Genomic DNA, 144,179 nt, shown 5'->3' with positions numbered 1-144,179 from the left:
CGTTTCCTGCTCCTGCGCTGTTTCTCGAAGATGTGTCACAAGCTAGCCCAATCTCAAACCTTTTGCGGAAAGGAGTCAGAACTGTCAACCCCCAGTAGCCTCATGCAAACCTAAGCCACTATGCTTTTACAAGAGGACGAGATTTTCACACGCGCTGCACGCAAGTGTTCCTTTTAACAGTGAACGCGTATGTACGCCCCAATTTTTCTTTAAAACTTCAATCATTACTGTACTTCAATTCGCTCCCCTCCGGCCTCCAACCAGTGTAGCGTATAACATGCTGGAGAGCTATAGACCGCATCAACATCTCTGCCTTTTCTGTAACGAATTTCTCTCTCTGTCCAGACTAGACATCACTTTCATGCCTTTTCTTTTCTGTAATGGTCTCACCGCTGTGATCTCAGTGAATGTTATAGAAATGTCGTTGCGCTTTTACGTATGCGTTTCTATATGGGATACGAAGAGGGGTATCGTAGCATAAGTGGCGAATTGTTTTCACTTCAGAGCAGCATTTTATTTTGCATGCATTCGTATGCCGTTAATCGGACACGAGGTTTGCATGCACGGGTGCTTCAATTCTATAGAGAAAATTATTGTAAAGGTAACGACACTTTGCAACCCTTCCTCTCCCTTGCACGCTTTCATGTATTGACAATTGTGGAATCTGTTACCAGCTAAAATGCTGTTGATTACCCTTGGTTGGTAGCTGCGAGCGTTTAATTATTTTGTCCCTATTGGGAGTGCATTTAGGGCAGTAGGGAGAACTAGTGCACACTAAAATGCGCAGGTATCTCTCTCGGTTTTCTATTCTGGTGCTGAGTTCACATGTCAAATATGCACTGCCATTCGCCCTTTTCTTGGTCCCTTATTTCTCCGCTCAGTTCACCCTGGTACCCTAGGTAACATACTGCGAACCCGTACCTCCGCCACGCTTATATCATTCTATACTAACGAAATGCGAAACACAAACACTCCAATCACAAAGTTTAGCCCCAATATAACCTTCACAAGCCTCGCCCTGTGTTCCCTTTTCCTCAGTTACCTCGCTTCATTGTCCGTCGTCTATCAACTGAAAGGAGAACGCCACAAAGACGAAGAATAAAAATGACAGAACACAGTGAACGTAGAGAAGGAGTGATGCTCGCCGTGGGTAAACATGGCATTTTTGGAGAACAAAGAGAGCGACCACGGGCTTCTGCGGGCGGCAGCGCAGCACGGCTGCACCCATAGCCTCCGAGCGGGTCGTGGTCGACGGTGCGGTGCTCGGCGAAGAAGTCGACTTTCCATGCACGGGCAGAAGAAAGCAAGCAACAACAGCATCAGCCCTGTTCGCCAGACAATCAAGCCCTACCCGCTGTTCCACCAATCGCGCACGTGGTCTAGCCCGCAGGCAAGGGCTGCTGCGCCAACAAAACCCGCTCCGCTAAGGCTTCTCTACCCATGGCCTCATCCGGCGCTGCTTCTGCTGCTGGCTGCTGACATTCGGCGGTGGCGGCGGCGGCCTATGGAAGGCCGGCCGGACGGCCCCTATTGTTCGGACACTCCGGCCCTCCGTGTCATGTCGATCGGTGCCTGCGTGATTTTCGAGGGGAAGTTGGCTACAGTGTCACCAGTGCCATATCTGATTACAGATATGGCTTACTAACGGCGTGCTGTCAACACTTTAAGTTTGTTTTCGATATTTTTAGTTTCAGTTACTTTTGCTCAGAAGGTTTACTGTGTTAAGCTAAACTGACAATTGGGCGAGTTCATAAGGTTTTCTAATTATGAAACGGCGCCACGAAGTACGACAAGATCACAGAGGAACACACGAAACACAAGTGCGGCGATGTGTGCCACACGAAACACATCGACGCTTGTGTTTCGTGTATTCCTCAGTGATTTTGTCGTACTTCGTGTCGCTGTTTCATAATTATGCAGGCTATATTATGGCAAACTTAGGTAGGTGAGGATGAATTCCACGTGGCTTGCCGTTGGTTATTGGAACATGCAAAAAGTATGCGCGACTGGGGACCGGAAACAAGGGTTTTTGAACAATTGGTCGCTACCACAGAACGCAGCCTCGGGTCGGTAGTAGAAGCGTCGATGACGGTATGCTTTTTTTTTCAATACTTACAATCAGGGATTGAAAATAGTTTTTTAGACGTCAATGTGTGCTGAAAACAAATGATCTGCCGACATGCTAAAGCAAGGATAGGTTCTTTGAACTCGACCGCCGAAATAATAAGGTTCGCGAACGTACTTGCGTGTGAATGGCAACAAAAAGCGTCGATTTCGTTGGAGTGGGCGTATGATGGACAGGAAGCAGGAAAGCGAAAAACCGCTGCCATGAAACGACTAACACGAACATTCTAAGCAACGACAGGCGGACAACCTCTCACTGACTGGATGGTTTAGTAGGAAACTGTTACTAAAGGCTGTGGTATTCGTCGGTGTTGCACCCAACTATATTCCCTCTAGCCTGCGGTACCTAACGAAAGGGCCACACGCTCCTGTATGTTGCTCCTGACTGGAACCCTCCCCCCCTCCGCTTTCTACTCCCCCACTCCTCATTTTGACTTTTTCGCTTCAACGCTCCGCATATAGCGTGCGTTCGGGGCCACGTGGAAACACCGTGAGCTCTGCCTGTCGCTGGCGTCGTCGCAGTCAAGAGCGAGCGCGGGGCGGAGGTACAGCGACGCGCGTCATCGGGCTCCGCCCCGCACGGTTTTGGACCCAGTGGCGTGTCAGTGGATAACAATGGTCTCGTACCAGAGCCGGGAGGTTTTCAATTTGGAAGCCCTTGTCTTCGCTCATTTCAGGCGCCGCCCCTTGTTTCCCCGAGGGATCGCTGAAAACTTGTTTCTCTTTGTTTCTTTCGGGACTCGGCAACAATCGGCAAATTGGGGGCTGGAGTATGTAGCGAGGGCCCTAAAACAAACTGTGTGCGCTTCGTGAATACTACAGCACTCTGAGCTGCTGGCTGTTCTCTGCCATGACACAAGTTTGTGTTACGCAAACGACAAGAGTAATTACACCGGCGTGTTGTTTTAGTGCAAAACCTAATAATAATAATATATGGGGTTTAACGTCCCAAAACCACGATATGATTATGAGAGACGCCGTAGTGGAGGGCTCCGGAAATTTCGACCACCTGGGGTTCTTTAACGTGCACCTAAATTTAAGTACACGGCCCTCAAACATTTTCGCCTCCATCGAAAACGCAGCCGCCGCGGCCGGGATTTGATGCCGCGACCTTCGGGTCAGCAGTCGAGTGCCATAACCACTAGACCACCGTGGCAGGGCTAGTGCAAAACCTAGGAGATCCAAGTGGTCAACCGTTGCAAATTTTTTTTCGTCGCTGGTTTTAAAGAATGTGGGCGGACGAAAATATTAAAATACAATAATTAAACACACGTACAAATCTACATTTCCATCACGTCTCTATATTGTCCAAGTAACGGAAACAATTAGTGGTGTGTGAATAGTGAAATTTCATCTCGAATCGAATTCGAATCGAATAGTGCCGAATGGTGGCCAAAAATATCGAATATAGTATATTTACACGAAATAGTGTACCGCCAGTCACGGCAAGACAAAGAAAAAGTCAGGTACGCTACGGCGTGCTGACAGCTTCATTACGCACTTGTTAGGGAGGGGCTTTTGTTTCAGCTATTGTGGGCGCGTAAGCATGTTGATAGAAGAGCCGCCATTCCAGTTAGCAGCGCCACTCCTAACCTCCAAACAGAGGCGGGTACGGTAGCTAGTTTTCCTTCCACATGGTCGCGCAATACGGCTCATATGACAACGGTTTGTGCTTCATCGCCATAGGTGCTCCGGGCCCAAAAGTCTTCGGACACCCATTCACAGGGGAGTTTTTGAACTAGTGGTGCGGTGCGGTAATGGCGACTGCCCAGCGTGAACAAATTTCACATGCAAAGCCAATAACCGAGGGTTTCGCAGGACAAAGTCAGGTCTTTTTACGGCGCTTGCGGCATATGCGACTGAACTACGCAAGAAGTCCATGCCTTCGTTTCGAGAGCGATATTGTGGAGGACTTGACAGTTTTCTCATGTGTTTTTCCACGTGCGGAAATGCCATAATCTCCTTTAAGATCAACATGCACTCGCTTTTGAACCAGGGTGTCGGTGAAAGTTTAACGAACGGCGACGTTAGCGTTAATTTTAGCCACCCACCCTAACCAAGTTGCACCATTCGCTTTTGTCGCGTTTTAGATATTCGTCCTGTCCAATTATTCGAAACTTCGAAGACTAGCTATTCGAAAGTTGAATCGAATTATTCGGTTAGCAACTATTCGATTCAAATTCAAAACTCGAATATTCGCACACCACTACAAACAATTCTTCTCTAACCAGTTATAAATGAATCATTACAGTACATTGTCAAGTATGACGACAATGCCACGCAGAAAAAAAGAGAAAAAACAAACTGCATTCCCCATTTGTACAAAAGAAGGCGTCGTACGAAACAAAACGTTGCGAACGCCAACTGGAAGTTCACAACTGTAGTATACGAATGCCTGCTGACGTCAATCAGTAATGACACAGGTGAATTCTGCATCAATATTTGACCGCTCGCTGAAATCTTCATATCTCTTTCACTCACGCTTCTGCAGCTGGTATTTTACACTTAACATGCTAAATTGATTAGCTTTTGTCGCTTGGTTGATGGGAGTTGCGGACAACCAATCCGCACTCGGTTTCAAGTTCTCTATCTCCTCTCCTATATTCCTTTAGCGCCACACTCACTTACCTGTGGCTCTGAGTCATGCTTTCTCATGGGCTGCAGAAGAGAGCACCATCTTTTTGTCCTAACATTAATATTCCTGATAGAGGGGGTCACGTGCGGCGGATACACGTGTACTTTTGTCGACCACATGATTAGTTATTGCCAGTTGCTTACGCGACCCTTCCGTACCGCAGCACTGTTAAAAAATAGCTGTTATGTTTCTTTCCAAGAGACACCCCACCCCATGCTCGTATCTTATAAACTTGCCTTCCAAGTTATCAAGCATGCCTGCCACATGCATTCTTAAGCGATCACTCACGCTGCAACGGTTGCCACGTGCCACGTGCCACACAGGGGTATGCTATTAGGACGGTTAAGACGTGTCTACCTGTTCACGGCAGAGGACCACTGGTTGGCGGGATCCTTGCGCTTTTTGTACCGGTGCTTCTGCGGGGAAACTTTCTTATAAGCTGTGAACGCGGCTCCCTCTGGTGACGCTCAGTCATTAAAATTGTTCCCAGGGGGAGAATCTAACGGCAGTGCGCTTTCAGGGTGGCGGCGGCGGCTGCGTTCGCGCCAATGGATTTGGGCACGGGTGGTCGCGCTTGTAATCCGACTAATGGGGCGCAGGCCTGCGGCTCCAACGGCGATGATAATCGCTGCACCCGTAACAAACACACTGGGTGAGGGCGGTTAGGGGAAAACACACCGTCATTGAGAGCTTCTAAGACCTCTCCAAGAAACGCAGGGGTGAGATCGGCATTCCCGTTGTGCAGCCGCGGTCGCACCGGGGACTTCAGACTTGGCGCTACTTCCGTTTCCTCTCAGCTGCACCGCAGCCATTAACGCCTTTTGTAACTATGGACAAGGGAAAGAGAAGCGCAAGGTTGGTATACGGCAGCTTTCTTGTGCTGACCTCCCTACTCGGTGCTCGATAAAATAGTAGCCCTTACTTTTCCGAGTGCAGTAAAGGAAAACTTCAGGGTCGTAAATCTTGGCGCAAAGCCGTTGTTTGTGACATATACGGCAGCTTTAGGTGTGCGAGACGCGGTGGAAATAATGGGAGAATCGACAAACGAGTTGTGCATCTAGTGTCGCAGAGAAGTGCGATACACGCCGGTTAAATAGAAATATTCTTGCATAAGGTCTGTATAGGTGTTTGATAAAATGATTCCCAAAGTTACATACATTACCGCCTGCAAGACGTGAAGGCCCTTCGTTAGTAGTTTAATATTTTTTTGGAGCAGGAAATCGTTCGAAAACAAACAAACGTACTGCAATTGCCGAGAAACTTAGAAACAAAACAGCGATATAGAAAGACGGCACAATGCAGGTATAGATTTCACGTTGCTCAGGTATCTGCTGAGCTTCTTGCAGTGTTGTGTAGAAGCCTGATTGACAAAGAAAAAGCACTGTATACGCATCATGAATAGCAGGTGTGTGCATGTCGAGTTATTAGAAAGATCATTAGAATGTTCACTCTGCTTTAAAAAGTGTCATGTCAGTAGTCTGAAAACAAGCACGTGGTCCTTCCGATGGAAACATTATCGTGGAATAAAGAGTATAACTTTGTGTTGGCATAACCACGCGCGCAGAGTACTTGCCCATGCACAGACTTACATGGACAAAGAATGCGTACGATTGTTTGAAAAGAGCCGCATGATCATACTTTTAAATGCGAAGCATTTCTTAGTTCTTAGAGAACCCCAGGCACTTTGGCCGTTTCTATCTATCTATCTATCTATCTATCTATCTATCTATCTATCTATCTATCTATCTATCTATCTATCTATCTATCTATCTATCTATCTATCTATCTATCTATCTATCTATCTATCTATCTATCTATCTATCTATCTATCTATCCTACTATCATATATCTATCTATCATATCTATCTATCTATCTATCTATCTATATCTATCTATCTATCTATCTATCTATCTATCTATCTATATCTATCTATCTATCTATCTATCTATCTATCTATCTATCTATCTATCTATCTATCTATCTATGACATGCCTGTCGCGTACGTGATGAAATCTTTTCCATCACTCACGTGTGGCACATACCCGTATACCACAGTTCATGTTATGCGGGTATGTGCCACAAGTCACTCGCACTCTCAATCAACAGAGTAACAGCGAACATTACACATTGAAACGCAAGGCAAGTGAGGGAACTGAAGTCAGAACTCCCCTGGAAGATGCTCGACTGCCATCCACTGGTCCACGTCATCCGCCAGAATAGACCGCTTTAGTTGTGCGTGAGCAAGAGCTCTGCGGATGCAGGCTGCCATTGGACATGGCTTGCAGCCTGCGTCCGTAGTGCTGCTGCGGACGCGCAACTAAAACTGTCTAATGACGCAGTGTTGTCTTCATTTCTAATGAAGCTAGGCGAGGGACTCATGCTGACCGAGTATGACGTCAGACATATGAGAGCCGCTTTGTGACACGCGGAGAAGCCGCCACTAAGTGCCCTGACGGCATACGGCTATACTACAGCAATGCGGACGTCCACCGCTATAGCGCTCGTTGCCTCGACGCTGCGGACAACGTGTTATGTCATCCCACATGCGATAGCATGAGTGGCTGTAAGAACGAGCTGGTACATAGGGATGCTCTGACCACCAAGTTGACCAAGATGAAGCGACATGGGTTTCCTGCCAGCCTAAATTTGCCTGAGCATCGGCAAGCCGTACGTGATAACGGCCAACATCGACGTAAGCGACGGCCTCGATAATGGAAACACGGTCACATTGTGCTCCATCGAGTGTGACAAACGCGGCAACATCGTGCGACTGTGGCTTGAATTTCCAACGTCTACGGTAGGCATTGTCGTCCCAGCCAAGACGAAGCACATCACTGCCTCACACCTCTCGAAAGAATTGAAATGAGTGCCCGTGGTAATGCGAACCCCCACAACCACGATATACGCCATAAATATATCTCGTGTAAGAGGACACAGTTTCTCCCCTTGGGCAAGCAAACGGCATAACTCTAAGTCCCAAAGGGCCACATACGCCCAGGTAGTCTACAGATACGATAAGCGCCAGCCACTGAAGTTGGTCTACGTAGCACTTTTCGGGGCTACCAGCCTCGACGGCCTATACATCACTAACGCAAAGATGACTTCAGGTACCGACATGTCACCTGCTCTACCTACAGAGTCTGTCGACGACATGACCCCGCTAGCAAATAGGCCTCTAGGCATTGTCTTGGACCGGGCTACCAGCTTCGTTCGATGCCACAACCATAACAATCACTCAGGCTCGCCGCTCTCAACATAGTCTGTGCACGCGCACGACCTCGATAAAGACGCTTTGCTCACAGAAACTGGCGTGTTAGCACTTTCTGAAATGACACTGTGTCGTCCACAGCATTGTGGAGGCGTGGCCACATATAGGACCACACGGCAATGCGCAGCTTCAACGTAGGCCGCATCCTACTTCGCCGGCCGCCAGACACAGAAAACACACAAAGACAAGCAGCGGAGTCGAAGAAGTCTACGTTGCGCACATCAGTTACAATAGCAAAGACAGACATGTCGCTCGCCGCCACCTACCTGAGAACTCTCAAGAGCCCTTTCCACACATGCACACAGGTTCGTGAATCGTGCGTGCGTTGTCCGTCATAACGGACAAGTATAAGGGCTACATATCAGCTTACAGCGTCTGGTGTTGTAAATATCCGTGTTGCTGTTGGCATAGTTACGCACCTGTGAACAACTGGTTATATAACACAAGTGCGACTCTTCAACATATGTAAGTGCGTACACCATTTGCACACATCTTTAGCGTCATTTCGTAACGTTTCGCTCCATGTAAAACAATTACGCCACAGTCACCTTTCCGCCGCATGCGTCGCATAACATCGATTCCCACGGTACAGGGGATCTGCCTAATTTTTGCATCACATAGTGCCCTGAGGAACTGTTCCCAATGATCCCGACAAGGTGGCCTTTCTATGCTGGACGTTGAACCGGGGGTCGCCGGATTGAACCCCGCCCGCGGCGGCCGCATTTCGTTGGAGGCAAAATGATAGAGGACCATGTGCTTAGATTCGGTGCACGTTAAAGAACTCCAGGTGGTCGAAATTTACGGAGCCCTCCACTACGGCGTCCCTAATAGTCATATTGTGGTTTTTGAGACGTAAAAGCCCAACAGTCATTATGAAGGTCGCCTTTTTTGCTGGAATTCATTCCGCCCAAAGGCGATTTACTCCTCTACATTCATCAGTTCAAGTCGATGGTCTGACGAAACCTCTTCTGGTCGAGGAAAAATCCGCAGCGAAAACAGCAGCAGGCGAAGTTGAAATATTGTACCAGCTGTAAAAACCAAATGTACGTACCTGCTGTATATACATCAGGCTCCTCGCATACAGTCATGCGTCTTTCTAAAACCAAACTCGTTGTGAAAGAAGAATTTAGCCAAATGCCAAAAAAATCACCGCATGAAATCATCGATCCAACTACAGTGCGCCTGTTTATATCGTCCCCTAGACCTCACCCGACTACATTACCATTACGACATATACCCGTGTCATCACATGATGTGTTGCGGCACCCGCCAAATATTAGTACTGCCTTAATTTGGGTGTTTCACGCATTTTCGAACAGAAATGCTGCGCTCCTTACCCCCGTATTCAGAGACGCTCCTTCACTTGAACTTGACTTGCCACCGCGTTCAACGCGTTTCGAGCGCGCTGCCTTTAGGCTGTGCCAAGGCAGCACAAACGCGTTTCGAACGCGCTACCCAAGGCGGTGGCAAGTCAAGTTCAATTGCAGGAGCGTTTCTGAATACGGGGGTTAGAACTGTTTCTTTTGTAGCCAGCATCGCTGCCATTTTCCGATCGCCGCTCTTGCGTTAGAATGCCGCTTAAGGATTTAAAGGCACACATATAGGTTGCCATCATCTCTGATGGCAACCTATATGATTTTCCCACTTACCATTCTGAATATTGTCTCCGCATCGACAGTCGCCACGGCGGTTCAGCTATTTGCATTTCGTCAGCAATTAACTATGAACGAAGGCTTGATTTAAGTTTAAATGTATCCAATTGCGAATCAGTATGGATCGAAACACACTTGACTTCTCCAAGCAATCACAACAGTCTAATCATCGGTTGCATTCATCGTTCACCATCATCTTCTATACCTGACTTCTTGCACAATTTTTCTAGAATGCTTCAAAAGATTACTTTTGAAAAAAAAAACATATTTTAATAGTTGGTGACTTTAATATTATTTACTTGACACAGACAACTCTCTAGTATCAATCTACAGCGATTGCTTTGCTGGTTTAGGATTCGAATCGTTGATCACTTCTCCTACTAGGTACTCCGCTTCTGGAACTAACACTCTCCTTGATCATGCCTTGTGCAACATCACTCCGTCTCCAATTGCAGGTGTCATTGACATGCCAATCACAGATCATCATCCCATTTTCGTTTCCCTTGCTACAAATAAACCTAAATGCAACAAAAGTTATTTCACTTCCAGGTTCTACACTGATAACTTTGTTAATGCGATAAAAGTGAGGTAGATTGGTCATCAGTGAGTGCCCAATGTCACCCTGAAATGGCTCTAGATAAATTCCGCTCTGTATTTCTGAAAGCCGTGTACGCTGATACTTCAACCGTTAAATGCAAAAAAAGATATAAATTCATTCACAATCCTTGGATAACAAATGGTTTATTAACCAGCTTGCGAAAAAAAGATAACCTATACAAAAAAACTAAAAAACAGCCTTTTATTGTAAAGTTAATGCAGCGCTACAAAAAATACAATACTTTGCTGAACAATTTGCTGAAAAAATCTAAAAGGCTTTACTATGAAAAAATGTTTCTCCAAGCTAAGAACAACCCAAAAAAGCAATGGCAACTTTTTAATAGTTTTCTGACCTCGCCAACAGGTAACGGTGCAATGGATAAAATATACTATCGTGATATAGCCTACTCTGAATCATCCAGTATAGCTAATGCATTTAGTAATTACTTCCATGAAGTTTACAACAACATCCCGATATATTCGAGTTTTCCGCTTAATCGTTGTAATCATACTTTTTTTCTTTTTCCAGTGTCAGCAGATGAAGTCTATTCTGCAATACTGAATCTTAAGAACACTAGCTCTGGTAGAGATAACATCTCCGCCTACCACTTAAAACTTGTTGCTTCATCTGTTTCGGAACCCTTGTGCAATCTTATTAATCTAGTCTTTAAAAGCGGTATATTTCCGAATCTCTGAAAAAAGCAAAATTAATTCCCGTCTTTAAAAAAGGGAACAAATCTCAAGTGTCTAATTATCGCCCCATCTCTATTCTGTCGTCGACTAGTAAGCTTATTGAAAAATTGTTTCTAACACGTTTACATAAGTACCTCGCTAAATATAATTTGTTGAACCCTTTCCAGTTTGGGTTCCGACCGGGCAGCTCGACCAGCTTAGCTTTGATAGCATTAACCGATTTTATAAGTAGTTCTATTGACAAAGGCAAGTTTATTAGTTCAGTGTTTTTAGATTTTACCAAAGCTTTCGATACCATTACCACACTATATTATTCGCTAAATTTGAATCCTTAGGTATAACTGGCCCTGCCCTTACTCTCATAAAAAGTTACTTACATAATCGAGAACAATCAGTCCATGTTGGTGGAGTATTTTCCGAATCAAAACTTTTTAATCAAGGCGTACCACAGGGCTCAATATTGGGTCTCTTGTTGTTCTGTATATATATTAACGATTTACCTGATTATCTTAAGCTCTCAAACACTGTTTTATGTGCAGATGACACTACTATTTCCGTGTCTGATATGTCCATAACTTCCTTACTTTTTAAACTAAGCAATGAACTAAAAAAGTCGTTGAGTGGTGTAAGACAAATCATCTCATTTTAAACCCTATAAAATCTCAGTTGATGTTATTTAAATCTAATCATAGGTTGTTGTCATGTGTACCTCAAGTAACTGTCAACAATTATTTAATAATTGCGACAAACTGTGTATCATTTCTTGGAATAAAATTAGATTCAAACTTGAAATTTACCCACCACATTGCGTTCATTAAACAAAAAACTGCTTTTAGCATAAGAGCATTATTAAAAGCACGAACTTATTTTCCACTACAGGCTTTATTATCATTATACTTTGCGTTCATTCATAGTCATATTACTTATGGGATCACTTCATGGGGAAACACATACAATGTTCACCTCTCATCTATTCAACATTTACAGAACATGGCTATTCGTATCATCACTATAGTCCATTCCAATAGAATGCTTGCACACTTCTGCTAAATAACTCTATTTTACCAATTTCTGGTTTGTTCCAATATCATTCATGTATTCTCTTTTTTAAATTACTGCATAATCGTCTACCTTATGTATATATTGATGGCCGATTGCGCACCAATAATAACTGCACTAGGTTTGCACACAATCTTAATTTTCTGCTTCCTCGATGTAACACAAACTATGGTAAAATGGCATCATCTTTTTCATCGCTTAAAATGTGGAATGACCTTCCATTACTTTTTAACAGCTGACTTCTTTAAACACATTTAGGCATGAATTAAAGCTTTATATTCTCTGTAAACACGTTCACTGATAGCTTTTTCTGCTCTCATTCTGACCATTTCTCGGTGTATAACGTTGATTGTTTGATGTTTCTTTATGCTACAGTTGACTTGCGTTACTTCTCGATGTTTTTTTTTCTTTATTTTGAATTGTATCCTATATTTTTTCCCCTGTTTTTACTGTACATCTTCTCTTTTTGTATTTTTAACCGAGGGTCCCGTTTGCAGACACTGCCTTTGGGACCCTCGTCTGTATATCTTTTTGTAACGATCATTGTAAGCTCAATTGCAATAAACTGAAACTGAAACTGAATGAAACTTACCCTAAAGAGCTAAAGTATGAAGCTATTATTTTCCGCCCATTTCTTTTAAGTTCTGCTAAATTATCGTCAATTAAAAAGAGAGAGAGAGAGAGAGAGAGATAATAAAACGAGAGAAAGGCAGGGAGGTTAACCAGAATTGTAGCATCCGGTTTGCTACCCTACACTAAGGGGATGGGAAAGGGAAAGAAAGGTGGAAAGGAAAGCGGAGAGAAGAGGAGGCGCGCGATAAAATAAATATAAACCGCCGGAAGCTGCACAGCGGGAGTACTAAAGCCTATTCAATAGGCCACTGGCACGAAAAAGTTCAGTAAGGCCTTAATAGATTTTCGGTGTGCAGACAGTTCGGGTCGGCATTCCAGCACTGACTGTTTCGACAGGGGTCTGTCGTCAAGGCGGGTCAACACAGCAGCTAGCGACAGTCTGTGCGAGCTGTAGCGAGGGCAGCGACAAAGAACGTGGTCTATCGTTTCTTCGCTGTCGCACTCAGTGCAAGCAGCACTCTCTGCCATGCCGATAAAAAAAAGATAGACCAATACTACAGTGGACAAAGATGCTTACTGAGCTTCGTAATCCTCACGCGTCATTCAAACAGGTTAAGAAAATCGCTTAGTGGTCGATAAGAGGCGAGGTCTCAACCTTCGAGTCGTGGATTGATTTCCCAACACGCACGCTCTTATTCGCAAACAACCGCGCGTGTTGTGTGCTAAAAGTATCGCGGCATACATGGAAACCCGAATTCAATGAGAGAAGATTGGAGAAGGAGCTGACACGAAAAGACGAGAGGATTTTGAGGGAGAACAGAGACGACAGTCTTTTACACTCGGGCAGTTGGGGTTGACAAGAAAGGAATTTTCGCACGGCCCAACAAAATGAAAGTCCGCGCGGGAGTATGAAGATTTCGGGGAAAAGAATGAAAATGGGTGTGGCGACAATACACCCGGGGCCGTATTTGCATGCCTCCGCTGTCAGCCTGTTTTTGTCACGCATTCAGAAGGTAGTCCGTTTGCTCAAGCCATTCGGATACATCGTACACAATGGGCGGCGTAGAGCAGTACAAATGCGAGTAGACTGGAAGCTAGCGTTGTTCACTCGTCGAAACCCACCGCCTAGTCTATGAAAAGCGCACACGGACGTGTAAGCACAACATTAGTGTTTTTGTTAGTTTTTTTGTTTTTCTGACGAAAACGTAACTAGAAGAAGTGACTTTGGGTTTCAGAGAAGGTCAGCATAAATAGTTAGCACGATATTCATGACGTCAACTGGAGTCGTCGATGATCGGATAGTGCCTAATAAAACTAACAATAGCGCGTTTTTCGCTGAAGACTACTGAGACAACAAAAATGGACAAGGATGTGAAGACGCGCTGTTATTGAATTTCAATGACAACCACTGCGCATGCCACTAAAGTGACCTACATTACAACATGCACAAATTTCTCGGATAGATTACTGAGAGTGTCACACAGAATCTCAGAGAAAGCTTGGGTGCGCAGATGGTCACTAGGCGGATGGTTTAGGGAAAGTAGATCTGACAGGGATAAGCTTTAGTTGTAGCAGATAGCGCACCATTGTACAGCTACAGCTTTATTGATCTCATTTATCTATTTCAGTAAGCTTAATCTCCGAAAAATTGAATGATGTCATCCACTGATGACACGTTGCATATCAACGCTGGTGTACTGTTTGCTATCTTCGTCACCGTCTCTACGTTGGAGACGGTGACGAATCATTATTCATTTGTGGCTGAAGGCTAGCGGAGTCATTTCGAACACATATGTTCTCTAGAGCTGTGCTGAGCTTGAACTACCTTCTAGAGCTGGTTGACGTCACCCAAGATTTTTAAAACGATCTTAAAATTCACTGGCTTGATGTCCGCCTCTAATACCTTGCGTTCAGTCTTCTCAGAGCTTAGGGTTGGCATCTGTTCGCAGGATCGACATGCAAGTGGACTATGATTTAAAGTAAACCCCTCGTAAATGCCCTGTGTTCGGTAATTATGCGCAGCACCACCACGACTGCAATGTGATACTCGATTTTTAGGTTGTCCATGCCGTTACCAGCGTTAATAGGCCTATTCACCTGATCAGCACTGACTACAAATGTGGCATGCAACGACAACCATACATACTATGTTTACAATGTGCATTCCGGATGTGTTTGGTCCGAATGGCCATGTATTAGAATACACGGTATAGGTACCGCTAATGACATCTAATGGTGCCAGTCTTGTCAAAAACAGAATGTCCTAATATCACATATTTCTTGGTACAGAGAGTGACTGAACTGTTGCAGTCATGGCGCAAATCGATAATAAAGTCGTAGCATCGGTATGTTGCATTTTGCCCTATAGTCTTGCCCTTTGGTAAGCAGCTTATTTGTTTCGTTAATACTGTAACGCAGCATCCTAAGCCTGTTTCACTCAGAGCGAAAGCTAGAACAACGGCATTTCCAGAGCGCATTCTAATCTCTCTTGGGGCTACTAATACAAGTACACTAGCAATGTACGTTCAGTCGGTATCTACGACGCCACTGGGGCACCAGCTCCAACAGAGACGTCTATAGGAAAGTACAAATCGAAGAGACATGTGGAGGTCGCATTAATGAAAGCGCAGATCAAAGTTTGAATTACTCGCGAGGAGCCGTGAACAGCTCTAGCGTGCATTCTGCCAACCGCGGCTTCAACAAGGGATTCATTGATCAATCACCGCATAGTCATGCCAACTTAAACGAAACTTCAAAAATTAAGTCCTAAAGCAAATGTACACATGAGAAATATATAACTTCAGAGAGCTTAAACTGTGCAACTGTTCATTCGTTCATTCGTGCTCGACTTCACTCGCAGCTGTTAGCACTGTGGCATAATTTTTGAGCTAGAAGCTCAAGCGCCTAAGAAACGCTGCAGTCGCTTCGTAACGAATTAAAATGAGGTTTTAAAACCAATTAAAGAACATATAAGAGAAAACCTTGAGGTAGCTTTACCTGCGAAGACTCCTAAAGCTACTGCTTCATTAAAAAAATTCAACAACTCCACTCCAGGGGCGCTTTGCTCCTTTCATAATAGGTGAGAGCTGTCTTTAAAACGCTCCTTCCCTCGTATGCCTATCTGCCTGCCTCCCCGCTGTTCTTAAGGTGGTAGGCCTAGCGTGTGCGCTTGCAGACTAAGACTGCATCGTTTCTTTTTCTTGCCGCCTTCAACTATGAATATAGGGAGACTCTTAGGGCGCGCACCGCACAATAGGTGCGCAACAGCTGCTAGAGACACGCGTGTTCGTTTTCTTCGTATGTAGCGGCGCGAACTGCTTTTCACACCAGGGTTCTGAGCCTGTGCCTAAGATGTATACCTTACAAGGAGGCACGGAGACGGCGAGGTAGAAGTGCATGGATGACAGAATGTAACGAGTAAGTTCACCCCGGAAACGTGGCGCACCGGAGGGGGAACCCGACGCGGTATGTGAAACCGACGAGTCTACGGCAAGGTGGCTGCTCTGCAATGCTTTCGAGCGAGCGAAGGAAACGAGACGCCGCCGCGAGCGATGCTGTTTCTCGCTAATACTTGCTTCGTTTCGTGTCTGCTATCAAAACATTTCCGGAAGCGGAACGTAAACAGCGATGAGGTGCATGCTTTTCACGCTTCGTGTCTCGTTTCCCGTTCATTTGTTATCGTTTCCTTTTTATTCTTACCACATCCAATTGTCTCGCCTGTTACACGTTACGTCTACACAATATCAACCACAGCGTAATATCCCCCGACCTCACAGCCTTTGCCTAGGCCCCTTGCTGCAAAGTTTTGCGGCAGATGCCATTTGTCTCTAAGCCATAAATTTTTAGAAGTCGAGTTAGGGGAATAGGGAAAGGGCTCGGTTCAGTTTGTTACGCACAACATAACGAAGCCAGCAGACGAAGCTAAGGAAGGCAAAAGTGACGATTCTTTCGTAGTTTTTAAATGCAGTGCAGTAATTCTGACATAAATGGAAAGGAAATAAAGTGTACAAAAAATATTACCGTCGGCAGCAACCGACCTTAAAACCGTCGTATAACGCATCCAATGCACTACCAATAGAGCTACGACAGTGGTCCTTCACCCGTCCGCTTTATATGGTATTACTGAGCATGTAATCATGGGAGTGTTAGCCAGTGCCACTCGTAGCCATGGCGGCGAGTGTAGAACACTTTTTTTTGTCAGCCGGCAAGGTTGTTACTCAAATATAGAGATTTAGATCAAATTCTGGGGAGTAACGTGACGTCAAAAGCATGATACAACATTGAGACACAGTATGGAGGTGTTTCGCATTAATTTTGACCACCCTTTGGTTCATTAACCTGAGCCTAAAGTGGCATGATCCTAAATTGGCATGAGCCTAACGTGAGCCTCGGCTGGCCTCCTATGCTTGGCGTGAGCCATTAACGTGAGCCTAAATTGGCACCCTATCCTGTCCTCTCTCGTTTTTTCTTCCTTGTCTCAGTTGCACCACAAATATTTCGTTAAGCTATACACCGACACGCCCAACGTTCCACTCCGCTAAAGCATATATCTTCTACGGTAGGCCCTTGCCTATCCCATCTTTCATTCAACCGAGCACCACCCTATGTTCACTTCATCGCCTCTTGGGTCTAGCTCCCTATCCTGTCTTCTCTCGTTTTTTTTTTCTTCCTTATCTACGTTGCGCCACGAATATTTCGCAAAGTCATGTTCATAAGCGTGCTTTCTTCACTTTGCCAACATCGAGAAATCGCCTTGACCGGGAATCGAACCCGCGCCCTCATGCCTAGCAGCGGCACGCCTTAGCCGCTAAGCCATCACGGCGGCTGTTGGTCACATTTCGTTTTTTCGTTGGAGAAATCATCTCCTGCCATTCACGGAATAATACATGTTACAAAAGCCCACCACAACAGAGACAGCACACTACGACCCCTGTAGAGATCGAAGCTATTGGGTCTGTATATCTTGCAGCCGGCTTCGGCCATTCGACGTAGCAAATCGACATGTTAATGTTCCATGAGAGAGAGAGAAATGTTTTAATCAAAAGCTGGAGATGTTTGCCTGACTATTCCATTGAATATCGACTCTACTAAATATACACACGGCGGCAACATTCAGGAGGCTTGGTTTGCAGCAATGCACCACAGACGGCACGCAATAACACTGATATTAGGTGTAATTATTACTTGGCACAAAATCGAGACATTTCTGCAATAAGAATGTTTTTGTGTGCAAAAATACCTGTATGTCACAGCCCGCGTGTAAAGCATTAGCCCATTAGAACGATATCATATGATGATACCGCTCAGTGTTTCGACTGCCATCAGAGCAGGGCGATTGCAATGTATGGAACAACATTTACATTTTTCTGAAGTACATATAATACGTTTTAGAATTAATTAGCGTTACCTATTACCGCATTGACTAGTAGTGACAAGCAGTTTCGACCCAATTCAGAAATGTTTTATGAATTGTGTGCATAACAAGCTAATCTTCCATACGAGGCTGTAATTACTGTGCACCGACATGCACTATGCTACAAAACAAGCATAATTGTATGCAATGACCTTGCTGTTTATACACTCAAATGATTGATCTTTCATGGGCTCCACTGCCGATCTTCACGAGAAATATGATGCTTGGCGTCATTGAAGCACTGCTTTCGGCATATATGTTCGATCATTTTGCTAACAGAACACAAAGAAAACGCGTTTACATCTTTACAAGTTGTTCATTGTTCCGGAATCGAATACTGTGGCAATCTTGATATATAAATAAAGAGGCAGGTATGTAAATATGAGACAAAAAAAAATAAAATAAATAAAGTATTCGCTTAGCGATGCCACGCAACCAGATGATAAAATGCTGCGGTAAATAAAAGCTTATCTGTGCTCTTCCTTTAACGCTCAACAATCGCCAGAGTAACCCTTCATTCTAAAAAGACAGGGCGTGCAAACACGGACACAAGAAAGAAGTCAGGACGCCTGACACCTGTGGTGTACAGACTTCTTCCTTGTGTCCGTGTTTGCACGCCCCGTCTTTTTAGAATGAATACTTAACAACTAGCTCAGCTCTCTGTTATCCTGAGTAACTGTTTGTTCTCTTGGTGACCATCGTGCTTCATGTAGAACTTTTTACAGCGAAAGCTCTTATGAGATCACAACAACGGCCGTTTTTGGCGCCGTAGTTGTCCGCCGCCGCCGGCGTCCGTAACCGCTATCGCGCGAAATAAGAAGACAAAAAAAATAAGAAAATATATCCGGGATGGAACGGGGTTCGAACATGGGCCCTCTGCGGTGGAGCCCAGTACTCTACCTCGAAGCCATGCCGACGCTTGAAACTCTTTTGCGAAAAGGCTCTATACAGGCTTAATGTTAGGAAGGAACCTCATTAACATATGTAATGCAGCGTGGTAGAATAGTAAAATAACAACCACACGATGCGAAATGCGAAACACGTGGGTGATTGAATGCTTCCAATCCATTACAAAGGCCTCTGCCATAATTGTTCATCCTCGTCAGGCACAGAATCAGCCAAAAAGAGAGAAATAGATGAAAAGGAAGAGGAAGGGAGGCAAAGTGCACACAGTGCCTTACAGGTAATGGTGAAAAAAGGCATAGTGGCTGCTTCCCTACTTCACAAAAATGTAGCGTAGTGGGTTCCTCGCAGGTGAACTTGTATTCGTTGCCGAGGAAGCCCATAAGGCCCCCATGTTGATCCATTTCTTCAAGGTCACAATAAAGTTCTTTCCCTCTCTTTTTCTCACGTTAGCGTATGCTATATAGCATCGTGGGAGAGTGAAATAACGACCGGGCGTAGCACAACGCGAATTACGTAACTAGTGCGTCATTTGAAGCATCCAACCCCTAACAAAAGGCTCTGCCATAATTCTTCATCGTCATCAACCGTCGCATCAATAAAGTGCACATAATGTCTTACAGATGGTGCCTCGCTTCTCCTCAGAATGACGAATAATGGCGTAGTCGGTGCTTCTCGACTACACAAAAATTATGATTTATGGCGTGGTGGGTACCTTGCTAGTGTACTTGTATTAGCTAGTATACCCAAGAGAGTTTACAAAGGGATCTAGAAATGCGGCTCTTCCAGCTTTCGCTGTGACTGCGCTGCGCTTTCCGCGTAGGCCTGGCGTTTTTTGTGCAGATTTGTGCAGGGGATTTGAAACACGTTCCACGAGTGAGCAACCATGAGCTATCTGGGTATATGCGAACGTAAAGAGCAACATTAAGTATCGGCTACTGGAGTAGCTATACTACTTTACGAAGACGTCAGTATGTCAAAATCAGGAGTTATATGGAACTATTACTTCACAGTAAAACAGGTAACTTTTAATTCATTCAGACGCATTCCATGTAGTGTCTCCACAGAGTCTTTCTTTATTTTTATTATAGACAACCTTTATGGAGCCACGGCCGGTCTCGAGGCGCACGCTCCAGAAAGAAGGGAGTGAGCGCGCGCCTCCAAACCGGCCGTGATGGAGCCAACCTTGTAAGGTTAAGTCACTCCAACTTATCAGTTAAGTCACTCCAACTTTGGTGAAAGTCCTGAGGTGCACGACTCAGCGCGCAGCGAGCCGCTCCTACGACCTTTGACGAAATTTTACTAAGCGAAATGTTAAATTTAGTTGATTTACAAGGAAATCTGGACATTGAAATGTTCCTCGTGTGAACATACGTACGCTGCATCTAGTGGTTCGTTAAGTTCAGCGGAACTTCTCGCTGTTCATGCTCGTATTCTAATACATTTGTTTTAGTTGTCTCCTTTTTCTTCTTCCAGTCGACGTTGGTCGCAGTGCACTTTCAAGCGCGTATTTCGCGCACCAACTAGCAGCAACAACAAATTCGATAAAGGACACGCAATTTGTATTTTAGCCTTTCTTTTTAAAACCCTTGTCCTTTCACACTTCGCAATACTCTCAACATACACGGGATCATTGAGGAGCAAGCCACTGTTACACACACCGGCGTAAAGCATCGGCAAAATTATGTAGAGACAGGGAGGGCGACCCGTAACTTTGTTTCGGAGCTGTCACGTCCGACATGCCGAGCCGGCCACCGAAGCTGAACGCTTCGTCCGGCACTGCCGCAAGGCGATCTATACCAGAAGCCCAAAATATCGCCCCAGCAAACACGAGGGCGCACTTATTAGTCCCCGCCACCGCTTCGACCGCGAACAAAGGACTCGAGTCGGCAAAAGGGGCTCGACGCACTCGGTTACAACTCTATCGAAGCGCGTCGACAGCCCGCAAACAAACCACGGCTGATTTACTCCAACACTGAGCAACGCACAAGAATTGAAGGGGGGGGGGGGGGGGAGGTGGGCAAACCTGAGGCGTAGCGGAAGCGCTCTGGCTTACGCGTAATTGCCGTTAAACTCAACAACAACGTCGGCATAGCCTGTGTTTGCGGTTGCCTGATAACCAGGGCTGCATTCGTAGTGCAGTACGCAAGTACGGCGAAAGAAAAACAAACAAACAAACAAACACAAAACAAGCGTCCGGGTATCGCATTCATTGCCTTTCCTAAACGGGGCCGCCCATTTTATGAGCTATATACTGCCTGCGCAATATGGGAGTAAACTTTCCATGAGCGCTATCAACAGCTGTAGGACAAAAAAGCAGCGAGCAAAGAGCTGCATACATCGTCTTGTATGTCATTGAGGAAAATGCGTGTCATGGTTTTCATGTTAACTTCTATTATTTATGTTCGTCACACAGTAACGTCGCGCAATACCAACTTGGGGGTCGATCAACCTAGAGAAACGGCCGCCAGGGCACCATGAGCGTGGCACGTAAGTCATGCTGTACATGACATGTGTGTCATGACTTTCATGATAACTCGTGTTATTTATGTTCGCCACACGGTCACGTCGCAAGATACCAATTTTGGTGTATATCAATCTAGCGAAACGGCCGCCAGCGCCCCATCAGCGTGGCACGTAAGTCATGCTGTACATGACATGCGTGTCATGATTTTCATGTTAACTCGTGTTATTTATGTTCGTCACGCGGTCACGTCGGAAGAGACCAATATTGGTGTATATCAAGCTAGCGAAACGGCCGCCAGCGCACCATGAGCGTGGCACGTAAGTCATGCTGTACATGACATGCGTGTCATGATTTTCATGATAACTCGTGTTATTTATGTTCGCCACACGGTCACGTCGCAAGATACCAATTTTGGTGTATATCAATCTAGCGAAACGGCCGCCAGCGCCCCATCAGCGTGGCACGTAAGTCATGCTGTACATGACATGCGTGTCATGATTTTCATGTTAACTCGTGTTATTTATGTTCGTCACGCGGTCACGTCGGAAGAGACCAATATTGGTGTATATCAAGCTAGCGAAACGGCCGCCAGCGCACCATGAGCGTGGTACGTAAGTCATGCTGTACATGACACGCGTGTCATGATTTTCATGTTAACTCGTGTTATTTATGTTCGTCACACGGTCACGTCGCAGGATACCAATTTTGGTGTATATCAATCTAGCTAAACGGCCGCCAGCGCCCCATGAGCGTTGCACGTAAGTCATGCTGTACATGACATGCGTGTCATGATTTTCATGATAACTCGTGTTATTTATGTTCGTCACACGGTCACGTCGCAAAATACCAATTTTGGTGTATATCAATCTAGCGAAACGGCCGCCAGCGCCCCATGAGCGTGGCACGTAAGTCATGCTGCTGCACATGACATGCGTGTCATGATTTTCATGATAACTCGTGTTATTTATGTTCGTCACACGGTCACGTCGGAAGAGACCAATATTGGTGTATATCAAGCTAGCGAAACGGCCGCCAGGGCACCATGAGCGTGGCACGTAAGTCATGCTGTACATGACATGCGTGTCATGATTTTCATGATAACTCGTGTTATTTATGTTCGTCACACGGTCACGTCGCAAGATACCAATTTCGGTGCATATCAATCTAGCGAAACGGCCGCCAGCGCCCCATGAGCGTGGCACGTAAGTCATGCTGTACGTGACATGCGTGTCATGATTTTCATGTTATGACTTGTCATTTATGTTCGTCATACAGTCATGTTACGCCATACCAATTTTGGTGCACATTCGATTAACCAAGCGACCAGGAGAGCAAGAAGTCGTAGGCGGCTAGATAGATAGATAGATAGATAGATAGATAGATAGATAGATAGATAGATAGATAGATAGATAGATAGATAGATAGATAGATAGATAGATAGATAGATAGATAGATAGATAGATAGATAGATAGATAGATAGATAGATAGATAGATAGATAGATAGATAGATAGATAGATAGATAGATAGATAGATATATAGATAGATAGATAGATAGATAGATAGATAGATAGATAGATAGATAGATAGATAGATAGATAGATACGGTCAAAGTCGCAGAAGTTCGCTAAGAAATGCTTCGCATTTAAAAGCCGGCAGATCCCACGCATTGTGGGAATCGATGTAATGCGAAGCAGCCAGCAAAGAGCTGCATACATCGTCTTGTATGTCATTGAGGAAAATGCGTGTCATGGTTTTCATGTTAACTTCTATTATTTATGTTCGTCACACAGTAACGTCGCGCAATACCAACTTGGGGGTCGATCAACCTAGAGAAACGGCCGCCAGGGCACCATGAGCGTGGCACGTAAGTCATGCTGTACATGACATGTGTGTCATGACTTTCATGATAACTCGTGTTATTTATGTTCGCCACACGGTCACGTCGCAAGATACCAATTTTGGTGTATATCAATCTAGCGAAACGGCCGCCAGCGCCCCATGAGCGTGGCACGTAAGTCATGCTGTACATGACATGCGTGTCATGATTTTTATGTTAACTCGTGTTATTCATGTTCGTCACGCGGTCACGTCGGAAGAGACCAATATTGGTGTATATCAAGCTAGCGAAACGGCCGCCAGCGCACCATGAGCGTGGCACGTAAGTCATGCTGTACATGACATGCGTGTCATGATTTTCATGATAACTCGTGTTATTTATGTTCGCCACACGGTCACGTCACAAGATACCAATTTTGGTGTATATCAATCTAGCGAAACGGCCGCCAGCGCCCCATGAGCGTGGCACGTAAGTCATGCTGTACATGACATGCGTGTCATGATTTTCATGTTAACTCGTGTTATTTATGTTCGTCACGCGGTCACGTCGGAAGAAACCAATATTGGTGTATATCAAGCTAGCGAAACGGCCGCCAGCGCACCATGAGCGTGGTACGTAAGTCATGCTGTACATGACACGCGTGTCATGATTTTCATGTTAACTCGTGTTTTTATGTTCGTGACACGGTCACGTCGCAAGATACCAATTTCGGTGCATATCAATCTAGCGAAACGGCCGCCAGCGCCCCATGAGCGTGGCACGTAAGTCATGCTGTACGTGACATGCGTGTCATGATTTTCATGATAACTCGTGTTATTTATGTTCGTCACACGGTCACGTCACAAGATACCAATTTTGGTGTATATCAAGCTAGCGAAACGGCCGCCAGCGCACCATGAGCGTAGCATGTAAATCATGCTGTACATGACATTCGTGTCATGAGTTTCATGTTATGACTTGTCATTTATGTTCGTCATAGTCATGTTACGCCATACCAATTTTGGTGCACATTCGATTAACCAAGCGACCAGGAGAGCAAGAAGTCGTAGGCGGCTAGATAGATAGATAGATAGATACGGTCAAAGTCGCAGAAGTTCGCTAAGAAATGCTTCGCATTTAAAAGTAGACGAAAGACAAACAAAAGGCAACATCGCGACGACATGTAAAGTTCATGCAGTTACGAACTTTGACTTTTCCTCACAAAATTACCGTACACAAATGCGAACAGGGCACATAAAGAGAAACAACGAAAGACGCAGAGAATAACAAGATGCACGTTCATTTACTACTTTGCATTGGGGGACAATATAGAGGGGTACAAAGAGATATAGACTGAGTGCAAGAGAGAGAGGGAGAGAGTTGCATTTGTTCTTTCCGGCCGCCTGTATATATATATATATATATATATATATATATATATATATATATATATATATATAGATATGGGTCCCGTCTGGACTCTCTCGACTCGAGCATACAGCGCTTGCCTGGCTGTGGCTTGGTGCATCTTTTACCAAATCTTCTGCCTTCGGAAACGGGATGGAACACAGTGCTGCTTGCAACCACTCCGGCAACGAAGAAACTATAGAACATGTTCTTTGTTGCTGTCCTCGCTACAGCGCGCGCAGGCTGCCGCTAGCGGTCGTGTCGGCTCCCCTTGACGACAGGACACTGGAGGAACCAAGGAGGTTGAAAACAATCTTGGTAGGAAGAGACAGTATTGAAATGCCCATCTGCCGCATAAAAAAATCTATATACCAAAAGTCTCGCCGTTCCAAAAATCTATTAAGGCTCATACTTCAGTGTAACAGCGCACAACAAAAAGTCACAGTTTCGCCGCAACGGCGAAGCAATGATTGCGATAGCAATAAATTGTAATGTAACGCGAAGAACGGAAAGCAGCTCGAAATTGCCAGCGCATCGCTCGAGCCCAAAGGACGCACGAAAAGAACGCGCACAGGACGAGCGCGAACTAATGCGTCACAGCTCGACACTTGAAGCGCACTGCTCAAACATAAAGCAGGACGCACGAAACAAACGAACAGGTACACACAAGACGAGCGTGAACTAATTGTCACAGTTGTTACTTATTTCTGTTTGAACAGCGCGCTCCTTTCGCAAACGCGGCCGCTGCAGCGAGCGAAGCGAAGCACCCCACCGGCCGCCGCTTCTTTCCTTTAGATAAGCGCACGAAAGCGACGACGTCCTGTAGAGCGAACAGCAACGGCGTTCGCAGGGGCGGGGCGACGATCTTTCAAGCGCGCAACACGCGCGCACGTCGCGCCATCTATGTGGCCACTAAGAAGCATGCTGAATTACATTGTGTTGTTGAGGCGTTTATTGGACGGTAGTCGGCGACGATATGCAAAGGCGACAGTCAAGGCCCAAACACGGACTCAGAGCGCGAGCGCGAAGAGCCAAAGGAGACGACCCACTAGAAGGCTATAGAGAGCGCAACCCATTACTCAATAAAGGCTTCGCTACAATTTCCCCGGGTACGAAAAGGGAGCCGTCCGGCGACCTAACAGCTCGTCACTATGAGTGGGTCATAGTAGGCCTTGAGACGCTCCACGTTGACGATGTCGCGCCCTCGAAGGCGCATGACCGAAGATGGTTCGATGGGTTCGATCACGTAGTTGACCGGGGATGTGCGCTCGACGACCCGGTAGGGGCCTTTGTATTTCGGGAGTAGTTTTGTAGAGAGGCCAGTTGCAGTGGTAGGGACCGAGAGCCATACGAGCGCTCCAGGGAGGAACGTGGACTCAGAAGTGGTGGTTCCACCGCGAATGCTCTTCTGCCGCTCTTGTTCCTGCGTTGTAAACGTCTTGGAAAGCTCGCGACACTCTTCCGCAAGCCTGGCTGTGTCAGATATCGGCGAACACTCAGTTGAATCCGGCTTGTATGGGAGTATCGTGTCGATGGTGTGCGACGGGTGCCTTCCGTACAATAGGAAGAAGTGTGAAAAACCAGTTGTGCTTTGAGGGGCGGTATTATAGGCGTAGGTGACGAAGGGCAGAATGGCATCCCAATTTGTGTGATCGGCGGCGACGTACATTGAGAGCATGTCGCCGAGCGTGCGGTTAAAGCGTTCGGTGAGCCCATTCGTCTGCGGGTGGTAAGCAGTAGTTTTGCGGTGAACAGCACGGCACTCTTTTAGAATGGCTTCGACGACTTCCGACAAGAAGACACGGCCTCGATCGCTGAGAAGCTTCTGGGGTGGACCGTGACGCAGCATGAATCGGTGTAGCAGGAAGGAGGCAACATCGCGCGCTGTAGCCGCTGGGAGAGCGGCGGTTTCGGCGTATCGCGTAAGGTGGTCAACAGCGACGATGGCCCAGCGGTTACCAGCCGATGTCAGAGGAAGTGGTCTGTACAAGTCGATGCCCACGCGCCCGAACGGACGGTTCGGGCAAGGTAATGGTTGTAGACCGGCTGGTGACACGTGCGTTGAAGGTTTTCGGCGTTGGCAATCGAGGCAGGAGCGAACGAACTTCTGCACGTAGCGGTACATCCTCGCCAGAAGTATCGTTGTCGAATGCGGTGGTAAGTTTTTGATACCCCAGAGTTCGCGCATTGTGGATCCGAGTGGAAAGACTCGCATATTTCAGAACGAAGACTGCGGGGTATCACAAGTAGCCACTGGCGGCCGTCGGCGTTGTAATTGCGTCGGTGCAGTAGGTCGTCACGAATGGTGAAATGGTGGGCTTGACGACGCAACGCGCGAGTGGTTGGTGGTTTACGTGAACGAGCTCAGCAGACCAGTGAGTCCTTTACGAGCTACATAGAAGACGTCCTGGACTTGTGCAAGAAGGCTGACGCGGCCATGCCTGAGTCTGACAAGATCCGCCACGTTCTGAAAGGCATCGACGACGATGCCTTCACTATGCTGCTCGCCAAGAACCCTCGTACTGTGGCCGAGGTGATCACGCTCTGCCAAAGCTACGAGGAGCTGCGCCGGCAGCGACTGCTGACCCGTCGACCTCCATCACACGACGCCGATCTCGCAGGCTTGTCGGCCATTTCTGATCAGTCCGCCTTGCTCGCCGAGATCAAGGCATTCGTGCGCGAGGAAATTGCCCGCCAGTTCTCCCTACTGGCCTTCCCTCACCCGCAGCATGTTGAACAGCCGTCGACCACGCTGCTGGCTCCCTTACGCCGCGCTATTCAGCAGGAAATCGCGGAGGTCATGCCGGAATACACCAGCCCCCTCCGGCACCTGCGCCGCTCAGTTACGCGCAGGTTGTAGCCAGGTCACACCAAGCGATTCCTGTGGCTGTCCCACTTACTTACGCCGAAGCCGTCGCCAGACCTCAAGCCTTCGAAGCGAGTGGGCCGGCTGCGTTTGCCGACGCCATACCTAGGCCACCGATGCAGCCCATCATGTAGCCGTATCAGCAGACGCCTCGTCCACCGCGTCCTGCTCCATGGATGGGACCTACCCGGCGAACCGATGGCGCACTTCTGACAACCACCCGATCTGCTTCGCTTGTGGTTGCGCCGGTCATGTCGCCCGCTATTGCAATCGCGTGCAGCCGCCTTGTGTAGCCTCAGCCATCCCCAGCCAGTCAAGCCGCCCGTATTACGATTCACCGCCGCCTATGTCACCGTCGTCTCGCCCAGCTCATCTACCGACCGTTCGCCGTCACCACGACGCCGATCACTGTCACCGATGCGGCCACGGCCGGTCACACGTGACCAGGAAAACTAGTCGTCGCAGTCCACGATGCAAGGGCTGCGATGCTATCGAACTGCGAAAGCCCTCAGCGAAGCCCATCAAACGTGTTAGACGTGTTTTGGACGGTGTGCGCGCATCTGCCCTTATTGACACTGGCGCCGCCGTATCCGTTATTGACGCCAAACTTAGCCGACTACTGCGAAAAGTGACGACGCCACTTCCCGGGCTCTCCCTCCGTGCAGCAAGCGCCCAAAGTATTCACACTACAGCGGTGTGCACAGCCCGCGTCATGATTAAGGATGCCCTGTACGCCGTCGAATTGATAATAATTCCAGCATGCTCTCACGACGTCATCCTAGGATGGGATTTTCTCGCCCACCACGACGCCGTGATTCATTGCGCACCCGCCGAAATAGAGCTCTCACCATTCTCTGATCTGACGCCGGCTGACAGTCCATCGTCTGTGAGCAAGGTACTCGTCAAAGACGACACCAAACTGCCTGCATACTCGTCAACGGCCGTGTCCGTCTACTGCGCCAGTCTCTCCGACACCGTCGCCCTCCTCTCGCCATCCGACCGTGTTTGCACGAGGAAAGGCTTGCTGGTGCCCTTCGCGACCGTGCAAGTCACTCAGGGTAGCACGTCAATTTTTGTTATCAACCCATCTCCGTACAGTGTTACGTTGGTGCGAGGAGAATGTCTCGGCAGCGTGGAACCCCTCGAAGACGCACAAGTTATGGATGAACCAGATGGCACGCACTGCCCCAGTTCCGGCACGCTCAGTTCTGTTACCACGTCTGGTTCATCGCCAGCTGATGTATTTGCTTCTTCCATTGCTGACAACCTTACGCCTGTCCAGCGTTCCCAGCTTCTAGACCTCTTGGAAGAATTTCGCGCTTCTTTCGATATTGCTCAAACTTCTCTCGGCCGCACGTCCACCGTTACGCATCGCATCGACACTGGCGCCCAACCACCACTGCGTCAACGTCCATATCGCGTATCTCCCACAGAACGCCGCGTAATCAACGAGCAAGGCGACGACCCACTAGAAGGCTATAGAGAGCGCAACCCATTACTCAATAAAGGACTTCGCTACAGTGTATATAAATAGCTCGCCGTTAGCAGGCTGAGAGACGGTGCTGTCGTGGCCTAACGTCTAACGTGGCGGGCTGCAAAGCGAGAGGTCGCCCGTTCGATTCCGCGCGTCGGAAAGAATTCCTTAATTATTCTTCTTTGTGGCCTTTCTATATATATACATACTTATACATATACGGTTAATGACGCCGACGGGGACGGACATTTTCCAGCCGAGACTGTCCATATAATTGCTATCGCAATAAAAAGAACCGGACTGAAAGGGGAAGAAACGACGCACGCAACCAGCGAATGAACCGATACCAACACGCCCGAGTGGGCGCTTTATTGCAGTCTATTAAGGCCTTCTTGAACTTTTTTGGAAGCGGTGGCCTATTGGACAGGCTACAGTACTTCCGCTCCTACCCTTTCCTTCATTATTTGTTGGTTTGATTTAGCGCACCTGATCTTCTCATTTTCCTACTTGCCCTTTCCACCTCTCCTAGTTTGGGGTAACAAACCCGATGTTTAAATTCCGGTTGACCTCCCCGTCTTTCCCTCATTTTTACCTCTCTCTCTCCTGCATACAGGCTCAATGTGCTCCTCCAAGTGTGCTCGCGATTAGTGCAATACGAGAGATGCTCAGTCTGATCACCTGTAGGATAGGGGAGACATCGGCACAGCACTGGGAAGGACAACACGCGCGAGAAGCCGGGCTTTTATGTTGCGATACTTTCCGTGAGAGTAGGAGGAAGTCGGTCAGGAAGTGGACGACGAAGTGGGACAACAACCGCAATGTTGGCTGTTAAGTTATTTCGCTGCGTACGTAGCTTGTAAATATATTCGTAACAATATTATTCGGCTCCCCGAAGTCCTAACCCAGTGCCAGTTATAGCTCTCTCAGCGAACGCACACGTCAGCTATGCTGAAGTGCTACAGTGATACAACAACGATTTTGTCCAAAACAGCGCATGTGGTGCTCTTCTACATTGTTGCGTTAAAGCCGGACGACTATTAAAAACCATGCAGCTCGGATAAATGAGAGGTGCGATGAATTCGCGCTCGCGTGTGGGACGGCACCACTCATTTACTGGCACTTAAGAAGCACACAACGACAAAAAGTGGCAAAAAAGTGGCACTCTCTCGCTTACGCAGGCAACTTTTTATAACGACCCATTACGCACGCGAAGAACATTGGTAGGGTGGACAATCATTCATGTGTTCCACTTCGGCACCTGTGCTCTAATGGAAACTGGCTCGCGCGCACGAGACCCCTGTTTTTTTTTTTCTAAAGCAAGTTGTTGCTACGCGACGGGACTTCGTTCACGCGAATTCTCTTGAAGCGGTAGGTGGTGTTACAGGATAGGAATTATGAATATTGTCTGCGGTCGTTTGCAAAGTTTTTACAGCGAAAGCTGTTATGAGATCACAACGAGGGCCGTTTTTGGCGCCATAGTTGCCCGCCGCCGCCGCCGCACGTGTCCGTAACCACTATCGCGCAAATAAGGAAAAAAAAGAAATAAGAAAAAGAATCCGGGACGGAATGAGGTTTGAACCTGGGCCCTCTCCGTGGGACCCCAGTATTCTACCTCAGAGCCATGCCGTTGTTCGAAAATGATTTGCAAAAATACCCTATAGAGGCTTCCTGTCGGGACGGAACAACATTAACATATGTAATGCAGTGTGGCAGAAGAGTAAAGTAACACCCACGCGTCACACAACGCGAATTATGTATTCTGTAACCAAGCGTCACACGATGCGAATTGCGCAACGAGTGTGTTATGCTTCCAACCCATTACAAAGGGATCTCCCATAATTCTTCATCGTCAGCACCCACGGCCTCAACAAAGTGCACATAATGTCTTACAGGTGTTTACAGGTACCACGGTTCTCCGCAGAATGACGAAAAATGGTAAAATGGCTGCTTCCCTACTTCACAAAAATTATGATGATTTAAAGCGTAGTCGGTTACTCACAAATGCACTTCTATTGGTTGCCAAGGAAGCCCATAAGGCTCCCATGATCCATCTCGAGGGCCTCAGTAAAGTTAATTCCTCCTTTCTCTCTCTTTCTCCCGTTAACGTATGTTATAAAGCGTGGTGGGAGAGTTCAATAACGACCAGGCGTCACACAATGCGAATTACGTAACTAGTGGGTCGTTCAAAGCTTTCAACCCATTACAAAGGGTTCAGCCCTAATTCTTCATCGTCATCAACCGTCGCATGAACAAAGTGCCCATAATGCCTTGCAGATGATACCTCGCTTTTCCGCAGAATGACGAATAATGTCGTGGTGGGTGCTTCCCGACTTCACAAAAATTATGATTTGTGGCGTAGTGGGTACGTTGCTAATGCACTTGTATTAGTAGCCACACGAGGCTTTATAATGGGCTCTAGAAATGCCGCTCTTCCAGCTTTCGCTGTGACTGTCGCTTTTAAAGACGATAGTCTTTCTTGGGGAACTTAAACGCAGAAATTTTGGCCTGTCTTTCTGTCTGTATGTCTTTCTGTTTGTGGGCACGTCACTCGATTCAGCCAACCGGCCAAAGTTGAACCACTTGCTTACCGCCCACCCATCTTGAACTGGTACGGCTGTTCATACTTGTGAACGTTGTCGATCAAAAAGTAAATATTACGCATATCTGAGGCGTAACATCATTAGGTAAGTATTAGGTGGTGTGTCCCTTTAATAGAAAATACATAGATACGCAGTTTTAAAGACCTTGATGGTATGCGTTTAAGGTTGAGACAGTAACGCGTTTATTAAAAGATTGCCACAGCTGAAGCGATCAGCGGTCCAAGCCGAGCAAGCGCGAGCGCCAACAACAACCGTCTTCGTCTTCTTTCGCACGCGTTCTTGTCTGCGCCCTACCATGTTACGAATCACTCCCCCGCGGAAAAGGAGCCATCCTGGCGACCTAAGGAACAGGTACAACTGGTGGGTCATAATGCGGCTTCAGTCGATCGACGTGAACAGTCTCGCGGCCGCGACGACGGCGGTCCGTAGATGATTGAACAGGCTCAATCATATAGTTAACTGGGGATGCTTGACGTAGGACGCGGTAGGGGCCTTCGTACTTAGGCAGTAGCTTTGTGGAAAGGCCAGGAGCGGAGGAGGGAACGCGAAGCCACACCAACGTTCCAGGCGAATACGACTGAGGAGGCAGGTTTTCGTCGTGACGGTCCTTCTGGCCCTACTCGCCCTACAATGTTACAACCCTAGTTTCTTAAGGTGCGCTGAAAATACGACTGCGCTGAAACTTGTCTTCCTCCGTGCCCTCTGTACAAGCTCATGTTGTGTTTCGGTTTCGAAGCAGAGGCTTTATAATGGGCTCTAGAAATGCCGCTCTTCCAGCTTTCGCTGTGACTGTCGCTTTTTTTTAAAAGTCTGTGCCTTGAATAATAGAGCATTGGCTGCTTCTGGCAGGGTACGGTGTTTCTATTCTACCACTGCACGCTTAATGCGATATTATTATTATTATTATTATTATTATTATTATTATTATTATTATTATTATTATTATTATTATTATTATTATTATTATCGTGAACATATTTTAAACAACGAGTGACAGATGCTTATCGAAACAGTGTTTGAAGATTCATGTATGAAGAAAGCGCAAATAAATAAAAAAGAACACACAGAAACGAAGGGGACAGAAGACGTTTTTATGTGTTGCGATTTTTTTTTGGCACTTTCTTCAAACATGAATTTACACCAACTCACCCAACTGTCCCTGTTAGGGTTTCGAGAGGCGAAGGATGCTTTAAAACTTCCAGGCTTTCCCGCTAAAAATAGGTACGGCGAACGACAGTCGGTCGCTGTGAGTACAAAGGCACAAATGGCTAACATACAAATTCTAGGGTACAAGTTTACAAGTGATTGTTTCATTTCTCTTAGGATTATCGAACAGCCCTTTCGGTGGCACTTATGTGGATGGCTCGTTGATCGGTGCCATGTAAACTGACACAAACTACTATAAAGGATACGAAAAGCTAGGCGTTTTGCCTTATTCTTTATTTTAACTATCCAAACATTCGGCGGACGCCGAATGTTTGGACACGCAAGAATGTCAGATCGATGATCGTGCTGATAAAAAAAAAAGTATGTAATGAGTTCCGACCTGACCTTGACCGCAATAAATCGTCGTTTGCACAATCTAATCACTGCCTGATAGCGCGAAAACAAAGTTGCTTTCAATAATAATGAAAGTACTGTTACTACATTGCCCTCCATATGACAAGGATATCACCGACTTTACTTTCATTTATTCTTACCGACACGAATAGCAAGTAGATAACGCAAATTTATATCAAAATAGACAACCTGATGATGTCATGACGTTGCGCAGTCACAACTGCCGTCTTCGAAAGTTCACGTCTCGTGAACTCAGCTTGGCCAAATGTGAGGTGATCTGACGAAACAGGCGGTGCTTCGTGACGCTCCCGACTCTATAGACCATCACAGAGACGGAACCAGCAGCGGAACACATCTCGAGCGCTCTTGTTCAATGAAGATAGCGAGTGTAGGTCGCCCTTGAGCTCTCTGTGGACTGGCCGAAAACAAGCCGGTCGAAGATAAATAACCAATAATTGCAAGCGCGTCTTCTAAATTTTTGCTCCGGTGCAAGCATGTATTGTACGGTCGTAGCAAGCCGCAAATACAAAGTGGTGCCACCGTATTAAATGAGCGTTTTAGTTCAGCGATCCCGCCTTGGAAGGCTGCTGTCGGAACGAAAAACTTGTTTCCTATCACTCTATGAGTAAATCGTGTCGAAATCTGGTACTCTACATCTAAGAACGCAAACCACGTAGCACTTCACGCAATGAGTGCAGCTGGACTTTTGTCGCTTGAATGTAAGGTTCCAACGAGAAGCCGGCATTAAAACGTAGCATGCACCAATTACCATGGCACATTCAGCAGTGTCAATTCAGAATATGTTCAGGAAAGTCGCGAGAATGTTCTCCGTCTTGTATACACTCGCCGATAGGTAGAGATGGGGAGCGTGGTAACGGCATGAGTGGAGTGTGGCTTGCCCTGCACTTAGCGTGGATGTACGCGCCGCACGTACTGTATACGCGGGGCAACAAAGGAGGGTGAGTAGTAGGATGGGTCCTCCCCAACGGTGGGTGGAAAACGATAATTAATGGACAAGATAGGGGGCAGGAAAGAAAAGGTAAACTGCGTCCGAATATCGATTCGTGTTTGCGCGGGAAAAACCAGGTCCCGTTCGAAGCCCGGTCGCTAGTCACCGTCCCGAGTCCCGTGGCGGCGCTAGCGCCGCGGCGCGCGGCGCGCTCGAAAGGCCGCTCGCGGGATGCGCGCACAGCAGAAACGCGGCTGGAGTCACGCGCTTGCAGTCCGTGCGGCGCCTTGGCGAGCCTGGCGAGGGACACACTGTGCGCGAGGCGCGCGCGCGCGATTGCGCTCCACGCAGTCCACGACGTTCGTCGCCTCCTTTGTTGCTCGAAGAGGAGGCACGGCGGCACCGCAGAATCGGAGTACGCCCCCCGTGCGCTGCTCCTGCGGATAAACTCCGCGCTCTCCCTCCTGCACGCACCACGTGGGCACACATGTCGGCAGCCACGGGTGCCCTGCATTGCCTCCTGTTGGCTGCGCTCGAGGCCGGTGAGTGGAGACGCTTTGCGGGAGTTCTCACCAAAGTGGGACGTGTAGCGCGTGGGGCAAGATGTTTCCTATATTTGCTTACGGCGCGAAGTAAGCAAACTTACGTCGCTCTAGTCGTGTCGTCTTTCATCAATGTAGATATTTGAGCCTGTCGGTATGTCATATCGACGAAGAGGCGGAATTCCAAAAGTTCTCTTTTGCAAGCGCGTTTTCCCATTGGTTAGCCATCTTCGCTAAGAATATTTTCCGCATCGCGATTGTCTGAAGTACTCTCTCACGAAAATCTTTAGCGTAAGACATTTTTCTGAGCGCGTATGCAGGTTTCTCCGTTGAAGCGTAAACGTTACTGCGATCCAGAACAAAGAAACACCGAGACACAGATAAACGATAACCTATAATGCTTGCGCTACATGGGAAAAGTCATTCCTGCGCTGCAAACCAACATTCGAGCATACTATCTCATCCTGCCGGCAATAAGTACGTGTGAGGGTTCTTAGCATACGAGATATAGAGCGAACTAAGCGTGACTGGAAATATTTAAGGGTCCTTTTAAGGCACGAGTGCTATAAATGCGACTGTAAAACACAACAGCTAATGAATTCACAATGTATTATACTGAAGCATAGCCGGTGCGTGTTGAGTTTCAGAGTCATCTGTCGGGCCAAGGGCTTAATAAGGCTTAAATGTCAGTTGCGTATACATTGAGATGCGGTATTAGACGTCACAGATTCCACAGACAAAAATATAACGCTGGAGCAATAGTGCACAGTGGCGCGGAGCACACAGGAACATGTAAACCTAATGCCACAAGCTCTCGACTAACTTAAGGTGTCACACATCTGCACGGTAAAGTTTTTAAACGTTTCTTAAGCGCAACGTTCCTGAAGTTTCTTAGCACACGTGCATGTTCAATGTCGCGTACTCCCAGGGTTAGAAAATCCAGATTTCTTGTTATTTTTCGCTTTCATTGCTTCGCTCTCGCTTACATATCTGTCGAAAGTTAAAAACGCAATACTTGCTTCGCAATGGCATGCCGGCCCGAGTACATTAGAGCTGCTGACATTAGCATCAAGTAGAATCAATATTAATGCCAATAAGATGTTGCAAAATGCGCACTCGTGTTTCAGTCTAAGCTTAGCTCAATATTACTGTAAGTCGGAGCCACAGCAAAGAACAGGAACACGTTCAACTTTACGGCGAGAGAGAATAGTCTGACACTTTTGTGACGGATTGCAATCTGCACGATTCTTGCGAAGTAGCCCTCTGTCCAGCTTAACCACGTGATGTCCTATAAGCACGCTGATTGGCGAAGGTAAGCATTACGTCGCGCACTGGTCTTTATTAAAACACGGCTTAATTGTCATTCGTGCGAATATAAACAGCCGAGGCATCTCACCGAAACTGTTGTCTGATATCCGTGACCCGGCGCTTGTAATTTTTTTGCAAAAATTTCGTTACATATGCATTTCTCGAACAGCTGGCTACAGATGAACTGAACTCTTAATATTATAGGTGTTAAGTAAAAAAGTGCTGGTAATTATACCACACTGAAAATTGTCAAACGAGCAATCTGTCAATTTAAACACAATTACTCTGCTTAATTACATAGCCCTTCAAGTATCCTGTGCTTAATTTGGAAGCAAGGTAACGAAAGCACTCACGTTCTGACTACGGTGTTTCATCTATGAGAAAGTAGAAAGGCGCAACAGCCGCGAGTTTAAGGAAAAAAAAAGTAGTAACAGTTTTCCCGAACTAAACTTCAATCTAAACGAGGCGAGCTTCACCGATCTTTGAATATCCACTGATGGTATGCGCTTCATTTTCTCACTGACTATTCAAATTGTCTTCTAGTCAAGTCACGTACTCCTTCGAACTTTCTCAGCCTAAGCAGAAACTTTCAGCGAAAGTGGACGAGTGATTCAAGCTTATGTTCTCTTTCAAGTATTAGCGTACTCCCCATAAGCACATCCGCTCAAATGTTTCTCGATATTGCGAAAGGGGGCTTAGGGCTTAGCACCTCACTTTGCGCGAGAGCGATATATTTACCTGTTGACTCCTCCGATAAGCAATCGCTGCGCGAGCTATCTTTAGAGCTTTCGCAGAAGCTGGCGAATGTCAGCATATGCCGAAAATGTGGTTAAGCCAGCTTGAAAAAAAAAAAAAAAGAAATGAAGGGGGGGGGGGTCATGGAGAGCGAGATATAATTTATCCCAATTTCTTTACCGAGTCACGCAAAATAGAATTACCGTTGAAAGATGTCTCAGTCAGGCACCTTCGTGCTAATCGGTGCCAATAAAGAACAGAATGTTGGCATGGAGGAAGAGCGCGAGGAAGTAGCGCTCTCAAACTCTCCTAACGACAACTGCGAACGATTGTTACAACTCCTGCTCATAGAAAAGATGCTACTAACCACAGCGGCGATTTCATGATTCCCTGATATCTGCTTGCCGCTGTGAAGACACTGCGCCGAATAAACGTGTCAAGAGGCATTTGCTGAACTGTGTCTCACGACGGAAAATTAAGTTCTGTGCAGCGCCAGCCACAACTCAGTCGCAAATGCAGCGACGACTTCATTGCTCTTAATATGTTTAATAGATAGAGCCTATTTCGACTAAAAACTACATGTCACAAGTAGACCATTTTGTGAATATAATGTAGTGCAAATATCCAAAGGCATGCGTAACATGTACGACTATTGACAGTATGCACGCATCTGTATTCCAGTATGTGGACATAATAATTAAGCTCACGCAAAATGAGGAAAGGAATGCTCAAGATAAGATATAAATCAAACATTTCATGAATGACAGAATACGGCGCTTAAAGCGCCTGCGATATCGGTGAACTCTAACCAGCATTGCGACTATATTTATGACCACTTCCACCTAATCTAACCTCACTTAACCTAAGCTAAATTAGCTCCAGCTTAATTTTAAGTCGAATAGCGAACGTCTTCAGTTTTAAGATTACACAGTGGCTGTTAATTCTAGTGTCGCTGACTGCTTTGGCACATACAGTCTCCGATACATAGGGAAAGAGCTCAATAAAAACTGAGAAAACAGAGGCACTAATGGTTGCTTGCGCAGAAAAGAACAATTGCGCGCACCTTAACGTCTTCCCGAGTGAAAACAAAGACGGAATAGCTTATAATTAGGAACAGTTGGCGTATAAGATACAATCACTGACGCGTTAACATTTATTGGCGGATCTAGTTCGTAAGAAAGATGGCGTGCGAAGGAGGTAAACTGGCTGGTTTTTTAACAACGCTGTCAGAAAAAAGTGGCCCGCAACCTATCTTGAGGTCAGCAATGTTATATCATCTTCCCTTGAAGGGCTTTTAATCAAATATCGAGGACCTCTTTCCTGCGAGGCAGCAGTAAAGGTTACATTAGTGTAACGGGCTTGAAAGTGACAGCGTGTACATCCTACCGCTAGCCGCCGCTTACCGCTACCCACACGAATTCTGAAGAGACACCTTTTGTTGTTGTTGTTGTTGTTGTTGTTGTTGTCAGAATTTCTGCGGAATTATTTAATTTACGACACATATATAAATAAGCAAGCTAATAAACAGACAAAATAAATAACAAAATATATTGCTCCGCTTCTCTCGAATGCGGTTGTCGTGGTATCCATGAGCGGAAGCAGCGAAGCGGTAATGCTACACTCCGGTCACTGACCGCGGGTATTAATAATGACACTCGAACGAAGGCCGCACTGCCTCAGCGAAGGGACTCTGACCACATCTGCGTACGAGCGAATGCAGCGAAACGTTTGTGCAAATCGTAATTGATGGGACCATGCTCCCTTGGAGAGGGAGACTCGCGAGTTTAGAAAAAAAAAAAAAAACATCCTCATTCAGTCTTTTTGAGAAACACTTTCTATTGGTCTCGTTAACTTGTCTCACTGCGCGTCTTCTTTTCCGCTGCTTCTAAATTAAAACGCGTTTGTTTCTTACAGAACACTTCCTGGTAACGTCTTTAATCTTGTCTTTGTGGCGGTTCAATAATTTAAAATATAAGAGAATGCCTCCAATCACCAAAAAGTGATGTTGTTCGGCGTTACAGGCTCAGTGAATGACAAGCGTGCATCCTCTGATTTCTCGCACTTTTCAGTGGCGGGTATTCCTTATGTGAAAAACACTTGAAATAACAGTCGTGGGTCAGGAAGTCGATCAAGGCATTATTGAACTGTTTACGCGGCAGTGGCCCATTATAGAGATTGTATTTTTCCACTTCCTCACCTCCTTCCTATACATATTTTTTCGCACGCCTCATTTCCTCTTTACTCTTTCCAGTTTTTCTTCGCGCATTTCTCTTCTCCCTATAGTGTCAGGTAACAAACCATGTTTCTCTTCCGGTTAACCTCCTTGCCATTTCTTCACATCTCTCTCTCTCTCTTTCTCTCTCCATGCTATGCCCGACTGACGAAGAATAGCAAACACGCTGCGTACGAAAGAAGTGATGACTGTAACGGGCTAATGGTTCGCCTGCCTTCGCAACAGTACCTACACCAGAAGCTAGACTCCCATGAGCTCTCACGAGGCGTTGACGATATTGCTTGAACGCGTGCCTTTTCTTTTTTTCCTTTTTTTGCTATAGAGAAACTTACATCGAATCAGGGGACCTGCGGGAACGGGCGGGAGACCGTCAATATGAGTGGCCGAATTCGTGTACAGAGGCTCAATAAATGCGAGAGCAACAGCTAGGGAGACGTAAAGGCAAGGAAAAAAAGAGAGAAATTTTTGAGCTGGACGGGAGGTCGTACTAGTCGATTCGACAATAGCAATAAAAAAAAACTGCGTGAAGGATGTGTACGAAGGATTTCCATAGGGCACTTTCAAAGCGATGGTCCGGACGGTGACCGGCCGATACGTTGTGTTAAAGTGACAGAAAGTTGAGATAGCTGAGTTGGTGGGGACATTCATCATGAAAGAAGGTAAGTCACGGAAACACAGATAAGAAAGAACAGACCCAAAACCCGGCGTTTGTGTTGCGTTGTTCTCTTCTCTTTTGTCCGTGTTTGCACTCGCACGCCTCACCCTTTTTTTTTACGTTGTATTAAATGTCATTATTTGTGGCCTTGCTTGACCATTGTTGTCTCTGCCACGTGTTCTCGATTTCGTTCTTAGACTTCTTTATTTCTCTTTATTTATGCCTCCTGCATAAAGCTATTAACAAAACTGTTCTTGGGGATGGGCTAGTGCTCCTGTACTGTAAGGCTGCGGGAACTGTCTCAAGGACAGTCTCATTTGCGTGGACACATCGCAGCTATGCTTGAAAACTACGTGGACTATCAAGCATCGGCCCCATCGGTCACAGTTAAGCTAAAAAAAAAATTAGTCAGTTCTGAGGGTATACACGAGGTTCAGTATAAAAGCCGCAAATTGTTGTTGTTGTTCCTCAGACATTTGGCGCAACCCACTTAGGGGGATAGGCCATGAATCGGACGGCGCCTTTCTTAAAGAATGAATTCAGTTTTTTAAGGAAACGGTTCTAAAAATTAATATTTTATGCGTTACACATAAACAGTAAAACTTCATAAAGCTTAATCAGAGGCTGGCTTCATAAAGCTTAAAGGGAAAAAACAAAACGAAAGAAAAACGGCCAAACATACATGTATGTACAGCTGTGATTAGGGAAAGAAACGTTAGAAAAATAATCTGAACTAAGTCTTACCATTCAAATATTTTGGTCTCCCGTAGGAAATTGCATACAGCGTCGAAAACACTCCTGTGGCTAAAACCAAGCACGGTAGCACCAAATGAAAGAACCACTGGAAGTGACAAATCCAAGCCCATCTTTTGAAGGGGATCTTCTAGTAGTCTTTTCCTTTGGATTTTAAACCGGCAGCATGTCAAAAAGAAGTGATCCAGAGATTCACTCTCACTGCAGTGAAGGCATAAATGTGACTGAGCCAGACCAGACCTGAGAAGGTAAAAGTTCAGTGGCGGGACTCGACATCGTAGCCTGGTAACTGAGTTTTCTTCCTTTCTAGAGGAACACCATCTGCTCTTCCAAGGAAACTTCAGTTGTGGGAAGCCGCAAATTATTCCATTTTTGTGGTTATAGCACGTACAATCACACATTTTAACTTTCTTTTTCAACATATTGCGAACACTGTCGCTAACGTTGAAGACAGCACGCCGTAAAGAACGCATGAATGTTACGTCGCCGTCATGTCCCGTATATGTATATGTTTATATAAATAGAAGCCACAAATAAAAATAATTCAGAAGAAAAAAAAATTCGAATGCACTCGACCGGGGATTCGAACCTGCGACCCTCTGCTCCGCAGCGCGCTACCTTAGACAATTACGCCATGCGTCTTTTTTTCGCCTTATTACGGGTTTATTAATGTCACATGTACATCAATAACAGACACCGTTTACAGTAATGCACAATACTACTACAGTGTCAAGATAACAAAAGAAAAAAAACGGGACTGGCTTTCTTTAAGATTCCTTAAGGTATACCAGAGGTTCAGACCTGGCCAGCCAGTCAGGAACAAAGTCTTGTTGTTGGAGCACATCTATGTATTGAACAATGCTCTCCCGAAAAAGCACACGTGCAGGTCGCCTGTCAGGGTCGCAGTGAAATCTGGCAATTCTCACCCGCCATAAGCAATGGAGGCCAAGAAGCATAATTATAGGTGAAAAGGCATACCATCTTTGTTTTTTAGAAGAACGCCACGCGTAATTCGCTCTCCAGGATACTAACGGCAGAACACAAACGCACGCGGCGTTGGGTGAAACGCACGGGACGCCACACGTGGCGAAATTAAAATTATGCGAGACGCGGGCCATGCTGCATCGTTGCCTCGCTGCGTTTGCGTCGTATCGCTGCGTCGTGTTGCGTCCACCCACGCTAGTTTTCCATTTTGGGGTTGCATCGCACGTCACTCGTGGCCAGTCGGCCAGGGGAAAAGAAGAGCGCCCCGTGGCTCGTGGTGGCGCGAGCTAGTGGGAACGCTTTGACTCTTGTAGACTTATGCCACAGGAGGGAAGAAACGAGACGGCTGAACCAGAATCACAGTATATATCTTACACCGTGACCGGAATCCTCAGGCTAAAACTACAGCGCAAACGCAAAAGGCACCCACACAGACAAGAACGGACGACACAAGCGATGACTATCAACTGCTTTAATCTTTCATACGCAAATGCACATATAAGCCCAAGACAAACTTACAGCACATGCACACAGAACAATAGCTCTAAACCAAAACGTGTAACACGGATGATATTGTATAAGACATGAAATCATATACAGATAGGCGCAGGGACAAAGGAGTAAAGAAGAAGTAAGAAGGACAAAGAAGCGCGTTTGCGCTGTATTTTAGCCTCATAACTAGACCTAAATGAAGTTTTATTTTAGTGACCAGAATCGACGCCCGCAGGAAACGCGAGCCGCGGATTCACATGCCAATTCCAAGCACCGCCTTTATTTACTACTCGTCTTCTCATCGTTGATGACACCGTCATCCTGCAGATAACTTGTTTTCACAAAACATTTCAAAGTCATATTTCCCGATGCATTGTCAACACAATTGCATAAAACGTCAAAGACGATCGATACATCGCATTGCACCTTCTACACTGCTAGACAGGGACCAGGAAACATCGCACAGCATCCTGAATCTGAGATTGTATGTAAATGCAGCCTCAAATGTCGGTTACGAAGTTTGAGCAACGAGCAATGCGGCACACACAAAAAAAAAAAATAGAGAACACGAATATATTTTGTTCATTGTGTTGCTTTTTACATCACCCTTCATCGTATACGCGGGAGCACGTGCAATACGAGGAGCACTTTTTCCGAGAAAATTAGAAGTGCTGTTACCTTTATTCAGGTCACTGCAACCTTGCGTGCAAGCCGTTTCAACGTGATTTATTTAGGAATGGAAGGAAGGCGGGGACTGGAAATGATTAAGCACTTGACTGCTGATCCCTGCGAGACAATTAAAAAATGGAGAGAAAAATTTGTATTTACAATAACACTAGAGGTGTGAGACCACGCCAAAGCAACGTCGAGCTCTGGAGTTTAGCAATGGCCCTCATGCCGAGAGTTAGGCTTCATAAAGGCAACAATAAAGAAAAGAACAGCTTTGAGTCTATCAATTTTGAGTAGAGCACGGGAGCTCCACTACCTTAATTACAATGTGTAAAAATGTTGCTGCCCTCCTTCCTTTTTTTCACGTGGTACACTAACTTACGCCCGGCGAATAAACAAAAAGAAAGAAAACGTTAGGTGAACAGTGTCGCTGGGGCGGTACGTTAATGAGCAGCTGAGAATGAAATCATGGCGCGACCACGAACAACTTGATTAATGAAAGCTTGGCGCATCAATAACAGCTTTCGAAGTAATGAGCGTAAACTGTATAACGGAGGGTATAAGGGGGAACAGATTCGCTTCTTACGCACGTGACAAAAGCGCGAAAAATGATCCTCGTTGAGCGAACACGCATGCGCGCAGGAGAAGAAAAGAAAACGCTTATTTTCAAGAATCGTGAATATTTTAGAAGCAAAGTACGATGAAAGAGGAAGTGGCACGTATTTAATACGCGCTCATTTTCTTTCTTTCCTTTTCAAATCTAAACCGAAGCTGCAAGAATGATCTCAATGAAAAATGGTTCCGATGAAGCATACATATTCAAACAGGAACATTTCCGGAACATGCTGTACTTCCAGCTTTGTAATAGGGTTCGGAAATGCTGGCGTAATGATAAAGAAAGTAAGTTATTCATTCGTTAGACGGAGAAAACAATTCGCATACAACTCGGAGCACGAAGCTAAAGTCACCGTAGATACTATCTACAAACATATTCTGTCTCGATCCAGTGTACAATAGGTACACAACGCGTCTGACAGCGACCCTGGGAAAGGCGACATTTAGTAGCTGATTTCAGTGAGCGTTTGCCAAACAACTAATGCCACGCTTCATACCCGCAAGATATCATTCATTATTTGCCCTTATTCGATTCCTCGTCCGACGTAAATGCGGCCTTCTTTTCCTGCTCCCGCATATTCGAACAAACACGGAGCAGTGATTTCCGGGTGGATAGTGGTATGGTGTACGGCATAACGACTGCATAAGACTGCGGTTTAGACTCCATGATGCCAGACACAACAGCATCGATCGAGAGTTAAGTCTATATAAGCCCTAACGCGCCCACAATGTACTACGCAAACATCGCTACTTGGTCCCGAGTCCCCTGGCGTGCGTGCGGTTTCAGCGAGGCAGGCCGCTCGCAAATAGCACGGACATAGTGAACATCCAAAAATAAGCCAAATTAAAAAAAAAAGAAAGCAAAAGCAGCGCACGAGGAGGCAAAGCGAAGGGCGAGGCTCCACCTCGCGAGACACCACTCCCCCCTCCCTCTTCAAACCCGTCGCTTGGAGCCACGGTCGCCGCCCCGAGCAGCAAAGTGTTCGGTGCGCCGCGGCTTCTCCCGCCGCACGCGATTCACATCCATCGATCATGGCCGAAATGACTTGAAAGACGCGTAGCTTTCGCGCCGTGTTTCCCCCGGCTGTCCGTCATGACGTCGAAGGTTAAGACGGGTTTCTTCGGTCCCCGAGGCGCACCGGCCGGGGCTATCGCTTCAGGCGGGCAAACGACGCTTCCCGTGAAGGATTAGGATGTCTCGCCGAAAGTGCGGCCTTACCACCGCTCGTTACCTGCTTTACTTTTTTTGGACCTCTTCTTTTCTTATCAAAGTGTGAAACGTGAATTTACTACGCCCCGGCACGTATTCTACGCCTTGTTGCGCTCCGCCGCGCTCGGCCGACGCGGAAATCATCCGACGCGGCTTACAAAACGCGGACACGTAAAAACGATGCTTTAACGTTTTTTTCTTTTTTCTTTCGGGTGAAAGAGGACAGAAAAAGCCTACTTGGGAGCAGTAAAGGGCAGTCACTATACGCGGAATAACAGACGACGCGTGAACAATGTTTGAAACCATATACGCAATCAAGTTATGACATACCGCTTGTAACAAATTTTTACTCCTTTTTGCAGATGCTGCATCATGCGACGGTACGTCTTCGCACCATTCGCGCCTGACACGAGCGTAGCTATTTCTAATAAAAGTACGATAAATTTCCGATAAGAAGTTACGCTGATAGGGAGATATTTGAGGGCTGTGTTGAATAAAATGTGTTTAAGGAGATGTTAGTAGAGGCGCCAGCTACTCCTTTACTATCACGTACAGTAACAAGGAAACATTAAAAAGTATTACACCTCTCACAAATTCTTTCTAGCAGTTAATGAGTATTGACACAAGCTATGGGTGCGTGGTCCGAATTCCCGAGCTAGAACACGCGAATTAGTGGCAGTCAATTAAAAAAATACACAAATTACTCGGGAGGACAATCAGAAGCAATCCGCTGTAATAAATGAACACACAATGGACGCGCGCGAACGCACCTTAAATGTGTAATTTCTTGTTGCCCTGATATTACAGTGGTGCAGGCCTCTCTATAGAGAGTTTATTGTATTGGACGAACCACTTGCATTGCTATCAGTATGGTACTTCTCTAACTAAACCTGGCTGAATTTGCATCAGTGCTTTCCTAAATCCTCACAGGCGTAGCTCAGTGAACCTTTGCAGTCGGCACAGATCGGTTTCGCATGCAGTGGAGCCTACACTATTTATTGGCATTTATTCTGTTAATATGCAGCACATATTATTCCCCTCTCTCATCTATCTTTTCACCTTTACCATTTCACCAGTGTAAGGTAGCCAACCAGATGTCTTTCTGGTTATTCTTGCTTCCTTCTGCCTTCAACTCTTTTCTTCTTTATCATGAGTTAGCGACATCAGAGGAGACCATCTTCAGCAACTCTGGTTAGGTGCAGCATTCACGAACCACTTCCTGCATGAGATAGGGTAGTCTATACTACGATGTTGCATTTAGGGGGAAGTAAAGGATGCTCGGAGTAAACTATATGCAGGCTGTTAAACAATAAGGGTTATGCTCGACAAAATGTAGAAGATACGGGCTTAAATTCCAGAGCATTGTTTTTAACGCGGAAATGTTTTATGCTGGAGTTGACCAAGAAATAACACGTCACTTCCGTCACGGAACTGAGGTCATCAAAAGGGTGTGTTGGTATGCGAGAAACAATCTCAGAAATCTTCACCTAGAACCGCCTGTGGGAACTGACTGCCTTTTTTTATTGATAAAGCTCACCCTAAGTCTGGCATTTCGCCATCCACTAGTTGCCTCTTTTTAACAGCGGATCTGTTTAAGCTTTGGGTAAATCCCCTCGGGATCATCATTCGCACTCTCTAGCCGAGCTGTGAGAACGAAGCCTGGCGAGAGGGAGAGCATGGCTAAAGCTAAGTGGGTGAGAGGGAAGACTAGTATAGCGAGTTGAACCTGGTAGAGAAAGGGTATCGACATGGAGAGGGTGGACCTGGGTAGAGAGGAGGAGAACAAACGCGAAGTTATGGCGGTAGCGGAAAAGGTGGTGTGGAGAGGAGGATAGAGCAGGAGCATGATTGGCGCTGCCGGTGAAAGGAGTAGACCGAAAGGATTCGCGCACAGGTGGTGCTGGTGAAAGAGGAGCAAGCGCGCGGGGATGCCAGCAGCTCTGCTGTTTGTACTACTGATAACGGCTTAGGCCATAATGAAGTTAAATGGAGAATCAGGATACAAAGTTCTTCTATCTGTTAATTATTGAAATATTCCGACGAGCTGAAGAACATGAGCCCAAGTAGGTCGCTTGTGCTTCGCGCATGGTGTAACAGATGGGTAACGTCCAATATGGATGCGTCTCAACAGCCCCGTAGGAAACGAACTCTCATATTCATACAGGTATCCCGAATACTCTTTTAAATGCGAATGCATTTCTTAGTCGGGGCATGTCAGGCGTCTGTCGGTGTCCGCGCGCCGGCAGGTGTTATCTGTCCGCTCTCACTCCCTGTCCCATAGCAACAGCTGCGGGCGCGCGCTCTTATCCTCGCCCCTAGCAACCGCAGCAGGTGGTGCGGGCGGAGTAGCGGAGAGTGAGTGGAGAGGTGGAGCGCGCTCTGGCGTGTGAGGGCGCTTCCCTCCTACACCATCTCCTACCCTCCTACCTACACCCTCTCCTACCCTCTCCTACACGGGAGCTCCGCCGAGCTCCTGCGTGTGTGGAGAGAGTGTAGGAGAGGGTAGGTGCAGTGCTTCGCCGCTCCTTCTCTCGCCGTTCGCTCTCTCTCCTCCCTGCGCCCCACTCTCCCGTCCGCTCGCTCGCACGTATCTATAAATGGAGTGAAGCGATTACTACGCTGTGTACTCTCGGCGCAAGAAATGCATTCGCATTTCCTCACGATTCCCTTCGGGGAGGTGGGGGCATTTTTTGTTTAACGTGATGTTTTCATTGCAAAATGTCCACCTACGCGGGTGTGAGTCGCTTGCGAGTACTTAGTGTAATCACGGCGATATCCTGAAACTGTACCAACAACGAGGCACAGCGTCCCTAAGTGAGTAAAGCAGATTCCCATCACTTCATGTCGTCGTACCCCTTTCACGGCGCTTCGCTTTGGTTCTACTGGCAGATGGGCCTTGTCTGACTACTAAAACTTTAAACGTCGCTGAACGAAAAATTCATCGGTATTTCGATATGTTTTTCTGCTCGTGCTATCGACGGAGCACACCACCGAAACAGTGCTCTGCACTTTAAAGGAGTGGTGACAGAAAATTTGTGAACCTCTGTTTTTTGCTCTTAATCAATGACTACTGACTCGATAATAGCGGCGACGAAACTCATTTGCCCCAGCGCGAGACGAATGTTTAATTATATGCTCGTATGTTATAACCGGAGGCAGTTTCGATTTCGAAGAGCACTCGGTAGCCCCGTGACGTAGATGGTCTACTTGGTAAACAAGACCGCAAGAACCAGTGACGTCACTGGCCAGCTTCTGCTATGTTGTCAGTGCTGCTGTTTCGTTTGCTGTGTTGAGCGTTGCGAGTGCTTGTTTCCTCGATTGTCAAACTACGTTGCTTATCTAGTGCGGCGATGGACGAAAGAGCTGGCAGGAGTGTAAAAATCAGTAAGAAAATCTCGATTCACTTTGCGAATCTCGCCAATAGCTGCGATTTTGGTCTTGTAGTCGTTGTCCAACTGAGGCGACATTTTCCGCCAGGCTTGGAGTAGCCGCAGCATTAGACGTGCTGAAACATTTTCGCTCCGATCATTCGTAAAGTAGCAGGATGAGAAGTGACGAAGGAAGCATTGAAATCACAACATTGGCACCCTGTAACAGTGTTTATGCGTAACATGCAAATGACGTGATGTACGCCTTACTGACTCATATTTATATCGGGCAACGCCGCGTTCTCAAGGCATACCAATCCCACGTACGCACGTCGGAGGGTCGAAGCAGTTATCTGTCCACTACGCAATATGATCCCGGCAGCAGAGAGCTTTAGTTCGTCTGTAGACTTCCTATCGTTTGCGGGTACCTGGTTACCGGAGCTGTTGACGGCTGCAGCAGCAGCAGCAACTGCGTACAATGGATGGATGGATGGATGCTATGAGCGTCCCCTTTATAACGAGGCGGTGACAAGTGTGCCACCAGGCTCGAAAAAAAAAAAAAAACCTTTACTCTTTTTTTTTAGCGTTGGCCTAGTGTCTTTACTTCAATTAAAACTATTTTACTCCAGAAGAAAAAAAAAAACTTAAGTTTTCAGCTCCGTTCTGTGCCCTTTACGGCAGAATGTCCTTATTTTTTTCCCATTATTTATTTTTGTCCTTTCTCTTCAGTTTTCTGCCACCAATACTCTAACTGTCTCTTACTTATTTCAATCGCGGGTGTGTTCAGCTTTCCATTGTCTCTAAAACCCAAGGCGTCATGTAGGCTCGTACCCAAACGTACACCTGGGTGGATGTCTCCACATTCAATCAGAACATGCTCCGCCGTTTCCTGATCTTCCCCGCAGCACGTGCATTGTTCTTCTTCTTTACTGAATCTCGCTTTATAACTACCCGTTCTAAGGCAAACTGATCTCGCTTCAAACAGTAAAGCGCTTCCCATTATATTGTCGTAAAATGCCTCCCTCCTTATTTCATTTTTGCCCTTTCGTTAGTTACTCAAAGCCGGTTTTTTCTCCGTAACTGCGGAGCCCGTAGCGACATCTTGTGGCGTTTTGTCCAACTACAATACTTTTTTTTTTCGATTTTTTCCGTCGCGTTATAGTTCTTGTCGGGAAAAAAAGCAATGAGAATACTGTGAGTTGCTAATTATCTCACTGCAAATGCTTTACATAGAATCAGCAAGCGGGTAAGTCGCTGCGATGTTATATTGTTGGTCTCTGGTTGGGCTAGGCATCATCAGGTGTCGCTACCAGCTTTGTCGGTCTCGTACACGCCTCCGGTAACCCGGCCAGAACTCGTGACGTACGTGGTATCCACTCGGTGACCTCATCGTCTTTTGCTTCTATTTCCGATCCGGCACTTTCACGAACTCAACAAAGTCAGTCACAGTTCGCTGTGACTGCGCTGAAACCGCAGCACAGTCACAGCGAAAGCTGGAAGAGCGGCGTTGTAAGCTCTCTTGGGGCTACAATACAAGTACTCTAGAAAGATACCCACTACGCCATAAATCACAATTTTTGTGAAGTTGGGAAGCACCTACTAAGCCATTATTCGTCATTCTGCGGAGAAGCGAAGCACCAGCTACGCGTCTGTAAGGCATTATGTGCACTTTGTTGACGCGACGACTGATCACGATGAAGAATTATGGCTCAGCCCTTTGTAATGGGTTGAAAGCTTTAAACGGCTCACCAGTTATGTAATTTGCATTGGGTGACGCCCGCTCGCTATTTTCCTCTCCCGTCATGCTGTATAACATACGTTGACGTGGGAGAGAGACGGGGGGGGGGGGCGAAGAACTTTACTGAGACCCCGAGGAAATGGATCATGCGCTTATGGGCTTCCTTGGCAACCAATACAAGTGCACTTGCGAGGAACCCACTACGCTATAAATCATTGTAATTTTACTGAGACCCCGAGGAAATGGATCATGCGCTTATGGGCTTCCTTGGCAACCAATACAAGTGCACTTGCGAGGAACCCACTACGCTCTGAATAATTGTAATTTTTGAGAAGTAGGGCAGCAGGCACGGTGCCATTTTTCGTCATTTTACGGAGAGCCATGGTACCTGCTAAACGCATGTAAGGCATTATGCGCACTTTGTTGATGCTGTGCCTGATGACGATGAAGAATTATGGCAGATCCCTTTGTAATGGGTTGGAAGCATTCAACAACCTACTCGTTGCGCAATTCGCATTGTGTGACGCCTGGTTACAGAATTCGCGTTGTGCGACGCTTGGTGCTTATTTTGCTCTTCTACCACGCTATATTGCATATGCTAATGTGGTTCCTTCCCGACATGAAGCCTGTATAGGACCTGTTTGCAAAGCAGTTTCAAGCACCGGCGTGGCTCAGAGGTTGAACACCGGGCTCCCACGCAGAGGGCCCTGGTTCCATCCTGGAATTTTTTTCTTATTTACTCTTTTTTCTTATTTCGAGCGATACTGGTTACGGACACCGGCGGCGGCGGCGGACAACTACGGCGCCAAAAACGGCCGGTGAAATGATCTCATAACAGCTTTCGCTGTAAAAATTGCGAAGCTTCCAAAACATTGCGGCGCGGCTTGCGCTGAGTGGTGCTAACAACTTTGTTTTTCGGTTTAAACGCAATCATACCAAAATAAATAAATAAATAAATAAATAAATAAATAAATAAATAAATAAATAAATAAGAGCGCATGGCAGCATAGTTGCACAAAGCGTCGCAGGACACCGCCTCTATTCGCGCTATTGCCACTTACAGCTCCGATGATCTGGCGACTAGTAATAGCAAAAAAATCAGGGAGGCCTAGAAAAGGAAAAAAAAAAGAAATTATAAGTAAAATAGACAGGGGGTTCTGTATCAAACATCCATTGTGAATAAGTATAGAAACCCGATGAAGGCGGGACCACTATTAGCTATGCCAATTAAGGATGAAGTATCGTCAGCTTACCTGTTAAGGTAAGACAATAGCAAATTACGTGCCTATGCGAAATTGCCTGAAAATAGTAGTTCGGACGCTCATGAGAAAAACGGTGCATTTGGTATAAATGTTTCTCGAATCCCCCATCTAACATCTATAAGATAGCTCCTAATAATTTCCATTATTATAATGCAAACTCAATTTCACTATTTTATTAAGCGGTAAAGTAGAATGGTTTACACTCTACTCAAAGCCCGCCGCGGTGGCCTAGTGGTTATGGTGCTCGACTACTGACCCGAAGGTCACAGGAACGAATTCTGGCCACGGCGGAAGAATTTTCGATGGAGGCAAAAATCTTTGAGGCCGGTGTATTCAGGTTTAGGCGCACGTTGAAAAACCCCAGGTGGTCGAAATTTCCGACGCCCTCCACCACGGCGTCTCTCATAATCATAGCGTGTTTTGGGGACGTTAAACCTCAAATATTATTATTACTGTATACTCAAGGCACGCCCACATAACTATATATTCGTTTTCAAAATCTCCTTGGCAGAACAGTAAATTCAAGCGAAGTATAAATGTGTAAACAGCAGCAAATATAACGCAGACATTTAAAAGTAGCAACAAAGCAGTGGGATTCTTTTGGCAGCCCTTTACAAAAGAGATATTTCATCGACAAAACAGGAAAAAACCATAGAGACCTAGGAAATGTATCATATCCAAAAGAAGCGCAGATAAGAAAGCGTTTGTGCTAACAATAAAATTATGATTTAAAAAATTTTGAAAAAAAGATAGCAAGAAGAAAAAGATACGGTACACCGAGATATCTTTTGCTAGGTAAGGGCTTGTTCTAATAGATCGAGCATCGGTATCGGTAGAGCTGTAGTCCTTAGAACATTATCTGCATATAAGCCAATGTCATCGTATGTAAGGCAAACTTACGTCCACCAAGTCCTTCAAGTCGCTGTTGTGTGAAAGCCATGAGACTCGAAGCAACTCCGTTCTTGCATTCTTCAGATTATGCAACGAAGCACCACGCAAGAGAATCTTCAATAACGACACGAAAGCGACATAAGAATTTCCGTGACAGACGCTGCGCTCATAACAGTGCGCGGCGCACGACCGCGGCTAAGAGAAAGTGTCATGGAACTGACACAAATAAAACGAAAAAAAAATCGAGAAAACAAGAACTACGTGGGCTGGGTGTAGACGTTCGCGCGCGTGTTTGTGTCGAGACTGCGCGAGAGCTGCCACTTGACTCGGTTCCACCCATAGGGACGCGCAGACCTCATCACCTGACCTCACTAGAGGACTCTGACAGAAAGATAAATTTATGTCGCTGCCCTTAGTTTTATTCATATGGCTTAGTGGCGCCAGTAACAGTTTCAGAAGCGGAGTTCAGCCCGCGATAATTGTTTCACACGGCGGTGTTGCGATAGCAGTATCTTGTATCTTAAGATACACGATACATTATTGAATGTATCAGAAATACAGATACAGATACTCGTTTTGCGAGACGTATCGCGATACAGATACAAGATACCCAAAGAGTATCTAAGATAGTATCTAAGATACATGTATCTTCGATACTGTCCAGCACTGCTCTGAATCTACTGCACGCACCTGTCTTATTAAAACAGGAGACGCATTTTGAAATGCTTGTATGCAGGTAGCGAGTAGAGGATGGTGAATAGTTGTAAATGAGCGAACTTCAAACTAAAACAGCGGGTGCTTCGACAGCTAAGAACGTCGCCTCACGTTTGGAGTGCCGTACTCTTCCGTATGCATGGTGCACGTCTCTTCCCACACGCACCTCCCGATGTTCACCGAGGATTCGAGGTAATGAATAATGAAGCGATGCTGCGAGCCTAAACCGTGGAAGGCTTGTGAAGCGTGCGGGGGGGGGGGGGGGGGATGAGCCATTAAAAATGTATAAGCCCCCAACCAACGACTCTTCAAGCAAACACATTATTAATCCGCGCACTTTTCAGAGCCGCAACAATATATAGATGCGTTCGTTAGGGCGAACGCCTAACGCGATCTCTGCCAGCAAGCTTAATTCCAAAATCGCCTTTTTTTCTATCTCTTCTCTTCTACAAAACATTAGCCATCTCGCAGATTTACGGAGACTGCGTTTGTAGCGAGAATTCGAGCTGGGAACGAGCGTTCCGCAGCCGGTGTTCGAGAAAAGGGTCTGGCGTTACAGCGACGTCGACGAAATATTGTGAATAAGCAATGCCATTCGTAGATAACGTGCAATATTAACCGCTTCCTCAAGCTCGCAATGCGCAGGAGCCTCTCGAAGCAACACAATACTGTCCGTGTCAGGCGAATGCACGTGGACTGCTCTGGCGATGCGTTCGTGGAAAACAAGCTGTAGCGAGACTTTTCGAAACTTGTAGCACACTAAGAAGGACACGTATTCAGAATGCGAAGACGGGACGACGCCCTTCGTGCTGTCTTTACATTCTTAATCGGTGTGCTTCTTAGTGAGCTACAAGTTTCGCCATGTATCACAACTATCACAACATTCTTACATCCTTTTGAGTTATAGTGACAGAGTAAGAATACGTGGTCAGGTGAGGAATTTGCAAAGACCCGGTGCGTGCAGCTTAGTTACGATTTGTTTCCGTACACTAGTACACAAAGAATTACTGGTTGCTTTAAAAAGGCTGTCGAGATTCAATAACCCTGTGCGGACACTGGGACCAAGCCTAGTGTTACAATTCACTAAGAAGGGAAAAGGGAGAGGATGAGGTAGGGAAAATAAAAAAAAGGAGGAAAAGGAGGAAGGAAGGAAGGGGTAGGCGTACGGGAAAGAAATAGGGGAGGAGCCTATTGCACAGTATCGCGCACAGGAGCCAGATAAATCTGGAAATCAAAAGGGCAGCCGGTGGAGGCAATGCACGTGCCCCTGTGATCCAATAGACGACAGTGGGATGGCGCCACTGCCGTGAAGGTTTAGAGGAGAGTCAGGAAATATTCTCTGTGCTACGAGTTCATTATTGTTTTCGTCAAGTATAACAGCTCTTTGCTTATTGGTGTATAGTTTCCGTGAAGATCCAACAGATTTTCTCTTGCTTCGCGTAAGAAAAAAATAAAAATAAATAAAGGCTATGTTCATAAACACACAAAAAAATTACAGTCCATTTAGCTATCTAAGGAGAGTGAAAACAAATGTTTATGCTCTCACGAGAAACTTCTTAAATCACTTTGACGATCTGAGTCCACTGCATCGTTACTTCCTCTTGTTTTCTTCTGTTTCGCTCGCCTAGACATCACCACTGGTTTTACATGCTGAGACTTAGTCGCCGAAGGGTTCATTCACATTTTATTCTACTTTCATTGACTTTCCCATTTGATTTACTGTGAATTCACATTTGATTAGCTTTAATTCACTAGCATTTCATTCACATTATTTCACTTTAACATATCATTCACTGTTAATTCACAATTGATTCGTTTGCATACCCTTACTACCTTAGTTAACTTCAGTTCACATATGTTTCACCTTTATCAATTTTACTTCGCATGCGATTGACTTTTAATTCCCTACATTTCTCTTTTGAATCAATTTATTTTCTCTAATATATATTTCATTCACCTTATGCGCTAATTATCCCTTCTAATGCCTTGGCAGCCTTGCCGTTACTACATCAAGTCCCACCCCCTTGAAGCTTTTTACTCGTCGCCCGGTATTGTACTATCTCCGCGATCGGCCCACCTAACGTTTGGTGCCATTTGTGTTCACGCCTCCGGAAGCCGGATTTTTTCTCATGAGCCAATGACCTACAAAGACCTACGCTATTCTGCATAACATTGGAGCGTCCAATAGACAGAAGAAAGCCGTGATCAGGCCGTCCGTGAATACGACCAGCACTGAAGGCGTAGAAAGGCGCAATAAATATTAGCTGTTTGACTCAGGTATTTATTCACAGAATTTTTGTATATATTTTGCTCTGCTCTCTCCAATGGCACACAATGAACACGTCATTCCTTGGATAGGAAGACTGGACAACACGTTCAAGAGGGTTTTTTTTTAATTTGTTGAGGAATGCTGGACAAAGAATCCTGTTGTGCGTTTGTCATGTTTTTGCAGTTACCTACATAACGACGAATGCATAAAAGTCTTCGATAGCCAGTGCTGTTTGCATCGCTGTTGTAACAATGTCAAACAGTATCTCGCACCGCATGCCTGGCAGACTGTAAAGCGTCTTCGATGTAGCAGTAAATAAAAGAAATTTCTTCGAGGCACCGTCACGTACGTTAGAGCGTACTGGCGATGATAAAACCACCAATGAATATTTAAGCAGGAAGTGAGATCTAAATTCTGTCAGAACAACGTATCTTTTTTTTTTCTGTGAATTGAAGCGTATCTGCTAAAGTGCTCGCGCTTTAACTCGCCAACGATGTTGGGCTGCATCACGTGCTTGCCAGAACCTCGTAACTTCTTCGTCCACACGGGAGCTTGTAGAGATTCTTCCCTGGCAGCACTGCTAAGGCATCTTTCCGGTTTCGCATAGCTGGAAATGGCGACACGGTTTTCGCATTGCACAGTTCTTCCTGTGACTTCTCCCGTTGCTTTCTGCACGTTGCTAACTCGCGACAGAATGCCGACAGAATTTCTGTGCTTCCGCGCTTGATCGCACAACTTCCCTTATACCGAATTGCAAATTGCGCCTCAGCAACCGTTCCCTATCCACGTATATAGCCGAACTTGCCGGAGAAACAGGCAGCCCCGTTGAACACGGAAAGGGCGAATCAGTCGCTCGTGCGACCATGCATGCAGAAGGGGATCACGGGTATGCATAGTTCGGACTAGTGTACGGCGCAGTTTCTTTTGGAAGGTGTTTTTTTCGCAGAGAGTTCCACGTGCACTGGATACTGAGGCCGTTACGGAGGCCTTCGGCAACCGCAAAGCACGTGTCGCAACAGCGTGACGGGATGCCTACGCGTGCCCAACGCGCGCAGCCAGCTATGCCATTGGCCTATAGCGCGCGCCAGCCGGAAATTGGATCGGCCTCGTTCGATGTCTGGCACTTCCTCCGCTCGAGTTGATGCCCTTATAACTGCGCGCCCCTCTTTTGCCTTGTAGTGAGCCGTTCCCCGTCTTTGCATCTTTACCGCTTGTGACTTCTCGTATCTATCTATCTATCTATCTATCTATCTATCTATCTATATATATATATATATATATATATATATATATATATAGATAGATAGATAGATAGATAAAGTTTTGAAAGTCTTTTGAAAGAATTTAATACAACAAATTGGTGGCTATTGAAGCTCCACATGTTTTCTTTTTTGTACGCCGTTTCTTTTTTTCCCGCGTCGTCCTCATCGCCAGCTGTTTAGCCGGAATCGTTTAACAAATTATAACTGACCCAATTCCCTCCTTTCGATTACAAGTGATCTCGTCTGATTACGCCTTACAAATGGCGATAAGGCTTTGGCACGTAATGCAACAACGCTGACGCCATATTCGAGAATATCCCGACAGTCAAGCACGAAGCAAAGACTTGCACGCAGAGCACGCGCAATAAAAGTTTAAAAAGCTTGTGTGAAATGCAAAGAAGTATAGTTCTCATCCATCCGTAAACAGTCCGAAGGAACGGAAAACCCATGCATTTTCCAGAAGAAAGGCTTCGCAGCTGAAGGAACATTCGCGGTGGCCACAGGATCGAAGCCAGGTTGTACATCTTTTCAGACGGTCGCTCGGCCATTTAAGTTAACCGGGACGTTTCCACGTTTATGTTGCAGCTTCCAATGCTTCCGTAACATCGCGTCTTCATAGCACACATTTTCTCTCACTGTAATCACGTGTGATACGATTCCCTTAGTTGACGCTAGCAACAATAGTGCAGGCAAAGAAATAAAAATAAGAAAACGTCTCGATCAAAGTTCATATGGCACAGTATGTTGCATTGAAAGAGACACTTTTTCCACTTCTGTTCCCGTCAATGCATATCATTCAAATGCGGAAAGATGGCCCCAAACGCTAGATGCTCTAAATTTAATGCCTTACTGAGGATGATCCCCAGAAAGTCACTTTATCGCCGTTCATTTGTTTCTCATCGTTCGCGCGATCTCGTTTCAACCAAAGGGATTCCACCTCTTGCCCTTAGACGCCCCTCTGTTGCAACTCCAGTTTATATTCTTCATCCTTCGACTTCAGATTTCTTTTTAGCGCTCTTTGTAGAGAAACACTGGCGGCATTGGGTTTTTTTCTCGCGATCGCGTTCTCAACTGCCTATAACATTTCTTCTTCCTTTTTTTGCTTTGCCCTGCTACTTCCGGGGCATGACAATCGCGACAGCAATGGCAAGAGCGCTTGGCGAGCAAGCACGAAATGTCCTTGTAACAGGCTTCAGAAAACGTCTCTTTGCCTAAAGCGTCGCGCTCTATACCCTCCACCTCCTCCCCCCGCCCCTCGTTCCCTTCGATTCTTACCAACGGACGCCCACTACTTCTTTTCAGGAAAGAAGTTGTTGCAAAGACCATGCGCTCTTCTTGTACCCCGCAGTCGCATTTGCTTTCTCTCTTTTTATTTAAACCAGCCGGCCGCCTAAGCTAAGGGCGATCCTGCAAGAGGCGACCCGTTATGGCACCATGCTACGACGCTGGGGTCTAAGGAAAAGAGAGGTGAGCTCTTGAATAGCCTCGCTCCCTTTGAACGCCGGGGTGACTTTTCTCTTGTTGCCCCCGCGCACCGTCGAGCAGAAAGTGATGAGAGAAAAGGTCGCCCCAGCTGCTGCATTTTAAGGGAAGTGCGCCGATTGTGTAGACGTTCTCAGAGAAAGGGTCTCCCGCTCCTTTCCCTGCAGGCAGTGCCAGTTTGCTGGGTCGAAGCCTCGCAGAAGACGAGGGCCCCCAGAGAAAGCGATCAGGTTTCGCGTCGCTGCCGTATAAAATGTCTTATTTTGTTATAATTTTTCCCCCTCGGCTACTATTCCTACTTCGAGTTCGGGGCGTTCTTACCCCGTGCAAGTTCCGCGAGCCGTCACCTCGCGCTCTCCAAGTCAGTTTTCCTGTTCCGGCACAAAATGGGAGAGAGATACCGATTTCCGAAGCGCGGAACCTGCAATCGATAATCGATTATACCGGAGCTCGCATTAATTGGTCGATGAAAGCGTTTCTCGTGCTTTGGCACGGACGAGAATACAACAAAAAAAGAGAAGGGCGGATGGCACCGAAGAGGCGCCCGCTCTAAACAAAAGACTGCACATCCGTGCCGTCTCCTGACAACTCTGCACGCCCGATTCAATATGCATTAGTCAAAACATGTTGCCATTCGGGATCTTCTTTTGCTTTTCCTTAATGACAGGCCAGGTGCATCAGCGTGGGCTGAAAGGCGACGGCACGGCGCTCCTTTCGGCGGCCTGAGCTTCTGAAAGTCTGAACGCTGTACGGTGAATTTCCCATTATGTCTATCCTTTTTAGCTGGGCGCCGAAATGATTCCTTTGCATGCCGCTTTCGAAATGAACCACGTAGAAAAAAAAAGCGAGGAAGTAATACTGGAAGACCGTCACGGATTCCCGACGCTCTATGCTTTGAAGCGCGCTCGTGCACGCACGTGAAGTCGCTTAACGTTCGAATCGAAGTAAGAGCTCTCACCAGCGACGTCAGTGATACTAAGCGTTAAGGCTGCCTACGCTCACTTGTCGTTCCCGCGTGTGTGCTTTTCTGTTTATCTCCTTTGTTCTCTCATTCCATCTCTCACTTATTTTTTTGTCTCCCCTTACCCCTTCCCCAGTGCAGGGTAGCAAATCTCATATTTGTCTTCTGGTTAAATCCCGGCCTTTCCTCATGACATTTATCGCTCCCTTTCTGTCGCCGCAGAGGGATCAGGAAATCATTCGTGGAGATATTGGAGTACGCAAGACCTGCTCGTACGGACACGAGATAAGGGCGCACTGTTTCTGATAACGATTCTGAGACCTTATTCAACGTTTTATCTATCGTCACATTCACAATCTATTGATATATATGCCGTTATCGGAGCCTGGCCGCATTCGTTAATGGTGTTACTGCAGTTTTAGTTAACCCTTTACTGCCGGTTGTCGCGAATTCGCGACATACCGAAAGACGCTTTCCAAATAACACACGAAACGCGTGCTGCCTTAAACGCCGGCTATCATGTATTTGCGGCGAACGTAGCTCTTAGCATGAGACATCTAGCGCCATCTCAAGTAAGGTATTCCAAGCTCGAACCCATTGTGTTGTGTATCTGTTGCCGGAGAGCGTGGAGCACGTGCAACAGTTCTGACTTCTTCGTTGTTTTCTACCTAAGCGACGTATGTTCCATCTCCTACAAAGTGTTTTCGATGTGCACACGTCCAAGACGTTGCACACGACACGTTACGTTGTTTTGAAGTACGTTTTTAAAGACGATGGTCTTTCTTGGGGAACTTAAACGCAGAAATTTTGGTCTGTTTTTCTGTCTGTCCTTCTGTCTGTCTTTCTGTTTGTCGGCACGTCCCTCGATTCAGCCACTCGGCCAACGTTGAACCACTTGCCCAAGGGCCAGCCATCGTGAACGGCTGACTAGGTTCATACTTGTGTACATTGTTGATCAAAAAGCAAACATTACGCATATCTGATACCTTCATGGATCACATCGTTGAGCAGGGATATCTGTTTGCGACGCAGAAAAATCATAAAAAAGAACTGGCTCTGTCTCTTCACGAGCTAGATCAATTTCTCGGTGCAGCCACATTCATCTCATGCTGTCGACTCCCTAAGGAGTCGGCTATACTGGGCGGCGGAGTCTATAGAGCTCACACGGTGGCCGACACAATGTCACGTGATCATTGGGAGATAATAAAGTCAAACTTGCATTTATCAACAATGATGACGCCAAGGTACGTCACCCTGAACAGATCCGCTTTATCGATGCGGCGATGCCATAGTTGCGTTGCCTTGAACATAACCCTGTATTGAGCTACATATTGGTTTAAGTGCCGGTTGTCGCGAATTCGAGACATACCTAAAAGTATGCATTAAAAGTTGCATTTTGGATAATAAAACTGCGGATAGAATTAACGGTTGCTATTTAAAGCTGAAAAGTGAAAAAAAAAAAACAATTTTTTTCTTGAACGCTTTCATAATTCAGGCATTAAAGGGTTAAACATCGGCATCAGAACGTCCGTCTGCGTGCCTGCATTGCTCCCTTTGGCCCTCTCTATCCGCTACCGATTCTCTTAACCTGAGCGTAGAGTAGTCAACCGGACTCTCGTCCGGCTGACCTGCCTACATTTCTCTTCATTTCTCTCTCCATTTTCTGTTCCTTTGTAGGTTATTGAACCGGAGGCTTATGAATTTCGCCTGTCGATCGATGTTGTTCTAACAAATTATTTGCTGTAGAGGAAATGGTAACAGATCATACCATCGTTACAACATTAACAGCGTGATCCTAATGGCTTCATTGTGCGGTTTACATTCCTAAGGCGACTAAGGCTACGAGAGAAGAAATATTGGAGGTCTCTGCATAATTTTGAGCATCGGGGGTAAGTACACTGACATCGCGTAGTACACGGGCCTCTAGCATTTCGCCTCCATCGAAATGCGAACGCCGAGGCTACGATCGAACCCGTATCTTTCGGGTCAGCAGCCAAGCACCGTAACCATTGAACAAGGGCGGAATACGATCCTAAATATGTGCAGTTTCGCACAAAGAATATGTTGAAAAACTGGACGCAAGTTTAGAAAAAAAGCATATGAAAACTTGTAGCCTAATCTAAAATTTAAAGACCGACTGTCACAACGTGATTGTGTGCTTCGCTGCCTACTTCAGGATATGAATAAGACGGGGAGTATAGCACGCAACTATTAAAATAAAAAAGATGAAGGTGCCGTACCTGCACATTCGCGCATCACATGCACTTAACATTTACTTGAGAAAGTTTGTAAAAGAGAACAATTACTGGTAAAATTTAAAAATTTGTTACATGGAAGAACATTTTTAACTGCCTAATGTTCGGATGTGCCGAAGGACGCCCGTTTGAAACAGGATCGTAATTATGCGGAATACCCAGATTGCCCTAAAGCTTGTTATTCAGTCAACAATTGACTTATTGTGGTCTTGCAAATTGATGATTAAAAAAAAGACTTCGCGTAATAAAAGCAGAAATTATGCCTGTGCACTGAACAGCGATCACTCGCTTTCCAATCGTACAAATAATAAACGCTTGAAAATTTTCGGAGATAATCAGTCTCAAAATAAACAACGTCTCAAGAACATGTAAAACCAAAAGAATGAAGATGAGACAAATACGCGTACACACCTATCGTTTCCGTGGCAAGTCAACGACCACAGAGCGCTAGAATTGCGCCTATAGTGATTTTCGCAGAAAATCGTGTGGTCATGCACTCCGTGAAGACGCCACGCAGAGCCACACGCTATGTCTGTGTCAAACATATACGAAACTTCACAAATGCTCCGTGTCCTCAAGTTGCGATTTGTCGTAGAATCTTACGTCTTTTTGTGTGTGTGTGTTTCCGTTTGTGTAACGCAGCGGCGCTTACAGTGACATCAGCTGGCAGTGATGTGAATGTAGGCCAGAACAACTAATGAAGCTCCCGCAGAAAGGATAGACTCTGGAATGGAAAGCTCGAAAATAATGCTTGAGCCGAAACAAGCCCATTCAAGGGATTCGGGACACGCGGCATTCTTTCGGGCTCAATCATTCGTTTGCGTTGCGGCCCTGCGGCTGGCAGATGCCTTGGATCCAGTCAATGATGGATGATGAATCGAGCTGGACTGCGAGCCTTCGCTGAGGCTGCCCTCTTAGGCCCGTTCTACAAGAAGCAGATTGACTCTTACTCTCGTAGTGGCAGCCACGCCATAGCCTTCTAGACTGCCTGTTACGGAGTGTACAGCCGGCACCAAAAGTTTAGACGCCACTAGCTCTGAGAAAACGTCGTATTTTCCATAAATTTGCGACTGTATGCGGTCGAACTGCGCAGTACATGTTGCTTGCGCGCTTTAGAACAGGCCGGAAATCAAACTGCAAGGCTGCCGGCCGATGCAGTTGGAATATTAAATGCGAAGCGTTTCTTAGGGAACCTTTGGCACTTTGAGCGTTTGTATCTAAGCATCTGTCAAGCCGCGTACGTCTGGGTGCTCTCATGAACACCACCTTAACTTGGTATCGACCAAAATTGGCTTTGGAAGGTAAGAGGATTTGATGGATATCACTGTCGGGTCACGACACGAATAACGTGAAAATACTGTCGACTACGTCGTCAAACCCTTTCATCCAGACACGTGTGGCACATACCCGTTGACCACGGGCCGCGGTGTACGGGTATGCGCCACAGGTGATTGACAGTTTATACTGGTAATTTATATTGGTAAAGAGACATTGGTAATTTAAATGCGAGAGCGTCACGAAAAACCGTCATCGGTAGCGCTGACCCGACGAATGGAAAGAATAAAAATTAGGATCCCTGCAGGAGCTGAACCCAAGAACCTGCGTAGCAATCAGATATTCTACCACAGAGCCACGCCAGGTCTATAAAGTGGTTTGGAAAAACAGCCTATGCAGGCGTAATGTTGGTGCAACGTCAATTGTGCTTGTGGTGCTGGCTATCGGATTTTACGAGAAAGCAATAAACACTACTTATGTACTCCTACGATATAGGCGTCATATCACATTAATGTCTGTGGTTCCAATGTTGGCTCCGCTTTTATAGCAGTCCAATAAACATTACATTTGTATTGCTATGATTCAGCAAGATTTAGTGAAGCGTTGCTCGACGCCGGAGGAATGCGTTAACGAAAGTTACGTATGATATTCATATGATTGCACCATAAAGGGCACTTAGTTTCGATAATACTGACGCACATACTCCAACGTGAGGGCTGACGTTACGTCGCACCATAAGTTAACCTTTAAACGCCAGTGTTGTCGACGTGCCTGGTAAGCCCACGATGGGCACAAAACTACTACACTTGCAAAAACACGTCGAACCACCTCGTAAAGCTTGGCTAAATGCCATAAAATACAGCTTAGAAGTACTCGATCACTGCTTCGCATGAAACCGATTCCCACAACGCGTTGGATCTGCCGATTTTTTAGGCTTTTGCTCGTGTCTCATGTTTCATAAAGTTTTGGCGCTGTCTGTTCATGTAGCACGCGGAAATGATCAAATACCGGGGGCTTAAGGAAACTCAGAATGTAGTTTCCTAGGTGACGACGATTCCATATAGACGAAAGACAATACAATGAGAAAATAATTAACTATTATTGTTAAATAAGGCGGTGTACTGTTCAGCCGCGCGTATTCGCAATTCGCTTTGATCTCATGAATTAAGAAAACGCGCTGAAGCTGTTACGTAGATGTCTGGATGCGTAAAGCACAGGTTTTTACAGCGAAAACTGTTATCAGTTCACAATAGCAGCGAAGTGTCCCGCGCACTCCGTGCAGACCTCGCGTTTTTTAAAGAAGTCAGACAAGCAAGGAGATAACGGATGTTCAAGTGAACAGTAATATATACCGACGGATGATTAATGGTCTGAAGGATGGCCTCGTAGTAAAATTCGGAAGGGCATGTTGTGAGTTTCGATAGCCTTTTGGACCAGTGGGGCTCACGCCGAGCGGACGCTTTTCCTTGATGAACGGAGAGCTTGCGTCGGCATATTAAACATAAATTTAGAATATGTTTGTGTTTTCTCAACTTATTAAACACGAGGATGTCTTGGCGGGCTAGTTGGTATTGCACCTTGGTAACATTGCAGCGCACACAGGCGGGAACGAAGGAAGAAAATACTAGACAGCGCTGACAACGTGCTGCAGTTTCGACGGCGCGCGACATACTGTTCACGCAGAAACGTCACTGTCACGTCGCACGATTAGACTACCTTTGAGAGATAAGCTATTGATTTCGCTAAATGGCCCACAAGTTCCCGAGAACTTTGTTTACTTTTCTTTAAACTGCGAATATTCTCCACCACTTGTGTTGCCCGCGTCCATGGAAACCGCCTGCATCTTAAAAAGAAAGGGCCGTGCCATGCTTCTAGCTCCCGCTATCTTTTATGGAGTAAGCACATCCACAAAGACATAGCTTTTGAGATTGGTGACTTCTACTCGAAAGAAATTGCTCCTGGGATACTAGTTTATGTATTGCCTAGACTGACATCAAATCTATATATTGTATTTTGTCCCATCTTACAATGGACCGCAATCTTCTCATTATTATCAGTTGTTGAGTACTAGGGACACCTATAGGCTTCCCAAGCAACGCTTAGCGGCGCTGCTGCTCTTGACAGGCAGCGCCATCTCTGGCAGAAAAAGAGAAACTGGGGCGTGGTCAGCGAGCGTTTTCCCTTCTCTCCACCGCGTTGCCGCTCGCTTCCGTGCACGTGCAGAGCGCTCGCGGTGCACTTGCGGCGTCTCACAATGTACCGCGTGCAGTGCGGCTTCAAAAGGATCTTCGAGCTTGACTGGCACTTCCGCAAAGCGAACTTGATAAAATGAGGAAGGCTCGTCAATCACGTTAACGGTGAAGAGTAGACGATCGACGACAACCACGCCCGACTCAAAGCGAAATGCATTTCCCAAGTCGCGATTACACTGTGTAGGACGTATACCTCGAGGTAAGTCTCATTCTGTCACGTTAAAGATGAATAATGGCCCACATGCACTCCGACATGAAGCCGTACACGCTATCGATGTTCTGCGGCGTGGACTACGAATCATATGATTGTTGTTTTGGTATGGCATGCTTAGAGTAGCAGCCGTGTACTTTCGTGAACAAACGTTTGCGGCGTGCGAAAAAAAGATTATACGGCCATGGCACTGCTTCCTGAGAAGGTTAGAGTCAAGTCCTCCGTGCCGCTGGAGAATCACCCGCCGATTAAGACGCGAGGCAGCTAGCTGAGCTTCAACCGCTGTGAAGCAAGATGAACTGCTCGCCTCGTTTTTTCGGCTCTCGCGTCATGCTTGCAGTCTCTTTTTATGATATCGACTTGACAGGCGTATAAAACCTGTTGCGTGAACGCGGCTAGAAAATCGCACAAAGTCAGAAGGTGGTTACTTCAAGGTTGCAATTGCAAAGCATGTACTAAGTGCCAGTTATATTTAGCGGCTTAAATATATATCACCCCAATAAAGTGACAAAAACAAAGCAAACCTGCAGAACGATGTCAAAGCTTGCTGAAAATGCACAGACGTCCGTTCCGGCGTGATAAAGCAGCCTTCCCGACGCGTGAAATGCAGGCGCCGAACTTCTGACAATGTGCCGAGTTCAGTTGAATTCAACCAACCGCGCAACGCTAACGGTATAACGCGAATGTGAACGTTCAACAACGACGGGTAGGTCTCACGAGCACGGGGAATCAAAACACAAAGTTGCTTCACCTACAACCGTAACTGGACTTTAACAATGCGAGAAGACAGCGAGTAATCATTACTGTAGTCGCTGCGTGCATGCGCTCCGTTACTTACCGATTCAGGTAGTCGGAACGAACGAAAGCGATGAACTCAGACAGCCAAAATAGAAGGCGACACAGCGCTGTCAGCTATCCACGCTTGCCGCCTTTATTTATCGTGCGACACGCCCGGGAACCGATACAGTTTAACACGTGAATCGTGTGCCTTGTCTGCACTGTTGTGGCTGGCCACTAAACCGCAATACTTCGGGACCACGCTTGCGCTTCCGCGGGGTCGCTTCTGCCATCGTGGAAATGCGAAGCTTCGCACAGCAAGCCTCTTGGTTCAACGTACCCAGCTGACGGCCTCCCAGTTACCCGCACCGAGAGAAGAACGCGTGCGCACGTGCGCTACTGCTACCGTGAAAGGGGCTGAGTCGGCCGCGCGACGGTTCAGAGCTTTCCGACAGAGCCGCAGCGCGGCTGGCGCGGCGCTGTCGTCGCGCCGCAAACTTGAGCTTGGGTTCCCTATACTGAGCAGGTGCTTTGTTACCGGGCTACTACTAGTATGCCCCGCTGAATTCGAAAGTCGACTCTTACAGACAGAGCGCTATAGATATGGAGCTCAAATACCTCAAGAATCAATACACTTAGCCAAAATGCTATTGTTTATATGATGGCTTCAAGTAAACAGGCCTCCGCGGTGGTACAGTGGTTAGGTCCTCGGCTGCGGACCCGCAAGACGTGGGTTGGAAACCACCCATGGCGGTCGCACTTCGATGGAGGCGAAATGCTAGAGGCCCGTGTACCTTGATATAGGTACAGGTTGAAGATTCTCAGCCAGTAGAAATTTCCGGAACGACAAACTACGGCGTGCCTTGTAATCCTACCGTAGTGTCGTCGCGTAAAGACCCAGAAATTATTATGTTGCCGACTTTGCTCTCATGTAACCCTACGCTTCTCGCTCGATGCACGCTCTGCGTACTTCTTTACGCTCTTGACTACGGTGTAATAAGCGGTGTAATGTAGGCTTAATAAAGAGTCTTATTAGAAGCTTAGTATATTAAAACCCTTACGGAAGTAAGGGTCACGCGAAAAACTTAGAAACTTTGATGTACGTTTGTACCTACTAACAGTGGGACGTAGGGCAAAGTATCGCAAGATCACGTAGTCCCTTGTGCATTCGTATAAGACGATTTGAAGCCGAAAGTTATCTCCTCTTTCGTCTCAGTCGATGTATTAGGGAGCCTACATGAACGGCCGGTGATGTAGGCTCCCTACTTGTATTTAGAGCTACTGTATATGCTACCTTTAGGTAGCAGAGTTGCGCATAGGTCTGGCTAGCAACCACAGCTACGTGGTGAAGTCGCACTCCGTTTTTGCAGGCGACATGCCCACCGTGTCTCCGATTAACATGTGTGGCTTGTCGAAGACCGGCGATAAACATCGGCTGTCGATGACTAGTATTAATCCGGTTCGTTGCAGCGGCGGCGTCGAGAAATACAAAATTTGGCCCGAGCGTCAGCTTTCCCGCAACGCATGGTTGCTAGCGGCGTTTGGAAGACAGATGCGCAACTCTGCTACCCAAAGGTAGCATATACAGTAACTCTACTTGTATTTATCGTGCCCCGCCACCCTCCGAAACCTTTGTGTACCTAACGTGCTTTCGCATGGCCTCCAGGCTCGGAGGCAGCTCCCCTGATACTGCACTGCCTGCGTGATGAGCCCACATTTCACCAAGGTACGATGTCGTATGTGATGACGGTGTAGGCTTATGCCACCGGAGCAAAGGAACGAGCCGACTGAACCAGAATCGATGCCAGCAGGAAACACGAGCAGTGGCTTCACGTGGCACTGCGAAGCGCCGTCTTTATTTTCTTCTCTTGAGGTCACGTGCGCTCCGGTTTTGTTCACCGCCCAAGGGAGGGCGCTACAACGGTATTATGTGGTGTTGCGTCACATGACGTCATGCCAGAATTTTGGAAGTCTTGATGACCTCACAATTTCTTGCGATATGTGACGTCACAAGATGACGTCGTCATAACGTCAAGATATGTGACGTCATAAGGGGACGTCATCACGTGATGATTTTTTGCACCACTCGTCCGCGATGCCGCAGGACGCGAGACTTCGCCGGTCAAATTTCGCGTTTATTGAGGCATGTAAGGCTTTCGTCTTAATATTCCGCAACGCTTGCGAACGAAGCAGAATTTCTCGTGTTTATTAGTCTGTTGCACCGTAAGACATGGAAAAACAAGCAATGAAGAGAAATACCTTCCCAACGACCTGATCATTTTAAGCTTCACTGGTTGGTGCCTTTCGTTTTCTCCGATCGATATGACTGCGCCGCTTAATAGATTTGGATAGTAAGCACTGTCAGAGATTGTATAACTAGGTCACTTGCAATGAAGGAGCGACAGACAGAATGTTCCTTTACGCAGAAGCAAACAATGACTTTGTTTGCATGAGCAGAGCTCACTGTTACTTCTCCGTGCTGATGTACCCCAGACGAGTTCTGACTAATCACGATAACGAGAATAGGGAAACTAAATGTTTTTTCTTAACGTGTTTAGACTGACCACTGACAAGAGCTGTTAAAGCTTTTCTTTGCGCCTGGTAGTGCGAAAAGAAATGAACTGGCACGCTTTCGCTTCCTCCTCTCCACCTTCTGCTTTGTTCCCACAACACGTGGGCCGATTTGTCCGGCCGTGGAATACAATAACTATGATGCGCGAGTATGTTACGCGACTGAAAATCACGTAACATTACGCAAGAACTAGTCACAAGACTGAATTAACGTAACTAGTCACGTGACTAAAAATCACGTAACATCACGTACCATAGTCACGTCAGTGACTATGGTACGTTACGTAACAAAACGTTACGTAACAATTCGCGCCACTGAAAGCGCGAAACATCACGTATTAACTACTCACGAAACTAAAAATCTCGCAACGTCACGTAACATCTAGTAACATGACTACAATCACGTGACATGTAGTCATATGACTAAAAATCACGTAACATCGCCTAACAACTTGTCATGTGACTAAAACCACGTATCATCAAGTAACAACTAGTCGCTTGCCATGTTCCCGCCAAAACCACGTAGCAAATACTCACGTGACTAAAAGCACGTAACAGCTACTCACGTGACATGTCCCCCCACAAACCACGTAACGTCTGTCACGTGGCAGGTTACCGCTGAAACCACGTAACAGCTAGTCATGTCACTAAAATCACGTGGTATCACGTAACAGCTAGTCAAGTGACTAAAAATCCGTAACATCACGTTAGAGCAGTCACATCACTAAAATCACGTTACAATTGCTGACGGAATATGTCCCCACCAAGAACCACGTAGCAGCTAATCACGTGGCTAAAATTACAACATCACATAACAGCTAATCTCTTGACATGTTCCCGCCAAAACCACGTGACACGTGCGTAGTGTGGGGAACCGACAGAAACCGTAGGAGGATCGCCAAGCATAACCATTCTTAGTACAACTAGCAAAACCTTAGCATCTCTGGCAAAAGCTTGGCATCACTAGCAAAAACTTAGAAAAAGCTAGGTCGAACACTAGCTCTGCTGTTGGGTGTAGCCTTGCGCCACTAGTGCAAGGGCGCGCTTTTTTTTATTGTGTTTTTCCATACTGTAGTTCATAGCATTCACCTGGAAGCGCCAATACTATAATTTCAGCCCTGGAATTTTTATATTTGTCGGAGACTGTTTTAGTACGCATTTCCTAATAGTAAGGCCTCAGAAGACCACAAATAAAAAAATTGACCCATTAGTGTAAGTATTTATGAATTTACAGACATGACGTCAAATTAGGTCATCAAGGTTCAGTGGCCATGAAATGATAAAAATCGCCTCTTTATTTCTGGCACTCACTAGAGTACACAAAATCTGAACCAACTCCATATCTGGAGGTGTGAAAGTCCTTTCAACAACTTGAGAACTACGTTCCGAAAACGGTGCCTACCCGCCTCAGCTCACCCGCCTCGGCGTCACTCATGACGATGATGATGATGATGATGATGATGTGCCTCTACACATGGCTCATACCCACACTGGGGAATTGGCCAATAATTGTAGATATGAAGATATAAAGTTATAACTGCTGAGTTAACACAAAAGACAATCAAACATAAAAAAGAACTAGTGCAATAATTATTTCTACATTCAGCCCAGACTTCTCATCCTAACTATAAATTAGAATAATGAAATTAACGACTTCGGTCAAACTTCTTCTTCACTGCGGCTCCCAACTCCGCAAAAATGCCACAATGGTGGTGTCGATCGCAGTGGGGATTGTTAAAGAAATACCCTCCCAAGAATTAGCTATTTTGCTTTCATTTCCGAGGTGCTAGGAGAAATTTTGTGCGGTGTCGTCAATTGACGACGCCAGGGCCGAAAGAGATAAAACACTTTAGAACCCGCTCACAGAACGTGCGCACATTAAGATTAACATGCAGTTTTCAGAAATTAAAATTTCAGTTGGAAAGCGCGATTCTTGTATAACCGACCGCAACACTGAAATAAAGGTAACCGCAAGAGCAAAAACAGCTACTGTTTTGCGATAGCAACAAATTTGAATTTTATGCGAAGTAAGACTAGCCGCTAACTCCTTTGGCATCCGATCTGGCCTAACTCAACAAAATGCCTGCTTAAGAAATGCGTTCTCTGAAGCGAGCAAAGCGACCTTCATTCTGTCTTTCGCTTCAACGCAAACCAAACGTGCATTGGTATGAGCCGTCTACGGATACCTGTAAATATAGGGTGCGCACGACTGCAGTTTCCGCCGTGGCCCCGCAACCCACCCTCCGGCGGCCCTCATGAGCCTTTCCCGCGAATGTGCGATTCATCACCCCTTAAGCCACGATCGTCGGCTACGCTCGCACACTTTCACTCGCACAAGGACATACGACGCCCGGGGTGATGTTATCGCCTTTGGACTTTATACGAAACCTCACGGAGGCGCCTAAGCCGACGGCAACAATGCGCTTGGAGTGACGACACAATTGCTATCAGAATAAATATTGCGCAGATGTTACATTCTTTTAGGCAAGACAAGTCGAAATGAGCAGTACACATTTTTGGGATTAAAGTAAACACTTTGAATACCTTACGCAGTCCCCTTTTTGTGCTGTGGATGTCTTTACGTCTTCCGTTCGTCACGCCTAAGATTGTTACGCTTCTCGCTTACAGAGTACAGGATTACCTTGACATCAGCATCGTGCTCGTACTGACGCAGAAGTAAGAGCAGCGACTCGCGCTTCTGCCGCAGTGGCATACTCGCGAAGCCGTCTCCGCGAGAAGGAAGGGCATGCTTACCGATCGCTGACTTCGCCACCGCCGACTAGCGCCGCTGGTAACAGCCGACGCCGCAGGAACTGCGCCTAGTTTGACGTAAATACGCAGCATGCGTGCGCCCCCTTTTAGGCGCGACACAGAACAGCAACTCTGCACAGTAAAGCCGAGAAGTGGCGTCGGCTACACGCAAATGTGTTTTTTTTTTTTCACTCACTCAAAGCAGTCTTCGTACGCATTCGCGGAGGAGCTTCTTCGTCACGACGTCTTTCGCGTCAAGGTCAGCGGCTGTCCGAATGAACCTCCAACATCCTTAGGCATTCGCCTTAATAAATTATCGAAGGACGGACACTCAAAATGGTTGTAATTAAAAGCCGGTACATTAAGAAGCACGAAAATATTTAGGACAAAAAGTCCAGCCATAAAGCGAACTTATAATTTTCTACAAAAGCGTTGTTAAGTAAAAGTGTTATGGACTTATCATAACTGCACGAAGTAATATCAACTGTGATCAGGGTTGCCAGGTTTGGCTACAATGCGTCAGTTTCGCTACTTTTTAGGCCGGCCGGCGGCAGAAAAATCGTCGTGACTACTTGGCTCCTTTATGGCTACTTTCTTGTCCCCCCAATTTGAGCAAAATTATTAACATCTGGTGATGTCACAGCTGCTGGTGCTCCGGTATGTGTTGCGAAGATATGGAAGTCAAAGCATGCTTCCAAATCCGAAACTTGAATTTTGCACTTTGATTACGGAGATAACTAACTTTAATGAAAGGGATGGCGCAGCGGCCTAAGCAGGCGTAAGGGTCAGTGGTGGCGATCATAACACAAATACAAAAAGCTACGCGCTCATAACATGCCAGTCAAGCAGGCCTCGCGTACACAAAAACAAAATCCTTTTGGATGCCTGGCTGGGACTCAGGGAGAACCGTTGAATGGGGCCTCATTTTGCAGATTAGCCATTGCTAAACTCGGCTTTAAACCACAATTGGAAGCGAACATGAATCAAAAGCGCTCCGCATCTAGGGCGCTCTGCACACATCGACATTAATCGACATTAGAAATTCGGTATCCGCCATTTCAAGTGAGCACTGAAAAACCAGTAGACAAACGGCAAGGGCGGCAACAGAAGCGCTCACTAACAACAGTTGTTAGCGAGCGCTTTGTTGCCGCCTTTGCATCTTGTGTCCTTGTTTTTTAGTGTTCTCTTTAGAATGTCGCACCGACTGGCCCACCAATAAATCCTTGTGTATATCTCACAAACTGCTTGCATCATTTCTAAGGCTTAGGTACGGACTACGACTCTCTACTAGCCATCACGGAAGAAATTATTCTGAAAATTGCTACAATTTATGCTTCACTGCCACCAACTGTGATATTGAGCACACTCATCATGTCGTATATTGTCGCAATTTGTAGTCCTTCCAAGAAAGTTCGTCAGCACCGGAAACATTACGTCCTTATGCATGAAATGTTTGCTAAAGTCAACAATTTGTGGTGCAATCTCAGGAATTATGATTTTGAAGAGTTCGTGCTGCACATATCTGCTTTTTCGCCGAAAGGCTTTTTCTTTTAGCCATTGAAATAAAAGATGTGGAAACGGTTTTCACACGTGTGGCTATTGTTGGCTACTTTTAGGCTCTTGGCTCAAGTTGGCTACTTTATGGCTAGCTTTTCCAATGTTTTGGCTATTTTTTATCTTTTCGACCTTGCAACCCTGACTATGATGGCATAGCGGCTACGACATTGCGCTTCTAAGTACAGGGCCGGGGTCGATTACATCCGCGTTGGGGTGCACTTCAATGGGGACTAAACGCAAAAATTTCAGTGCAATTACAGTACATATTAGTTAATTCCACGTACCTAAAACTAATCGGAAGTCCCGAAATACCACGTCCCTCATAATCAAATCATGGTTTCTGCAAGTAAAGCTACAGAATTTATTAAATAAATCAAGTAATAAACATCAAATTATGATGTCAGTTATCATATCCGTTTTTATCAAGGGCGTATCGCTCAAAATAATAAAGAACACACCATCCTGTTCAATGTATCTACTTAACTGAAAATAAGTGATAGAAAAAAATTTGAGGAGGGGCAAAGTATATAGGGAAGGGTGTTTTCAGCTGCATTAACGTGAAACCTGTGGAGGGGCGAAGTATGAAGTGTGCGCCGGTGTTTCCCGCAGCAAAATCACTGCTAATGGGCAATGATATACAGAAGAGATTAAACACAGAGACCCGCAGTCCGCTTTTAGTTAACGGGAACGCTGCGAATCTTTATTATTCAACTACGGATAAGAGAAATCTTCCAGCGGCACTACGTTGCAGGTCAAGATCCAGTGACTATATATACGGGGTGGCCGGTGAGCGGTTGTGCAGCGCGAGCAGTCGGTTTTCTCACTCAAGAAACTCGCTAGCAGACGCTGCCTGCGTCGGCGTTGTCTCTCGCGGGCGAGGGCGCGTTCTCGTTACTCGCGAGCTGGTAGTTGAGCGTTCATCGCAGAAAGAGCGTTTCCATAGTCAACGCGTGCCGTTCTCTCTCTCTCGCGACACGGCGTACACTGAGGCGGCGGCTCTCTCTCTTGCGCTCAAGCAAATGGACAGGACACGGTGATGCACGCGGCGACAGCAGACGACGATGCACGATGCACGCCGATACGCCGAGACCTTAAGGTGCTCCGCCCCTAAAATATTGTACCGCGAACGCACTTGATACTGTCGCTCAGTTTTTCGTCCATTACCTTTATATTGCCGTTTGGATTTTATATCTTTGCCTGGCCAGTCATTGTAATCTTGTACGTGAAAGCGTCGAACCGTGATGATACCTGCTCATTCAGCTAATGAACATTCTGTTCTCGACCGCTTTCCCGCTTCTTGCGGTGGACCAGGCAACGTGCTTCACATCGCGATTACACCGTCATTAGCGAAACTGTTTTGTTTGCAAGCTGCACAAAGAGGCGGAAAGAGAAAGCAGTGATAACGTCACTCAAATCCGTTACTATCTTCGGCGCTTCACTTGTCTTCTCCAGTTTGTTAGAAGCAGGTACGCACATGTACGCCTCTTTAATTTTCTCTTCCAATGCAATCTCAAGTTTTTGCTGGTCGTTAACACGCCCACATGCTTCGTCAGCAGCATGTTTTTAAGCATACAAGCCGGAACAACGTTTAAAGCTTGGCTGGTGTGCGTTTTTCAATATTTTGTTCACGTTTGCTTCACCGTGCTTTCCGAAAACCCTTCAAGCGTGCTGTACCTTGTTGCGCCGCAAGCATCATATATCTAGAACGATGGTCCTTTCGATGCGAGATTATTCCCAGAAAATGCTAGCAACAAAATGATCGCAAACATGCACACCCACTCAAAACTCTGCGTTTCTTTGTTTTGTTAACTTTTCGTTCCCAACGATCTCATTTTTACTGAGCGATACTACCATCTGCCAAAGTTTCTTATCTGTGTTTCCCTGTTCTTTTTTTTTCATATATAAAGCGCAAGGTGATGCATTCACACGAAACTTCGCCGCTTAACGTTCGCCGTTTCACGCCTTCTCTTGCGGCGTGAAATTTTTCATGTTCCGTCACACGTCCGGCTTTGAAAAAGCTTTCCCTCTGGCGCACTGCAGCGCAAAAAAAAAAAGAAAAAAAAGAAAAAGGAAAACACACACAACGGACGGAACACGAAAGACGACGACGACGAGCGCTGAGCTTGCAACAACCTTTCTTGGAAAAATTGCACATATATTTATGCTGTCCGACACGCACGTCATCCACTACACATGCGTAGGTACGCCATCTCTTTATCACTTTGTTGCAGGGATGGCTCGCTTACACAACTCTTCCCCAGATAGGAAATGCGTTCTGCATTGTGCTAGAATTACGTACCAACCAACCCAACTCGCCACTTTAATCAAGCTTTCCAACTCTTCTTACTCCCCTAATTGCAGGCGGACTCTAGTAACGTAAGAATAGCTCGAAACGGTGCTGGCTACGGCAAATGCTACAGCAATCATATATTTTTTTTTGAACGAGATACACTATATAAGTATTGTAAAACACGTTTGCTAAATGGGTGGTGTTTCCATTACGTGCATCCGCCACGGTGGTCTAGTGGTTATGGTGCTCGACTGCTGACACTCATGTCACGCGATTGAATTCCGGCCGCGGCAGCCACATTTACGATGGAAGCGAAAATGCTTGAGACCCGTGTACTTAGATTTAGGTTCACGTTAAGGATCACCAGATGGTCAAAATTTCCGGAGCCTTCCACTACGGCGCCTCTCATAATCAAATCGTGGTTTTGGGACATTAAACCCCAACAATTATTGTTATCATTACGTGCATGTTGCTTGCAATTGTTCGCTGCAAAATTTGCTCTTGTTATTCCGATTTGCAGTCACAATATATGCATCGATTTTTCACTATTGTGCTAATGCACACAGGAATTTATATCTCGGCCTGCAGAAATATTCGCTTTATGAATGAATAAGTATGAAGTGAACACGGAATTCCTTCCATCAGTCGCATGGTATAAATCGCAATAGCGAGGTGGAGTTGCAGGGGCGGGTGCTGTTACACAGAAAATTTGTTGCCATCACATCAGTGTCTAGTCCATCTCTTTTGATTTAGCGTATTTTAGACATGTTAAAATATTAAATTTGTACCTGGAGGTGATACCTTGAGACGCACGTCGCACGTCCTACGAAAGAGAGAGAGATTTATTATTGTACAAAAACAGCAAACCTTTATCACAATTTTCTTCAAAGACAGACGTTGACATGCAGTGCACCCCAAGCTGATTAAGCAAACATATTTAAAGATAAGAGCGAAAACTATATAAAGCTAATCCTTGTATAACGTCGCACATCGCGGGGCCTCAGGCGCGCCGTAAGCCTACTCTGTACCATCAAACCAGAGAGAATCAGATACGCGCAGGGGCTTCTAGCCATAAAAGATCGAGCACAAAAGCAGGAAAACCAAGAAAAAAAAAGGAAACGAAAAGCTGACAAGACGGCTGGACAGGAGAAGAAGGGAAGCGGTAGACAAGGCACGCACCAAACGGGCAAGGTAACGGCGGAGTCCTAACGGCCCGGAGTCATCGGACGAAAGGTCCAGGCCACGGACCTGATTTCCTGTGTAAGAGCACTACCTTGTCCTAATCTGAAGCCAGCGAACGGCGACATTAACCTTAGGGGCAACCGTAGCTCTACTTTGATTTCTCGTGGGAGAAGGCCCTGCCGGAGAGTGCGCTGCTTTTTATGACTGAAAGTACGCCCCAAAAACCGGGCGGGCTGTTTCAGCGAACTTCCCAGGCCTCACTCGCCTGCTGTATACGACCTCACGACCGTATTAAATTTGCACGGCACTACCGCGTGGTGCTTTAATCGACGCCGTCGCGTACATTTCTCGCTTCAGGTGGCGGGGAGACGACGGGCGAGCGGGAGGCGTATAAGACCTCCTTTCCGAACTCACCGCCTCTAATTCGCGGCCCTGACTTATCAGCAACGATGAAAGGAGTCGTACCGCAGGGGCTGAATCCTTAAGTATGTCTGGTCGTCGTATAGGAAGGCTCTGCTTTCTTATCTCCGAGGACGAAAATCAATTCGACAGGATGTTTAGGCATCGGATGAGAGTTTCCTCTCTCTTTGTTTTGTCCCCTGTTTTTGTGGCTGACAGAAACTATTGCCGAAGGTGCACGGAAAAATATCGCCGAGTACATTCCTTTCGAAAACACCGAGAGAACAGACACTGGCGGCACGTACGAAGTACATATGGCATATCGGAACGCAAATAAAAAGCTGAACGGTACGGTGTGTCAGTCACTTGTGGAACTGGGGCATTATGGTTAATCATTCCACTCGGCGTAGAAAGGAGACACCCGCCATGTGCCATAGCGACTGCGGCATTGCGTCAGGGCTAGCTGGTGTTCGTTCATCGTTAATGTAGCGCTAATTAAAAACTGCACAGACCAACAGACAGAAGACGGGACGTTGAGAGCAAAACGTCCGGTCTTCTCTGTCTTGCTATGTGTATTGTATGCTTAGGTCTACATTAACGATGGGGATATACAGTCGTGAACAATTTGAGAAGGAACACTGGATTGATATTGCGAGCAACCATTAACCGTGCTCATAACGTGTGCATATGAACCTGATATGGTTAATGCGAGACGCAGCCTTTCTTGCGAACATTTTTAGTCATCGGGAATTTGTATGCAGGACACATGTGCTCCCCTATAGCTTCTCAAAAGCAATATTTGGGCTTATTTTGATGCGGCCTAACTGAGTTATGTTCCCGAGTTCTGGTTCAGTCTTATGGAACGAAGCATTTCAGAAAAAGGGAAGTCTTAGAATTTATAAGAGAGTCACAGACAACATGCTTTTAATACATAAATGTCCGTAGAAAAAAAAGAGTAGATATCATATGGGATTGACATGGCCAAGCGGTTCAGATCTAAGGCGTCGAAAAAATCTTGGCCGTCGTTTATGGCGTTCTTATTCGTCCCCTGACAAAATCCTTCCGTGCATGACGCGCACGCTTTTCCCAGCGGCATCGGTGACGCTCAGCTTGTAAACACGCGAAGCGTCCTCTGGGAGAGTCCGGCAGCCGAGACAGGCATCGTCGTTCAAGACTGACGTCGACACTGTATCCGCTACCCACCTCCGGATCGTGCACTCCCCCCCCCCCCCTCCCCAATTCCTTCCTTGCCCGCTTTTTCGCACCAGGAAAAATCCCCCTACACAACGGAGCAGCCAGTCTCCATCGATCAGCGTCTTGCCGCGGTGCGATGCCTCTTCTGGTTTGCCGCTGGTGTCTTTGCAACGCATCCATTAGTCGCAGCAGCCGAGACTAATGCGTGTTGCGCGCTTTACTTTGGAGGAGGAGGATAGAGAGGGAATCCCGCGATGTGACGCGGTTCCGTTCGCTCGGCCGCGCGATGCATTTTGCGACGCTGAAACCACGCCGAGGGCGACAATCCTCTTCCGCGCTCCTCAAGGCAGCGGCAGTCGTGGCTTATTTCAAATTTTGTTTTGCTGACGACGGATTAGAATTCCTTCGCTATGCTTCGGCTTACTGATGCGGCCTCCGCGGTGACACGGGAAGGAACGGGCAATGACTCCGTGCTCGGGGCGCCCGATACGATCTTCGATTATTATTTTTCCCTCTCTCTCTTTCACTGAAGGATATGAAAGCCTGCGCTTATTTTGATTCGCATGCTGGGATGCTGGTGCGTGTGCTGAAGCTAGAAATCAGTAGTCACACAGAGTTTACCAGAAGTTACACGCCCGATACGAATGTGTCTTCTATACCTCGCCGACGCCCTGCACGTTTCTTGCTTGTAACTGCAACAGAAATGAGCTTTCCTTAGCTAATGACCTTCAGAGATCCGTAGTAACAACATGAGCTTTGAAAGATAGAGCGAGAGAGAGAGATAGAAAGAGAAAGAGAAGAGGAAGGCAGGGAGGTTAACCAGAAGGTAGAATCCGGTATGCTACTCTGCACTGGGGTTGGGGAATAGGGGTTGAAAGAGAGAGAGAAATACTCTATGGAGATACCATCTTTACAGAAAGAAAATATTTTGTTTTCACAAGAATACCCTCCAGTCCTGATAAAGCTTCCGTTCAAACATTATTTAAACCAAAGCCCGTATAGCACAGAGATGACTAAGGTTGACCAGTGCCGAGGTGCACAAACGCTGAGCATGTCTAGTAGGACGGCCGCCACAGCAGCGGCCGTGGTAGTCGGTTCGCCGGTAGTATCTAACCTTATTATATTTCTTTATCTGATATGAGGAATTGGGGCGACTAATGACACAAGTGAACAAGAGGTAAGACAAAGTCGAGCTCTTTTTATCTCTTCATGTGTGTGTCTCTTAGCTGCGCGTGATTCCTTGCATCAGCTATATAAGGTCAAGAAACTGACGAGTTTGTCTTCAAGTATGTTTCGCTAACTTTAAATCACGCTTACTGAATCAATATTTATTTGAGTCTGACTTGTGCAAGCATATAGGAATATATGCCTTCGATGTAGGCGTACGTCCATGACCTAAAAATAAAGGTGCAGGGAGCAACTAGGAGTGCAGCCGTGACTTTGAGGCATAAATAGAAAACAGGCTTTTTTTTCAAGCCTGTGCTTTCAGTGGTTTCAGACGTCCTAGCTTAAGCACACATCAGACAAACAGCGTCCAAACGCTGTTTCGTGTACACATAAAAATATAACTTGCTCTCGTTTATTTTCATGGGCGAGACCTGACGAGATGTAGCGAGACTTGGCAACCCCTAGCGAGATTTCGTCAGACACTCTACGGGTTCTCATTGAACGCTCCGCATAAGAAGTTTAAGGGCCTCTAAACAACCTTTCAAATTAGAACGAATTGTCCTGTTCTTCTCTCATGGTGTTGCTTGACTTTTCGCCGCTTCTTCTTACTTCAGCGGGGTAATTCACGTGACATCACTAAAGTAAGAGCTCTTGATTGGTCATATGCGAGGTAACACTTGTGTCCGGTTCCACGCTTTTTCATGCCGCCGCACGGGCGTTCTTCCCTGCCATATCGCTTGGCTGTCGTGCACGTAAAACTGTTTGCAATGTGCAGTTGACTACCTACAGCGGCAGCTGAGATGACAATACATGCAGGAGAGCGCGAAATCGCGATAGGAATGACGCTCAGTGCTGACACAGTATATGTGCCTTCCAAGGAAATAAATGGTCAATAGATGATAGCACTTGTAGCGAGGAAAATGAAGGCAGGAGAGAAGCAGCTCTTCGCCTTTGGACTTGTAGTCGTGGCACTTCAGAAAAATTATTTCCCTACAGGCTGGACAAAGATAAAATATCATTTTTATATGAAGATTACGTTGCATTCAGGTGATGTCTTGTGCAGGGACGAATGCGTATTAGCAGGGCACTTCGCTCTCTATGTCTGTCTCTTCTTGGCTCTCTATTGGCTTATACAAGCTACAAATGGGTCTCAAGTTTAAAACATTTAGATGCACTTGCAAACGTCGCCTGAAATTACACGGCGAATAAACGGCGCCTGCGGCTCACCATGAAAACAACGCCGGGGTGAATACAACAGCCTCGTCCGTTGTGTTACACGCTGAGGCGGAACGCAATTTTGGGAAGGCAGGGATCTACGTGACACTCGTGAGGAATCTCGCACCGAGGGAGCTTGCCGCCACGAGCTATAAAAATGGTGTTACGCCGCGAACACGAGGACGGGAAAAACAGAGACAGGGAGAAAGTTTAGTACCTCGCGGAGAACTTCACACACGCAAAGTTAACTAAAAAGAGAAAGTAATGATACCGTCAACTAAGCTTCTAAAAGCGGGTTTAAAGCTTGACGGAGGCATGACTCTACAAACACGAATTTCATTCGGTGAAAGACAGAGAGAAAAAAAACCTGCTGATTTTCTCTCTGCTCAGCATCCCAAAGCATTTTGTGGCTTAGAGAATAAGAAACATAAATGGGAAAGTAAAGAGTGAATAGGGTAAGCTCGTATTCTTGAAACAATAAAGTCTCGAAGATAAAAGCCAGCGGAGGGGGCATAATGAGGAAGTCTTTGGGGCTAGAAAAGAGCGCGCTGTTCTCATTTTGACGAGCGGGCGACGTTTTGTCGTCGTCCGTCGTCTTCCATTGCGATGCGCGGTTCTCTCTTGGCTTGATTACGGAATCCAGAGGACTCCCACCTGCACGCCACGTCACGTGCGACGCTCGAATATTGATGAGGCCTTCCCAGTCCCGTACGCTGGAAAACTGGCAGTTCCTCTGCCCGAGGCGGTGCTTGCTTCCCGAACCGTGCCTGGATGGCTTCGATGGTGGAATGAAACATTTATGCCGCGCAAGAACAATTCCTCGGAAAGGTACGAGTACTACCGCTCGTTTCTATCGTCGTTTATCTTTATATTTTCCTTGCTCGTAATACTAAACGGCTTACGCCTTCTATCATAGGTCTCCTTTTCTGTTTTACGCCATTTTCGTTCCCTTGCCCGAAGCTGCTTTCCGCGGTGAAATTACCCTTGACAGCGAAGGTATCTTCTTAGTTTGCGCACTTTATTTCACGAACGCGGCGCGAAGTTGGGTTGTAGAAAGAAGATTAGTGTTAAACGACTTTTCAGTGAACTGTCGCGTCCCTTTCGCAACTAGAAGAGTGATGTGACATTAATGTTTGATTCGAGCCGCTTTCGCTCACGTTCGAAAATTTCTAGTTACGGTAATTTTATTTATGTACTAGGCTTTATTACCGCTTCCGTCAACGTATAGAATACAACGACCGTGCTTCGATTTCATGTCATGCGAGAGCCTTCGTTTACTGCTGGCCTAGCGATAAAACTGCACCGTAACGCAGCATAAATCTGCCTAAGCAAATAAAGTAACCAAGCAGATTTTAGTGGACACCCCATTTAGCTCATAGCCTGCCACAAAAAAACAAGATTCTATGTAGCTCCCAGTTCCTGGGGAACTACATAGAATAGCTACACAGTTGCTTGGGAGCGGATATGTGGAGGTAGTAGGCAATACAGCTTTCATTAAAAAAAAATCCATTATTATATGCGAATAGCTGGTTGCCGGACGCGTCTCCAAGGTATTCTGGCTCGCAGAAAATGATGAACATTAGACAACAGCGCATACCGCCATTTCGTTTCTTTGAGAAATATGAAGCAACAATACACTTCTAACCCTCCACCCAGTGGCTGGGCATGCGCTTTGATACAGCAAGAGCGCGCGACAACTGCGACTGTGCAAACGTTCACCGAGTGTCTCTACAACAGATATATAAAAAAAGGGGTAAAAAAAGGAAACAGTAGAAGCCATTTAGCCATGGTTCGTAATTACCCGGGCTGTCAACCGCACAATAGAAAAAAAGGCAAAAATCCACCACGGAACAAGTGGTTCTTTCATTTGCATGGGCTGGAGTATATTTCAGGGCTTCGGCCATTGTCTGGTCTGTGCGATGAATGATCAGTGACTGTCGCTTAGACAGGAACAATAATATTCCTCTTACATGAACGTACTTTCTCAAAAGAGCATGTACTGTCGAGTATTTCTAAATGAGCGCCTTTGTACTAGCTAATATTCACCCGTTGAGTCTTGAAGACGACCGGACCTCAAGATCGTTTGTGAACTACCAGCGCAAGTTCGTGTTGTGTGTGTTCACGCTAACTATTCGTTTCTTCTTCTTCTTACCCTAGTCTTGTCATCTCCGCCTTGTATATTATTGCCCCTTTCTCCCACTCCGCATGTAGGGTAGATAGCCAAGCCAGTGCTTGGTTAAGCTCCCTGCCTTTCCCCTTCGTTTCTCCCCTCTTTCTCTTTTTCTCTGTCACCCACTGATTGGACAGCACAGAATATTTTATAATTGGTGAGTGAGACTTGCCACCCATTTGCGCGCAAAAGTTTGTTTTGCCAGGGTGCTCGTTCGCCTTGTGGTTTTAGTACAGGGTTCACTTCCCTCACTTTTTGCACTTCATTTCGTCGTGCAGCACAGCGTTAATTTGGGGTGCTTCGACCAACAAGCCAACCCGCGCTCTCTTACTGCAGCGGGGCCCTTTCCGTTCTCTAGGAGGAGGAGGAGGAAAAGGCAGGAAAGGCAGGAAGGTCAACCAGGCGCACGCTCCGCTTTCTATCCCATGCCGGGGGAAGGAAATTAAGGGAGGAAAATAAAGGGAGATAGAAAGGAGGAAACATACAAAAAATTCGCGTGATCTGCTAACATGCATAAATGGATTTAGCCTGACTTGGTGCTTGTTTCGCTGCGTGTAATCCCGTGCTGTGGTAGTCGACTGGCTGTTAATGTCATGGAAATCAAGCTTTAGATATTTGTAAAGGTAGTGGGTTGTACAACTTGGGAGCCATTGCGGTGACGTGACTTCCATCGTTTGCCTTAGCAAGGAAGAAAATATTGTTGTTGTTCAAAAGGTCTGTACACGTGCCTAAATAAGGAGCGTTGAAATGATAACGGGCGATGTGCATTCATGTACCAAGAAACATTGCGCATTTCACGAAGAGGTCGCATAAGCAGTACACAAACCTCGCGTGACACGAAACTCACCTGATAAAATCACTGAGCGCTGTCGCTTTTACTATAGATCGAAATTGACCATTAAACAGCCTGTTATCTTAAAAGATCCGAAAATGGGCTTGCAAATATAAATAGTATTCACTTGAAACTTCTATCAAATAGAAGCAGTAACCGATCCCGACAAACCGCTTCCAGCGGGCATCGCCAGTGCCAGCTAGCGGAAAGAAAAGTTTGTCTACAATTGCTCTTTCGTCCAAACGTGCTTTCTTCCCAGGGTAGCGGTCACGAAGCCGACTGATTGAGTTACCTGCAACGCTCTTTCTTTCGCGTTCTTCTCACTTTCAGGTGCGTGGTCTGGTTTACAACGGACGGTTGAACACGGCGGCCGAGAAAAAGTTGTTTGCTGCCTCGACGTTTTACCACTTGTTATGAACGTTTGCGTAACCTTTCCGATCTCGACTTCGGTGTCAGCCAGCCTCTCCACCTTGTTAACCCCCTCCTCGGGACCTTAGCCCATGGCGATAGGTCCTTCGCTCTAGCCGCGCTCTTCGATCCCGCCGCCACGGCACCTCGCTTCAAGGTGCACCAATTTCACTAAAATGGTTTGCTGTCTCTCCGGCCGCGTAGGCGAAACGCACCGACGCCACCGTGTTATACTCTCCTCTGCATTACACGGTCACCGAGAGCCCCGCGGCCGTAAGCTGAGCGTGAGAAGCGGCCAGAAAGCGGGAACAAGAGAGATACGGAGCGAGGGAGTATGGAAGAGGGTAAGGCGTGGTTTGTATTAATAATTCCGCGGACATAGCGGCCTCCCCTAATTACTCAGAGCAACGTGATGCGAATAAGCGCGCATCCGCGCGCGGCGTCTCCGACCGAGCCTGAAAAAAACAAAAAAAGAAAGTGGTTTCGTAGTGCTTCTTTCCTGACATCCCCCGCTCTCTTCGTTCTTTCGCGCAGTCTGAAACCCTTTTGCTTCGGGCCTCTTTCCTCTCCCCATCACTTTCCTGTACCCTCCCCCACCTCGCAATGCCTTTCGCGCCGCATCTCCCCATTTTTGTTGTTATCGGGGGGCCGTGGCAAAGCAGCCGATTTGTGGCTTTTTGTACGACCTCCGGCGCTCTCGTCTGCCGTGAGCGGAAAACATTGTGTCCTGTTTAGAGGAGCACTAGCTGGCAGTGGTAGTATAGACTTCGCCTGCGTCGCGCGCTTTGTACGCAAGAACAGTAGGCTGCGCCCGTCGCGTCGTGAGTTGCTTCGCTTAGGTGCACCCCCCCCCCCTCCCCACCAACTCTCCACCCGCACCAGTTCTCCTGCTCGAGCACACCCGTCGTACCTTCCACCCCGTTGTTGTTTTTTGTCCATGTCGCTTCTCTTCTACACACACGGCTCATTGCTGCCTCGAGAGTTAGTATCGCTAGATCTCTTTTCTTTTCTCCTCATTTTTTGCCGCCTCTCGCTGTCACGCTTCTTGTTTTACTCCTCTGAAGTGCAAGCTACTCTCCTCGAAAAGTAAGGCGTCGAGTAGGCGTGTGCTGCGCTATCGCGGCTCTCCCGGTGGGCCATTCTCACGGGATGCTCGCCGTGTACGGCATTCGACGGGTGATGCACCGTTATGTAAGCGTGGTCAGGTGATTGCGTATGGAAGACGCGCGGGATATTGAGACGAAGAGGGGGGGGGGGGGGGGGCGTGCAAGCAGAGGGGAAGTTTGTGCTGAAGAAACGAGATGAGTCTTGGGCACCGGTTTAACTTTTCCATTTGCGCTATCGGTGTGGGGAGCACAGAGCAGAGAATGGTTTCAATACGGGCTCGAAGCCTTCACGAAGCTAATTTCTTAGACACCTTGAGTGAGTGGGCGCTAGTCTGCCCGAAAGGATAATAAGGATAAGAGCTTTGTAATGGACTTTCTTTATTCTGCGATAAAAGAACAAAAAATACATTCAAGAAAACCATGAAACAAACCGCTATTGCCAACGCCAACAAAAATTAACTACTCCTGTAAGTCTGCGCAGAGCGCAGTATAAAATAACGAGAGTAAACCTACTTCGCTGCCGTAATTCATTCGCGGACGTAATTATCTTGCGCGAAAGGACGCGAGCCGAGAGTGGGCCAAATACAATTACCTGCCTTGTTTTTGTTTCGGTGTTTCCACGGGGCCATCGTTTCACTCTTTACCCCACTCACGTGTACACCTGGCTGAGGGAATAAGGGCTCTTCATTTTCTATTATTACACCCTTTGTAGAGTCACGCGCAGGTGTTAATATGGGGCACGACGCGCGTGATTTAGTATCTCGTAGTGCTTGTGGAAATATCAAGTTTGCCTCGCTTTTTCTTTTTCTTGCGTCGAATGTTTGTTCAAGTTGGTGGACCATGTTTAATTAAGCATAATATGTACGGATGAGAGGATAGGTGTTGGTGGTTTTACAGTGATGCCTGTTCAAGAGGGTTGAGCGCCATTCGTGGATTCATTGAGCTCATGCGCGAAGCTTCTTACACAGGCGAAGTGCTGGTAAGGTACAGCCATGAGCAATACGAGATCGAACGCTGCCATTGCCTTTTCAAGGTCATAGTGGCTGAAGGCAGCTGGCAAGCGCAATAGTGTCCATAACACTAATTGCGTAAAGTTATCTCTTGCAATTCAATACGTCCCACTCATATCGGTACATTACGAGTAATGGTTGATTAAACATGAATGCGGTGTTCCCTCTTATATTGCTCACGAGTGTACTTGAACACGTGAACTGGTACGATGAATCGTCTCGCAATTTTCTCGTAGCTTTCTGCACTACTTTTTAATATATTTCATGTCGAAGATGAGCGAGTCGCACTGAATGCCGTCATCGAAAAGGAAAAGAAAGAAACGTTTCTGATTCAGCAGTCGCGTTCTCGTTAATTTGCGTGACCATCTTATAAACAAAACGGTGGTGCAGCTACGTGAATGACTAGATACTATGATGCTGCGAAATAATTAATGTTGAATTGAAAATTGTAGTGACGGAAAATGTCGCAGCTATCTGCAAGAGGATTAAGACGTTTTCAACCCTAGGGGAACAATTCTAAGGAGAAATACCAACGATCAACGTTTAGTCGCTCTGAAAGCTTGCGCTCATTTTCAATGACACATTTCGCCATTCCCTATCGCCCTATTTTTTCATCAGTGCTGCTTTCTGCTTTTGTAAGCGTTTCTTCTACAATGTTCTATTAATTTTGCAATCCATCAGCAAAACACTTAAATGTGCGTAAGAATAACGCGCATAAAATGTTAGTATAAAGCGCGAGATCCTATATAGTGACACAAGATAGGAAATGAGGAGGAGTGTTTGTGAAAACTTTGGGCGTGTTTGTATATGAGTGAGTGGCAGTTCGCAGAAAGGAAAACGGGGCGCTTATCTATTTCGCTCATTCGGCATTGCCCCGTTCAGAAGTGGAGGTTGGGCTGAAGCCCGTGGCTTCTGTTTCACTCTCTCTTCTTACTCGTTACTCTTCTTTCACTATTTTGTGTCCAACCCCTCTGCATCCCACGAGTGTCGTTGAGGCGCCTCGCTCATAAACATGTGTTAAACTCGCCGAAAACACTCCCCTCTTTTCACACGGCAGGAGGGTGGGTCCCTTGAGGATAGGCCAGTGGGGTGGCAGGGTAGACAAAAGCGAGCGGCGAGGAGCAGCAAATGTACCAGAGGAGACGCCGGAAATAAATGGCCTTCTAACTGCAGCTCTGACTTGGCCTCACGCGCTTTCTTTATAATTTTTCTTACTTTTCCTGGCGTGCCTTCCCTTGCTTGAACAAGCCGACAGAGAAACGTCGGCGGATCCTTGCCTCGGGGTTTCAATAGTGCCTGCCTGTGCGTACATACATGGCACGTCGACAATCTTCTCAACTTAGATGGATTCCTGCTTCTTTAAATCTTACTTATCTTTATATTTTTGTTTCGAGGGGTGGCGATCTCACGGGCACCGTGCGTCTTTCTCTTAAAAATATGTTTCCCAATCCGTTAATGTCCAACACATTCTCGATTCGCCCATGGTCTCTACGACCCGGATTCTTCTCGGCAGTATTTCGAGCGGGGGTGAGAAACGAAAATAAAACGGTATAGAGTGAGACGCCAACCTTCTTTCTGGTCGACACCGCAGGGACTCGGCAGAATAGAGTTCAGTCCCGGGTCACGGATCTCCGAAGTGCATTTCTTTCTCGTGCTTTCGTGCCTCCTTGCTGTGTACCTGATGTCCTTTGTATTTGGCCCGGCTTCGTTGCTTATTCTGGGTTTTCGGAGAGCCTGTTAAATGTTCCTTTCGTCGACACAGCTGGCACCCTACGCGTGGGCGCGGTGTCACGTCTTCTGTAGCCACCTTGTTACCTTCTACCGTCGTGAGCAAAATACAAGAAAAAAAAAGCCGACGAGAGAACAGAAGTGAGGACGAGTTTGGCAGGTTAGCGTAGCGGCTTCTTCTGCAGTTTCGCTATTTTCGGATCAGTGTGGAAAGTGTGCGCAATAATTCGAATGACAACTGCTGCAATACCAAGAGAAGGGAGTAAGTTGCAGTTGTCAAGGCTTCCTGCAAACGTGTGCTTTATTTTGCCTATCGCGCAAGATCTTAACTGTGCCACGCCATCATATCGCTTTTTGCAATAATATTCCAGTAATCCATCAGAGAACAGGAAAAATGGCGTGCTATATATATGTCGTTCATTACTTGTTATCATGGCGATATGTCCGATTTGTAAGAATAGTTAATCTTCGAGGTTAACCTATTGAGCTGGTTTCGCGGAGAAATATTGAACAATACTTAGACGCCCAGCGCGCTAAAAGAGACAGCAAAACGCAAATGTAACTTTTTGTAAAATATTTCCTTTGCTCTTGTATTAATTTATCCCACGGATACGCACACTTTACACGCTCACGTTGGAGGAAGGTCGGGCGAACATGGCTAAAGGCGTTCAAGATGCTCACTGCAAACTGACAATTCTTCACTATCGCTATATCACGTCTCGCGTGTACACTGGTGATATAAAATGAGTAAAGAAAATAGTTTTTTTCGATAACTAGGCATTCTTTAAAAGGAACAAAAATCACAGCATATCCACGGAGTGAATGATGATGAGTGGGCGAAGCTGCGGAGGTTCATCGGTAAACCGTGAATCTTCCGTGAATTCTGCCCAGTACATCATCACCGACGTGAGATCGGGCGCGTTTATACTAAAGGTTCGATGAGTTATGACGACCTGCAGCGCACTTTAATTTTACATGTACGCTGTGAATTTTCATTGTTTATAAAACCACTGCTTTAGAAAACATCTGGCGTCTTTCGTTAAGCAGCTGGCGTCTTTTCGTTTTGCTTTAGAAACATCTGGCGTTCTTTCGTTTTGCTTTTAGAAAACATCTGGCGTCTTTCGTTGGTTTATTTCATCAATCAACGGCGTTTTGAACAAAATTTTTATTGTTTAATCACGCACAGGAGAAATATCACCAGGCACTACCTTGGAGGTAAACAATGGCTGCTAATGAGAATGAGAGACAGAAGAAGTCGGCTTTTAGCTAACACTTACACTTCTACTTCTACTAACGTTTCCTACTGGAACATGCCAATGGCTGCTAATGGGGAATGAGAGACAGAAGAATTCGGCTTTTAGTTAACGCGCACGCTGCGAATTTTTTATTGTTGAACAACGCACAGGAAAAATCTCCCACCGGCACCACCTTGGAGGTCAAGATCTGGTACTAGCGTTACGACTGGTTACGCACTACTACGAGGGACGAACGGGTGCCACGTTAAGGAGCTTCGCCCCTAATATTCGTCCGCCCATTCGTAGCCGTATCACTTTCAAGGTCTGACGCTGCCAGCAGTTTTCGAGGGCTTGCACTGGAGATCCTGCTCGCTCCATGGTGCCCACCAAGCAGCCGAACCAACCGGACCAATCGTCAACGCCACCTGTCCTTTTTGATGCATCTCTGTATGCCAACTGGACTCCGCCGAAGAGAGGCCACACTGCTTTATCGCTTATGGCTAGGCGTGGCATTTACGAAGTCCTATTCCTTTCGGATTGGAATGGCCGACAACGCTCTTTGCGATGCCTGTCGTTGCGAGGAGACCCTACACCACGTCCTGTGCGACTGTCCGGCATATAATGTTCAGAGACAGTCATTGGCGTCCGTTCTAGCACGCCTTGACAGTAGACAAATGTCTGTTGAAACAGTTCTTGCATGCCGTCAACAGAAGACATCACAGCTGAAGGCGACGAAGGCAATGCTGAGGTTTTTCAGATAGACGAACTTGGACAAGCGGCTGTGACAGAAATGTCGCGTACCACGCAAGAGTGACGGACTGATTCTGTGTGTGCAGTGTCATGCGCTATCTTTCTATCTTTCTCTCTCTCTTTCCTCTCCATCTTTAATCTCCCCCACCCTGTCCCCATGTGTACGATAGCAAACCGGTGGTCCTATACTGGTTAACCTCCCTGCCTTTCCTTCTCTATTATTTCTTCTCTATATTTAAAAAAAAACACCAATATAAACGGACAGTAAAGAGAAAGCGTACGACCCGTAAGGCTAGTGTGTAATTCTTTAAGAAGTCTATCTTCGCAAATACGTTATCGTAGGTTTGTCTTTACAACAGAAAATGTAGCAAGATTCCTTCTGAACTACGTGCCGAAACTTCATTACCTGAATGCCGGTTTGACATCAGGCATTTCAATGTCTTATAAATTTAACTAGAGAGGTTCAATAGATTATCCTGAGACTTCTAATATTAGTTTTGCGGCTCCCAACGCACACAACGTCGTTTATTCCTAGCAATAAGCAATTATGTAGGTTCTACCAGGCGCCATTGAAATTTATTATGGCGTGGCGCTTTGGTGCGGCAATCTCAAGGTGATGTAGTCACCTGTATTTTATTTTTGCGAATTTTTTGTATTTCTTTTTGCGAGCAAGCGGCCTTATTGCAGGTGCGGCGGCGTGGATACATATAAGAACACGGCGATGCGCAACTTCAACATAGGCCGCATCCCACTTCACCACCCGCCAGACACCGAACACACACAGACAAGCAGCGGAATCGGCGAGGTCTGCGTTGCACACATCAATCTGAATAAAATGGACATTGCGCTCGCCGCCATCCACGTGAGAACTGTCTACACCCCTTCCAAACATGCACACGGGTTCGTGAAACGTGCGTGAGTTCTACATCATAACGGACAAGCATAAGCACTTCATTTCGGCTTACCGCGTCTGGTGTTGGTAATACCTATGTTTCTGTTGGCATCGTTACGCAACTGTAAATAACTGGTTATATAACGCATGTGCGATTCTTCAACATCTGTATGCGCCTATACCATGTGCGCCTACCTTTAGCGTCATTTTAGCAAACCGGACGTTCTTCTGGTTAACCTCCCTGCCTTTCCTCTTCTCTCTCTCTCTCTCTCTCTGTAACGTCTCGCTCGATGTAAAAATTTACACCACATTCAACTTCCTGCCGCATGTTTCGCATTACATAGATTCAAGCGGTACGTGGGATCTGCTGAATTTTCTTGCTTACTAAGCATTTTCTCGAGACAAAGTAGCGCTCACGGTATTGTATAAGGGTAACTTGCTAATACGGGAAAAATGGCTTTTGTTTTCAGTGTCCCCTTAAATGTCCTAAGTAAAAAGTTCAATTAATTTAAAACTAAATATTGTCTTAGGTTAAAAGTAAAAAAAAAAATGTTCGCGGCATGGAATACCAAATAATCCGAACCAACGTCCAGGCCTGTCCCAACTGGCTTCGCCTTTTTACTTTGTTGTCTAACAGAAATGCACGCTTTACAAGCAACCGCATGCAGCGGTGTTAGACAAACCACTCTGGCAAAACATAATGATGGTGTTGCAACTGCAAAAGCTTAACTCAGAGGCGCAGAATTGCGTTCCACGTGTGTAATTGTAAAGCAGCAATAAGGTGCAAAAGAAAAAATAACACATCCAATAACATATCACTCTTAGTCTCGCAATTGGCTTCGCCTTTGTACTAACCTATCTTACAGAAAAGCATGCTTTACAAGGAAATGCTTACGGAAGGGATTATGAAGTTTGATATTTTATTATCTCAGCGCGACACGACGACTATTCGATGGCAGAAAATAGGGTACCGCGTGTGTAATATTATTGTGATATAAATGCGCTAAGGAAATAAAGTTTCGAGCAATAACAACTTAATTTATGAAAATGACTTGAGTCGTGCTTCATTTCGCTAGACATGCTCCTCGGTATGATAGCTGCAATGATGACAAATATTGTGAAATTGATGGCCACGCCGTTATGCCTACATTCTGACCAGTTGTTCCGGAAGATGGTCGCTGTGCGCCTCATTATTTGAAGTGGTTGGGGCTACTACCTGCAGCTATGCCATACCAGTCTGCTATTCAAATGATCTCCTTTCGCTGTCGAGTTACATCGCTGCCATTGAGAAATGTGAGGCTTTGTATTCGGGCAATTATTTTTTCTCATAATTGCTTTTGAGTATTCACGCAACTACTAAAACGCTTCTCTCGTTTTCTTTTTTAGTAGTATTTTAACCGACACAGTTACGACCCTGCCTGCTTTTAAAACTAGGTGAATACACGGTCTTTGATCAACGATCAATGATACTTGATTGTAAAAGTGAACAGATGTCAGTGAGTCGACGATAGAAAACACGGCGAATTCCGCTCTGCATGTTTTGTTTTGATGTAAGTAAGACGAGATCGCCAGGTGAGTAGTTAGGGCTTCAATACATTCATCGATGTGCAGACATTCATCAAGTATAAGAAGATAAACTACGCGACGCGCATGCGTAAGTTTACTGGCCTGTTCGTTACAAAAAATACAATCTCGGCTGTGCACTAAGAAATGCCTTTAAAGATCGACATGGCTTATTTGATGCCAGTACCGCTCACCTTCACTGTTCATTCCCGCGTCGTTAAAGAGAAGAAGGGAGGAGTGTTACAGAAATTCTTGTTCGTCAACCAGCTTTCTTTCTAGCCAGGGCACCAGAGGCTGATAAAACGGTACAGAAAGGTTTACTCCTTCGGATAAAAGGATAATCATTGAGCTTTAGAGAATGCTCTGGCCCGATAGAATGAAGAAACACTGGGTGCAAAGGCTCACGGAAATGTAGCAAAAAAGTGCAGAAATTCAGTGCCAGAATATTGTTATCCTCCAGATTTGCGAACTTACAGATAAAATAACGCACAAGAAAGAGGTCATTGAATGCTGACGAAAATTTCACTATAATATGACTGAATGGCCTTCTCCATTATTGCTTATTACCTGGCCATTTTATGCATCATACTATTGAATACCATGAGCACCATGTACGCACCCTGATGAGGTATTCTAGTACGCTGATGTCCCTCTAGTGAAGAAATGTGTATTAGGTATCTGTCCCGTGCAAGGTTTTAGCACTAATCTAAGAAGGTATACTCCCGTAAAATGCACGTACCATGATGAGCGATGTGTAGGTGCCATTCTTTCGCAGTCGCTAATGACCACAGCATTCGGAAGCTGCTGACAGTTCCTATGCGATCGATATAAACGAAGCTATATTTTGTGCCATAGGCGGTTACAACAGAAAGAAGGCTGCTAATGTCATCCATTGTAATGGACGTGTATAAATCGGACACTGAAAGGGCTGGCACGATTAGAAAGGTGCAAGTGAACGATGGGTCGGTAGTAAGACTAAATATTGCCGGCGCCATGTGAGATATCAGGGAAAGTTAGGCACACCGCCGCCTTCTATGCTAATAAGCAAACTAAACCTGTGCTAGCTGATATAGGCTCGTTATCGTCCAGTGGCGCCAGCGACATTCACTTATGGGATGTCGATGTAAAAAAAAAAAATCTAAATTCAAACATCCATGCCCGGAGTTTAATATTACACAGAGGTCTTCAGCTTACTCAGGCCAAGCTTTATACCATCAACGAGTGCGTTACGAAAATGAGACCAATTTATCATTGTTCACTGTCCTCTTGAGCAAATACGAATGTTTCTTGACTTCAGCTTGCATAATTATTTAAAGTTAGTTAAACAGATAACCTTTAAAGTATTCCGTCAAACGAACGCAATACATTTAAGAGAGACATCTTAGAGCCTATGGAGATAATTTTTTTCCGGGATAATAGCAACAACATACCCGTCACAGTGGTCTAGTGGTTATGGCGCTTGACTGCTGACCCGCAGATCGCCGGATCGAATCACGGCCGCCGAGGCTGCATTTTCGGTGGAGGCTAAAAATGCTACAGGCCCGTGTGATTACATTTAGGTGCACATTAGAGGACCTCGGGTGGTCGCCAATTCCGGAGCCCTACCCTACGGCGCCTCTCATAATCATATCGCGGTTTTAGGACGTAAAATCTCAACAATTATTATTAAGGTAATGTACAGACAGGGGTTTAACCGGTTGAAACTTCTTGTTTTGCGACACTACACTGGGAACCAGGAAAAAGGGGCAGGAATGCTTTGACCGAAACGAATTTGCAACTGAACTCTTTCCAATCGTGGCGATTATCGCCAGACCGGAAATGGGTTATGTTTTAGCTGCACGGCTATAAATGTCATAAAGGAGTGCTAGCTTCTAACCATATCTATTCGTACCAGTAATATACATGCTTTAAATTGTAACATTTGATCTTTCCTGCACGACACAGAAGTTTGACACTAAGGGGACTTCTTACATTGCAGGTATCCTTGGCTTGCGCATCGTGTCACTGGACGTGCCTCAGCGTGTGAGCGTGGGCCGGGAAGCGTTGCTAAAGTGCGCCTATGACCTCGAGGGGGACCTTCTGTACTCTGTGAAGTGGTACAAGGACGACATCGAGTTCTTCAGATACGTTCCCTCCGATAGGCCACCCGGCCAGTACTTCGAAGTGAACGGCATTCGAGTAGACGTAAGTACCATTTGAACTTTTCTAGTGGCGCAATTATTACTGAAAGCCTGCCTTCTTCTCAGTAACAAGAGTTGCCAGAAACGGGATGGGGAGGGGGGCGTTCAAACCACCCGAAAGCTTTCAGTTTTAAATATGTATATAAACACGCACACATACAAACACACGCAAGAATATATATAACGGGTGATTGAAATCCCCACGAAAAAAATTTCTGGCTACGCCCCTGGTTATAGCAGATTCCATAAGACACCGCTTCGCTTCATCCGCAACACCGGTCTTACATAACACATCTAATACACATGTACACGCAACTACGCCTTAAGGGCAAGTCTATATCGCTACGAAAAAATAAATCACTTTGCATCGGAATAATTCGCTTTGCATCGGACATAGTGTAGGAGCACGGAACAATGTTTTAGTTTTACGCCCTTGCCTGATGGCAATAGTGCTTTCTTGACACACATTCTTGTTTCGAACCTCGCCGGATGCACGTACTGCTGTGATCATTTTTTATGATGTCAACATAGTGTTTTCGTAAACAACATAATAAACATATCAGCATGAATTCGTTCGACATATTAAAAAGCGCAAGCTTCAAAGCTAGATAAAACGCGATGCATATATCAGATACCTTCAACGCATACACTGTAAAACGAATGTTGCTAGACAGACCGGTATTAATGTATCGCTGGCAGTATTAGCCTACGTTGGTAAGTAACATGCACAAGTACACTCATTGAACCATGAAGAGAAGGCGCTAAGGTGTTTGTATTGCTAGCAGCTTCTTCACTACTGAAACGTTCCGTATGGGATTGCAATATTTCCATATGGTTCCATACGAGTCTTACGAAAACATATGGAAAATATATGAAAAATACATAGACTTTATGTGGATTACACAAGGGAACACAAAAATCATTGGAATCGCATATGTAACGTTTGAATAAGCTGACTCATGATAGAACTACAAATGAAGTACACGAGAAGGAGGCTTCTCAGCAAGCAATACACAACACCGGCCTAACGGCGCACATCTAATACGCATAAACACGCAAAATAGTATGCCTTACGGGCAAACCTATAACCACCCCCCCCCCCCCAAAAAAAAAAAGAAGCGTACGATTGATGTTCCTTGAAAGATTTAACAGTTTTACATCCTGTATTTACATCCTATATTTAACAAATCATCCTGACGTATTTATTCGACAAACTTGGTGCAAGATTTGGGAGTAATGTGATTGTACCATAGCTTGCAAATCTGACTTAAGGTGGGGCCGAGAGCTCCAGTTCGCCGTAATGAATTCACTTTCACTGCTTTGTAATGAACGCGAGCTATGGCGACGAATCAGCGCTTGTGCTTCTTACAAATTAATTTCAGTATGTTAAGGTTATCTTGCGTTTTATGGTAAATGGAACGAGAAACTGAAGAACAAGCGGGCATACTTGAGTTGCCACTAATTGGCAACGAACAGGACAGCATTCTTACGAGCTTCAGGTATACGATTTTTACATGGGCATAATGAAATTACATCCAGCGCACTCTGTAGAGTCTGCGTGCACCGAAGCTTTCGTGTTGCGATAATTTAAATGCAATGAAAGTTACTTTTCATACCAGGTTGGCAGCTTCACATATTAGTGCAGCGCTATCTGTGTACAGGATGAGCCGACATTTTATGCGAGTGGCGTACCTACAAAGTGGGTGTTGTCTGCCTATATCGTCATCGCATTGAAAGGTGGAAATAATTTCGTCGCGCAAATTGCACTGCTCTCAACTACAGAGTTCATACGTTCCTCGTCCTTTCTTCGTGTATTCTATTTTCTCGCAGATGCTTCGCTCAGTAAACGGCAGCGTGTTCATCCGCGGCATGGATGCCGCTTCGGAGGGCACTTACAAATGCGAAGTCTCCGCGGATGCACCCTCGTTCCAGACAATCTTCGCCGAGAAGATGATCAGGGTGGACTGTGAGTGTCTAAAAAACTAAGTGTAGCAGTGGGCTTGACTGTGATGGTTGGTGCGTAATGAAAGGGAACAAAACAGTGCTTTGGGCAGGACGAAGTGAAGATGACTGACATGGTGCTAACAACCAACTAACTTTTATTGCAATACAGCCGCAATATAAAGAAAGCAGGAGTCTGCGTATTTCGCCGCAGTGGTTTAGCGGTTACGGTGCTCGGCTGGTGAACCGAAGGTGGCGAGTTCAGTCCCAGCCGCGGCGGTCGCATTTCGATGGAGGTGAAATGCTAGAGGCTCATCCACAGTGCGATGTCAGTGCGCGTTAAACAATACCAGATGGTCGAAATTTCCGGAGCCCTACACTACGCGTGCCTCATAATCATACCGTGGTTTTCCTACGTAAAACCTCAGATGTTATTAGGAGTCCGCACATACACATTCGATATCCCTTCACAACAGTGAAATTAGATGCCTATCGGAAAATAGGGCGGGAGTTTCCAGAGAAGGTGATCGATACGATATCTTTACTGTGTAGCCAGTTTCATGTATGCGCATATAATGCCTTTCGTTTTGTTGTCTGCGCAAGTTCCTGCTTCCGATATATTGCAATTTTTACTGCAATAAACTTCGGCCGTTAATCAACGCCGTGTCTGTCGTCTTCAATTCGTTCTGTCTAAAGTGCTCTGTTCCCTTTATTTAAATAACTGACCTTTACTGTAGGAATACAACATACAATAAGGTCACAGAACGCATCTGATCAAGCCTTTGTTCTTTGAATCAAAATGCATATATGAAATGGCAAAGGGAACTTGAAGTGTGGCGAAAGAAAACTTGTCATCGGAAGGAGCCGAACCCACGTACTCTACATTACACGCGGTATCTTGTACCATTGAGTTACGCTGATTCGTGCTAAGGCAACGCTTAAGTGAGTTATTTGGTGATATTAAGCATATAGAGCATGTCGAACCTTCTTTAAGACTGCGCGAGGGCTCGAGAGTCTATCTAACAAATATCGTAGGCGTTTTTCTGACAAGTTATATCAGCTGTTGCGTGGATATCGTAGTTCGCAAATCTCTCATTCAGGTAAAAGTCGTGTCTATCGCTTCCATTGTTTGACACAGCCACCTTCCATTAATACGCTTCTTTGCTCCCCTTAATGGTGCGTGGAATAGGAGGTGTTAACAACTATGGGTATTTTCGTCATTTTTAACACTTTTACAACAGAGCTCTTATGGTCGAGGTTTCCCGTGTGCTGTGGATAGAAAATTGTCATCATCATTAACCGGCAGGCGCTCAATGACCGCCCAAGCATTCTGTAGAGACCGTTAACAAGAGAAGCTGAAAGGCGCCTGCCAGCTCGACTCAGTGCGATCTGCTCTAATTTTTTTCCCTAGAGTGATTAACTTTCTATGTCTTTTACTGATTATCGAACGAAGAAACAGCGCTAGAGAAGGAAGAAGACGAGAGAACGCACACACGGCACTGACTAACAAGCATATTTTATTGCGTTTATTTATTCTTAGTCAGCGCCGTGTTTGTGTCCTCTCGTCTTTGTCCTGTTCTAGCGTTGTTTCTTCGTTCAAAAATCACTATGCATCAACCAGCCCAACTCAAGACGCTAATATGTCTTTTACTTCTTCACACAGCCGGCTCTTCTAGTCAGCTGAGGACGTCCGGTCTCGCCTGGGCACTGGTCGCCGCCGTCGGATGCCTCACGTCTTTGCTTCGGTGGCGCACCACGTGAAGTATGCCCGCTCTAATACCACGGCGTCAAATGGCCTCGCCTGCCATAGCCAGCAAGCCAGCCAACAAGCCAGCCGGTCAGCCGCCGCCACGTGCGTGGTTACAAGAGTCACACGACAGACTTCAAACAACTTCACCTGCGCGTGTGGCACGGCCTCGCTCTGCAGCCGAGAAGCAGCAGTGCGAGCGGGGGCCTAGGCATTGGGTTAAGCGTCTTTATGCCCAGTGACAGTACCGCTGTTTTTCTGCAAACCTAAATGATGCGAGACTTTATGTTCGCGAGAGGCACACTGACGTTTGCTTCAACAAGGAGTGCTGGAGCAGCGAGAGAAGAAATGAAGCTACTGACGGGAAAGGCTGAGCGATGCGAAGAAAGCGCTGTGCCGCTCTTATTCTATTGACACTACCAGCTCGCCAGAATTGCGCGCCAACCGTCAAAGACTTTGCTGTTGCTTTGCCTAGGCCATGCATTGTATTTCAGGCTGCGTCTCCTTGAATCTCTCCGAACTCTCCCATGATGGCACTTTCAAAGTATGCCATCTTACTTCACGCATTTCTTTTTCACGTCCCTAGACGTAAGTAGGGAAAAAACTATTCGATGTTTTTTTCTCTTGGATCTGTGATGACGAAGATGTTCTAGTCACTACACCAACGATCTTTTGTTGATTGTTTTATTTTCTGTGCACGATCAGAAGGTCATAGGGTGATGAAAGGGATTGAGGTATTGATGCGTAAAGAATTGCGTAAGCGTCGGAGAATGAAATCTCGACTCGCAGGGGAAATGGATTGTCGACGTCGAAAAAAGGGTTTATTTCGCTGTCAGGCTGCTTCCATTATTCCTATAGACTCACTCCGACTCGCTCACGAAGCGAAGATACTCAATGGCTGGTGACTGGGAAGTTTCATTATACGAATATAATGACTAAAAAGTTGGCTTCAAGACGATTATGTAAAGGCTTAGAAAAGAAACATCACTCACTGCAAGAGTGTAACTAATTTAGGGGGACTTGCTAAGGGACCTTTATTGGCCGTGCTTTACAAAAGCGGACACTTTCGCAATGTTTAAACGATACTGAACTTGATTACTAGCGGGATGTCTCCGTCTAGTATGGTTTTCTTCTTTTGTGCATGTCAACAAGAAAACGAAGAAATGAATTTCTAGCCTCTTGGCTGCAGTCACTCTAGCTGCTTGCACAGTTTACAAGCGGTACAGTGTTTGTTGTTGGTTTGCCGCTTGTTCGAGCTTAGCTCCACCCACACTTACATCTATGAACTAGGGCATAAAAAAAGAAGAAAAAAAAACAACGTTTCCAACGCGTCGAAACCAAGATGCAGCGCAGTGTAGGTTCTGAAACAGTATTGTGCTGTTCATGGAATGTTATCTTGTGTAAATAGCACGAAGAGCCAATATTGAAATTCTGCTGCCCTCTAAATGAAGCGCTTGATTCGAGTGAATGTTTAAACGATGGATTTAAATGTGTCCTTCACTAATTCCTTCGCACTTCAAATAAAGCTCTATTGAAATTTGCCTCTCTGTCATTCTCAAAGTGTATGTCCTATGTGCGTGTATACGAACTCACTTGGCAATTGCACGAGCATAAATTTTAGACAGACAAATTAGCATCTCATGGCTGTTTACGTCACAGAACCGACAGCCTGCTTCAATGGAGCACAAAGTTAACACGGACATGTTATGGTAACGCTGAAGTCGTAATAAATTGATGAATTACTGAATATATAAATCAAGGTACCAGAAACATTGAGAAGGTATAAGAGAAGCCGTAGTTGAGAACATGGTTCGTATTAAGGCGAAAGCCTTGGATGCCTCATCAAACGCGAAAATTGACCGCTGGCGTCCGCGTTCTGCGGCGTCAGCGTTAGTACGAGTGATGCAAAAAAGAGAAAAAAAATCATTGCCTGACGATTTTGCCATATGACGTCGTCATGGCGACACAGATAATCAAGATTTGTGACGACATATACCGTGATGTCAAATGGTGAAGTCATCACACGATACCGTCGTTTGGTCAAAGTGTGCCAATCACGGAGGCAGTGCGAAACCAGGTGCAGGAAGCTTTCGGAGGGAGTCGTCTTAGGCGAATGCATTAAGCACCCCGTGAGCTTCTTATTTCAACCACGTAAGGTTTTAAGGCGGATGCAAGGCATGGTACGTAACCTTTTCCCCTTTCTTTTCGCGCCGAACTGCACCTGTAACAGCGAGAGGAAAAATTCACAGCATATCCACGGGCGAATGATGAAGAGCTTGGGCGAAGCTCCTGAAGCAATCATGGTTACACCGTGAAATCTTCAGTGGTTTCGCCCAGCAGTAATCAAAGCGATAGCCCAGTACATCATCAAAGACGTGACAAACACTGTATATATTTATACAAGAAATTTTATTAATCGTAAGTGGTAGCTAGACGTGGCTTCCGTTCCCCCTTCATTATAACGGCTTTATGGTAGAGCTGTGGGAATAGCAAAATTTTGGGTGCGAAGCAAATTCGAATAATAAAGACTGAGTGCGAATCGAATCGAATAATTTTCGAATAAATTTCGAATATTTCTCAAACATTTTTCGAATACTTCGAAGTGAAATTACAGGCAGAAGTTGCAGAGAATACCTAAGTATGTTCTCATGAGATAGCAAAATGAAAGTGTTTCTTTTTGCTAGGTTGATGAAGCGCTGGCACAGGGTGGTGTTTCATAGTTGTCTTATCAAGAATGAGGCTATGTAGAGGCCGAATTGTATTTATGTGCATGATTTGGTGCAACCAATGTGTTGCTTACAACACTTTACACGTGATAGGCAAAGATGCCATTTCCTCAGCCTCTCCTGCTCTTTCAACTTCTGTTGAAGCCCAACTGATGTGGCGGACAAGGGTGTGCTCCCTTCAAGTCCGGAGTTCCAAATCTGCCTCGTAGACGTTGATATATAAGAACATCTGAAATTTTGGATGCTGAAAAGCTTTGGCGTCCAATTTTTCGGACTTCCTGCCCAAATTTCAGGTCCGAAACAGCAATATTTGAGCCCCCACCTCTGCCACATCTTTCATCTCCATGTTGGAACCAGCGTTTTCTTGAATTAATAAATTTGCGACAGTAGCGGAGTTTGAAAGGCAGCTTTGCCACAATACGATAATGTAATGAGGTGAAGCATAATAAAAATGTAGGGACCACTTCCAATCTGACGTCTCTTGGCCAAGTTCGACCGTAACGGAGCTTGAAAGGCAGATTTGCCGCAATACGGGGCTGTGATGAGGTGAAGCATATTAAAAATCTAGGGACAACTTTTAATCGGACGTTGACTGTCTCTTGGCCAAGTTCGACCGTAACGGAGCTTGAAAGGCAGCTTTGCCGCGATACTGGAATGTGATGAAGGGAAGCTTGTTAAAGCTCCGAAAGGGTCACTTTCAATCGGCCGTTGACTGTATTTGTTTTTGGGAAGTAGTGGGCAGTTTGCAAAGGCTCGGTGATAGGTCGTAGTGGGATGTTTGCAAAGACGAAGTAGTGGGCAGTTTGCAAAGGTGGTTACGCCGGACAACCGAGACGTGACAAGGTTAGATTAAGAGGACAGGGGCTCCGGAAGTATATCTGATGTGTGGGGGCGACGACGTCTGTGGGCTGATGATGCATCGTCTATATTTTAAATATATATATATATATATATATATATATACGCACTAACTTAACAAGAAAACGATGCCTTGTGGGGAAGTTTATTACGAATGAGGATGCCGTTTCCGACTACCAATACGACGCGACTGCCAGGTGAAATTATTTTCTGAAATTTTCTCGGCTGCCGGTAGAATTGACGCTCCCTATCTAATCCGCTCACAGGACCCTCAGCCTTTTTTGTGCGTTTATGCCTCACCCGGAGTCCATATCGACCAGATGACGTTGATACTATTTCATGTAGCCACCATAACACGCATACGTGAAACATCAAACGCGAAATCTATAGAGCTGTATTAGCAGAAAAGGAAGTATCGTTGTAGCTTACCGCCTCTGTGAAGTCGATGTTCTTTGTCCACCTTCCCTCCCAAGGTAGTGGATAAAACATGTGCATATAGGTGTTTTCTCGTGTAACTTTCCCGCTTGTGGACGTCCGATACGCACAGCCAGTTAGGGACATTAAAGGGACACTAACGAGAAATACAAAGTTGAGTTGCAATGAACAGGGGCACTGAAGAACGCGTTCACTTTTGGTTGGGTGTGAGAAGATAATTTATTAGTGGAGATATTTGTAAGCAAAGACCGAAGATCTCTTACTCAATTTCTCTCGCCCCATACTCGGTGCTGAAGCGATGTCGTCTCGAGTCTCATTGCTCTCAGCGAATTAGAAGGCAGCGTGATACGTCAGCACGTGTGCAAAGGGCCGTTGCATGGCCGCGGCTTTCGGCATTGCCGCGATGGATGTGGTTGCAGACTTTGAACCTCGCAGCGAATAGGATTGCATTTCAGTGTGTCTGAAACACGGTGGTCTGAAATGATCCCCCGTGCTCTCGCGGCAGCAGTTTCTGTGTACGATGTCTGGCAGCAACCGACGGAAAACGAAGCCTCGTTTAGTCGACGGCATGCGAGGCGTCCACTTGCCGAATACTGTTTATGTACACGTGTTTTTAATGCTGCATTTTTATTAATCGCGATTTCCTTTGGGAGAACTGGAGCAGAGGCGCCGTGCACTGAGGAGAGGCGCGGCAGAGCAACAAGAGCAGAGCCATGCAGGGCCATTCAATCCGCCCGTGGAATGCGGCACGCATCCGAAGGGAAGGTGGGAGGGTGCCAGTGAGGAGAAACGTACCATGTGATCAAAACCATCGAAGCCCCATAGTTCTCTGCGGGACAGCGCTAATGTGTGAAATCCGACGCAGAATCGCAGCGAAGCTCGCTCGTATAAACGAAGTCAACCTCAAACTACACGTACCTGGCTGCTGTTGTTACCACCGCGCTCACCGGCAGAAGCAAAATAAAAAGGTAGCGTCTCGTGCGCCGCGCGGTGGACACGATCTCACACAGTAGTGGCTCCTGCACCGCACGGAAGTGACGTCACCTCATTAAAATAAACTTAAAACAACTCAAATGGACAGATTGTTACTTTATAATGTGTTAAACCTACAAAAATATTCAACAGAAAGTGTTTGGCGAGTTAGTTATTTTATATTTGTTAATTATTGACATATCGCAACCACCTTAAATCCAGGGGGCGCTGCGAAAGGTAACAGTGGCAAACATGGCAGCCGCGAGAAAATTGATGTGCGGCAGAGTTTCTATGATGTACGGATTGTTGCGTTGCTGTTGGAAGTACTGCATTTTCTAGTTTGCGATGTCAAAACGTGGTGTCGTCGAAGATGAAAGTGTCGTTGCAGCCGAGTACCTCATTTTGCTTGTCGCGAAGGGCAAGGTCGACGATGAAATAAATGTTGGTGCACAGTTCGTGTGAACGTCGTGACCCACAAGAAATCCCAGTGCGGCTGCGAATGTTTTTACTAAGCTTGTGATCTGCGATGGCCAATGCTGCTGCACTGCAGGCTTTTCGCAAAGTGCGAACACGTATCGGCCGTTATCATCCGTTGCTAGATAAATCATGCTGTGCTGTCACCCGCCGTGTTATTTAGCAAGGCAGACAAACTGTTCGGCATTGTTTTGTAGATAGATGGGCTAACGCAGTCGGCTGTCGCCTAGAGTACAGCGAAGCCTAGAGCATCACGGCGACACGTCAGTATTTTGAAGCGACTTAGTCTGCCGATTACTTCGTGAGGCGGTGACGGCACACTGAGCGACATAACAAGGTTTCGTGTTGCATATTCGACGTGGTTACAAGAGGCGAAGAGAAAGAGTGACTGCTAGCTGCCAAAAAATGATGGCAGTAAACGTGACCATCATTATTTGTTACGGTTATCATCTGCCAGTCATGCCTTGGACTCGGAACTCACGCAATGCAATAGTGCCAGCCGGAGAAACATTCTAGCGCTACAGTGACGCCGGCCGAAAGCACAGATTCGCCCAGCGACAGTCAAAGCATGTTTAAGTTCGACTGTACCGAAAGCCACGCTTTACGCTGTTCGCGTTTCTTTTCATCGCGATAGTACATCACCACGAGCCGTTCGCGAAATCTAGGCGTCCAGTGACTCAATTCTGAGATCACGTGTGTTGCAGTGTGTCTTCCTGTCATCACAGCCTTGATAAACCGTGCAAATAGACTTTCTTGACGCGGATGCCGGAAAAATCGATGCAGCCAGCTGCATCTGAATTTTGAGTGTCCTCCTGCGTCTCGCCGAGAAAGTGAATTGATTCTTAAAACAGCGTATCATAGTAAATAGAGCCAATTTTGCGACGGTCATCAAACATCCAATATCAAAGGGCCTATAGACAGGACCACCAGCAGCGCAGCAGCAGCAATACCGGCTGACGGGAGGCCGATGGGGAGGCATATGGAAACAACTTTATTCTCTCTTGCCCACTCGGCAAATTCACGGCATATTCAAACGGCGCGCCTAACCGGAAAACGCATGACATCACTTCCGTGCGGTGCAGGAGTCGTTTATGTGTGGGAGCGGCTCGTGAACCGCGCGGCGCAGCAGTCTCTGTCAAATAAAAACGTATGAGGAGAATATCACGATGAATAACTCTCGACAAATCACGACTGGACAGCGCTTGTGATCACTACGAGAAACTTGAACGGGCGTTAGTACATATCCTTCAGTTTGTTGCTATTTTCTCGCTTGTTAAAACTCGGGTCACAGTAAGAATGACATGAATGTGATCGTAATAAGATAATTTGCCATTACAGTTTTACTTCTTGTATGTCTTTAGTGTTATTGTGCACGAGGCCCACCATTGCAGACACGAGCGATGCAGTCTTTGCGGCATTGCTAAGTGGGATCACGTGATGCCGCCAAGCTTACTTCACGGAACCTTGCTCTGACGACGGGAAGCCGGCGGCCCGAGCGCGTTTTGTTCTTTGAGTTGTCCACTTCAATCAGCCTCATTGCACAACCAGTTCATGTGCACTGGCATCTAGATACAACAAGAGCTTGTAAAGCGTGACCAATGTTTTCGGCGGCTTGGTTTTCTGGTGTAGTGTGCCACAATTAACGCACCACGCAAGCAAAGGAGCAGGGTGTAATTTCACATTTTCGGTTTTACCTCAAGGATAACGAACATCACGACGCATGGCTCATAAAGTTTAGAAAGGGTAATGAACCGAAGTCCCGCGCACGTGTTTGCAGCAAGCACTTCTGAGAAGGCGACTTTGTCTGTGAACAACGCAAATGTTAGTTTGGTGAGCAACAGCTAGTTCACATGCAACATCTCCTTCTTCAGGTGAAGACACCCACACCGGGAAGTATTTTCAGAAATTTCTTCGGGGACGTCATGCCTCATAATCATCCCCCATCATATGCACGGTGATCGGGGAACATATCGTTGGGAATGTACCGATACACACAGAAAAATAAGGAGGGGAAACGCACTTCAATAGAAAAAAGCAGTCTATGAACGAGTTTCTGTTCTGAAAAAAATATAAGGCAGGAAAGCCCTTACTTAAACTTAAGATTCAAATCGTCAATTCGTCCCGGTGTCTCCCCATAAAAGCTCGCCGTGTGCTTGGAGGCTGACATGCCTGATGAGTTCACAAAGAGCTTCTCAACCGCAAAAAACCTTCAGCAACAAGACCGTGGGCCGTATCTTCCCTTTCCAATTTTCACTAAGGTCATTATATGTGGAAGAACCGAGACGTGTCTTGGCCGAAACGGAGGAAAACGAACATTTCACGCGATAAGTTCAATGGAGAAGCTAGTAGGGGTCACGGGGGGTTCAACCCCCCATCACCTCAAAATGATTGCATTCTGTGTGTGTATATACATAAGCGCACCCATACACACACACGCAAGGACATAGGTAAAGCGAGGTCAGACCTCCAGAAAAAGCTCTCTGGCTAGGCCCCTGGATAGGTTCACGGTTAAAATTGTGCTTATGTGGGAACAGGCTTAAACCGAGTTTTTTTTTTTACCTTATTGCTTTTCATGGGCTTGTATAAAAAGAAGCAAGCTAAGAGGCAGAAAACGAGAGGCATCGTTATGTCTTGACGCTAAGACGTGCTCCTGCAAGGGCTGCACAATAGAGCGCCCGCCATTAGCTCCTCGAGAACCACATCAGGACAGAAGATGCGTTGAACCAGATCGCAAGCAGGCAGTCCTGTTTACGCAGACAAAGCACTGACAAATAGAGAGTCAGAAGTCACAGACTTCCATAAGATTTTGTTTCGTTTGTTGAAGAAAGGAAGCCCCCTTCAACAAGTCAAAGGAGTTTCTAGCCTCCCGGGTTGTACCTGGGGAAAAAAGGCGAGGGAGGGGGAGGGGGGGTGTTGGAACAGCCTTGAGTGTGGGGGCATGCCCCCCCTGGTTCTGAGCCTGTGGGGGCGACGGCCCCCACGCCCCCCCCCCCCCCCGGTTCCGGAGACCCTGTAAGAGGAGCTTCGCCCCTAAAAAGCCCTCGTCCTTGTGTTCAGCGGCCCATTTCCACAACTGCTGAACCACGTCTAACGAGTGAGTGAAACAAAACACTGATTAAACAGGCGCCTGAACGGATTTCGCGCACCTGGAGCCTGTCGGCGCTTTAAAATGAGCTCCTGCTGGATTTCTCTTACAACAGAGCTGTGAAGGTCGAGGTTGGCCGTGTGCCGTAGATAGAAAATTGTCATCATCATGAACCGGCACGCGCCATCTACGTCCTCTTCTTGATAGGCTTCATCTTCTTACTCTTCTGCTTCGCAACGAGAAGACGTGTGCCGATTTGTCCGGCGAGGGATGCAATAACTTTATGGGCGAGAGAACAAGTACAGAGAGAGAGAAATAGAGAGAAAGAGAGAGAGAGAGCCCTGTGACGTAGAAAAACTATCATCTTCATGAAGCGGCACGCGCTCTCTTCGTTATATTTTTCATCTTCGTCCTCTTCTTCATCTTCTGCTTCGCTCGAAGAACACGTGCGCCGATTTGTCCACCAGCAGTCCACCAGCTCTGCTGGGACCACGCCTTGCGCAGCTTGGTGCAAGCTGTGCTAATTTTTAGATGCGAAGCGTCTTATGGTGGAGTTCAATCTGCTGTGCGGCGTGACCACAGTTACTGCGCATGCGCAAACCCTCTCCACACACCTCCTCTACACTCCCCTACCTCCCGCCCTGTCCTCACCCCTCTCCCTCTCAACTCCCCCTCTCCTCTGCCACTCTCCACTCTCTTTCGCCCTTTCCACTCCCCCTTTCCCCCTCTCCACTACCCCTCTGAAACGCGAGCTCGACATGGCGAAACGCTGCTTCGCATCGCCTCATGGTCCCCTTTAGCGGGAGATGGTGTAATTTTTTTAAAGGTCGAATTCGCAACGATGACACATTACCGAGATATGCCGCGGTGCTGTGTGCGCATTGGTTTTATGCGCAACAAAAGCAGAGAATGTGCAGTTAAAAGGTAGGATTCAAGCAAAGCCTATGATACGAAGCCAAACACAGCCATGGAGAGGAAAAGGAGAGTTTGCGAGCAGTGATGCACCAAAGACCCAGAAACAAGATGATGATGGTACGAACGAACGGTTGCAAACGATATAGTGGCGCGTGGTGATGAGCTAGAGAACGTGACGTCGAAACGCTGCCCGCATGGAGGGAGTTGAGAGAAGGGGGTGTAGTGTCGCTCATTCGGCTGCACCGCGGATCTTAGAGCATCGTTTACAAGGTTTTCGCAATTTGCCGCAAAGACTTTGTTTGCAAAAGGTGTATTTTTGAAAAAATCGCTGTTTTGAGGTATACGTCTAGAAGGTTGATCTAAAAGGTATAAAAATCACCGTGTATAATGATTATTTCTTTTTTTTCACTCGTGAGGGCATATAATAGTCAAGAAGATGTTCCAGTTTCTTCTTCAAGTTCCCCAGCGATACAAAGGCAACCTATGTGGATCAGCGGGACATACGATGGACGGTGGCGTGCTGTTGTTGATGCGCTGCGTTCCAATCCCTTACGGCGCTAGTTATCTCTTTATGTGTAGTGACATAGTGCCGCTTCAAGGCTCCGAAGACAGCTACTGGCGCGAAGCAATAGCGCGCAGATCTAGCGTGGCAGTCAGCAATCGCTAGGGGTATGACGCATCCTCCTGCTACTGCACTTGCTGTTAGCGCCATAATGCTGAAACAACACATCTTCTGTAAGCGGCACTTCTTTTAGAATTGAAAGCATTTTCAGCATTGGTTCAGCTCAAAAAATAAAACATGGGGCATTTCTAAGCACATATTAGAGCAGCACATCAGGATGACTCATCGATCTGATGAAAAGAGGCTGCAAGAAGTGTGACCGCGGACATAAGCTGGCATCGGGTATACAAAAATGACGGCTCTCACAACACTGAAGGAATGGGGGAAACAAAAATTAAGAGTGTTCAGGTGTATCGTACTGAGTGATATGACGAAAATTAGGAATCCGATCTCTTTGAAACCAATCGAAAGGCATCATGGGGCGTAAAAGATAAAGAAAGGACACATTATGGCGGTTAAAGGATGGGTGTCATTGAGCTGTTGCGAGGGCTTAGACCAAGATGGTATTAGTTGAGTGCACGTGTGCAAAATCATGGTAACAAATTAAATAAATAAAGAAAACTCAAAATTAGGCTTGTTGTGTGCAAAGGTGTAATAAAACTTTCGCTGAAAAATAGGATCGAACTAAAATTGCGCAATAAAAAGTGACAGACAATGCTCGCAAAGAAAGGATGAAATGAAATAAAAAATAACGTGCTGGACGCTGACAGCGTATGGCAGGTACGCCGATGAGCGTCCCTTGCAGGCCGGTTCTTTGCATTGCCAATTATAACAGCTGCATATACACACAGACACACATACGTAATATATATATATATATATATATATATATATATATATATATATATATATATATATATATATATATATATATATATATATATATATATATATTTTGTTTTATATCACCTAACAATCTGATTTGCATTCAAATATATCCTATGCATTATGAATGTCTGAAAAACGGCAATTAACGCAAAGTTCGCAGATTGTCTGCGCAAACCTATGAATTTAAGTGCCAATAAGTAAGCTAAAACAAAGAAGTATGCACGCGATGTTTCCAAACACCGGCCTAGTTCCTATATATAAAAAAAATTGTAGTAACATCTATGCGCATATAACTGGAACGAGATATGGGACGTGTTTAATTAATTCGCCTTGTCGTCATTACAGCCGCCAAGCCACAGCTATTCATTATTCGCCAAGTAATTGCTCGCTAGGCACTCGAAAACTGAAAGATAAGGGTAGACATTACTATCGCGCAAGGAAGGCAGGGGCGCACTAGAAATAGTTTACAGTACAAAAGTCGATAATAATATAACTACCAACGTGACAATTATATTGCGGCTCCACGTATACACGCTGAAAACAAAAAGCAATACACAAGGATCTGTCAGCGGGGCTCGAAATCCAAACACGAGGTAGAACAAAACTCAAGCGCTCAGAGATGCATATTTCATGATATAATTTTATAAACGCGGTTTTTATATGGCTGCTTTTGCGTACGACATTTTTGAAGCTCCACCACGGCTGTGGCCGCTGTCATCAGTTCTCTGTCCTGCGACAGAGATAACAGCGTGGGCTTTGAGTTCGATCTAGTTGATTTTTTTTCGTTTTTGTTTTTTCAGCCTCTGTCCGGATATCACGTTGCAAATACAGCCTTTTCATGTATAATGTCCAGGGGAAGTTTGCGCTTGAATTAGCGCAAGCTATTCAGATTTTTAGCGGCTAAATCTACATGTACATACTTGGAAGCCTCGCGGACGTATTTTACGACGTTGCATGTAGAGAAAAATCTCGTACAAGAACACGAAGTGATAGACTTCATGCCACGTGCCGAAGCATAATGGTTTTTGAGCCGCTCCTGTATTGGCAAGCTATGCAAAAATAATAGTAAAATACAAGTGCAATTTTTACACAAGCGCGTTTACACACTAAGTTCGTGTAAGCGCATACTGTCAGCATTGAAAGAAAATTATGACAAGGCTTTCTTCACGAAATTTAAATGAAGATCAGGATAAACGAAAACGACACCACGGTCCATCTGAGGAAATGCTGTATACGCGTACGCGATAACTACCCTGCTCGCTTCGAGGAGACGCAAAGCGCACTCACTCTTCCTTTAGTGCAATGAGGAGATTTGCATAGCCGCTTTTTGGGTATGCCCCTCAGCTATTTACAAGTGCTTTTTGTTCTTTGCAATCGCTATAGTCGAGCGTCATAAGTTGGGTGAGCATAAGTAGGACAGTGCAAGAAGAGATACAATGTGTTCATAAGAGAGGGAGAGAGATGAAAGAACGGAAAGGTAGACAGGTGAAGCAGGACTACCACCAGGTTTGCTACCCTATTCTGGTTGCGGAGATTGGGGGACAGTACTAGAATGGTAACAAGAGAGGGTGAAACAAAACAGGGGTGCTATGCAGGATGGCCCGATCTTCTCGGGCACACGAGTTTGCTCCGAGCTTGCATTACGGTAGTCATGACAGGAAGACAGTGCGGAGCACGCGATAGCAGCGTTGATATAAACGGCTACAAGAACGAGAATGGCGTCACAAACGCATGTGCAACATTTGCGGCGGTTTTCAAAGGAACACGGCGTGCGAACGCGTCAGCGCCGCCACTCAGTCAGTATTTTGACAGTGCAGCGACGTCAGCGTGATTGTCGCGCTATCTTTTTGCCAACTGATCATCGCACCTCCCACGGGCGTGTTCGTGGGCGTTTGTCCTCTTTCGGAAAATGCTTTTGTTCCACCTGACGCATGGAAATTTCCACTATCGAAGGCAACAATGGCGCACACGCAGCACTCTGGTGCAGCTCGTTTCGCTTCTCTGAAATATTACAGATAAATAAATGGACAGGTTACTGCTATACATACATTACACGTCACAAGGTTTTTCTGTAGTAACGAATCGGTAGAAACAATGTCTCCACAAACAAGCCAACAGTAACATTTCTCGCCGCATATCCCACCAGGAGCGCTTGCTTCATGGCTGTGAGTGGTACGTCGTGAGAGCGGTAAAAGTGAATGCGAGACATCGTAGCCACGTGATGATATAACCTTTATTTCTTCGTGCGTGTGTGCATAGTCTGTGCGATTAGGCTCATGATGAATCGTGCCTTTCGCTGGCGTTGCGTCGTGAGTACTTTTCCTCGGCAAGAGGAAACGCGGTGGGCTGACCCGCTCTTCGCCGCGGGCGCCTGTCAGTCAAATTGATTGACACGCGAACTCGGGCACAAACTCGTTGATTCTGAAAAGGCCCCAGTTACACTCGTAACTGTCATAGTGCCGGTGTGCTTGTCAAATGTTTTATGCGGTGGACGCTACTCAGCAGTCTCTTTGCATATAAAATAATTTAGTCAGCTTGCACTACTTGTGCAAGGCTGGGGCCATCGGAGGAGCTTTTGATCACCTATAACTTCTTCCAGCATTTTACGTGGCTCGTCTACTCAGTATGCATGGTCTGCTTTGGAGTAATGACCGTGTCAGTGCGATCTCAATATTGGTGCTATTGATTATGTAGGTCTTAACTAACATGATATTGAATGTCCTTTCTTAATTGTTAATGTTTTAATTACCACGACATAATTACCCAGGTTTAATTCGCAAGGTCCCGAATAGCACGGAGGTAATTAGCATAATACTAATTAGCATGATCTAATTAACACGACTTCAGTGAGTAAGGTCTTCATTATCTTGGTTTTAAGTTCTCGCTCCTAATTAGCGTCGTGTTAATTAGCACTAATTGCCGATGTTATAATTACAGCGGCATTAATGACCCAAGTTCATTTCGCAAGGTCCTGAATAGTGCAGAGGTAATTAGCATAATTCTAATTAGCACGATCCTAAATAACACGCTCCTAATTAGAGTCGTGTTAGTTAACATTAATTTATAGTGTCTTACTTACCACGACATTGATTACTCATGTTACTCATGAATAGTACCGATGTAATTAGCATAATCCTAATTAGCACGACCCTAATTAACACGATCTCGGTGAGAAAGGTCTTGATTATCTTCGTTTTAATTACATGCTCCTAATTGGCGTCGTGTTAGTTGGTATGATCTTAATTACCTTGTTCCTAGCTTTACACAACTTCATTAGCATGGTCTCAGTAAGACGTGGCTTAGTTAGCTTGTCCTTCGCACGATTTGGCCTAATCAGCTTCGTCATAGCACGCCATGACTTAGCTAGGTATACCGCCCAGCCAATTAGCTAATCAGCCGGTCGCACGTGCTCTGGGAGCGAGCAGGCGATGAAGAAGAGAACGACGAGGGCGCGCGCCGGCCGAGCAACGCGTTAGAATGTACAGGCCGATCATGGTGATTATACAAGTGGCCTCCGCGATTAGCTCTAGCCGCCGTGTTATAAGGCGCTCGGTCGGAACTAATCTCAGAGGACACGGTGCTGATTATCTTAAAGGATACTTAGTGCAGACATTAAACGCTTGAAAATGAATTCAAACGGCCCACGCACACATAAAAAAATATAGTTAGTAGAGCTTTCCGCCACTTTTCTTGCATGGGTGCACTTCTGCACTCAGTGGAACGACAAACAAATGAAAGAAGTTTGACGACAACAACCAACCTTCTCGACCGCCCTTGACGTGACGCCGCGTTCCATCGTAACCAATGGGACGGAGCGCACGCTGAGGGATGGATTTCACCTTCTCGTACTATTAGCTCGTTCAAAAGGGGGTGTCGCCAGAGCTCGGAAAGATACCGAGTTTCGCCAAACTCGGGCCATCCTGCATAGCACCCCAGTACTGCTGCTCACAGCACAGGGTATCACTTTCAGGCGCTACAGTCGTCTCTAGGTCTAGTTTTTTGGCCATCAAAATCTTCATTGCCCAATGATCTTTCAGTTTAAGTAGGTTCTTCTATACTTAAAGCAAAAGAAAAATGTATGTTGTACTTATTCAACTATGAATTATCGGTTGTACTATTTGCGGATATTTTTAGCATGCTTGTCCCCCTTCTAACGAGATTTTCGATACGCGCAGTGCAATAAAACTAATACTGCTTGTGGGGCTAACGAGGAACTACTATTATGCAGTTATCGAGCGTGCAAAGTTTCGGTCACAATATTATGAACGAACTAGTCATCTATGTCCAGCGTAAATTATGTCGAGCACTTCATAAAATGCAAAATACCATAAACCTGTTTTTTAATATCAGAAATCTATAACTGCTGCTTCTAGACTCGCGTTTCACTGTGTCCACGATGGAGGCCAGCTGGCAGTTTGGACGCCTTCAGCAGTGCCTGTCCGATTCACTTCAATGCAATTTGTCTGCGTTTTTCGTTTCTTTGTTTTCGTAAAGATTAAAGTAAGCATGTGTAATTGTACACTTCTCGAATGCCCGGTCTGTTGTACGCAGGTGATGCTTCCTGAAACTTGATAAACAGCGACCGAAAGCTTTGAGGTACAATGAGGGAGGTACGTGACAGTTAAATAACTAAGACGAAGACAAAGAAAAAATAATTAAAGAAAAAAATTTAACGCGTGTGCGATGTGAATTTTTGCTTCAATTCTTATTTGGCCAGATTTTGTTGCCGAGCCAAGGGGACGATCGCGGGTCACGCGCCCATTGTATATGGCGCGAAAGTGGGCTGCACCTAATGCATATTGCTGGAAGTCATTAACGAAGAGCATCTAGCAATAAATGGCCTCATTAGCAGACCAGTCTGAAAGGATGTCGCGCGTGAGGGTGTGCTTACCTGCTACATGCCGCCCGTCAAATTCGATTAATGCGGTTTCCTGCGGTAGGCGGGATTACGACTGACGCGTGTTGCGTAACTTCAAGGGTAGTGTGGACGTTGTTTACGCGTTTTGCCTTGATTGATGGGACACTGCTCATCGATGTTACACTGCATCTTGTGGCGGGGTTTGTGAAACTTGTACTAGTAAACATATTCAGATTCACTAAAGAGCTTAACGTTCCAGGAGTGCGTTGTAATGAGGCATGATTTATTACGTGTTCAGCGAAGTAAGGCAGGGCTGTCAAAGCACTACGCCACTGCGAAGGTGATGTTTACTGTTGACTTGCTTCATTTCACTGTTGCGCATGGATGCAGAGTCTTCCAGCATCTAATAATGGATGCTGTCCTTGAAATGTGTTTTTTTTTTGCTCACGCAGTTGGCTATGCTACTAATAAAGACGTTGCATGGAAAATGTACATACATACATACATACATACATACATACATACATACATACATACATACATACATACATACATACATACATACATACATACATACATACATACATACATACATACATACATACATACATACATACATACATACATACATACATACATACATACAAAATTAGTTAGTGTTAACTGCTTTCATAAGAATCTTAGGACAGCGCACAACAACGCTGTCTTCCAGGGTAACAGGTATACCCTGCTATTACCTCCTAGTAAACGCGAAAATTACTTTCCTCGGTTTCTTTTTTCAACACTTTCCCCGGCTAAATATCAGCTCTTCTCCCTTACGCATTCTGTGTCCTCATATTTGATGCCGAGCAGTGCAGCCTCATGTGCGAGGGTTAAAGAAAGAAAATTCGAAAAGTTACCTTGTACTCCCCTCAGTACTCTTCTTCACCCCGAACTCTCATTTTGTGCGGGCGCAATTTCTCCTCGAAAACATGCGCCACTTTTACAACCCATCGTATTCGCCCTCCATTTCCTTCATGACCTTAGGTATACCGCTTGAAGACAAGCCTTTCGTCGACATCTTCCCATTCTCCTCAGGCTTTTTTTTTGCCGCGAGACTATATAAAGCGCCGCCTGGCGACCCAAGCTCTCTTTGCCGAGGCCCGCCCTCTTCCTGAAAGCAATTTCATTTCGTTTCTCGTGCACACGACCGCAGGCGACGCTAAATGTGCTTCCAAGAGTCCGCCCACGTCCCCGTCAAGTTGTACGCGCAAAATATATGCAGCGAAACTTTTCGGGAATGCAAGGATGAATTTAGAAAAAAAAAAGAAGGCCTAAAGTGAAGCGTCCTCTACTTCCGTAGCAGTTAGAACAAAAGACTTACAAACTTGAGATTCTTTCATTTTTGCTTTTCTTGCCACCGAATGAAAAGGCGCATGCAACTTCAAACGACTGTATCGAGAAAATAAGTGTATCAAAAGTGCACCCAGGTCATCAGGCATTCCTCAAAAACCACAACTGAAACAAACTGTTTTCTTCTATACGCCGGCTTCTCCACTACGTCAACCCGATGCCCATATCTAGACCGCAAACCTGCAATGTCAAAGAAAACAAAGAATACAAGCGTAAGTGAAAGAGAGAGAGGGGTAAATAGAGAGAGATTCAAATAACTCTTTTCCGTGCTCTTGGCAATACAGCTTCCCTTTCCCTTCCTCAATTGCTTATGTGAGCCGCTAACACTGTATCCTCTAGTACAGCGTTGTGCTGCGGAGCGAAGCCGCGTTGGAGTCCATGATGATGGGGGCAATTGTGCGGAACCTTAGTTCCTCATGGCGGCAGCCGCCTGTCTCCTCTGCCTGTAATAGCTAGACTCCCGCTCCCTCAGCTGAGCGCGTTCCCTGTTCTTCTTGTTAATCTGACGGCGCTGTACACGATCGCGAACGAAGGAGTCAGAAAACGTGCTCCATTATTTGGTGGTTGCTTCCGCCACCAGCTCCCCTATAACTGCCCTCGTACTCTGCGCTGAAGAAGGCCTCCATCCTTTTCTTCTAGCGGCTCTTATTGTATTCTCTCGTCGCTTGAAACAGGAGTGAGCTGGGAGAACGTTATTAAGATTTGCTTCCCATCGCAAATAGCGTAGCGCAATCTCTTGGAATAAGATGCATCCCTACATGCACCATTACTCGACTTACAGTGTGGAGTCGAGTAGCTGGCTAGGTCTCACGGCAACGTCATTATGAACTAGAAGATGAAGAGGGCTCGTTATGCCTGACGTCAAATCGCACGTCTCTTATAGTTCTTCTGGAGTGGGTAGACACAAAAGGAAAGAACGCTGGCTTCAGTTTGTTGTTTCTTTATTATCAAACAGCTAAGCAATAAAATTGGCTGTCATCAGAATGTCTGCTACAGCGACACCTTCTTTCTCGATTACTCTGGAAAAAAAAGCATAATTGCTGGGTCTTCATGACCACTGATGGTTGCAAATGTTCCATGCACGGAAGGGTCCTTTAGGACATGTCTTTAGCCACCAGGAATAAGATAAGAAAAGTATTGGGCACTACAATTTGCGGCGGGGTATTCTCACACCATGACTATAGAGAACGACAAAATGTAGATAGTACCTACGGAGATAAATAAGTGGTTTGGGTTGTTTCCTTTGATTTCCTTGTCTGTATGAACGCATTGTATTTTGCAATAAACCATACTATGGCGTGAAGGCTTTATCTGCCGTCTATGTTGTGTCTCCTTATCTCCTAGTGAGGGATGCGAATAGGCCGCCACAGCTTGAAAGCATCACACTTCCTTTGTTGTCGATGTTGTCCTTTTTCTGTCGCTGTGGTCTCCATCGGTTTTGTTATTCGATTCGTGAGAACGAGTTCCCAAATACAGCCCAGCACGCTGTATATACTCGCCTTTATGAAGGCAGCTTTTTTTTTTCGGTCGTGAAGCACACCATCCTGTTTGTGCCCGCTCACAAATACCGAGCCGAGAAATGTTTGGCATCGAGTCAGAGAGAGAGAAAGAGGGTATCCCGCACGAAAGCTGGTGTGGGCTAGCCAAGTTAGAAAAAAAAAAAAACACGAAAGTCGCAGAAAAAAGGGCATACTCCTTTTCCATACCAGTTACTGCGTTTATTCTTCAAAGTGTGATTACAGCGCAAAAGAAGACACGAGACAAAAGAGCAACGAAGACGAGCGTTGTCTTCTTTTGTACGTGTCTTCTTTTGAGCTGTAATCACAATTTGAAATGGAATACCAACTAGCCTGTATTCAGACTTTTATTTTTCAAGCAAAATATTTCCTTTGAAAAAAACTAAAGCAAATAATATGGCTGCCCGTCCAGCCAACGAACGTGCCACAGATACGAGGCGTGGCGCGTTACAGCGTGCACAGTGATTTGCGGATTCGGATATAAGCCTCGTAAAAGGAGCGTGAATATTTAAACCGGCTTGCCAGGTAGCAAGCATCGCTCGAGTGACAAGTCGTATGGCGGGTCTCTATGGCACACTGCATGCGAGCCTCGCCCATCTCAAAAACACGTTGGAAGGCTATCCTCTACAACAGCGACCGTACGCACTTATGACAGCGCTTTTCTTTCCCTACCATTTTTGTGTGCTCACCAGTAACCTTCTGATTGGACCTTGTCACCAGAGACGCGACGCGTACGCAGCGAATCTCCCGTTAATGAGATAACTAATGAAATGAGCGCCGCGGCGTACGCCTCCCTAGATTCTGTCCTCACTGGATTAGATGGCGCAGCCCGACGCGGACTGCGTTACCGGTCACTGCGGACAGTGGCGTGCAACTTTTATCGTGCGCAGGGATTTTCTGAGGTCCCGCGGCTACTTTGTTCCACCGCTGGCATTGCGGTGAAGCTGTCGCACGGGAGAACGACGGGCGTGCACACAACGCGCGATGTTCATCAGAGTAATGAACGTAAGCCCGATAGCGCGTGTTTGTTTGTGTTCTTTAAGATACATTGTTTGTTGGCCACCGTGTTGTTTAGCTTGTGGCAGTAAGTTGGTAGTTGCTTCTCGATGCCATGTCTTTGTGTCTCTTGCATTTTGTGTCACTGTTTCATTGCTCAACAGGTCTGGCCTTGGTCAGAAAATGAGCAAGGTACCGCGAATGCTAGTTATCAAAATTTATACTACGACCCAAATGTACTACGCGTAAAAAGAAATAGCTAGAAATTTGGTAATTTCGTTTTTGTTGTCCACAATATGTCCAATTTCCAGTGGACAGTAGAAGTAAAAGACGCAGAATTCACGCTGAGCGGAACACGGGCTTCAAATTATGTGTATCGCAGTTCAGGCATCTGTACATCTCTTGCCCGTCATAGAGGGCAGACGTATAGGGTCTCCTGTACCCACATATCAAATTTTTGCGAATTGCTTATCTATTGAATTAACTTACATATTCTGAAATATGCCCATACAAGCATTTCGTTTTTATAGCAGCGATCCCGCCTAAACAAAAATGACGAAAGCTTTTCCATATTTCTCGTAGCACGAAGGGCGGGTTTTTTATTTGAATTTCAAATTTATAGTTTTTGTGCCATCTAGATCTATAAGCCCTTTATATAAATCCTAATGAAAGAACTCCTCGGGTGCGAATATGTTCGGAATGAAGTGAATGAAACTCAGGAACACAAAGAATAAACGAATGAGAAGGTAAGCAGAGAGTGAGAAACAAGAACTGTTGATTTTTCCAACTCGTACCGGTATCTATACGTCCGTCCGTGCGTCCGTGTCGATCCACCGATGTAAACGTGCATAGCGCTTTTGTACGTTTCGTTCGGTATGAGCATTCTGAACTACCTTCGAGTAACTGACGATTGACTGGGTCTCAATTATTCCATAAACATCTAGGTACATTCATGGATGTATGAGCCCGTAAGGACCAATGAAGGTCTCCTGGGTGATGAATTAGCTGATGGGGCAACCTATTGATGAGCGGTGAACTGTCGAGAGAGCGTTGGTTGGAATCGGTGCGCTAGCAGGGCAGTTGAGCGATGTCGGGGATCCTCGAATGATGACAGATTCGCGCTCTGAGCGACTAGACTGTTACGAAAGTTACAAACAGGTGGGCCTCTTCAGTGGGGGCGGTCCATGATGCTGAAGTGCCTTCAGGTAAAACCAAACACATGCGCAGGACATTGACCCGGCATGCTGTCGAAAGCGCGTGTGTTGTTCTTGCATGCATTCAATATGACTTGCAGATTACAATGCAGAAGTCCCAGGAACAGTGCTATGTACGTACACATGCAACATGCATCACCCAGCTGCAGGCAATACTTTGCGAAAGAGGAACTTATGCACTCGAAGAAACGGCTGAAATCTTAAATTGGACTAGCAAGGCGGTCACTCAGAGACGAACTCAGTTGGCGAACCTACACTTCAGCAAGGAAAAATGAGACAGAAAATAGAAAAATGAAATCAGGCAGTAATTTCGAACGAAATAAAAGCTAAGTCTTCACGAACATCCACAAGCATCTGCACAATCTAGTGAACTTCAGCACGCGCAATTAAATTTTTGGGACTTTGGGCGCGCTAGAATACCCGAGTGCTTGACAATCTCATTCATAGCAACAAAATTTTTGTTCTGACAAATGTGACTATCCGTAACATGATACAACTACATGCTCGCAAATCGGGCAGCATCCACTTTTGTTTCGCATAAGACTACTGCTTTCCGAGTGGCGTCTTAGAAGCTTCAGGACAAATAGCTTGAGTATGCCTGCATGGGAGGCCTGAGCCGTAAATTTAATGACGGCGCGCGGTTGTGGCGCTTCTCTTTTCATGCTTCATTTCGTGCAACTCCTATCCGCCATTAGCGCGACACAAGTAGAGGCTTAACGCCACATTTCGTGAAAGATAAAGCCCGTTGCGGGCGCTTAAAATGCTGCCACAAAGCCGCGCGCTTCGCTGATGATGTACTGCGTTCTCATTTTTTCTTAAACGCTTTTGGCGTCTTTCAGCACGTAAAGACGATATATCACGCAGTTTAATTTGAGACCACTTCCTGGACTTCTAATAATGTTGGAGTGTAAGCACGGACGCTGGCCGTAAATAATTATATGCTCAGATAAATTAAAAGTACGTTGTCTTGAGTCTCCCGAGCGCAGTATTCTTAATACGTTCGAATCATATGCGCGAGTCGTTTATATAAAAAGGATAACTGTTACCGAGGTTTGTGAACAGCTACTTGAAATGCGATGGCATGCTGCTGCTTTAGTGTATTAGTCAGATATGTACGTGTTATTATAAGATCGCCAACTGTAATAAAGTTTCACTTCCTGTGGACTTGCCTCAGAGTGCCAGGGCAAGATAGAACATACACTAACGGAGAGCATTGGGAGACCGCACTGCTAAGCCCACACCCAGAAGTGCAACTCCGAGTCCCTTGGCAAGCCGAAGATGCCGCCAGAGCTCAAGGACTCATGGCTGCCACCTAGGGAAGGGAGCCCATCCTTCCCAATCTTGCCGTCTTAAATAAAAGTTATTTCCTCCTCCAGTACAGTTCATATAATATAAGCTAAAATTAGAACACATGGACATAGAAACTGAAGAAAAACAAACATGCAATCGTTAACATGTTTTCGCTTGGCGCAGTGATGTGCTTTTGCGGCGTGTTTAACAGCTAAAGATGTTTTGTACTCCAGATATCGCACACATGTTGGTCTCCAGTTAACATACTATGCATCAAGCAACACCGACCTTGAGCGAGACATAACAAACAGTCTGGAAGCTTCAAAAAATAAATTTAGGTTTACGGATATAATAGAAGCTAAGGCTAAAGAGGTCCACTGTATGTTGGTTAGTTGTAATCGACTGAAGTTTGTACACATTACTTCGAAAAGTACTGTTTCGTCAAAAAGAAAACGAAAAAAAGTCTAGCTTCCTTTTTACACAAGATAAGCGTTGGCTCACGCAGGCGCGTAGTGCAAGAAAAGAAAAGCACCAGACAGCCTCAGTCACACCTCTAAACACGCGTCCTCCATTTGCCGGGTCGTGGGTTTTACTGAGTTAACCTCATGCACGCCACTGGAGAACAAAGCGCACCACTCTACCAGCAGCGCGGCAGCTCTCCTGCCCACCGCGGGATAGGTCGCCGTTGAAGGCCTTGGGGAGGTTAAATAATAAATGTTATAATTTACAATCCCGCGCTCCTGTCCTCATCTGCGCACCGGCTTGCCTACTTTGTGCCCCCCTGTCTTCCCGTTTAAATATTCACCTCTCCAGGTATCGCGCGGACGGCAGCGAACCGCAGTGGTGTGTGTGTGTGTGTGTGTGTGTGTGTGTGTGTGTGTGTGTGTGTGTGTGTGTGTGTGTGTGTGTGTGTGTGTGTGTGTGTGTGTGTGTGTGTGTGTGTGTGTGTGTGTGTGTGTGTGTGTGTGTGTGTGTGTGTGCTCTTTTGTTATATATCATACGTGAGAAGAGATCCTTCTGGCGAAGGTTTTTACGCAGACCTGGAGATGCATTCAGAGAGAGCTTATAGGCTACGGCTTTTTAGGGACATGAATAGCCGAGCCTCCGTTGGGGCGTTTGGCGCCGCTTAGGTCTCGTAGGATATCCTATTAGCGAGTCTCGCGCGGAGTACGCATTCGTAACGTATCCACAGGGTGCCTATAATCTCATATCTCTCTCTCTCTCTCTCTCTAGCGTAAGAGAGCCGTTTACGACTCAGCCGAATAAAGCAGATCAAGTGTAATGTTGCCAGCGGATGAGCAAAGGTCGTTGCTTCCTGTGTAAGCGATTCATTGTTACACTCGGGTCGGTTTCACCAGAGGTTGATGCTCCGTCCATACGTAAGTGCTCTTCGCTTATTAGGCATTTTGATAGCACTTTGCGCATTTGGTTGATATAGTTATCCTTCGTAATCAACAGAAAAAAAAAAACAAGAAACAAGGAGAGTGAGAAGGGATTAGAGAAACGTGTGCCGGAAAGAAGTTGTTGAATGGAGCCTAAAGAGCATTGTAATACTTTTTGTGTATGTCGCGTGCGCAGAAGGGCGTCGCTCCACAAGTATTTCTCAAAAAAAAAGAAAATAAAAGAGACAGAAAACTCGAAGGAGTGAAGGCCGACGCTCAATCCTGCTGACATGACTGCTGACAAGATCCTGCTGACGGAATCTGGTGAACACTACGGTAAATGTTACCGCATAATGTTACCGCAGAACGCCAATACATTTACTCAAGAACATTGATTACTGCTTTATAATCACAATAGTAGACAGTCACATGTCCCGTTGAAACTATTTTATATTCTCAAATAAAATTAAATCACAGGACTGGGAGCCTCACCGTAGTTGGACTGTTAGGATGGTGTTCGAGCGCTTCGTTGGCCAATCATGTCAGCGGGGACGAGCGTCCATTATCAGAACGCGACCATCATTGCACTCATTCTGGGATCAGCCGCACTTTCCTACGTCCGCAAGGCGGATGCGGCTGCTTGAGCGGGCCAATTTTGAAGATAGTGCCATTAATGGGTCGGCGACAAAACAAACAAACAAACAAACAAACAAACAAACAAACAAACAAACAAACAAACAAACAAACAAACAAACAAACAAACAAACAAACAAACAAACAAACAAACAAACAAACAACAAACAAACAAACAAACAACAAACAAACAACAAACAAACAAACAACAAACAAACAAACAAACAAACGCACTGAACCAACGTTGCACTGAACCACAGCTTTAAAAAAGAAGCTGTATTTAGCTGTCATTAACGACACGCCCTGTTGAAGGAATTTTGATCCACAGAGAGCAGAGACACTTGCTACACCCGTTGTTTTGTAAGGTTGATCGCCTACTCTTCTATTTCTCCGCCGCTGTGCGCGATAGTGCCCGTCTGTTTATACGTTCAGGTTCAAGTACTGGAACAGAGATGACATTCGCGCTATTTTTGGCCGGCTACGACGACGACGACAAGGAGTCTTCACCAATCTAAAACTAAAAGCTTCGACGTAATAAAATGAAAACAAAAAAAAAAGCCGCTGGGTGCTGGAGAATTCCCGAAGATAATAAGCCACCCTTGACCTCCTTCGGCACCTTTCTTGCCTTCATCATTCCCGCAAGCTGGAAGTTGCTTGAGCTGAGCCCGCCCAGGGTGTGGCCGGGCATAGTGGTGTGGTTCTTTTTTTTTCCTCTCAGCGAGCCTGAACCGGATGAAGCGGGTTTATAAGCGCGAGTAATTTGGCTTTCTGGCTTTCTTCATGAGTCTGTCATGAGTTGCTATAGGTGTGGCTACTGCAGTGGCAGGTTTTACTAGAATGTCTACACCACGCGCCCGTATATATTAGCCTTCCGACAGTATTGACCTTTGGCTGAACGCGTTGTTTTTGAGATAAATTCTTAATAAAACGGCACTGTATAAACCAACTTTTTTTTTTTAGCGAAGTGATGTACGTGCCCTGAAGTACACTCCAAACAGCTTTGCGGCAATCGCTCAGTGAGAAATATAGAGAGCATGGCCATTTGTGAGATTTCTATCTCATAGTTAAGTTTTGTATGCATTACTGTTTAGTGAAAAGGTTCCCCTTTCGCATAAGTCACAAAAATTTTCTTATGTATCAAATACACTGCTACTATTTTTTATTGTTTTAAACGAACGTTTGATGTTAGTGTATTCCTGCGTATCTTCAAACCACGTGAATAAAATTTGCGCAAAGCCAAGAAGTCCTCACATCAGGTACAATATGAATATTCACCTATTTTTGTTTGCTAGTGTCGTATACTACTGCGTTTAACAACTTGCGGAAGGCGACTGTAAAAAACATTTTACCATGGATACAGCCGAAAAATATGAGTGACTTTATAGACACTGTTAAAAGACAGACATAACTTCAAGCTTTCTCAAAAACAGTTTCATCGTTTCATATTGATTGAGCGATTACGGTGATACGCACGCATAAAGGTCCCTCGATGAAGGTAACAAGACATTACCTCTAATTTTCTTGCCGATTTATAAATTAAGGAAACAGTCCTCTTTGCCACCGTGCAATAAACCATTGATGCGTTGGGTGACCTGGCAAGCGCATCGCTGCCAAGGAGGGCAATATATTCTGGCACGCTCAAACGCCATTTCCTAAGTACAGCCGCCTTCAGCAGGGAATCATAGCAGCCGAATGCTCCCATAGTAGACGGACGGGGTGTTTGAGCCAGAGAATGCGCGGTAAAGAGCCGGAGGAAGGGCTGTCGGAACTGAGGTACCCAAACTCAACTCACCACAGTACAGTGCGAGGGTGCAAGGCGGTTTCTTCGTAGGTGTAGGCAGCGCCGGTATAGGGGACCCCAACTTTAGCCAAATCCTTCTTATATGTACACAAGGGTTTATAAGGAAACCAGTATACAGTGAGCGCAGTATTGCACGAGAGGGGCACACATTTGAAAAGAAACGGGCCCCATGGATGCACGAGTGGCGAGGATTGTCATTACGACAACTTTCTCTAAACAACAACAACAAGGCAATGGAATGCCTATCCCGCACCCATTTATCGGCGGACAAAAGAACTACACAAAGGGAAGCGTGGTACCTGTGCGTCGACCACGCGTGTTTATATACGGGCACTGCCACAATGAAAGCGTTCCGCGAGTCGCAGCACAGGGGGCTAAGATACGTGAGACGTGCGGGCTTGTAGATTGGGAAACCGAAAACAGCCAGTGAGAACGTCCACATGCGCAGGCAATAATATTTCGGTCATATAACTTTTTATTTTACCTCAATCGCTTTGTTTATACAAGGATATGGAATCCAGCCTATGTTTTCTTCTCACATGGGCGAGATGAAAAAGGCGTATTGCGGGGAGCATCACCGTTGCTTTCAAGACAACCCGGCCGTTTTCGGTGCAGGTTTCTCCTCCTTCGATGGCCGAGCGCGCCTGTGCGGGGCTATAAAGAGACCGTAAAATAAAGCCCCGTCGCGGCGGTGCCGGCGACCCTCGACAACGGGGTGCCACTCCCTTATTTTTATCTCCTCTCAGAACTCCTCGCATACGACGCCAACGTGGTAACGCCATCAGAGGAGCGTATGGCTTCGAAAAAACCGGGACGTATATCCCGTACTGCACCACTGTGCTTCCAAAGCAGCCCTTCTCGCCTAACTACCAACCTTCGCATTACAGACGCTTCCCCCTCGAAGCAACGCCTGCTGTCGCAGAGTTCACCATCCCGTTTCGCCCTCTGTGGGTCATCAGAGCTGTAGAAGGCTGGGTGAGAGTGGGTACCGCTTTCGAGAAAAACGCGCTGTCTCCGAGACTCGAAGTAGAGCCGTTCAGCGGCTGCGTATACATTGCACTCCCCTCTTAGCTGGAGCGACGCTTTCAGTCTTTTTTACCGTTTTCGCATTTTCTTTCTCAGTACTGGGTTGAAGAAGTTCACGAATACGCGGCTTCGTATCACTAGAATGAACCCACTTCAAACTTTGTACGTTGCTAGTAAATATATCAACATGTTTACTAAATGTCAACGTTGTTTGCTTTATTTATATTCTAGGCTTTGGTAATGTTCTCCATGAGTTAGGCGAATCAGGCCCACGTACTAAAATCCCGCATAATTTTGTAATGCCGTTTCGTGTTGTCCGTTTACTTATTTTCTTTCAATGTGACTTTATACGACAGAGTGTCATTGCGTGTCTTGCCACCTTGTAAACATTGCAGCAAATTCCTTTATTATTTACATCATTATTACCTGACGCGTAACTTCACAAGGGCTAAACGTGTCAAAGAGCACCATGGCAATAGGAATGAATTTGGAAAAAAAAGTGGGGCAACTACGCACTGGTGGTCCGAAGACCGAGGAAACAGCTGAGCTGGTGTTGTTCGCCTCCTCCGCTCCCTCCTCCTCACTCTCACTTTCCTTTCCCATTCCTTCCTATAATATATTGGGCGACGAGGGTACCAATATGGGCTAGTTGGTTCATCCTAACCTGGCCAGTAGCATAGCGCGCGAGGACACAAGAACAAAGAAGAAGTACGAGACGAACACAAGCGCTATAAGTAAGCTAGCTACTAGCATAGCGCGGGTACATTGGGCGTCCTTCCGTTTTTCTCTTTTTTATTTTTCATTCTTCCTCTCTTTCTTTCTTTTTTTCTGTCTCTTTTCTTTTGTCCATCTTTCTATTTCTGTCTTTCTCTCTCTTTCTCGCGCTTTCTATCTTCTTTTTATCTTTCTTCCCTTTCTCTCTCTCTGTGTTTATCGCTTCCTCCTGCTTTCTATCTCTTTCTGGAAGAGCGCGCGCCGGGAGCACATGTTCGGGGATCGAAGCACAAGATGAAGAAGAGAGCGCGCGCCATTCGAGTTATTGAGTTGCACGCGCTAGGCGCAGCTCTTCGAGCCGTTTCCGCATTACACTGTGGCTTTTTCTGCCAGACTAAACAGCTCCGCCGCTAAAAACGATGGGACTGCGTGGCTACGGCAGGAAATGCGTTCTTTCAGCGGCTGGTCGCGGTGGCGCGCATCCTATCTTGACATAGACGAGCAGAAAGCTCATACCTTTGCACTCGACATTTTCGTGCCACTCAGTTTTCGGTGAAACGATAGAGAGCACGAAAATCGCTTTTTTTTTCGTTCGCGGCAGCGGCCGCGTTTTCTTACGCCAGTGTTTTGACGAGTTATGCCGCAAGAAATACAGAGGAGTTAGCCGCTAGTCTTACTTCGTATAACATTCGTGCTTGCTGCTATCGCATTCATTGCTTCACCCTTGAGAAATAACTGAGACTTTTTATTGTTTGTTCCAAAGCTTAAGCCTTTCTTAACAACAAAGAGATCGCATTACTGAGTATTTTTTTTCTCCACTATATGGAGGGGAAGCGAAAGTTCGGTGAAACTCAAGAATCTTTTATGAAGTTGACCGTCAGAAAGACATTGTGCCAATACAGCCAAAAAATCTCCCTATGAAATGCTTTATGCATTGCAAGTTTTAATTACTGAAAAAAAAAAAAGATATCAGCTATGGAGGCTATGTGAAATGAAGATGATTTTCTGAGAGCACACGGCAGAAGGTGAACAGAAAACATATTAATGAGCACGAGTGTTTCAATGACGATATAAAAAGGACGAAAAAGCACAGAGTAAGGCGGATTACGCATTTTTAGGCATAACTGCTAACCTATATTTAATTTTCGTACATATCTCGCTGTTCATAAAAAGAACCAAACATTGTACACGTTCAAGAGCCTTTCATGGCCGAAATTGAATACAGCGCGTCGTTCAAGAACGTTGGCTCTCGTCAAGGCTTTGATAAGTAAAGTAAAGATCTTCCTAAAGTGTCATTTGGCTCGCCTTTTACCTCTAGGCTCGACTAAAATTTTGGCAATTATGTGCGAGGGTTATCTTGAAGCTAATTTTCAGCAGAAGCGTTGTTGCCTCGCTGTAAAGTGCGAAGAAGGAACAACTCCGACGTCCAGGACCCGCGAATCAAAAACAGCGCGACAAGTTTCTTCCCACATGTAGGACCCCTGGTGACGGAAGTCATCTCGCCACGAAATATGACAATGGCCGAAGGTAACACAGTCAGGAAGGAAAGCATCACTGCTACGAAAACTTCCTGAGCGCATGGTGTCGCAGCCCTAATACGAAGCTCTAATCTCAGCCACAGGCAGAAAATACGTTAGCAGTTTCTTATCGCAATGTAAGAAGGGGGCGGAAGTGTCGCCTGAACATATACCCCGCCCAGCGAGAGCCACACTTGACGCCAACAAGAAACCCAAGCGGCGCGACGTCGTCGCGCGCGAGGATATATGAGCAAGAACATGGCGGTACGAACTAGCGCCTATCTCATAAGCCCCCTGTTTGTGTTGGCCTATCTTAGCCTGCGAAGTTTACGCACTTCTACTATTTTTCCCCCCTTAACGCGATTTCAGCCCAAATATCCGCGGCGGCTTTACAACAGGGATCTACGTGGTCGTGACGTCCATTGAGGAGATGTTGCTCTATCATGTAGAGTAAAAAAAAAGTTACACCATCTCCCACTGAAGGGAACGATATGGGGATGCGAAGCAGCGCATGGGTCGACTTAAAGTTCCGTTCGTCACGGGCACCTTGCCCGATGTTAACGCGTCCTGGCAAGTGGAGCACACCATGAATTCATTGTAGTTGCTGTTGCTGTTACTCGTCCCCAACTCTTGTTGGAGCACGCCACGCAGGTTCATCGCCACGCCACGCGGGAGCACGCGGATTCATCGCGCGTCTGCAGAATCTCGTTCCCCGACGCCATCACATGAATGCTGAGAGAGTGTAAGGGGGAGAGCCCACAGCGTCTTACCCAGTCCCTTACACAGGCCCGAACGCGCTGGCGCCTGCCAGCACACATGGTTTTGTCTGAGTTACGCCAAGCTAGGACAGCATACGGGAGCCCGGGCCCCTAAAGCGCTCTCCGTGTATCATCATCAAGGCGCTCGAAGAATAAGATGAAGAAGGCTTCTCCTTGGCGCGAGCGCGCTTTCAGATGGCTATGCTAGGTGGGACGGTCGCCAATGCAACTACGGACACAGCCCAGCGCAAAAGCTGCTTCGCATCTAAAAAGAAAAAGAAAAAAAATTCACAGCATATCCACGGAGTGAATGATGATGAGTGGGCGAAGCAGCGGAGGTTCATGGGTAAACCGTGAATCTTCCGAGAATTCTGCCCAGTACATCATCACCGACGTGAGATCGGGCGCGTTTGTACTAAAGGTTCGATGAGTTATGACGACTTGCAGCTCACTTTAATTTTACATGTACGCTGTGAATTTTCATTGTTTAGAAAACCATTGCTTTAGAAAACATCTGGCGTCTTTCGTTAAGCAGCTGGCGTCTTTTCGTTTTGCTTTAGAAACATCTGGCCTTCTTTCGTTTTGCTTTTACAAAACATCTGGCGTCTTTCGTTGGTTTATTTCATCAATCAACGGCGTTTTGAACAAACTTTTTATTGTTTAATCACGCACAGGAGAAATCTCACCAGGCACTACCTTGGAGGTAAACAATGGCTGCTAATGGGAATGAGAGACAGAAGAAGTCGGCTTTTAGCTAACACTTACACTTCTACTTCTACTAACGTTTCCTACTGGAACATGCCAATGGCTGCTAATGGTGAATGAGAGGCAGAAGAATTCGGCTTTTAGTTAACGCGCACGCTGCGAATTTTTTATTGTTCAGCAACGCACAGGAAAAATCTCCCACCGGCACCACCTTGGAGGTCAAAGCGTAAGATTGGTTACGCACTACGACTACTACGACTACGACTACGAGGGACGAACGGGTGCCGCCTTAAGGAGCTTCGCCCCTAAAAACGCCAGGCATGCGTGGAAAGCGCAGCGCAGTCACAACGAAAGCTGCAGGAGTGGCATTCCAGCGAAAGCTCGAAGAGTTCGTTATAAACTCCCTTGTGGCTACTAAATCAAGTACACTAGAAAGGTACCCACTACGCCCTAAATTATAATTTTTGTGAAGTTGGGAAGCACCCACTACGCAATTATTCGTCATTATGCGGAGAAGCAAGGTACCAGCTACACATCTGTAAGGCATTATGTGCACTTTATTGATGCGACGGCTGATGACGGTGAAGAATTATGGCTGAGCCCTTTGTAATGGGTTGGATGCTTTAAACGACCCACTAGTTAGGTAGTTCGCATTGTGTTATTTCACTCTCCCACCACGCTATATAACATACCTTAACGTGAGAGAAAGAGAGGGAAAGAACTTTATTAGGGCCCTGAGGAAATGGATCATTGGGCCTTATGGGCTTCCTTGGCAACCAATAGAAGGGCACTTGCAAGGAACCCACTACGCTATAAATCATAATTTTTGTGAAGTATGGAAGCAGACACTATGCCATTTTTCGTCATTCTGCGGAAAACCGTGGTACCCGCGCCGCGACGATCAATCAGCCACCGAAGAGCTGGGCCCAGACATACAGTTTAACGACCCCTTACTAACCTTCCACGAAATAACCTCTCACTACCACAACAACAGAAGCCAATACCCTTTAACACACCCAAAGCTCGAACGCGCGCAAGCAGTAGCCTTTCGCATGCTACAAACGAGATCGTACCTATCATGGGGCTGACTGAGTCATAACAACACAGACATCACTCCCCATTGCCCAGATTGCACAGAACTTTACTGTTCACTCTCGCATATGCTCTGGTAATGTTCCGCGTTAACTCAGGTACCTCTCACCAGTGAGTCCGACTGGGAGCTCCGAGCTCCACCACCAACTTAAGGCAGTCCAGAGGGCTCACCAACTTAAGGCAGCCCAGAGGGCCCAAGAACGCCACCACGTTCCCGCCCCGACACGGAGTCGACGCCGTCGCCTACGGTAGCGGCTGCTAGGGTGTCCCCCCTGGATCTCCCGGCGGCTTAAACTCCTCAGGACCGATGAATAATGTTATTGACCGATCGACCCGACCGACCGACCGACCGACCGACCGACCGACCCGCTAAACACCTATGAGGCATCATGTGCACCTTGTTGATGTTGTGCCAAGATGACGATGCCGAATTATGGCAGAACCCTTTGTAATGGGTTGGAAGCATTCTACAACCCACTCGTTACGCAATTCGCATTGTGTGACGCTTGGTTGTTATTTTACTCTTCTGCTACGCTATATTAGATATGTTAATGTGGTTCCTTCCCGAGATGAAGCCTGTATAGGGTCTTTTTGCAAAGCAGCTTCAAGAACCGGAAGCGCTCTGAGGTAGAATACTGGGCTCCCACGCAGAGGGCACAGGTTCGGACCCCGTTCCATCCTGGATATTTTTTCTTGTTTCGTTTTTTTTCCTGATTTCACGCGATAGCGGTTACGGAAACCGGTGGCGGCGGCGGACAACTACGGCGCCAAAAAACGGCCGTTGTTGTGATCTCATAACAGCTTTCGCCTTTCGCTGTAAAAGTTCCCGTAACATGAGATCTTCAAAAATGTTCACTGCCCGAGCAGCCTGTAGGAGTAGCCAGTAAAACTGCGTACGACGATGTCGTCAGCAAATTGCAGTCGAGGGCCGAAGTGCAATGTCAGGCTGCCTTTTGAGGCTACGGAGATATTCGGCTTTCTCCGAGATTTCATGGTCCGTAATATTTTTGGGTTGATTGTATATTCACGCCTATCGTGCATGTATCATGTCGGTCCGAGGGTTCCGCCTGACCGTCCGCCTACGACGGAAAGATATTCAGGCCGATCGTGTGTACGGCGCAATACCTATTCCATCCACGGTGGCGTCAAACAAGTTTTCGCACCTTACCTGAGTATGGGTCATTTCCGGAAATAGGAAAATACTGGGTCGATACGTGACAGAGGCAAAGCTGGCTTCCGGCAGTACAATACAGGGCCGACCCAACAGCGTGCTATTGACCAGTTTTGCAACACAGAGGTATAACGCGCCGCTTGACTCCTCTGCTCGGGCGCTTGACATCGGCGGGCAGGTTTGGCACAAGAAGGCCAGCCACCATACCGGCGTATAATTGCGTCATCCTTCAGCACGCATACACCCGTACGTAATATGTTTGGTTTATGGAGTTTAACGCACCGTAGCGACACCGTAATGGAGGACTCCGGATAATTTAAACCACCAGGGGTCCATTAACGTGCACTCGAAAGCGCGCAGTACACGGGCCTCGGGCATTTCGCTTCCGTCGAAGTGCAACAACCTCGGCAGGGGTCGAACCAGCGTACTTCGGGCGGGCAGCGGAGCACCGTAACCGCTATACCACCACTGTGACCCGGTATTTAATATAACGTTACCAAACACGTGCAAGAGGAAACACGAGTAAAACGTACAAGACGCATACAACATGGAAAAAGATGACTGCACGGATACGAAGGTAATGTGGAGCGTGAAATACAAGGCTACGTGGGTCTACGTATGTAAGTTGTCCTTAATATTATATGCATAGGCAAAACACGGCTTCTTCCGCCACGTGAGTGCAAAGTATGGCCTGAATTTTTCGTTTTAGGTGATGGAGTAAGAAACATGCCCCGAGGACAAATGTTTTATTTAAAAAAAAAATTAATAATGTCGTTGACTCAACCATCCTTCTTAAACTCGAAAAATGTGCTCCTAATTTTCTACATGCCCTGTCATTTCGTTACATTTCGTTACCCTAGATTAAGGACGCAAGGACACAAGGACAGGACAAGTTATTGTTTTTGGTGCTATTATATCTGCATTCACAGTCTGCCTTGCTATTCTCATTTATTAGTTTGCCGATAGGTCTTGGTGCTCAAACACTGCGTGCGGTATTGCCGCTAATAATATATTAAAAGGTTGGGTGCGCGAGCTGGTTGGTACGAATCCATTAATATTAAACGGCACTAAGATAACACAGACGATACAAGGAACAAGGACTTTCGCTCGCTCGCTGTGTCAGAAGGCACACGAATAGGGATCACCATTGTGTCCTCTCTTTTCTGAATTTGTTTGCCCTGCTTAATAATGATGGAAGATATTGTCACGGGTGAACCAAGAAAGACAGGACGGAGTCTACGTCTTTCTCGAAACCAGACCAGAGAAAAGCAAAGTTCTTCTTCCATTCCTAAGCGTGCACGTTCCACAGCGGTTGGCTCATATGTTATAGCATGTCACAGTATATTACGCAACAAGATAATATAATTTCTACAGATTATAGTCCATGCTTTTCCCGTTCCTAGTAACAGGTAACACGCAAAAAAAGAAACAAATAAAGATAGCGGCATCGCAGCCAATATACAACTAGAAGGCTGTCATCACATGTAATCTAATACTGCCACTACTATTACGCAGCGTGTCGTCACCGCAACAACTCCTCCTGTCGGGCCCGCATCAGTACGTCTCGAAAACAATCCCCTTGTATACCTAATCAAAATAGTACCGCAAATATGACAGCGAATAGCCAACGGCCTTGGGGACAGCGGCAAGACGTGGCGCTTTGCGCGATGCGGTATACAATATCACATGCAGGGCGCGCAAATTATGAAATCTGACGACGTCGCCGCGTGCGCGGACGTGTTTGCGAGCGGCAAACTAGTCCTCGGTTTCGAGGGCGGCACGGTTACGCTTCGTCGACATGGTGGAACAGGTCGCTGAACGAGGGAAACGGCTGAACGCCATTAGGTACTTGAGACAGCCGTATCCACTTTCACGTGAAGCGGGACGCGGCGTCCAAGGCTAGCTTCTCGTTTAGTTCTACGCGCTCCGTGTTGGCTGCCTGGCGCGCCCCCTCGGTGTCGCCGAGTGTGTTCAGAGCAGGAGAAGAGGTATTTTGTTTAATTGTTTTTCTTTCTGCTCTTAATTCTGCTTACTCGTGTCTTTCTGGCCTCGGCGCCAGTGTGTCCTAGATTCGTAGCTCCTGCACAAACAAGCTCTGTTTGTTTACGGGCTGGGAAGCCGGCCAACTGTCACACATACTGTGTTTTATTTTTTGATAGTTTTACGGATCATGTACTTTCTAAGCCCTGTAGCTCGTAAACTTGTGTTATGATGTCACGAGAGAATCTATTTCCCTTTCACTAGGTGCACATGGGCGTGTGCTGCGGTGAGACGCTTCGGTTTGCTTTATTTTGTTTTTCTGGATACGAAAGAACGTTAGACGCTTGTTTGCTGTTTTTCTTTTTCCTTATCGCATGGCCTCTATTGCTTTCTGGTTGTGTGTTCCAATGGGCGAATTCAAGCTGTGCTCTTGTAGCTATGTGTAAAGACTTGTGACGGAAACAAGACGGAACACAAGAAAGGAAGAAAAACGGAGTACGTGTTTTCTTGCGCTCCGTCTTGTTTGCGCTGACCTTTTTACAGTATGCATCAGTTCCAACTCGCCCACCTCTCCACCTTACTTCGGTACAATCTGCGTAAGTCATGGTTCGCTTGTTGCACGAAAGCACTGCTGTCTCAAACTTAAGAAAACGGCTAGCAACCGCTAACCTCCAAAGCTAAGCTAATTCGTTGCACTCTATAACTGTAAAATAAATAAAAGTTAGGTGAATTCTCGTATAAGTCAAGATCGCGGTATCGCGGAAACGTCTAAAAACTGTTGCCATTCAAAATTTATATGCCACGCTGAGTGTTTCCTGAGCTACGCTGCGGCTAACGAAAATTACTAGCACACCTTTCACGACGAGTTTTTGAATGTTCCTTTATTTATGATTTGAAGCCGTGCGCGGAAAATACTATCTTGATTTTATCTGAATAAGTGCTAATATCAGCATCGCAAGAGCAAGTCAACTCGAAATGTTTAACAGAAATCAACGGTCCCGAACAAAAGCCTGTAAATTACACAGTGTCTTGACCGCTACTTCATAATGAAATTTTCATACACCCTGCCTGTTTACGTATATTATTTAGGGGTGTGCGAATATTCGAAAGTTTCGAATATTCGTCGAATATTACTTTCGAAATATTCGTATTCGATTCGAAAATCGTGTATTACAGCGAAAGCTGTTATGAGATCATTTCACCGGCCGATTTTGGTGCCGTAGTTGTCCGCCGCCGCCGCCGCCGCCGCCGGTGTCCGTAACCACTATCGCTCGAAATAAAAAAAAACGAAATAAGAAATGAATTAAAGGATAGAACGGGGTTCGAACCTGGGCCCTTTGCGTGGGAGCCCAGTGTTGTACCTCAGAGCCATGCCGGTGCTTGGAACTGCCTAGCAAGAAGACGCTATACAGGCTTCATGTCTAGAAGGAACCACATTAACATATGTAATTTTAGTGTGGTAGAAGAGTGAAATAACAGCACGCCCCACTAAACGCGAATTCTGTGACCAGGCGTCACACAATGCGAATTGAGCAACGAGTTGGCTGTTGGATGCTTCCAACCCATTACAAGGGGCTCTGAAATAATTCTTCATCGTCATCAGGCACAACACCAACAAAGTTCGCATAATGCTTTACATGTTTTTAGCGGGTACCACGGCTCTCCGTTGAATGACGAAAAATGGTATAGTGGCTGTTTCCCTATGACACACAAATTATGATGAGGTATAGCGTAGTGGGTTCCTCGCAAGTGCACTTGCATTGGTTGCCAAGGAAGCCCATAAGCCCATCATCCATTTCCTCAGGGTCTCGATAAAGTTCTTCCCTCCTCTCTCTGTCTCTCTTTCTCACGTCAACGTATGTTATATTGCATGGTGGGAAAGTGAAATAGCGACCGGGCGTCACATAATGCGAATTACGTAACTGATGAGCCGTTTAAAGCTTCCAACCCATTACAAGGGCTGAGCCACAATTCTTCATCGTCATCAGTCGTCACGTAAACAAAGTGCCCATAATGCCTTACATATGTGTAGCTGGAACCTCGCTTCTGGGCACAATTATGAACAATGGCGTTGTAGGTGCTTCCCAACTTTACAAATATTGTGATTTGTAGCGTAGTGGATACCTTGCTAGCGTACTTGTATGAGTAGCTCCAAGAGAGTTTACAACGGGCTCTAGAAATGCCGCTCTTCCAGCTTTCGCTGTGACTGTGCTGCGCTTTCCGCGCAGGCCTGGCGTTTTTCGAAAAGTTTCGAATAATCGATAACTTCGAATATTCGAGAAATTCGAATATGCGATTCGATTATCATGCAGAAAATAACTCGTCTTCCACATTTCTGCTGCGTTCGTATAGCTAAAAACGTTGCCGAGAGGAGCGATAAACATCGTATACTATAAGTACACGGAGGCACGATATCTGCCTGCGACGAGCGCCCCAATACGTATGACTTATTGCTGGTGCATCTCCGACGTGCAGCGCTGTTGGCGATCATGTAACCGTGCATTTTCAATATTGTGCGGCCGTAACGTGCCGCACTACCACTCGTTCACTATGCGGGACCCCTTCTGAAGAAAGACAGTGACCCATGTGACTGGTGGCGGACTGTAGGCACCTTCAGATACCCCAGTCTGGCAAAGCTTTGCCCCATGTACCTCCCTATATCAGCCACTTCTGTTCCAAGCGAGCGTGCCTTTTCAGTGGCAGGGGGGGGGGGGGGGTTGTCTCTGTTAGAAGGGAGCGCCTGCTGCCTGATCATGTGGAGCAACTCATATTTCTTCATGATAACATCTAGTGATTACTTTCATTGTGCCGTGATATTTGCTTGTGTTGTGATGTGCATTGTGTTAGCCTGGACATTGTGTTCTGGAGATAGCTGTGCATGTTGTGTTGCCAGTCAGGCTGTTAATGTTTTTTTTTTTTCAAATAGCTACATGTTAAATAAAATATTGTTACTGTGGAGGCATTTTTCCTTTGATATTCGATATTCTATTCGATATTCGAAGGTGGATATTCTTATTCGATTCGTATTCGAAAATTTGATATTCGCACACCCCTAATATAATTAGGTATCTGCACAAGGACATCTCAAGCACGACAGCAGTTTTCTTTAAGACCAAAGGCGATCTAGTTTTGACTCCGATTGTGGTAAGATATCGAAATTAAGTTTCTTTTACTGCAATTTAACTTCGCTTGAGGCGAGAAACAAGCATTTCTTTTTGCGAAAGACTGGCATGGGATGACGGCGAAGAGCCACGCGTACTTCCGAGGGAACGCCATGACAATAAGATGCGTTGCTCACAGCCAGATTTGAATGTATAATCGTTATGCCGCATTTTTTTCCCTCCGACACTGCGAAAATGCTTTGTTCTACAAGAAGGCATGTCAAGTTGCCAATAAAGAGACGAGACACGCAGCGCGAAAAGGCAAGGAACGGTGGCGAGAACAATGGTTTACATTCGTCTGAGTGGACTGCGCGTGGCGTGAAACATTAGCTTCACGGTCACGTATCGGAGTTGCATTTCCGTTGCGACACTAGCACGCTGAGCAGACACAAAAGAGGAAAGACCAGTCTTTTATGGTTTTCTTCGTTCCGTCTAGAGACATTCATCTTTTCGTTAAGGCAGCTTCGAAGCGTCTCAAAGTTAGATGACAGGAAAATAGATAAAAAAGAAAGAAACGAGGACCACTGTGATAGATGAGAAGGATATACGTATATATAAAAGGACGTCTGTTACGGAAGCGTGAGTGCTGCGCGCTTGGTACGCGGTCGCATTGGCCGTCACTTTGTGTTGCCCCGTTACAGCTCAATGTCCGTGTGTTTTTATTTTCTTAGTGTACCTTCGACCGGTCGGTCGCAGCCGTTGAGCCTTTCCGGCTTCAAAGGCTCTCGCCGAGGTCAGACAAACAATCGATTTCGACTTCGCTGCTCCTTCTTTTTCTCTTTGCGGTGCTACATGGACGTGATTTTGTTTCGAGGTCACTGTCAAGATCTTGACATGACAATCGGCCCGCGTCCGGATCACTGATTCGCGGCGGCAAGACAGCTTAAGGGTTGGCGTAAAAGTCTGTTCAAACGAGGCACGACCAATGACAGTTCAGTGTATGCTCTATATTGCGAACAAAGGCCCAAGCTTGTGTTCCGATCCTAACACTTATTTTGAAAAATGCCGGTAAAATACGTCTGTGACCGAGGTATACTCATATTTAAAAAAATTTAGGTGGCCGTAATTTTCTAGTTAAGTGTATTTAGTGGCGAGAGCCCCTCGCGTTTGGTGAACTTTTGGTTCACTCGGGCAGACTTTAGAGTCAAAGAAAACAATACTGTATTCTGTAGTAGGTATGTGTCATCTTGATGGCACATACCCACAATGAAACGGTCTGATCTTTCTAATGAACTCACTGAAATAATTTGAGCGCACTAAACGATTTCAGTTGCACATCACTGTGCGCTGCTTTTGCAATCAACTCCTTGCAGCTCACAGTCGTGCTGTCGAAGTGGATCGCAGAGGCCACTAGAAAGAAATGTGTGGTTGAGATCTGCTCCAACACCATGTGGGCAGCTGGGATTCAATGAACTCATTCAATTAATTTTCATAAATTATCCTGAAAGTGAATTGACCCTCATCTTACATAAACTAACTGCGATATCATGTGTATCGCGTATACAACTCTTACTTACTTTTTTTATTGGGGTTTGCCTTCGAACGAAGAGGGTATACATTCGATCGTGGGGCCTTTAGTATGAGAGAAAATGTCGTACCAGATGTGTAATAGGCCAACTGTTACGGATGAAAACATGGTTTTCTTCAAGCTCCGACAGATGGTAAGAACAGCGCGAACGTAATGCTCGGGACGAGGAAGGAACACACACGTCGCCGCGTGTGTTCCTTCCTCGTACCGTACCTTATTTCGTTCGCGCTGTTCTTACCATCATGATTCACCAGGTTGCCCAGCAAGCTTGACTACTGGAGCTCCGATACTTTTCGCATTTCACAGCGTTAAGGCAAGGCTCGGAATTCGAACAAGACATGGTGCAGTCTGGAAAAAAAAATCTCGGTAACTGGGCATAATATTAACAATGACAGTGGAACATTAACGCTTTAGTTAAACGTAAGATCGTATCATCGACGTTGGTAGGGCTGTCCATATCTGTTCGAGCGTTTACTTGTGTCGCTGTTTTCGCTCGAAGCTTGTATTGCCTCACGAGTGTTGCTGGCGTTGTAGGTGCGACCGCAAAAACGCCCGGCGCCTGCAAGCGCAAAGAAATGCGGCACTCAAAGGTTCGCCAGTCCCATGCGTGTTTTGCATGCACCGTTTTCCAATTACTGATGCTCTCTGGGTGCCGGCGATCAGCCGTTTCTGATACGTTGCCGCACTTTATTGTTGCCTGGATATAAACACATGACTATCGTTGTTGCCTGTAACAACTGAAGTGTCGCGCTGCTGAGCAAGTGGATGTTGGTACAGTGCCTGGCATGGAACAAAGAAAGAAAGAAAGAAAGAAAGAAAGAAAGAAAGAAAGAAAGAAAGAAAGAAAGAAAGAAAGAAAGAAAGAAAGAAAGAAAGAAAGAAAGAAAGAAAGAAAGAAAGAAAGAAAGAAAGAAAGAAAGAAAGAAAGAAAGAAAGAAAGAAAGAAAGAAACTAAGAAAGAAAGAAAGAACTTTGCTTTGCTTTTCCACCTTTGCCAACAGGGTTAGGGCTCCCGAATAGCGAATGAATGAGAGATGATGGTGGAGATAATGGTGGTCGCAATATCATAAAATAAATAAGAGCAAAGCGAAACGAGCGCGCATGACTACGTACTACCGAAGTTGCTTTTTGATTAAACTCGTGCTGTAGCCAAACAACGCTGCCTGCTCTCGCTGGAGTTGAGTAGACGACAGCAGGATTTGCTCGAGTGTCCGCTGTGCTGGTCACTGGTAGGACAAGGCGGCGGGACATGCAGAGTCTGTACGTACAGCCTCGCGCAATTAGATTACGCTAGGACAAGGCAGCTATGCCACCTGCCCGTAATTAATGCTGTGAGAGGTCGCCGGCGGGCAACACTGGTTAAATTCTCAGCAGGGAACTGGCTTTACAAAGGGGAAACCTTCTTCTTTTCCTGCGTCCGTGTTTGTTTTCTTGACCACAAGTTCGCGTACACAGCGGTGCCTGGGACAACATTGCTGCTTACGAAGGAGTCGCAAGACTTGGAGCAGTGCCCTCGGGCTATGCGGCTGTGCAGTGTTTGCGGCCACAAATTAGGCTCATTAACTAAGAAGGTGCGGTATGACCCTCTGAGATGACGCTCGTAGGATGTGGTGGTGGTGGTGGTGGTGATGATGTTGAAGCAGGCGGGGTTAGCCTGGCCTGCTTGGCCGGCAATTGTTCCGCCTGAGCACCTCCTGAATTGGAAGTGTCTGTCACCACGTGTTGGACAGCCCAGTGTCTCGCAGGAAGACCAGCAAAATTCGTTGCACGCTCCTCCTCGTTGCCGCCAGCCCTTCAGGAAAAATGAGGTCTTCAAATGTCCGGTACCTATGACAACCTTTTTGCAAGGTGCGGACCATCTCTGCTCTTTCCACATCAAACTGCGGGCAAAGCCAAATAAAATGTTCTCTATCCCCGATGTCACCGCAGAAGGCACAAAACGGGGAGGCGTATCGCCCAGTCTTGAATGCCCAAGCCGGGGTGTGCGCGGAGCCGGTTCCTATGCGGTACAACAGCGTCGCTTGTTCACGAGAAAGTCCATGGATTACGCATGCTTGGTGTGGAAACTTGTAGATCGCCTTGAAAGGATTTCGTATCGCATCTTTGTTGTTCTGGAAAGTCTTAGGAGTTCTTACTTTTGGAACAGATGTCCGCGCTTCGCATGCAAGGGCATCAGCCTTTTCAGTGCCTTCAATGCCAACGCGGCATGTGATCCACTGAAACTTTATATTAGACCTCTTGTCACATAGGTGTTTAATGAGCGCAGAGATCGCCTGGTGAACTTTTCTTCAGGTAGGCCACGATGCAGTCTTTGTAGCGCCGACTTGGAGTCCGTCAGCACTACAACATCTCGTGCAGAAAAGGATCATAATTTTCGCAAAGCCGCGGTGATTGCAGCGCTTTGTACCGCTGTGGACGAAACCACGCGATCCAGGCGGTAGGATTGATTATTTCTTGTAGGCATGTTTCATATAATTCTCGCAATCTTCGAGCAACTGTACCTCCTCATCAAAACAATTACTTCGCTGCTTCGAGCTGGTGTACTTGCCTAATATCTCAATCCTTGTTTAATGCGTAAAGGCTACAATTCTGAAATGTTTCAACTTTAAATACCATCACATTAAAACAACTTAATATGGGGCGGTGGTAATTATGGGAAAGGTGATGCAGTACTTGAAAATCAGTAGTGGTGTATTAAAGGCGAAGCTTTGGCCCCGCCATGGTGGTCTAGTGCTTATGGCACTCAACTGCGGACCCGAAGGTCGCGGGATCGAATCCCGGCCGTGGCGGCTCCATTTTTGATGGAGGCGAAAATGTTTGGGCCTCGTGTGCTTAGATTTAGGTGCACGTTAAAGAACACCAGGTGGGCGAAATTTCCAGAGCCCTCCACTACAGCGATAATCATATCGTGGTTTTGGGACGTTAAACCCCAGATATTATTATTTAAGGCGAAGCTTCTAAGATAATAAAATATAGAATGAAATTGTTATTACGAAGTATGAAGACGCAAATCACTGAGACTTGAAATGAAGTCGAGGTATTAAGGGGGATATGAAGCGCGTGCATACACACAGCATTTTTTGCTTCCAATGCATTAGTCGATGCCGTTACTTCGAATATCAGTACTGCATTATAGCACCTACGCGTGAAGAGGCGTGAGGATACTTTATGACACACTGGCTAATACAGGTGCGGACAAAGCCGACTGAAACACGGTAGCTGCGCCCGGAGTAATCCCAATTCCAGCAGCGTCGAGTGGAAACTGAGAAGTAGATCCCTCACGCACGCACGCACTTCACCGTCCAGTGATAATGGTCATCTTACAGCTCTCGTGCTGTTTTATTATCCCTAAATGGGAGCGTCGTTTGCAATTTCTGCGCTTGAAAATCAACTACCCCGAGTGCTTAGGTAGCTCAGTGACTGCGTCAGTCCAAACGTCCATCTGTATAACGCGGAACACAGCTTCTTCCAATCTTTGATTTGACACGCCCCCTATGGCCTGTGCGTTATGATGAAGCGTCTGCGCGTTAGGATTTCTATATATGTACCACAACTTCGTAGTCTTGATTAGAGTTGTGAGTGGCGCCTGTCCCGTCATATCGCGTTCGTCTTCTTAGTGATTGTGTTTTTAGCGCTGCATTATGTCTCTTAGCAAGCACCAACTCGCCCACCAACCCGTTCTTCTTCGGTAGCTCAGCGGTGTCATGAGTGGTAATTGCAGAAAGAAGTGTGAAAATTAACTGGCAAAGGTTCACCCACACGAGCTCGGAACGACGCTACGATCGACGGGTAAAGAAGCAGCTAGACCAAATTGTGTGAACCTGCGTTGAGAGCCGGCCAGCGCTCATGCCTGAGGATGTTCCTTGCTCTACAACTTGGGCTCCTAGAGAACACGGCAACAGTATATGTGTTCCAGTTAGCCTTTTGTGTACCTTCACAGTGTAATTTCGTGCTTTTAGCCGTGCTCACATGTCGCCATGGATGGCCATGTTTCTCGTATTTACATCTCGAACAGTTTCACTTGACTTAAGGAGCACGGCGCACGCAGATGTAGACAGCGTGAAACATATAGGACGGGCAATTTTGCGTACCATAGATTTAGGAGACGAAGATGCATGACCATTATGCCATCTGTTGGTTTTACCTCAAATAACACAAAATAAGTATTAAAAACATTATAAAGTGAAGTACTTTGCTACGTAGCAAACACTATCGACGTCAGGTAGGCATTGCGCAGTATATTGAAGTAGGTTGAGGTACCTAACTAGACAAATGAACAATAATTTTTCATGGTTTACATACGCCCGTAGGGTAAAATATCTATACCTTCAATGTTCTTCAACAAACGTGACACCAAAAGAAAAGCTTCAGTGCACAAGGATTCTTACGTGGGATAGATGGCTCATCAAAATTATGAGAGAACAGCGCAAACTACGGGACAGTGGAACACACAGGGCACAAGGGTGACTGTCATTTGATGGTCAGCGTTGTGTCCTGTGCGTTTCACTGTCACATAGTTTCCGCAGTTCAGCGTAAAGCTTTCTGTTTTGCCACTACCAAATATATAAAAGAATTCCTGTCTAGGTTTCCCTAGTACTGACATTTCCGTGCTTTTTTTTTTTACTGGACATGAAAAATACTGCACTCTCAGGAATCAATAGCTGAAATAAATGTGCGGCACGAACATTTTTAGTGTTTGGGGACAAGAGAGCAACACCAAGTTTATTTGCAATAAGAATCGCAGAAGCGAAGTTCCCCGCTTAAGAAACAATAAGGCGTCATTCACACAAACGAGCCCCCAAAGTCATGCAGCCCAGCTGGTAGCGACTAGTTTTCGTCGCAAAGAGAAAACTCCGGGTCACTAGCTCGCTGCCCAACTTCTAGCTCTGGGAATCCCTGCTGCTAAGTCAATGATTGGCGCAGGGGGTGATGGAGAAGGTCATCGGTTTACGCGTATACGAATAATTTATGTGGCCATAGAGGCACATTCACACGTCAATGAAAGCACTTTCGAGCTATTTTGCTGTTGCAACTGGCAGGCAGCAGTCTTTCTGTGTGAGCATATTGTCTTAGTTGGTCGCCTGACCCTGCTAATAATAACTGTAAATGTGCCCTAAAAATGTCACATCGTAGAAGGGTCAAGTACATCGTAGAAGGGTGTAACATCGTAGAAGATCGACAGAACAGCTTAGTACTTGTCGATACTCTCACCTTTCCTTTAAACGTTGTCCATGCGTGGCAGCAGTAGCAGGCACACTCTACTCCAAATGAAGAGCACTGCAGAGCTTCGAACGCCGGTGGTCCTACACTTTAGGCAGTTACGCCCCAGATTTCCTTTGCTTGATGAGCTTAGCACCTTACGTTCATGTAGACAACGAAAGAAAGCGAATCCTAAGGAAGGCGTGGCGGTAGCGATTAAGACGCCGAGGCCAGTAGCCTGCCTGTTGAACCGAACGGTCGCTCGTTCCTTTCTTCTTGACTTGCTCACTGCACTGGCTGCGCGCTTGCGTTGCGTTTGCCATACCACGCTCAAAACGGGCTGCCATCAGTTATATGCCTAGGGAGACATGAGAGATAATGTGCGCCGAGCGTCGTAAATTCGGCCACCCGTCTACGCACGCTCCCCGGAACAGGAGCTTCAGTTTGGCATTTCTTTTTCTATTGCCTTTCGCTTTCTGAGTCGAGCGTGTGGCCCTGCGTTAAATGACGGCCGTTCTCCGCAACCCAACTGCGAAGCCTCGACGTGCGTGAGGAAAGGAAAGCCGCGCCGGCGATGGCTGGCAGTGACAGGCCAGCTCGCTTGCACGGTCTCCTACATGGCTTCAGCGCCAACGCCGCGCGCATTCGTGGGTGCAGCGCGGTTCTGCGAGCGTTCACGTTCTGCGGTAGGCAACTAAAGAGAGAGAGAGAGAGAGAGAGAAAGAGGATGGGAGAGCGGCGACATGTGCGCAATATGCGAAGGTATGTATCATCGCTAAATTGGGCTTTCACCCACCAACTCGGAGTTCGTGCGGCCGAGCTGCCGCCGTAGCTCGACTTTTCACGTTTGCGCTATGAAGTGGAGCTCAGCAGCGGCAGTGCGTCGACAGGACATGTTCCGCGCCTGGACTTCCATGTCTGTGCTGCGAGCGTATATTTTTTGGTTGCGGCGAGCGAATCAGTGCGGCGTCGCGAATGCCGAACCTTTATTCATCCGTTCCCCGCGTGCGTTAATAAGAGCGACTTGGTGTGGGTGCGTTCATTTATCTACGCCCCACGGCCGATGCATTTGACGTAAATCAATGAAGCGGAAAACTATTCACACAGCTCCAACGCACGTGTTGCGAGGTGGAAAAAAAAAGGAACGAGTGTACTTTTGACGTCATTTCATTTCGATTTCTATGAGAATGCACTCAAACTAGGATTAGCTAACACTGGAGCAATCCCCTCGTGTCGAAGCTCTTAATTCAGTCTGAAGCTTTTCAATGCTGCTTACTAGGACAAGCGTTTTAGGTCATAGAGTTTCTTACTATAATACTTAGAAGGGAATCTGGCATTAGTGTCTATGCGGGCTCCTTCAGCGGCGCTTGAGCCACCATCGGAATTATGGAATGTACAGGCTTCGGATCTGATTTGGATGGCTTTCGTTCTTGAGATTCGCGACGCTTGTTTGCCGAGTTTAAAACAAAGCGATATTAAGTTATTTCCAACTAATACTTTTTTCATTTTTTTGTACGTAAAGCTTATTGCAAAAAGTTTGCATGACCGTGAGATGGAACTGAAACCTGGACAAATTCAGCCACCAGGGTTTGCGTTGCTCTACAATTGTATTCCAGATTTCGCATCAGGTATAATGAATTATTTGTAGCGTTACCCACACAGGCTGAGGTTGAGCAGTTTCGCGTGGCTTCTAGAGAGCCGTGCTGCGCAAGCGCGAGGAGCAGTGACGTCACACGGCGCACAGCTGGTGCGCCGGAGCCGCGCCGCACGCGCATTCCAGAGGAGTGACGTCTTAGCCGCGGCAGACGCACTGGCGCCGGCGCGTGCCCAGCTGTACGCCTCTGTTGCGCAGTAGCCAAGTCTTACGCTGCGCCGGACGTTGGGCCCATAGAGACGGCAGCGAGTTACTACACTGACCGTCTTTATGGCAATAGATAAGCAACTTGACGTTGAGCAAAGATAAATATACATGTGTCACATAATGCGTATACAGTGTGTGTATCACTGAAGCAGCAGTAAGCATGATAATCAAGGTAATCCTAGACAACCAGGAAAACTAAGAATAATCAGCTAAACCTTTGCTACGTATATCCTGGCAATAGCCGAGCTAAGCCACTGCTAAAAGTTATTTACAACACTAAAAACACGCTTGTTTTTCCCTCAAAAAGTACGCATTATCTAGTTATGGAAATAACAGCACTGTATTGAGTGAGAAACACTTAACGTATCGTCTGCTGCGATGCCCGGTATGTCTCTCCAAATGGCCTGGCCCCAACCCATCTCTCCTTTTGTTCTGAGGTCGAGTCAGAGGAGCGTGACCGTGCGCCTACTTAGCTTCGCCGTCGTTTGCAGTCGATTTGAAAGAGTTTGGGAAGTAGCGCTTGTCGAAAAAAGGTGAACTCTAAGCAATTTCATGCACTGGAATGGGACGCTACATCTATGCGCAGCGATGAGTGCACGACGCTTTGCT

General features: G+C 46.2%; 1 protein-coding gene across 1 annotated transcript; it reads left to right on the top strand.

The window, feature by feature from the left end:
* Positions 1 to 34,345: 34,345 nt before the first annotated feature.
* LOC119393724 (uncharacterized) lies at positions 34,346 to 98,380 on the top strand. Its single transcript, XM_037660844.2, has 4 exons — positions 34,346 to 34,601; positions 92,971 to 93,176; positions 95,003 to 95,138; positions 96,777 to 98,380. The coding sequence occupies exons 1-4, from the start codon at positions 34,547 to 34,549 to the stop codon at positions 96,872 to 96,874; spliced, it is 495 nt and encodes a 164-aa protein (XP_037516772.1). The 5' UTR covers positions 34,346 to 34,546; the 3' UTR covers positions 96,875 to 98,380.
* The last annotated feature ends 45,799 nt before the right edge of the window (positions 98,381 to 144,179 follow it).

Source organism: Rhipicephalus sanguineus, chromosome 5 (genome assembly GCF_013339695.2).
Source record: "Rhipicephalus sanguineus isolate Rsan-2018 chromosome 5, BIME_Rsan_1.4, whole genome shotgun sequence".
Classification (NCBI taxonomy): Eukaryota; Metazoa; Arthropoda; class Arachnida; order Ixodida; family Ixodidae; genus Rhipicephalus; species Rhipicephalus sanguineus.
This window is presented reverse-complemented; position numbering and strand designations above follow the sequence as displayed.

Coding starts and splice junctions, on each gene's coding strand:
- LOC119393724 (XM_037660844.2), top strand. CDS start 34,547: ATGTCGGCAGCCACGGGTGCCCTGCATTGCCTCCTGTTGGCTGCGCTC. Junction 34,602..92,970: donor GTTGGCTGCGCTCGAGGCCG/GTGAGTGGAGAC, acceptor CTTACATTGCAG/GTATCCTTGGCTTGCGCATC. Junction 95,139..96,776: donor GAAGATGATCAGGGTGGACT/GTGAGTGTCTAA, acceptor TTCTTCACACAG/CCGGCTCTTCTAGTCAGCTG.